This window comes from Anabas testudineus, chromosome 22 (assembly GCF_900324465.2).
Source record: "Anabas testudineus chromosome 22, fAnaTes1.2, whole genome shotgun sequence".
Classification (NCBI taxonomy): Eukaryota; Metazoa; Chordata; class Actinopteri; order Anabantiformes; family Anabantidae; genus Anabas; species Anabas testudineus.
Window position 1 is genome coordinate 980770 of NC_046630.1, and position 144179 is coordinate 1124948.

At 42.4% G+C, this 144179-nt stretch overlaps 1 protein-coding gene and 1 pseudogene across 3 annotated transcripts; one reads left to right on the plus strand and one right to left on the minus strand.

Moving 5' to 3' along the window:
* The first annotated feature begins 12657 nt into the window (after positions 1 to 12657).
* LOC113148438 lies at positions 12658 to 75954 on the plus strand (annotated as a pseudogene).
* A 35601-nt stretch (positions 75955 to 111555) lies between these two features.
* Positions 111556 to 139256, minus strand: LOC113147767 (serine/threonine-protein kinase D1-like). Of its 3 annotated transcripts, none has more exons than XM_026338985.1 (21): positions 139005 to 139256; positions 129070 to 129208; positions 124655 to 124786; positions 124351 to 124520; positions 123804 to 123827; positions 123409 to 123619; positions 122524 to 122601; positions 122175 to 122376; positions 121961 to 122084; positions 121272 to 121349; positions 120997 to 121164; positions 120631 to 120742; positions 120005 to 120057; positions 117717 to 117789; positions 117196 to 117302; positions 116588 to 116749; positions 116265 to 116363; positions 114688 to 114848; positions 114238 to 114344; positions 112212 to 112297; positions 111556 to 112116 (listed from the first exon to the last, which is right to left on the minus strand). In XM_026338985.1, exons 1-21 carry the CDS (start codon positions 139233 to 139235, stop codon positions 111895 to 111897), a joined length of 2739 nt encoding a protein of 912 aa, XP_026194770.1. In that variant the 5' UTR covers positions 139236 to 139256; the 3' UTR covers positions 111556 to 111894. The 3 variants fall into 3 exon arrangements, with proteins under 3 accessions (XP_026194770.1, XP_026194769.1, XP_026194771.1); XM_026338984.1 differs by having other exon boundaries at positions 123409 to 123616; positions 139005 to 139235; XM_026338986.1 differs by lacking the exons at positions 123804 to 123827; positions 139005 to 139256 and having other exon boundaries at positions 129070 to 129199.
* Between the last annotated feature and the right edge of the window lie 4923 nt (positions 139257 to 144179).

A 144179-nucleotide genomic window follows, 5' to 3' on the forward strand; every position in this document is an offset into this window, starting at 1 on the left:
AATATTACTCAAATAGTGCATTTGTTGTGGGATCTATTTTCAGTGGTGGAGTATTTGGGGAAGTAGAACAGGGAGTGAAAACAAAAATGTGACATTCGCTTTTCTCTTCTATTTGTATATCTACTTTAGCCGCCTGTAATAAAGAGATTGTTTGAGGGAACTATATATTAATATTTCTCATCTGTTCACTTCTTAGACTAAATTTTGATTTTACTTCACTTGTGTTAAGGCCCAGAGTTTCAACAGACTATTTCACAAAGATATGATAACAGAATACAAATTAATTAAGTTCTATATTTGATTAGAAACGGAAATTTTATGGTTAAAGAAAAATATCTGCTCATTTTGAATTTGATGCCGGCAACAGGTTTTAGAAAAGGTAGACACAAGTAACAAAAGACAAAAAGAGCATGTAGTTAAAGACTGCATGGACTGCTGGGAATTTCATGATGTACAGTCCAAAATGTCATTAAAACATTTAGAGAATCCAGATAAATCTCTGTACTGAAGGGACAAGGCTTAAAACCAACACTGAATGGCTGCCATTACTGCATTCAAAGCAGACACATTTCTGCAGTTGAAATAAGGAAACAAATAAACAACATCTAGAAAAACAGACAGCTTCTCTGGGCCTGAGCTCACTTACAATTGACAGAGAAGTTAGAAAAACACTAGGAACCGTAATGGAGTAAATATTTCAATCATTTTAAATTTTCAGAAGACCTAGTGCAGTGCCCTGGGGTACTCCTCTACTTACTTGTTAAATGGTACTACTTACTGAATGGTAGTACTCCTCCTAAATAATTAAGCTAAAGAACTGTTTTTGATTCTTAGTTCCTATATTGAATTAAACATTCATCATAGTGTTGGGCCTTCACTAAGATTTTTTTTTAATTTCCATTATTTTTTAATGGTTTGGGTTAGGATGGATTTTGTAAAGTACACAGCAAAGAGTAATTTTGTTTTGTTTATTTGCCAGTTATTCTCATATAGCTGCCTATTCAGATTAAAACATTAAAAATAGAATGAAACAGTGCTCTGTATGCTATGATTTGTGTCAAAACCCTGTAAGCCGGCTGACATAGTGGTCTTTAGTGTCAAATAAAGTAAAAAATATAACTAATCTAGTATTTTTTGTACAGAATTTGTTTTCTAAAGCCTGAATAGTGTGAAGTTAGCTGTGCATTACATATAACATTACCTGAAGTTCCTCACCAACTAGTGTTTCCAGTAAACACAGACAACAGCACACATATCTGAAGTATTATGTTACTCGGCTGCGATGGGTTGTGTTACTGTATGTTTGAGTTCAGGGTGTGTTGTTGAAGTGACAGGTGACGAGTGATTTCCTCCTTAGAAACGCAACTAGTCAAACTAATCAAGACTCTTCACACATGACAGAAACAACCAGGTGACTCCGTCTGTGTTTATTTAATGATTTTTGGAACCAATACCATTTAGCATAACTGACATTAGTCACTTCTATAAATACAGCAGCCAGAATGCATCTATTAGCTTATGTGTTTCTCACACCCTCTACCCTGCACAGTTTCCCTTTCTGTTGCTCTACTTATCTTCAAATGGTTAAACAGTACTAATACCTGCCTAGACACGGACTAAAACACTTAAACTGTCAAAAGAAAATAGACCCTAACACAGCAAGAAAGCTTTTTTTTTTTTAAAATCAAACCTTTGCCAATGTGATCGAAAACATATTCTATATTAGACCAAACAGCACTGGACCAAACTGAGGCTCAAAAGCTAACGAACAGTGGCCCAACATGCCTCTGAAGATTCTCAGCCATCCAGGTCATGGTTATCTCAGAATTGCTCTTCAGTTTCAACTGGGCTTGTTTTAACGTCTTCAAAAACGTAAAACGAGTCCAGTTAATACTAAATTCAGTATTAACCAGTTTAATTTGGCTCAATATCTTCAATCTATCAAGTGGCTGCTTTGGCCAATCACGTGCAAGCACGTGATATCTTTCTGCTGTTCACTACAAATTTTTTTGATGATGATGATAGCAAACCATATTTGGCCCAAAAAAAGCCCAATGTGATTCTGACTTATCAAAAGATCATTACAACCGTAGATATAATTATAAAATTGTAAGTGTCTGTAAGTGTTAAAACATCTGTGCTGTGTTTTGTCTAATCATTCATCACTTGGACTTTCGTCTTTGTATTCAACTCACTGAGTGCAGCTTCCTGTATTATCTTAGCATACGTCAAATATTTGTGCAAATATTGCTTAAAAAACACGGGACAGGAAAAGGGTTAAACAAAAACTTTAACCCAAACCAGGACTAATGAAACCACAATAGAATACCGAATCAAACTAAGAGTAAAAGAGCTCAGAATGTATCATAAACCGTACCGTACTGTATCATACATATCGTTATGCCTGTAACCATTAAGGCAGAAAATGGAAATGGAGAATAAGACGTTTCTTTCCGATGGATCGTATTTACCATTAAACCAGCAGAAGATACACCTTCAACGTGAACTACACAACCAAACAACCAAACACCATCTGTGCTGTCGCGTTGTGGTGAATCATTGTGTATATGTGAAGAGAAAGTGTATACACGCATCTGTGTCTTTGTGTGACGAGTGTGTGTTAATCACTGTCAGACTACCATCAGGCCAGGTGGTGTTGTCTTTAAATCCAAGTCCCAGCTGTACCTGCTCCACCTAATAACTGTGTGTGTGTGTGTGTGTGTGTGGCGGTGTCTTGGGATGTGGTTGATGATCCAATTCACCAGAGGAGGTGGTGGCGTTTCCCACTCCCCCCAAAATCACACCTCCACACCCTCAATACCCTCAATGCCATATTAAATCTTGCCACTGTTGTTTGTGTGTGTGTGGATTTTCACAGACTGCCATTTCCCCCCATGAGCTCGTCTTTTCTTGTTCTCTCACTCGTTCTCCGTCCCTCATCCCTCGTTTTTTCCCATAATGCTTTGGGAAACAACACACACAGACACACAGACAGACAGACACACACACACACACACACACACACACACACACACACACACACACACACACACACACACACACACACACACACACGTCTGCTGTGTATCTGTTTAGACAACATGTTATTGTTACCACGAGAGAGAAAGACACACACAAAGACCCAGACAAGACAGTCCTGATGTAGTGGAAGAAATTATATGTGTTAGAGTGTGTGTGTGTGTGTGTGTGTGTGTGTGTGTGTGTGTGTGTGTGTGTGTGTGTGTGTGTGTGTGTGTGTGTGCTGGGCGACTGTTGAGTGACTGAGGGAGGAAGGAGGTGGAGAATAAGAAACGTACAGAAAGACAAATGTAGCACATGAACACTGCACTACATTTCCTCCACATTAGGTTTCACTGATCAAGATTTTTCATTAACAGTAAAACTAACAGTACTGAACCAAACCAGGTGAAAGTACTGAGCTAAGGTCACGTCAACAATTTCAGTTCAATTCAGTTTTATTAGTTTAGCGTCAAATCGAAATATCATATCACAAAGTACAACTATTCAGAATTATATAGAAATCCAAAGCTGCTAAACAACCCCACTGAGCAGCACCAGGAGACAGTGGAGAGGAAAACCTCTCATTAGAGGAAGAAACCTCAAGCAGAACCAGGATCAGGGTGGAAAAAACAGAGCAAATAGTAAGGAAATGAAAAAGTATGTGACACAATTTATATGACAAATGTTTAGAGTGACGGATAGAGGAGTAGAGACAGGGACATAAGAGATAAGAGAGATCAGACATCAGGAAATAGACGCTGAATGTAACAACTGCTTTATCTTAGTGTGGTGCAGTTAACAAATGAAAGTGGGTCAGGAAGGTACAGCTGAGTTTCATCAACATAGAAGTGATACTATGGTTTCTAATCATTTATAATCTATAGATGGGCCTAAGATTGCACATTTAAAGACTCTTAGTGATGTTATGACAGGCTTAGGACTTGAAACAAAGTCAAGTCAAACATCAAGGTGCAATATTATGTCAAGCTGGTCCCTGGCAGCAACGGACAGCAGTGATTGGCTCAGGCACAGTGTCTGTCCTATCCATCGGCCAAGCATAAATCTATGACCCCTTTATCCTTTGACTGTGAGCATCTCATCAGGCAAAACGTTTCTTCTGGACCTAGCATGAAGACACTGATGCAGTAGATAGTAAAAAGCCCACAGCTCTACCCAACACTCCTTGTACTTACACATATGTAACATATCAATATAGATTTGACACTGAGAGAGGAGGGTGGGAAAGGCTACTGGGAGGAAGAGGCAGAAACACAGGCATAAAAACACAGAGAGATAGATAGATAGAGTGAGAGAGGTAAAGAAACACAGAGAGAGCAAGAGAGAGACAGAGCTGCTCTGTTTTTATCTGCTAGATCAAACCGTCACAGCAGTGAGCAGGAATTATTAAACAGCAGAACAGAGAGAGAGAGAGGGAGCTGCCAATCAACTCGTCTCTCCCCATCATCGCAGTCCCTGGTTTCCATGGAAACCGTCTCCAGGCCGACAGCAGGCAACTGATGCTGGGAGGGAAGGACCCTCATTTAATCTCACACTCACACACACACACACACACAAATATACACAAACACAAATGAAAATAAAATAAACAACAGCACGAGTGAACTTTTAAAATGAATGAAGTAAACATATATTTACTAACTGATCGTAAACACACACACACACACACACACACACACACACACACACACACACACACACACACCAACTATTAGAGGCATCTGTGAGCGTTAACTAACTCCAACATAGCAGAGTAAACATGGAAAAAACATGTTGGCTCATAACAGGTGGTCTGAGATGCAAATTTACACACTATAAATTTCTAAGCAGGTATTTTTATCCACCAGAAGAACAATTACTGACGGAGAAGGAACCAGAAACTCTTCTTTTGAGAGTTTCATGAACCTGCTGACACAATCTCCACAGCTACTAGAACTACAGATGTAGGTAAAATCCATCCTGTCTTTACTGAACTCTAGTGGTGTTACAGCTTAAAGTGTGCTGATGATATTTATCATGAGGACCTTGTGCAAAACACTGGAAGTGGACCTGTTGCTGTTACTGGTTCTATTGATGAACATCGTGAACATCAGTCTACTGAGCTGTAGCTGAACCAGAAACTTCAGTATTTTCAAAAGTATGTGTTGAAAAGTCAGTTGTCAGATGGTTCAATTACAAGTTTCCTGTAAATATAAATAAAGGAAAGAAGAAGAAGAAAGATTAGGATTAAACTGTGCTGCTCACTTTGTCGTTTTTAGATATTCATTCCTACTTTTTGCCCTTTTGTGTCCTTTATTCTTATTTTATTAGTTGACCGCAGCATGTCTTCTGTTTGGTTGGTTACTTGTTGTGTCACATATTACACATAAATACACACTGCATGTGCAAAGATGCTTATAGTACACACAGGTACACACTATGATACACACTCTCACAGTGAAGGAGTTTCTCGAATCACTACCTGATCATTAGTGGATGTGTGTGTGCGTGTGTGTTTTCATCTGTTCTGACACTTAAGAGCAGCTTTTTCTCAGGTGGGTTTGTAGGTGAGGGCAGAGGCTGTGCAGCAGATGCAGGATGGTAGATGGTTTCCATAGTTACTGCTGTGGTGATGATAATGCAGTAAAGATACGCACATGGCAGGCAGAGAATTTCTACTCACTGCTAATGCGCTGAAGTACACTTTACAAGTACTTTAGTTTAGGTAACTCCAGGAAGAGGTTTGGACTTTCAAAGTGTTTTCTTTGTTTCAGTGATCAATAGATCTGTGTTTTAAAAAACCAGTTTACCATCAATCATTTGTCCTTCATCACAGCTCTGATACAAACCTCCACAAATGACATTTCTATACAACTAAACTACAACAGCAGGAACATCACATTGAAGCGCTGTTCGTTTGTCTCTGTTGACCAGACGTTGTACAGTAGTTTGCACACGTCTGTGTGAACTCCTTTTCTAATAAGTTTATACATTATACCAAGTGGACGTTTGTACCAGGTGTCATGAACGTGCCTCCACTAGTGAGATAAGGTGTTAGTGAAAATTGGCACAAGCACAATTCACGATTGACCATTGTTGAAGGTCAAACTACAACAATTCATTTAGCTCAGACAAATGCAGAGAATTATTCACTTAGAGAAATAACTGAGCATCTTTTGCAGCCAGCTGGGTGACGACAGACGAGCTATTCACAGTTTGTGTGTTTTGTCCTGATGGAAACCAAATCAACCAGCGGATCTGCTGATGCTGAAGTTTGAGCGGTTTGCTGAGTTACAGAAGAGGAACTTTAATTCAAGTTGTGAAGCTATAAAAGATGAAACCAAATCTTGGTGCGTTGACTCGTTTGAAATGATATGATTTGAAGCTTGTCTGCATTTGTTTGCAGGGCAGTTTTGGTAAAGCATAATTTTGACTTCTAACAGTTTACATACATGCACACTTTTATTTTTTATAATGTCGGTTTCCAACACAGACACAAACTACATTGTTAAATAACCTGACATATTCCAGGTGAGAAATGTTGATAGTAATGAATTTTAAAGCAGTTCTCAACCTGCACTGAAACAAGGAGCTAAAATGTCTGAAGAGAAACAGAATAAAACTCCAGATCCAGTAATTCTTATATGAACTTGTGACGCTGGTTACCTTTGTGACTCCTATCAGCTGGGTCTAGATATTTGACCTCAGACACAGCTCAGGCCTTCACGTCCTACATTCGTACATGCTCAGGATTAAAAAAACACTCATCTACCACCGTGATATCTTGTGTCCTAACTGTGTCTCCTGCTCACAGCTCTTCAGATGAAACAGTGTGAAGCTTCACACGCTCTGGGACGTTCTGACCTTCACTCAGCAGCTGCATGTTCTGGACAAACTGCTCACGATCGCATGGTTCGTCAGTGAATGTAACATTAAATCTGCCAAATCCAGCTCTAAGCTCTTCCTCTATCGCCACCCCGCCACAATAAAACACCTCTTTTGTTTTCCAAGCTTTGCTCTCAGTGGCACAAACTGTTTGCGTGGCGGCAAAATCGCCATCCCATCAAGACCAAATAGCAGCGCTATCATCATCATCATCATCATCATCATCATCATCATCATCATCATCCTGCTGCTATCACTTGGCTCTCTGCAACACGACGCCTACTTAGGATGCACTTCTGGGGTTTGGATGTGTCTCTGTCTGGCACCCATTTCCCCTCCTGTGTGAAGGCACTGACACCTGGGAAGATTGAACATCCCATCACACAGAAGCCCTCTTTGTCAGACTAAATATGTTTCGCTATTTTCCGGCGCCATTATAGAGCTGAATTTTTTCTTTCCTTTTTAGCATTGTTATGCTCAGAGTATTCATATCACTCTCCTTTTCTCGCTCTCTGTCAGCTGGAGCGAGGTGGGGGTGATGGAGAGGGGGGCACAGCGACAGAGGGGCGATGCATTAGCGGCGTTTTAGATGCGTCTGGGCTGACAGCAGATATTAGTGACGGGGGAATTTCTCCTGTGTGCCTTTTGTCAGAGAGCTGTCAGTCTATCAGCTCGGCTCGGTTCTGCAGGCTGTTAACTGGGTTTGCTGAAATTGGCTTGTGAATATCAGGACAATAGCAACAGCAGCGGGGACAGGAGGTGTGTTGTGGGGGGGGGGGCTGACAGGGTGAGTTAAGTGGGTATGTTGTGGAGGAGACATCCACAGTTGGAAGTTTATTGGGTACACGAAGCTGAAACTAACGCAGCGTAATCCAGCAGTAAATCCTGCTTCATGAAGGTGATCATGTGTTAGAGTGTGTGTGTGTGTGTGTGTGTGTGTGTGTGTTGTGGAGGCTGTAGAGTGTGTGTGAGTCAAAGTCACGTTTGTTATCATGATCCTCCACACTGCTATCAGTGAGTCTGAGCTGTAATAACAGAAACCTCTGTATGATGCAGCACAAACTTCAGTCTTCAACATGATCAACACCTGTGTGTGTGTGTGTGTGTGTGTGTGTGTGTGTGTTTGTGTGTACGGTAAAAGAAGAAATGTCGTACGTATCTATGCAGAAACGCCTCGATCACATTCACACACTGCAGTCATTTTTAATCTGATGCTTACGTTACAGAACCAGCAGGAATTAGAGATTACAGCTCTCTGAGTGGGTCAGAGGAACAGAACCAACTCTCGTGGCTCAGTTCCTCAAACTGACACCGAACAACCACTGAAACTTTCCAACTTTGCCTTTACTAGCAGCAAGGACCAAATCACACTGGACAACTTCTACCTCTGACTGGCTGGTCCTCACTCTTCAAGTAAAGGAGAGAGGAGGATTTAGAGCCGGTGGAATTGGATTAGATTCTATCAGAGAGACGTATGAACGCACCAGATCATCTGTGAACATGCCCTCATTGTCCATAATGTTAAAACATTTAGTGGTGTTGGAATTTCATTCTTTGACTTGACATAAAATCCGTGCTTGAATATTTCTAAACTAACGATTACTAACGATTAAGCCACGTGAGGTTTTAATCTGACAGATTTGATGTGTTGTTTCCTGGACTGTTAGCTGTAAATTAGCTGCAGCGGAGTTCTGACTTGTGTCTGAACTTCACAGAAACTCCACTTTTTCCTCTTATTTCCTTCCCGTCTCGCTCCTTTTTACTTCTCCTCTCTATACGTTCATGAAGCAGATGCATGCAACTCAGGGATAAGTGTGAATTTTTTGCTCAAACTGAAAAAGTTTCGACTCACGCCGTCACATTTTCAGCTCAGTTCACGGCGCCCCGGGCAAATTCGTGCCCACTCACTTCGTTCCATGAACTTTGAATGCAGTGAAAACCTTAACTTAAAGCAGCGACTGGACGGGGTGTGGAAGTGTGAATGGAGCTAAAAGTTATTAAATCGCAAGGATCTTGTGAAATGAATGAAAACTTCAGAACAGTTTGATATTTTTAAGACAAGAATGAACTTCAGCGTCAACCTTCAGACTAAAATATTAAAATGTAGATGTAAAGTCAGTCAGAGGAAAACAAAACGACTTGCTGGTGTCCCGTACAGGCTGCAGTGTTCAGAAACACCACAGTCAGTGAACATAATCAAAAACAGTGTGGACGACTTTATAACCTGTGTGTGACCTCGACAACAAATCATTCCCATACATTTATTATCACACACACACACCATCAGGTGTAGAGGTGTGTTTGTGTTCCAGCTGGTTCACGTCTCGGTGTGTGTGAGTGTTTGAATAATGAAAATCTGAACTTTTTCTTCTTCTTCACTGTCAGTAGAGGTCAGAGGTCATGGCTGTGTGTGTGTGTGTGTGTGTGGGACGTGATTAGTGAACGACCTCCTGAGAATCGTGTTCGAGAGTCAGAGTTCACGTGGTAACGTGCACAGAACTTAATGTGCATCAACATGTGTAAACCTTTCATGAACATATATATATAATGTCAGATTCACATGAAATCCATTGTTTTTAACTTAAATCACTCAAATGAAATGATGGACCTTACGGTGATTTGAAAGAACCACGAGAATAAAAACACTAAACTGCACAAATCACATCTAGGGTTTTGTTGTAATCTAATTACAACATCTAATAATGATCATAATGTGTGTTTATACTTAGTTTAAATGACAGGTCAAAGACACGGATTAGAACAAATCAACCAAATGTCGAACCAATGCTACATCTCTCTCTCTAACCCGTTATAACTGTGGTTAAATAAAACATGGACAAAGGGAAGAACTGGATTCATGAGTGTGATGTAATTGTGACACTGGGAGGAAACCGGCCCCCAGAGTTTCAGAGGAGTTCCCAGACTCCTCATGTCATAGTGTCACATTTCATTTACTTTGATTTTCATTTTACACAACTCAACATTTACATAGAACAGCAGCTTGATTCCTTTTGGTGACTGTTGTTTTCATTGATGAGTGAAGTGTTTCCTGTACGTATCTCTTATCAGAGCATTTCTCAACAATCAGTATATTGGTTACAGTTCTATTATGAAGATGTCAGGACACTGTCACAGGTGAAAACTAAGCAGAAAGACAAAGAGTTGAAACATTAAACAACGCATAGACACACAATAGATGAATGTCCTCCAAACTGGGACTGAAGGAAGCTTCATATATTGGCCCTATTTGCAGGAACTGCCCTTATAATGGTCTGGAAATGTGGATTTGGAGAAACCAAACTGACTCACAGAGGAGGGAGGTCAGGCCAACACTGATGTATGATCCTCTAATGAGCTGACCAATTGGCTGCTGACGGAGAAAAGGAATATGGGCGACACACACAGTCCCTGGTGTGTGATCCATCGCGTGTGCTGAGTGAGTCGCTGAAGGTTTGGTCCTAAACACAGCGGCCGATAGATCAGACAGAGCTGAAGTTTGACTCCAAACACTCGGAGCTCCAAGGGATCAGCCGGAGGTCGAGCGCTCTGTGCTCCAAACTTTACACGACCGACAACACCAGCCAGAGAAGAAGAAGAGTGATTACCAACAGACAGACAACTGTGCCTCATTTAGGACTGGTGATTAAAGTTCATCAGTAAATATTAAGACCAATCTATCAGCTGGGGGGTTCACAGCCTGTCTTACAACTACAACACACGTGTCCTGGGAAAACGTGAGAGTGAAGTGTGAGTGGACCCACGTAGATCAGCCAACGTTCATATTATAATCACAGAAAATACTCTGTAAGGTCTAGAGGTAGACATCTAGAGAGCTGCATGAGTTCTGATGCAGCATCATGTTGGTAAAGTTGTTTTTATAGATAAAAGATATACTGTAGGAAATGAAATGAAGTGAGCAGGATAGTTTATAAAGGGTTGATGAATAGACTTGTTAGTATTTAGATGGGTTTTAAGTCAGTAATGAGCACAACTCGTTTAAAATCCTACTGCAGCACATCTGGTTCAAAGTCCATTCAGAAACCAGAAGGTGATACAAAACAAAACTGACCATAAGGACGAGGAATGACAACTACAAACACACAAATTCACTGAAAATGACCACAATGTGTTGTTGCTTAAAGTCTGTGACATTAGAAATATTTACAATCACTTCATGCAGAGGCTGCGTTTGGTCCTTGACGTATGACGGGAGCATGGACAGAGGAAGACATGCACACGGTGTTAAATCCCAGATGGGATGAAGAGGAGGAAGTTACTACTCGGTACTGAGCACGGTCTCATGTCTCCAATGAAGCAGTAAATTAAAGCAAATTAAATCAGGAAGTGTCATCATGGTCCTGAGACGACTGTTAATCAAATTTTCCTCTTCTCACAGTTATGAGATAAAGATCTCATAATCACCGGGTACCTCAGTGTTAACAGTGCTGTGACATGATTATCAGTCGTCATGGTGAATGCTAAAGTGTCAGCACAAAGTCACTCCACATCCAGAACCAGACTGACCCAGCGCCGAATACCAAACAGCCAAACAGGAAGTCGCTGATCTGCTAAAATAAAAGCTTGGTGTTTTCTTGTATCTGTTGTGAAACCTGATGCAGAGCAAACTCTGTTTCTGTCAGCGGGGACTGACAGCGTGTAAATCTGAACTTACCACATGAATACATTAACACTGCAGACACACACACTGTGTCACCCTGCCCCCGAGAGTGTGTGAGATCTCAATGTTTCCCTCTGACAGTTACCCGTGTAGTAATACTCACACACGTGTACGTGTGCATATAGAAGTGTTGAACTGGTAAAACTGTGCATATACATTGATGTACGTCGGTGTAAATGAGCACACTGGGGCAAGAGGATGTGAGGATGAATATGTGTTACACACACACACACACACACACACACACACACACACACACACACACTGCATGGGATTACAAACCAGGTGATGACGCAGTTTAACAACAGAGGATGCTCTGAGGGAATGTGACTTGCCTCTGTTTCCCTTCTCTGTAATCCCTCTGGAAACAGTCAGGAATTGTAGAATTGGAGGAACGGGCTTTAAAACCAGAACGTGACATCATTTGACAACTCGACACACAGTTTAGTGTATGAACAGCTTTGAAGAGCTGTGTTTCACCTGTCGACCACTTTGCCTAAATGTAGTGACGGTCACGTTAATGTACCTTTAACGGTTCGCCACGTCGACCAGTTGGGAAGGAGGACACGACGACACTACAGCTGGTTAAAAGGTTTATATTTAAGAGACTCAGGTGGCGAAGAGGGAGAACAGAGAACCAACAGGAACTAGAAACTGTGAGCGTGGAATCATGGGAAATGTAGTACTGAGAACAGGCAGTGGGCAACAGGAAGTCAGGAGCAGAGGATACCATCCCCTGAAACTACAGCAGATTGAGAAAGACTAGGTCAGGGGATACAGCAGTGGATGCTGGGTAACGTAGTCCAGGGCAGGTGAGGAGGCGGGGGGTTGGGTGTGTGTGTGGGGGATCAGTGTGACCAAGTGGGCAGGGGCGCAACAAACAAAAGTTTACAGAGATCCAGAGCAGAGGTGATAAAAAAAATCCAAAACAGGGGTCGAGTACAAAACAGGTCCAAACCAGAAAACACAGTCCAGAGACCATATTCCAACAGGGCAGTCGAAAAACAAGCAGCCAGGTCAGAACACAGAGTCGGACTTAGAAGATTCAGGGTCAGAGAAGCAGGTCTGGTATGAAGATGGCTGGAGAGTGTCTTCATGAAAGAAGGAGCACATCTGAACTGAAGGGGGCTTATAAAGAGCGACAGGTGAATCAGATCAGGTGAGTAAGGGCAGAGTAGAGTGGACCATAATTAGTCCATATACGGGCATGGCAGGGCGTGGCTGGGGACAGAGTGACAGGTGTTTGGCCAGGTGAGTATGAAAGAGAACAGGGAGAGAAAAATACAACAGCTAGGGCAGGATCTAGTTTTTTAGACAATACATCATTAATCTACCAAATTCTAATCCCATAACTGGAGTCAACATGTTTTTACTGTTGATCAGCAAAAACTACAATCTATCAACTCCTGGAGCCGATGTTCATTATTCCAGATATAAAAATTAACCTGGGGACACGTACAGATATTCAAACATTCAAATCAAAATGCAGAACACTAAGGAAAAGTTGTGTAACACAACCAAAGTGCTCAGCTACGTGTGTCCGTCACCACCTGCGCTGATTAAAGCTAAACTTGGTCGCACAGCACTGAGTGAGTCTGAAACACTGTTTAAGGTTGGAACGCGTTCATTTACACGGCTGACAGTGAATTTGGTGACGGGTAGGCGGGAGAAGGTGAAAGCTGAGCGCAGCTGTTTCCTGGAGTTTGTACAAACCAATGTAAACTGTGTCAAACTCACTAAAATCCCAGTAGAAAATACTTCACAGCATTAGACTGACTCCTGCTGCTGCTGCCATGTTTGATAACCATCTCAGAAAGGTGCTCGAGATGCTGAAAACAACTCTCAAGTTCGGGACCAGATACCATCCCCTGGAAACCGCTGCACCTTAAATCTATGATTATTTGACAGCAGTTTGGTTTGTAACCGTATCCTGTGGCTGGTCGGCACCAAGGAGTTTGTTCTCAAGTTTTCTTATTAACAGTTTGAATTATTCATCACTTTCCTAACTCATCATCATCATATTGAGTTCAGCTGATGTGCAATCAATCTTCATCAAATTAAGTTTGCTTGATTAGTTTGTTGCATAAACGTCCCAGCATGTTTTGCTCTAAGGTTACACATTTCATTATAAGCCTGAGATTGTTTGGTTCTGGCAGCAGCCGTGACTCTTCCTTCAACAAGTCGCCATCAGCTGCTCTGCGCTCGCTGCTGTTTAACCCAACATGTGGGGAAACTGTTGTTGTTTCAGAGCATGAAATGCACTAAATGCTGATGGGAATGTCGTTTCAGTGTTTAAGATGCTTCTGTTCTCTTCGTGCAGCACTTGTACTTTTGTATGTAGTACTTCAGTGTTCAGAGTAAGGAATTGTACTTTTACTTGCCACCTCTGGTGTTTGGACCGGTGTTAACGAACAGCATCACCGGTACCGTACGTACACACAACATACAAACATATGAGAAGCAGCCAATTACTGACGGCGAGCGTGGTGAAGGTGAGGCGAGCGGGTCGCGGCGTGGACGTGTGGCTTTGTGCCGCTGATCTGCCACGTCTGAAAGAACGCAGCCCCTCTCCGACACAGGGAGAGTTAATTTGCACTCTTAATTTGTCCTCGTCTACATGTCTTTTCAGGTGAGAATGGAGCAAGGGGCCCCGGGCCCCTCGGTAAGTGACCGTGATTGTGTCCGTGGCCTCGCTCCTTTTCTCTGTCTTTCAGCCTTTTCTGCCACCATTAATTGGTGCTGCTGGTGAATCGAGCCTATTCTACTACTCTGTGTGTGTGTGTGAGACAGACAGAGCAGTAATTGCTGTGAGCTTTAGAGGGCCAAAGTGTTGGTTTAAGGGCCCCTCACCTTTGACCTCCTGCCTAAAAGCCCCTCTGCTCCTTTTCCCCTCCTTTCTCCCTGTGAATGTCTTTTCTCTACCTCCTGTGTGTGAGAGTGTTTTGTCTCTTTGTTTGGTCATGAGGAGGTGAAGGAAGATAAAGAGGAAGCATGAGTAAGAAAGGAAGGAAGGAAGGAAGGAGGGAAGGAATGCAAAAAGCAAAAAAGGAAAAAAGGAAGGGAAACGAATCTGCACCCGATGGACACTAAAAATAAAAACCAGTTTGTTCCTGAATCTATATAGTCAGTTTTCCTTCACACTCCTCATTTGTCTCCACCTCTCCTACCTCCTCCACCCCTTTTCTGTCTCCTCATTTCATTCTCTACCTCCCTACCTTCTTCTCTCCATTTTTGTCTTCTTCCATACTGAACCCCTTCCCTCCCTACCTCCTTGTCTCCTTGTTACCTATTCATTCCTCACCTTCATCTTTCCTTCACGACATCATTTCTTTTCTCCATCCTTCTATACCTCCTTGTCCTTCCTTCTCTCTCCTTTCCTACCTTCTCATCATCATCTTTTCTACCACCTCCCTTCCTTTACTTTCCTTTTTCCTTATTGCCTCACTGTTTCCTTCCCTACATCCTCTTTTCTTTACTACTTGTTCATCTCCCCCTTTCCTATGTCCCTGAGATTATTCATTAAATAAATTGAAGGAACCAATAAATGAAATAAAAAATCTACAAGATTTAATATTTTGCAGAAATGATTTACAAACCTAACAGCGTCTGTGTGTTTGTCATTAGTTTGTCACCACACATTGATTTTATCAGCCAACAGTTGAAATTAAACCGAGGAAGCTGTGAAAACCTCCTGACTTTAGGATTTCTGAGGTTGTAAATATTAATTAAGCAGAGTCACAGTCTTGTTTGGACGTGAGTAAAGTTATTTTTGAACAGATATTATCTTTGAAGCTTGATGATGTTTTGTGTTTGTGAATCATTTCTAACAGAAATACAATTTTAACAGCAGAAATATCCGATACCACACAGCCACGCTGATTTTATTCTAAACTGTTTTTTATCTTAATCTTTAAATATTAGCAACATCACCATAAAACTTGGTTTAAATTTGTGATTAATCTCTGGTGTAGATCCAGAAGCTTTGTATTTTTTTTCTATAGTCTAACCACCAGTTGACCATTTTAAAGAATCGGTCTAGTTTAAAGTAAATTCTAATAAGAAATGGATGAAAATTCAGAACCACAAACATCTAACAGTGTGTGTTTGGTTCTTTCCTGTTTCGGTGGTTTTTGCGTGACCGGTCTGCACAGAGTCCTGACCTCAACCTCATCCAACACCTCCACGATGAACCGGACCACCAACTGTGAGCCGGAGCCACACATCAGTGTTGGACCTGAGGTAAAAGCAAATCCCTGCAGCAGGTTCAGTGTCAGATGGAAACAGGAGCAAACAATGCAGCACATACACGGCTCTAAGGTGTCCACACACTTCTGGCCGCTTATTGAAGCTCGGGGTTAAGAAAAGTACATTTTAGAGGGTGGATAGTGGAACATGTCGAAACCTTTGATGATCAATCCAGATGCCATAAAAAACAAGGAAACAGCTGATGTTCACCACAATCACATCTTAGCTTAGCATGTTAGAACAGTACCACATGCTAAATGAATTTCACTAAAGACAAAGCACAGCTGAGCAGGTATTAGATCAGAACCTGAAGTGCTGGATCCGTTAGAGGTTCACTGTGATCCAGCGGGTCCTGGTTCAGTCTGTGTTGTGGGTTAGCAGAGATGTGGCTCGGCGCCTCGCTGCGAACATTCAGGTGTTTGTGTGTCGCAGGTCATGTTGAAGTCAGATCAGCCAGGTGCTGAGGATTAGTGTCGCTAGACTCTCTGGACCTTGAAGAGCAGCAGCGCTTATCACGAAAAACTGGAGACGAACAAAAACAGATTAAAGCAGCAGTCGGGAGTCTGAAGGTTAATATTTAACGCTGGGCGGGATGAGACAAAGACAAGATGGACGGATGACAGAGACGGTGACGGTCACGTACAGTGCCACCGGTTTAATTAGCGCCCATTATATTAACCAGGTCTGTCTCATCCGAGGAGGTTTGTGTTCTACTACAGCTGCTGCTGCAACAATACGACGTGTCTTTGCTGCTCGAATGACTTGAGACCTAAATGTAAGGTCGTGTCTCAAATGGTTGGATGTTACAACCACATGGACTGATGAGACACAGTAAATGAAGCCAACTTGTTCTTTTAAATGACTTGAAGCTTAACTTGGACTTGACTCTAGTCTCGAGTCAAGGTCTAGACTGGAGTCCTTAGAACAAAAAACCGAGACCTTAAGAATAAGTTAGTCGAGATTCCGGTTGGTCCAAGATCCACTATGCCCCCAAAACTGGACATTGACATGCAGACACACATCTGTCTGGAGCTGAAGGTGCGCTTGTTTCACTGTAGTTTGAGATGAAATAAGCGACACCGGGTGGTGTTTGAGGTTGAGATTTTGAGCATCAGGGCGTCGAGTGAGACGTTGAACGGTCAGACAGAGTTTATCGGTGGACAGTTTGTTTAGACACAGACAGACTGCTGTGGGCAAACAAACACACACACACACACACACACACACACACACACACACACACACACACACACACACACACACACACACTCAGGTGTTTCTGTTCTTCGTGACAGTCTCTCTGTTTTGTGTTTCTGTGTTTTGACATGTTTGTATTTGTGTGGGATTCTGTTGGATATTAAACCATCAGTAGAAATAAATCACCTGCAGTTTATGAATCTTCCTCAACTGAGAGTTCTTCTTAAACTTTTACTTCTCTTTTAAATTCTATTTCTTACTATACTTACTATTCTATACTATACTATTCTTACTATGCTAGGCGGCCTGGTGGCCTGGTGTGTCCTCGAGCGAGACACTTCACACTAGCTCCCCGGGTGCTGTATGTAGCTGCCCACTGCTCCCCCAGGGGATGGGTTAAATGCAGAGGACAAATTTTATTGTAACATGTAAAATATGCCGATTAAAGTCTTTCTTTCTTTCTATTTCTAGTCTGAAGCTGCAGACATATTTAGAGAAAATCATCATATTTACAATGCGACTTAAATATTCACTAAGAAAATGAAAACCAGCTGCAGAATAACAGCAGTTTAATCATGTTCGAGCAGAAACCGACAGTCATTTAAATCATTGTGATGGTCTTTAGTTAGATACACGTACAGGAGACCTACAACAAAACTCAGCAAGTAGGTTGGTGATGAACAAAATGTAATGAAGTAGACGCCAACGTCCAGAAGATGGATCAATGTTCCTCAAGTTAAGTCAAACGTAATGTTTCGTACCCCCTATGTCCATTATTTCATTAATTGCATCATTGTCTGCATCAGTTTCAACACATTTCATATTTAGTTTTCACTTTTTCTCTGAGCTGTTTTATCCAGATGGATTCAGATTCAACACCTTCGTTCATGTCGACCTCATCATTCTTATCATTGCTCTCTCGGATTAAACCATCCAAAGTCAGGGACATTTTATCACAATAAAAAGCAGCACGTTGCTCTCTGTGTGTGCACAGGTGTAGTTAGAGGTGGACGCAGCAGCAGCAGCAGTCAGTCATCGATCAGTCGAGTGCCGCTGCCGCGTCTCATCTTACCTGACAAGAAGAGCGATGGATGAAGCAAACTTTCCCACCAAACTGCTGTTTACGGAGCGGAAGGTCGCTGGGTGGAGGAAGGTGTGTGTGTGGGGGGGTGGGGGAGTCTGGTGGGAAAAGGTGAAGGGAGAGAAGAGCTTAGAAAGAGTTGGTGAGCAGCAGGTCACTGGTGTGAATCTGACTCATTAATAATGTCACGAATCACCTGGAGACACATTTCTCCTCTCCACTGTGTCCCGGTGCTGCTCAGTGGGGTTGTTGGGTTTCTATATAATTCTGTGTACAGTTCTATTTTGAAGGTCTTAAACCTTAAACACTGAATTGGACTGAACCCAGATGACAAGCATCACAAATAACATGATGTGGGAATAATCGTTCTACTTTATCTTTATCTATCTTCCTAACCTTCACCAAGTAGAGTCTCAACTCAAACACAAAGACGTTTAATAACCACAGAGTCATGAAAGTGGAGGTCGAACATGTTGGTGGAGCAGAAAACTGGATGTTAGGAAACTCTGTTCCCTGGAATCACACGACTTTAGCTTAATTGTATGGAAACATATAATATATATATAATGGTTGTGAAGAGAGATATGATAAGAACAAAAAAATGATAATGGTCAGACACTGTCACTCAAAACGCAGCTGCTTCATGGATTATGAAGCTTTCTGAGTTCATGTGCACGTGACGTGTTCCACCCTTCAGCAGTTTGAATGATAACATCCAGCCTGCAGTCCACAAGCTGCTGTATCAACTGGACTTTACTTATGAGACACTGAGCTTCTGTTTCTGTTTGTTTTGTTCATCTTTATCTTTTATGAACACAGAAATATTTTTACACTAACAAAGTCGTCAGGAATAAAGAAACTGAAACCAAGTCCTAAATCTGCTTTCTCCTTCTGAAAAGATGAAAACATGTTACTGGTATGTAGAGAGATTTATATCACTGACTGTTGTAATTTGAGGTACTGAATTCAGGTTCGTCCTGATCGAGCTGTCGGAGGTCAACATCGTTCAGTCTTCATCACGGTGAGGAAACTCTAACAATATGTCCAACGTGTGCTTCATACATAAAACCAACAAGCATGGACAGTAATAAAAAAATGTAAATGTAAGAAAAAGTGTCACAGCAACAGTGTAAGAACCCTTCAAAATAAAAGCACCACCAGGTATTTTCAGAGGTAGAAGACATATTTAAAAAAGAGAAACAGCTACTTCACAAGCAGACCACACTTAACTCAAGTTCAATATTATTATTATTCTATTAATGTAGTTTTATAGTTACAGGTTTCGACAGAGACTGTGGTCTGACCTAACAGAGACATTTAACACTCACTTCATTATTGACTTTACACAAAACCACAAACTTCAACCACCAGAGTTCTTTTCTTGTCTAAACGTAATCAAACATGTGAGTCTGGAGTCAAACTCAGGTTCAGCTGTCAGGGCTGCAAATAATGTAGTGAGAGTGAAATACTGCTCTCTGAAATGTAATCGAGTAGAAATAGAAAGTAGCGCGTGTCTAACACGGTGCTTAAGTTTGGGAAGTTATGGGAGTTTCCCAGGACAAACAGTAAATGGGAACATGGAGCTGGGGTGAGCAGGTATTCCAACACACACACACACACACACACACACACACACACACACACACACACACACACACACACACATACCTATAGACACACATCAAGACAGTGATGGGTGTGTTTAGCTTGGAGGGAGGTGGGGGGGAGGGAGGGAAGTAACTTTAGCTGTTAATGATGGTGGAGGGTGGAAGCGGGTGGGGGGGGGGGGGGTGGGTGGGGGGTGGGGAGGAGGTACAAATGACTTGAAGAGAGAGAGAAGGAACGTAAGACGATCCAGGTTGGACTCACCCTTAAAAGCAACAGCACCTCTTGTCCCTGCAGGCTCAGTGTGTGTGTGTGTGTGTGTGTGTGTGTGTGTGTGTTGACAGGATGGCAGGTCGTTATGAATCATCTCCTCCTCCTCCTCCTCCTCCTCCTCCCTCTCTCAGGCCCCCGAGGGCGACATTAGCTTTAGAGGGAGCTGTCATGTTCAAGAGAGGAGCGCTTGTTTTGTTGTACCCAAAGAAAGGAAACACTGTGAAAACATACACATGTACTTAGAGCCGCAAAGTATGTAAACAAGCCGGCTGGGGCTGACAGGTACGTGCACGACGGAGACCGGGAGGGAGCGCTTGGTTTGTGTTGTAGAGGGAGCAAAAGAAGAAACACACCCCCAGTCATACAGGTAATTTAGAGGGAGGAGGTATGTCAATAGACACAGGAGTGAAGGGAGCGTTTGTTGTGTTGTGGCCAGTGAAAGAACAACACACACACGTACTTAGTGAGGAGAAATATGTAAATAGACGGGCTGAGTTTCAGTGGAGTTTGTGTAACCGGAGAGCGAGCAGGTCGTCGTCCTGCGTCTTCTCTGGAATTTCTTCGCTGCTTCACAGAAAAACAGAAACAGGCCGCGTGTTTGTGACTTAAATAAAAGATGAAACCACAGAAACTCGTCACACAGACTTCAGAGAGATGAATCCATATTAGTTTTAATGATTGTTTAATGACATGCACATAACTGAGGGGAGGAGGAGGTAGAACATCACCTCTGTTCTTAGTGAGCACCACAGCAGCACGGTGACGTGACATAAAGGATCAATAAGGTTTGATCTGTTCCAAATCACAGTGTTTGATTTTATTAATCATCTGCAAACAGAAAAACGACCACCTGAACCCTGAGGGGAGCGCTTGTTTCGCCTTTGTTTACTAAAGAGAAAACACAAGTAATGTACTCAGGGCGACAAAGTATGAAAACACACAGAGAAACAAAGAGGGAGCAGAGAGCTGGTTTTGTTGTCCTGAGAGAAAGAAAAACACAGTATAAACAAAACCAAACAGAGAAAACTGATCCCAGCGTGTAAACACACACACACACGCGCACGGCGGTGTGTTATCGAGTCGAAGAACAATGGCTCTGATTAATTTTTCAGATTTCGTGACCGCGAGTCGCAGCGTCGGAGGCGTCTGAGAAAGAGAGAGAGAAAGAAACAACACTGTTGTGAAACAAACATTGCAGCGTCAGCCAACGAAACAAACACACCCTCACTGTGAGAAGACAGAGGTCGAGGGTCAACTGTCACAGGAGGAGGGAAAGAGAGGAAGAGAGAATGAGAAGGAGAGGAGGACAGAGAGACGAAGGACTCAACATTCACCGTGTTCCGTGTAGTGGAGCAGCTAAAGAGTCAGAAGCTGTTAGAGAGCTGGTGTAAAGAGAACGCAGCTCTAGTTAGAAGTTCACTGAGTCAAAGTGATCTGGACCTGGATCCTCTGGCTCTGTGGTCCGTCTCTCTGTCAGGACATACCTGTCTGAGACTGATAAAGACTGTGCACGCACTGTGTTATTCTGTGTGTACATGTCTTTCTGTAGCTTCGCATGCAAATCACTGTGAGGACATTTTATCCATCAGGGTTCAGGTCGGGTTCCAGTTCTCAGGTTAGAGTCAGGTTTAAGGTGGCGTTAGGAGTTTGTATGTATGTATTCTGTCAGCGGGTGTCCTCACAGCTATAGAAACGAGCAGCGTGTGTGTGCTGATGTGAGTGTGACAGGTTCTTGTTCCAGGTGAGCTGCTTTCCCAACGAGTCGAGGAAGAGGAGGAAGTTTTCTCTTCATGAATGAGAGCTTTGTTTGTGTGTGTGTGTGTGTGTGTGTGTGTGTTTCAGTGAACAGATACGTGCCGACTGTCAGTCTCTTACTGCTCTGGAACCATGTTGAACCTTATGACTTATAACAGTTATGTTCTGTAATGAGCGGCCAAAACATTAGAACCACCTCTTAATATGACTCAACTACGACCTCAGTAATAAACAAATAGTAGAATTATCACTTTTTAACGGTTCCAGTGAAGATTAGCAGACAATACAACTTTAGCAGTAGACTCCATCATACTGTTCTTCATAAGTGTTCACTGAGGGTGTGTTTGAAGGCCACAGGTCTTGCTCTGGTCTGCTTACAGTCACCCTGTTGTACTGACAAAGTTCATTTAAGGAACGTTTCCAGGGCGTTTGCTGGGCAACACAGGACCAACCAGGATTAGCACCCCGCGGCCGTGTGCCTCTACCAACAGGTCAGGCTGCAGGTTACATGCACGTCTGTGCAGACTCATATTCTTATGAACTCTAAATTGAAAAATGTTCCCTCAAGACGTTACGAACATCACAGGCGTCATGGAGGTGTATTAGAATAATTTGTACACGGTGCAGAAGTGAGAAACCAAACTTAGAACCAGGAATAGGAAGCTCCGCTTCTGGAAATATGACACTGATCAGTCTTTTACTGTGACCAGCAGCGGACAGGTCGCCTTTCCATGTTCACAGGTGATGTATTTAACCAGTGGATGTTCTTCATTGGCTACAGTGCAGTAAAAACAAATGCTTTGCTGCTTCCTCGTGGTCGTTGTGTGATGAAAATCTTCCTGCTGTCCACTGCTGTCAGACGTGGTTTGACCTGAGCTGATGGAGTTGACGACAGCGAGCTACTGTCCATTGGTAGCTCCTCTTCTCTGCACCTCCTCCACTCTCTGTTTTCGCTCTGATCACAGAGCAGACCTGCCCTCCCTCTGCCGTCGATGAAAACAACTCTTTGACTCAGAGCGACGGCGCAGATTCAACAAGCAAATCAAACAAACGTTCGGCACACAGGGAACCTTTTGTCTCGCTGCCAGCCAGGAGGAGCGGGAGAAGAAGATGAGAAGGGCAGCAGGAAAAGTATCCCAAAGGTTTCTGGATGTAATCACAAGTTTCTGATGTCTGATGGGGAAAGAACTGATATGCAACATTAAAACAGGCCGTGTAGGCTCAACAAGTGGAAAAACAACAACACCGACTGTTGGAGCTGGTCAGGGACCGAGAAGAAGGTAAATGAAATGAAACTTTGGTTCTACACCAGAAGAAAGTGAGAGGGCCGGAGAAAGTGGAATAAAATAATGTGTGTGTACACAGAATGTCTACACACAAACACACACACACACGCACACACACACAGACACACACACCGACCACTTTTCTACACATATACACATCTGCTTTCCCTCCAAGGTCTCCTGGTAACAAAAAAGGTTCAACCAACTGACGAGCAACAAAAGCAGAAGCTCAAAGCTGAACAAGACAACGCCGACCCCATTATCTACCTGCCTCACCCCCATCACACACACACACACACACACACGCCTTTCTGTGAACGCTGGCTAGATCCCAGAGAGGTGAGAGAAATGCTATTAGCACCCTGGGCGTAATTACAGCAACTCAGGTGACATCTTACACCGACTGGAAAGAAGGAGAAGAGTGTGTGTGTGTGTGTGTGTGTGTCGGCTGTCATGTTTGTGTGGGCTGAAGTCTCCTCACAGAGGAGGAAAGTTAGACAACAAAGGAGATGGAGGGTAAATTTGAGGGAGGAGAAGAAATGAACCGACATGTCGACTTTCTGAAGACCTGAACCCGATCCATCCCAGCAGGTGTGTGCGTGTGTGTGTGTGTGTGCACTGGAGAGATGGAATTCACACAGATGAGCATGGGCTTGTAGGTGTGTAACAGAAGTGTGCAGGTGAGTTCCTGTGCTCAAGTTTCAGAGCACGTTTTGATAATAGTTATAATAAGAATGATTAGAAATGAACAAATTAACAGTGCTGTCCACAGAAAACACACTCAGCTAGTTTTCACTGAACATGGCAGATGACACTTTAACTCACTGTCCCCAACATCAGCAACCTGTGGCCTCTCTGAGAAGTTAGTGTAACATCAAAATAACCATAAAATGACTGAAAATAGAGCAATAATCATAACATATCTACATCTCAACACAAAGTGACTAAAAAAAAACAGAACCACGAAAAGAAACGAGCATTAAAAAAGGTTAAAGTACCAGAAAGTCACTATAAACTATCATGTGAAGATGCAGACTAAGCACAGACAGAACGACCACAACGTGACTAAAAAGTACCTAAATTATCATTAGATGGTAAAAACTGCTACAAAGTGGTTCGACCCATCCCTCTATAAAAATCAAATGAAGGTGGTAAAAGACCAACCAATGACCAAAAGGTGCTGATGTCTAACTGTGAACAAGTAGTAGTGGTATTAGCAGAGGTCCAGGGACCCTTCTCTGATAATCTGATGATGTCAGCCAGAGTTACAGGTTAAATAAATCAACCTGGGAGGGTTTTGGCTTTTGACATTTACCTACACTGGGATCTCATGATGTGGCATCACTATAAGTAGTTTGTCCATGATCACTACCACTAAATGTAGAATATATAAAAGCATGAGAGAGGAGGAGAAGAGCAGACAGAGCAAACTACCACAGAGTGTAGAATATGAGCAGGAGCTGCAGCACCAGTGTAACGTGGGGCTGAAATAGGAAGTTAACCCTGTGTCTGTGCGTCTACCGATGTTATACTGAACAATGAATACAAATGTGTGTATGCACAGGTATAGTGTGGTGTGTGAACCCCCCCCTCCACACACACACACACACACACACACAGTTTAAACAGTGACTGATGGATCTGTGTAATGAATGTAAAGGCTGTATTGTTCATTTCAGCAGCGTTCACATATTAGTGTCGGGCCCTGGGGCGAGCGAGACGGCTAATGCTGGGCTCAGCTTTCCACCTCCACTTCAAAGAGAAAGAGAGAGAAATGCTAAAATGAGGTTGGTTGTGGTTAACTAAGAGATATTCACATTGGGACAACACACACACAATGAATAGACAAAGCCGCAAACACACATCCCTTCACAAAAGTATGAGCCTGCAGACATGTTGGATCACTGAACAGGCCTACGAGACACAGGCCCAGTGGCCGGAGAGCGCCGCAGACACAAGACAAGCAGAAACAAAGAGCTACGACAAAAAGAAGATGAAATAACAATAAAATGAAGAAAAAGAACAGAATCCAAAGTGGAGAGACACAGAACCACCAAACAAGTAAAAACAGACACAAATCAACTGAAAGAGGCAGAACCACAGAAAAAACCAGGCCAGGAACAAAGGAAATCCACCAAAGCAGAAGCTGCACGACAAGAAACTGCTAAAACCCTCCAACACAATCCTAATATAGTGTGTCGGCCGTCCACTTACTTATGGCCACACTGCGTAGCTTTAATCAGTGGTATTGTGAGACGTTCAAGAGTTTCCCAGTGGAAACATTAAGAGGCTCCAACATGCACAGCAAGAACACACACTTCACTTTATCATATAAATAACAGTTATAATCAAAAGGTCATGTGATATGTAGATGAGGTGCTCGCTGAGCGGATGTACTTTTCTTTTTCTGAGCGCCGGGTTCTGCTGCGTTTCCTTTTGTATGACTATATTATTATCATGATTGCTGCATGGAGAGCATGACATTATGTTTCACATCTTTGTTTGATAAATGTCAAAAAAAAGGAAAAAAAGAGCGAGAGCACGTCAGGTGATTGTTCTGTAACAGCGACTTGTTTTAAATGAGTGAACCGAAATGTGACAGCAAACAGGACCAGGTTTTAAACTTCTGGTCTGTCTGTGTTTGTATATCTGTATCTACAGAGGTTTAAAGATGCAAACATCACTTCCATCCCCGACCCGTTCAGACATGATGCTGCATCGGAACAGTCCAGCCGAAGACACAGAAGTGTTCAAGTGTCTCCAGTATTAACGGCCTTGGATGAGGGAGGGGGCAGCTTTCACCAGCCACCTTTCTGATTTCTATAAATATATATATATAAATATATATATGTGTATATATGTGTATATTGATGTGATTATTAGCAGTAGTAATGTTCTGTGCTGCTTCCTACAGAGCAACACAAACTGAAAAGCTACAGACACCGGGAGGAACCCTGGAACCTCCGGGACGCTGGTTCCAGCTCCACTGTTGTGGTTCAGTTACTGAACTAACTTAGATTCACTCGTTGTGTTAACCTGTGTTAACACACACACACACACACACACACACACAGGAATGTAAAGAGAGGGAGCACTGCTGTTGACCTCTGTCTTTCTTTTGTCCCTTTCAGCTAAGTTTTGCCCCGAGTGTCGGAAACATGATCCGACCCAAAGTTCACTGAAACACACGAACATCAGTTTAACTAGAGTTGTGAGGACATTTGCTGACTGGTCCCTCACACTAACACTAAAGGCCTAAACCCACCTGTAAACAGAAATGTCCTCACAACAATGGTTTTTAAACATATATACAGAAACATACACGTATGTAAATACAGTTAAGTTCTTTTTTTATTTCGACACACACACACACACACACACACACACACACACACACACACACACTGCAGGTAGACCCTGTCAGAGTCAAATGACAAACTGCTCTTAGCTGCTGTTTGCTAAACACTCCTCTGCTAATGACTTCGAATAGAATAGAAAAACATGTCCTGAGAGAGAGAGAGGGAGAGAGTTAATGAGTGTGTGTGGAGAGACGAGGCAATTGGGCGGAAAAGAGGGAAAAAGAGAAACAGAGAGAGATGAACTTTAAGCTCTAGAGAAATAAGTACTTCTAATTGGTTTGAATTGGAAAACCATCAACAGAGAGAAAGAGGATGATGAAGCTGAGAGAGAGGAGAAGAGATTTAGAGACAGGACAGGTGAGTGGAGAAAGAAAGGAAAGGACGGAGAGCGATGGCATCAGATAAAGATAAGTGGAACACAGAGAAACGAGGGACAGACACATGAGGACAGGACACAAGAGAGTTCTTGTTAATGACTTCTAACTAAGCTGTGAGTAGCATCAATCACTGATGAGTCATCAAATATGAAGCGCGAGTAACAGTGAGTCACGGTCAGTATCTAAGGTTTTAAATTAGTTTCAGTGTTTTAGATTCAATTGTTTTTAATAGTTCATAGTTTTTTCTGAGCTTCGTCCTCAGACCAGTGAAAACAGCAAAGACAAATCCCCAAAGTCTCAAAAGTCGGTTAATAACCATCGGTTAATAGAATCTCAATGAGAGGTTTGTTCTTAGCGAAGTTAACGACACGAGGACTGATCCAACCTAGAAATGTGGTCATTAGAGCCAATCTAAAATATGGATTAAGATTAAGACAGCACCACTTATTACCTGTAAATGAGAGCTGTGAGATTAGCATTCATCCCCACACAGAGGGTGAAGGAGTTAGTTAACGTTCAGCCCTCGTCACAGTCAACAGTACGAACTGCTGCTGCCAACACAAACACAAAGTCAGCGTTTGGACTCTCAGACCAGCCGGGTGAGTCCACGTCACCGAAACTAGCTCTGATATCAGACACCAGACTGACACTGTTTGTTTTCCTGTGTCTGTATTTTATTAGTTTTTCTCAGGTGTGGTGAGAGTGTTACTGTTGTTCTGGTTTGTTAACTGAACCAAATGTTACTGCGTCCGTGGACGTGTCTGTTGGCACAAAGTCTGTTATTAAGAATAACTACAGGTGACGTATCGCCCAAGTGGGATCTCTTCTCTTCAGTTTAAAATGCTGCTGTGTTGTGTTCCCTGTTGTTTCAATACATTCAATTAATTAATGTAATTAAATAATAAAAATATTGTTAAATATTTCAAGTTACATAAACATAATAAGAAACGTACACCGAACAGCGTCTTGGTAAATACAGTAGTTTTAAATCACTCCATGCATCATGCTTTACATCAGCTGACTTCAGCCGAAGCTTCAGTCCTACAGCTGATACAGATGTTTTTTCTTTAGTTACTTTCACATTTACAGCAGCATCAAGGAAACGTCTCATCACTTGCTCCTCAGTGTCACCTTGGAGGATGTGATTGTGTAGAAGGTTCAGATGTGTTGAGGACACATCTCATTATACAGGACGACAGGTGTATTTGGTCGTGGAAGTCACGCGTTACATCACGCTTAACAAGCAGTGTTGTCGTCATGGTTACAATCATAAAGATGTAGAGTGGTTAAGTTTAGACATAAAAACATCTTGGTTAGTTTTCTCCTACTTCCACCAAATGATGGAATCAAATCTAACTGGACGATTTGTTCGTGTGGTCGTCGTTTTACAGCTCGGTGCCGTTTCACTGGTTGTTGTGTTGCTGCTTGCTGTTGCTCTGTTCCATTCCTGGTTGTCGTTGTTATTCCCACATTTCTGTTATTGCTGGTTCATGTGTTGCAGTCTTCAGTTGCTGGTTGTTGTACGTGTTTCTTTCCATCTTGATGTGTTGTGTTGCTGTGTGTTCTTCTTTATTCTATTCCTTCTAGTTGTTAGATGTGTTGCTGTTTGTTGGAGCTGTATTGGGTTGCTTGCTTGTGTTGCTGGTTGGTGTTGCTGTGTTATATTGCTAGTCTTTGTTGTGTCCTCTTCTCTTTGCTACAGAAATGTCAGCTCCACCGCCGCGTACGTGTTTAAAAGCCGAGCTCTCCATCAGAAACATCATGTGGAACCATCAGCGAGTTGCTGTTGTCGGCAGCGTTGCCACACCCTCGCTGCTCGGCAGCGCTCAGCCGGAGAGAAAAAGCCCTGGCATTTCCACTGCGTTTCTTCTCCTCTATTTATTTCTGTCTCGATTTATTTCATCCACACTTTGCTGCTGAGGTAAAAACATGCTGTGGCACGTATGCAAATTCGGTTAGCTTCACATCAAGGCGTGACATTTCAGAAATGTGAAATAAATTGATATGGCCCAATTAGATTGAAACCACTGTTGGCTCACCGCCGTCTTCCTCCCCCTCCCCCGTCTCTCTCGCCTCGTCCCAAATTGCTTTGCATTTGCCTGCTCGCATTCAGAGCTCTTAATTATATGGTGTAGTGTGGCGGCATTTGGCTGGAACAGCGAGGAGCCAGTGAGAGCTGCTGCGTGGCGGTTAGCCTGTGTGGCTAGGATGCGGCTAAAAGCTTATCCCGGCGGGGGAGAGGATGGAGGCTGGAGGGGAGGAAGCCGGCCGAGTTGCTGCAGAACAACGACACAGCCTCTGGGCCTCAGCTGGCCGGCCAGAGGGGGACGAGGAGACACTCAGCAGGAGGAGAAGGACAATCACAAAGCTCGACAGAGGAGGACTTGGAGAATGTGTGTTTGTGTTGTTGTCAGTTGTGAAGCTAAAGTTTGTGTTGCTGTCGTACTAATTTGTTGAAATTCCTAAGAATAGGAAACTGGTTCAGTGAAAATGTGGTTAACTGTGCAGAAGATTTGGTGGAAAATGTAAATGTATTCAGTATAACTCCAATTCATTGACCTTTGACCCCTTGGTCAGTCACAGTGTGACTGCTTTGTTCAGATCAAGACTAAGACACATGGTAAAAAGCTCAGAAGAATCTGTTAAGTGGACATTGAGTTGTGGACCAAAGATGATATCTTTGTTAACAAGCAGAACATCGACCTCTCTGCAAAACACACTCAGATAAACAGGAAAAAAAAATCAACAACAACAACAACAAGACATCAGACGGAGAACAGCAACACACACACACACACACACACACACACACAGTTAGAGCTGGTTTGTTGTTTGTGGCGGTCATATTGAAGGAACACAGTGTCATTGATTTTCCTCATTTCTTGCTATCGACAGCAGATGTAACACACACATACACACAAACATGCTTCTATAGGCAACAAACATCCATATCTACACATATACATACTGTACACACATGCACACACCTCTCCCTCGACCTGCTGACAGCTGATTGGTGGATTAGACGAGGTGACTAAAAGCGGCGAGGTAATCTTCTCTCATTATTTCAATTACCAGGCTAAACGCAGCAATCAGCCGCATAATGACGGCTGCTCGGTGAGGGAGGGTGAGAGAGGCAGGGAGAGAGTGGGAGACGGGGAGAGAGAGAGAGGAAGGTAGCAGGAGACAGAAAAAGACAGAAAATGGGAAAAATATTTGCATTGATCTTGGAGAAAAATACACATTTGGAGAAAAGAGACAAAGAGGAAATAAGAGAGGGAGGGAGTGTGGCGTGGAGAGAAAAGGATGGAGAGAGAGAGAGAGAGAGAGAGAGCAGGAAAATATTTGTATTGATTTCAGAGCAAAAAAAGACATTTGCTCAACAGGGAGAAAAAAACAAGCGAAAAAAGTGGAAATCAATGGCAGCATTTGCATTGATTTCTTAGTGGGAATACGCATTTATTTGGAGAGAAATATACATGAGGAAAAACGGGAAAATAAAGAGAAGCAGAGAGAAAGAAAGAGAGAGAGAGAAGCAAAGAGAAAGAGAGACGATGAAAATATTTGCATTGATTTTTGTAGGAGGAAGATGTTTGTTGAGAAATTTTCCAGAGAGAGTTTCTGCAAAAAAGAACGACGGCAGGAGGAAGAGGAGGAAGAGGAAGAAAGAAGAACAGGTTAAAGAGTCTAACGCTTATAAACGAATGGAAAAGTAGAGAGGAGAGGGGGAGGCTAAGCAAAGAGGAAGAAGAAGAAGAGAAGGAGAAAGCAAAAGATGAGGAGGAGAAAGAGAGACAGGAGGAAGAAAAGGAGGAGCAGAGGATGATGAGGAAGATGAGAAAAAGGAAGATAAAAGATGGAACAGAAGAGATAGGAAGAGACAAACACTAAGGACCAGGAGGGAAGACGATAGGAGAAAGAAGAGAAAGAGAAAAGAAGAGGAGGTGAATGAAAGAGGAAAAACTGGGGAATGAGTAGGATGAAAAGAAAAAGAAGTAGGAAAAGAGCAAAGAGTGGCTAAAACTGTACAGATGGAAGAGAAGGATGAGGAGATTATACAAGACCGGGTTAATGAAAAAGGAGAAACAAGGCCCAGGAGCAAGAAGGAGGAATAAGAAACATGAGCATGAGGTGGAGAGGGAGATAAAATAAATTTGATAACAAGGAGGGAGGAAGAAGAGTGAAAAGGATAAAGGAGGAGTGTGGAGAATGTGAACAAACAGAACAAAATATAGGCTGCATAAAAGTGTCCTGAAACTCAACACATCACACAAACAGAACAATAACCAGATGGAAATATTCCTTCTTCAGCTTTTCTTTTTCTATTCTATAGGTTTAAGAGACACCCAGACGTATTCACTGTTTCATTCAAAAGCTCCATTCACAAAATGCTGATTTTTACATCGACAGCAGCCAGACATGCAGCACATCCTACACTTCAAGTCTGATTTATTCAACTACTCTCAATTGTCTGAAATTACACAGAAGTGAGGAAGACGTAAGTGTACGCAGCTCGCATATAAATCAGAGTGTCATCAGATCTTCCAGACCAGATCTTATTCAGGTAAGGTCGTGTGTCGGATGTCGGGGTCGCCAAGCTAGCAGCATCGCTAAGGAGCTTCTCTTTTTTAGAGCAGGAGCTGTTCATTTAAAGAATTTACTAAGTGGACTCTTCCACAAGGTGAGTTCTGTTTCATCGTGACGTCAGTCAGGGAGAAAATACTGAATAGTATTTTATAAAAGTACACAATCTGCAGTAAATAATGAAGTGCGTATTTTAAAAAAGTACACAATCTACAATAAATAATGAAGTGTGTATTTTATAAAAGTACACAATCTGCAGTAAATAATGAAGTGCGTATTTTAAAAAAGTACACAATCTACAGTAAATAATGAAAAGTAAGTATTTTATAAAAGTACACAATCTACAATAAATAATGAAGTGTGTATTTTATAAAAGTACACAATCTGCAGTAAATAATGAAGTGTGTATTTTAAAAAAGTACACAATCTACAATAAATAATGAAGTGTGTATTTTATAAAAGTACACAATCTGCAGTAAATAATGAAGTGCGTATTTTAAAAAAGTACACAATCTGCAGTAAATAATGAAGTGTGTATTTTAAAAAAGTACACAATCTACAATAAATAATGAAGTGTGTATTTTATAAAAGTACACAATCTGCAGTAAATAATGAAGTGCGTATTTTATAAAAGTACACAATCTGCAGTAAATAATGAAGTGTGTATTTTATAAAAGTACACAATCTGCAGTAAATAATGAAGTGCGTATTTTATAAAAGTACACAATCTGCAGTAAATAATGAAGTGCGTATTTTATAAAAGTACACAATCTGCAGTAAATAATGAAGTGTGTATTTTATAAAAGTACACAATCTGCAGTAAATAATGAAGTGCGTATTTTAAAAAAGTACACAATCTGCAGTAAATAATGAAGTGCGTATTTTATAAAAGTACACAATCTGCAGTAAATAATGAAAAGTAAGTATTTTATAAAAGTACACAATCTGCAGTAAATAATGAAAAGTAAGTATTTTATAAAAGTACACAATCTGCAGTAAATAATGAAAAGTAAGTATTTTATAAAAATACACAATCTGCAGTAAATAATGAAGTGTGTATTTTATAAAAGTACACAATCTACAGTACATAATGAAAAGTAAGTATTTTATAAAAGTACACAATCTGCAGTAAATAATGAAGTGCGTATTTTAAAAAAGTACACAATCTACAGTAAATAATGAAAAGTAAGTATTTTATAAAAGTACACAATCTGCAGTAAATAATGAAAAGTAAGTATTTTATAAAAATACACAATCTGCAGTAAATAATGAAAAGTAAGTATTTTATAAAAGTACACAATCTACAGTACATAATGAAAAGTAAGTATTTTATAAAAGTACACAATCTGCAGTAAATAATGAAAAGTAAGTATTTTATAAAAGTACACAATCTACAGTACATAATGAAAAGTAAGTATTTTATAAAAGTACACAATCTACAGTAAATAATGAAGTGTGTATTTTATAAAAGTACACGATCTACAGTAAATAATGAAAAGTAAGTATTTTATAAAAGTACACAATCTGCAGTAAATAATGAAGTGTGTATTTTATATAAGTACACAATCTACAGTAAATAATGAAGTGTGTATTTTATAAAAGTACACAATCTACAGTAAATAATGAAGTGTGTATTTTATAAAAGTACACAATCTACAGTACATAATGAAAAGTAAGTATTTTATAAAAGTACACAATCTACAGTAAACAATGAAGTGTGTATTTTATAAAAGTACACAATCTGCAGTAAATAATGAAAAGTAAGTATTTTATAAAAGTACACAATCTGCAGTAAATAATGAAGTGTGTATTTTATAAAAGTACACAATCTACAGTAAATAATGAAGTGTGTATTTTATATAAGTACACAATCTACAGTAAATAATGAAGTGTGTATTTTATAAAAGTACACAATCTACAGTAAGTAATGAAGTGTGTATTTTAAAAAAGTACACAATCTACAGTACATAATGAAAAGTGTTTTATGAGTAAATCTGAAAACGTCTTTAGTCATTTTCAGATGTGAAACTTGTGTTTGTGTGACAAAAGTTTCTCATGAAAATACTTCACGTTGTTGGTTTTGGTGTAGTGAAGAACTCACTGAACAGTTTATTAGGGGAAATGAAAATACTCACAACGAACAGAAACAATTAAACGATTATTTGACCTACATTTGTACGTCTTCTGCTGTCTATCATTCCTGCTCAACCCCTCACCGACTCCCCCTCCATCTCTTTAGGTTTGATTGACAGGGTGGACAGATGCTGCTCTATAAACAGGTAACCTGATCTACAGAGCCCATCTGGTCACAGCTCTGTTCAATTCACACTTCACACACACACACACACACACACACACTCACACACACAGATAGACATTTAAACATACACACCCACTCCAATGACTCACACTGACACACATGTTGGAAGACATAAAAAGATTTACACACACACACACACACACACACACACACACACACACGCCTGCACACTGACAAATATGGACGAGCATTAAATAAATATGGAGAAAACACACACACACAGTGACTCATGCACACACATACAAACACACGTGTGAGCGTGGACGTGTGCTTGTCTTCTTGGCGCAACGTGCATCATACGAGCAGACGGCCGTGGTGGCGGGTCTGGGTGCAGACACTGAGGCCACAGTTGTGTGCTGCAGGATGTCAGACGTGTCCAGGTGACACATCACTGTCTGAGCAAACTCAGACTAGTGTGCCCTCATTGAAATGATGTTCAGATAGTCAAAGAGTTTGACAGTAAACAAACTTATCAGCTCAGTAACTGACTTTAACGATTTAATGTTAATATCAATCTATACTTTACTGTAACAGGGTCATGTTGAGTTAGTCAGAGGGGACTCAGGAGTCTCTCTACGACATCATGGTTTTCAGCATCACTAGAAACAGGGAGCTGCTGAACCACGACGCATCAACAGCGACGCATGAATTTAAAAAAGCTGCTATGTTTAGAAATCGTCATCATTTTTACACATTTCAGAAAAAGTTAAACAAGTGTTTGTGTCAAACGTGCTTCAGCACAGCGTGCACACACACACACACACACACACACACACACACACACACACACACAGCGATTTCTAACTGCACTGAACGAACAGCATCGTTGCTATTTGACATTTTTTTCTTGCCTTCAGCGATATTTGATGGAGTCTTCCACACACACACACACACACACACTGATGGGAGGCAAGCTGAGACTAATGGCTACCCAGGATGCACTGTGGCACTCGTATCCACAGCAAGTTCAGGCTCATCCTCCCTCCTGTCGTTGCCACGGTAACCACAGTTTGAGTGAAGACACAAACACCTGCACGGCTGATACTGATGGTTTCTGTGTTTAGTATCTCTCATCCCCTCACCTGTGTGAGTCAGGCTTCGTGTGATCCCATCACTGTGTTAACGTGAATACTTGGTTTTAGAGTTCAGGTTAGAATTAGCCAACAGTGAAGGTTGGGAGTCGACATTATCGGAGGGACTAGACGATCTCAAAAACTCATTGGATCCATCATCTAGACTTTAGGATTTTAACTCTTTCTCCTCAATATCATGTCGTATACAGCTAAACTGTTTTCACACTTTCGTAGCAGCGCACACGGTATTATCTGTTATTTCTCTGACATTTAAGACACTTTTTCAATCTCACACATTTGATAAACTGTTTTCATTTTGTTCCATTAATGAAACTTGAAGCAAAACAAACGAAATATTTACTTTTATCATTCACTTAATTCAAAATTTAACTTTTAGCAGTTTGATAAACACAAGTTCACAAGTTTAGAGACACTGAATAAAACTGAATTAAACTAAAGCATAATTTAATTATTGGCTATGAAAAGATCCAATGCACCAAAATGAGCAGAAACTGCTTCTGAGTGTTGATATATCGTGGTCATAAGTGGAAGTGTAGGCGCTAATTGGTGCTAAAACAAAGGTCAATGACTAAATGCATTTTTTTAGATTCATCATTATGAGGACTAAAACACCCACAAAACATGGATCCATTGTACAGTACAATAAAAAAGCCAATGTTGGCGCTACGCACCAAAACTTTCTAAAGGGAAAAATATGTATTCCAAGCTCATTTCATCTTTCTGCTGTGAATGTGCAAAAATCCTTTCACAAGTGAAATTAGTCAAATTTAGTCCTGTTAGTTTACAGTAACTTGAATAAGTAAAATGAAATTTTAAAACTTCAAATAGTTCTGACTTACAGCATCCCAGGTGAGTTCCTTTATTTATTGCACCTGTGTGATTGTGTAATCTCTGAATGGATCATCTCCATGTGGGATTCATCAGACCAACTCACCGTCTGCTGCCTTTTTGTTGCCTGATGACTCTGAAGGCCTTTCCACACGGCCTCCGTAAGCTAATGGCTAAGTGGACCAACCCCTCCAGTCATACAGTGAGCTACCACCACAAGCTAACAGTTACCAGCTAACCAGTAATTATGAACAGCACCCTGCGCTTCACCCTGAACGACTTATCATGTTGTTTAGCCATTAGCATATGCTAGCACGCTGCCCTAGCATGGAGCCACGCTCGCCCTGTGGCGCGCTGGCATTTCTAAGTGGTAATTATCACAAACTGGTTGGCAAATGCTACTTAGCCCAGGCCAGAGGTCAGAGGAATTATGGGAGAATGAGTCCTGAGAGTCAGGCGGGGGCGTGGCCGGCCAGCCGCCGAGCGCTTTGTTTTGGATAATGATAGATTTTAGCAGAGGGTCGCTTCACCGCACGTTCAGCTCTTCTCACTTCCTCTCCTTCATCGCTTCCTTCCCTCCTCTTCCTCCCCTCCCTCGTCCTTGTTTACAACAAACATTACCAGTAAACATAATAACAGAGGGCGCCAACCTGTTGCTAGGCGACAATTACAGAAACAACAGTGATGCAGGATGACTGAGTGTGTGTGTGTGTGTGTGTGTGTGTGTGTGTGTGTGTGTGTGTGTGTGTGTGTGTGAGATCACTTCACAGCAAAAGCAAATAAACAGAGGAGCGGAGCAGAAACACGACCTGACCGAGGTTTCCTGCTCTCAACCTTTGGATTTAGATTCTGTTCTTACACAAAGTGATTTGAATAAATTAGAGTTATAGTTCTTCATATTTTAGAGCTGACTCCTGTGAGTCTCTAAGTCAGTAGAACTAATATACAGTATGTTTACTGTGATTTGACATTAAAAACCAAATGTTTAACATCTAAAACGTGTTTTCAGTGTCTGATTAGATCAGTTCAGGGTGGAGTTACTGAATAAAGTAACGCACACAAGCTCACTATGCACTAATCCCAGCTGAATGCAAGATTAAAATGAAGTGTTATTAATTATAATTATATATCTTCTGTTCTGCTACTACAAAGAGTGATTGAAGATAACTAAGTACATCTACTAGAGTACTGTATTTAATGTTTAAGTTACTTTGTATACTTCAGATATGGTATTTACTGGGATAAAGAAAGGAACTCAGCTGAGAGTAAGTGTAACCAGCGTGTAACGTCTGAAGTCATGTGAGGCGTTTTACAAAGACGCCAGTTTGTTTCATGTCAAACCAATAAAAAAAACAAACTAAAATAATAAAACCTGAAACAAACACAGTAAACAACGAGGTCTGAACATCAGCCTGAAAGATTTATCCAGAAACATTTATTTTCACAGCATCTGGTTGGACTGAAGCTGATGGCAAAGGTCAAAGGTCAGAGAGGCTGCTTCTTAACTTACACAGGCCACACACACACACACACACACACACAGAGCAAATGCACAATATAGAAGCAGCACTATCAATTTACATGAGGGAGATTTTTAAGGATCACTGAACGACTTGCTCTCACACTTACACTTCACACACACACACACACTTCCTCCTGATGAAGACTGAACCTGTCACCATGCTTCCTGAAAGGGCAGCACACGCACGCACACACACACACACACACACACACACACACACGCATTCCTTCAGCTTCTGGTAGATTGAGATGAAACCTCTGAGCTCACAGATGGCATATTTCAACTCAACACAGTGTTTTTTATCCCAACCTCTGTTTATCTGCGAGACGCTGACAGGCTCTAGTTTCACCTCCCTTATCAACTGATTTATGAATTGATCTGCTCCCATTTGTTTCTGTCTTTACACAGCACATTAGAGTCATTAAAGCAGGTTGGTGGGTTTAACATGTCCTCTGGTTTTAAAAATAGAAAGCGTTTCCCCAGCAGGCATCTTTATTGAAACAGTACAGGCTGATGTTTTTGTGTGTGATGTTCAAAATATTGTTCTCTTTAAAAAGTCCAACAGACATTGAACACATCATTAAGCCTCATTAAGTGATGTTTTTAGAGGTGTGTACACTTTGGACCTCAAACATTTCAAGATCACAGTTTCTGTTGTTTAAATGTTTTGTCAGGGCTACAGGATGAGTCCGAGTTATGCTGTTATTCCACTGGGAGACGTGGTGTCTGGAGGTAATGGTTCACATCCAGCATCCAGTGTTAGTCAGGGGAGATGTTTGGGGATGAAGTAAAAATGCTTCTAGAGCTTTTACGTTTCTACGCGTTTCACTGACAGCTCAGCTTGAAGGGACCCAGGCAGCCAACGGTTGTTTCCACCTTCTGAATTGTACATACTAACGAGACCTTAGTATGTACAATTCAGACCAACAGTAGTTTACTGTGGCCAGTAAACTACTGTTGTTCATCGTCATCACCAAATAGGATTTTATAAGCAGCTTTTATTAGGCCAGCAAAACCTGAACCAAACCCTTGTGGCAACATTCCATCCTTCTCTGTCCTGTACATGATCCACTCTCCGTAATAGACTCTGGACCATCCGTTTGGACTAAATAGTGAATATTGTGTGTGATGAACTGCTTCAGATCAATGCAGCTGATGCGTTCTCTTCCTTTAATGACTCGGGAAGACATTTATTAAAGCGAGTGGGCAGGAAATCGATCCTAACAAGACTGCAACCGCATTACCGCCTCACCCTCGTGTGTGTGTGCGCACAAATAAGAAGCAAACAGTGGACAGAGAGCTGCAGTGTTATGTTATGTGCTGTTGTGTTCAAAGCCAAATAAAAAGTGGGAGATTTGTGAATTTGAATTGCTATGTTTTCATAAATTAGCTACTTCCGTACTATCGTCTGTGTCAATTAGACATGTTAAAGATTAAGGTTGACTTGTGAATAGTTGTGTGAATGCATGGTTTTCAGAGGCAGATCTGCAGCCGCCCCCGACTGCAGGAGGCCACTTGACTCACCTGTTGGTGATAATGCTAATTGATGCTCGTTTACGAAGAGCTAAAGGGATCCAGTCATGAAACTGAAGAACTGTTGCACACTGGAGAAAGGCATAACTGAAATATTTGTTCATTTCCCCTGTGTGATAATCTTTGCATTGAACTTTGTGTGCTACACTTTATATTAGCAAAAAATTAGAGATTAGAAGCTGAATTTAAGATCCTGGGAATCAGGTTAGTTTCTAAACTTACAAATAGGAAAATCTTACCACACTTGTTAAATGACTGCTGCTTAATTACCAAGACAGCAGGGTAAACAAACAAACAGAAATCTCTACTCCACATGCAGAGGAAGCAAAGCCTGGCAGACCCTGACGTCCCTGTACACACATCCAGCTGCCACTGCAGCAGCGTTACTGTTACCTCACATGTATGAACTCTGGGCATGAAAAGGACGTGCTGACAGCTTGTTTAAAGGCTGGATTAGAAGCTGTGTGAGGGGGTAGAGAGGCTCACTCCTAGCTGTGGCTATGACAGCTGAATTTAAACTTTTTCTACTCGTCATGGTTTTTGTGTCAAACTTAGACAAAGCTGTTTGTTTTCATGGGATTCAGACTGAGGCTCACTAAAAGCTGTCGTTCTACTCTGAGAGTTGCTGTAATTCACTGTAAATGACGTTTTTTGCTCCACTCGCACGTGGAATTTTTGGGAATTTTGTCATGTTGCTAAATGCTGATGTGAGTTCCTGCACATTCTGCAGACTCACATACCCACATAATATCACACTAACTGCAGCATCATAAACTGCACGCTGATTCAGAAAAGCACTCGTGGTCAGAGAAACAAAGTTCTCTGGGAATTTTCACATCTCTCCTCGCAGCCTTGTCCACCTGCTGGTTCACCTCTGACCCTGAAGTCCTTAATGTGAAGTCTACAGGTCCAGTGAGTTCTTACCTTCCTAAATGTTACCCTACTCGAGCTCATGCTAGAACCCTAATGCAGGGGTGGCCAACCCTGGTCCTCAAGAGCCTCAGCCCTGCTTGTTTTCCAACTATTTCTGCCCTACCCTCTGCTGATTACATGGATCAGGTGTGTTCAGCCAATCAGAAGCAGGAAATGCAGTGACAGTTGGAAAACAAGCAGGACTGAGGCTCTTGAGGACCAGGGTTGGCCACTCCTGCCCTAATGGCTCCTTCTTGTGATGATGTTGGGGATATGAGCGTTTTAAACCTCATCATCATTTCTTATCTCCTCTGGTCATGTTTGATCTCTTGGTTGATAGATTTTTTTGTCTTTTCCTGTTTGTGTTTTGACTTTTTGTGCATGTGTTTAATCCTATGCACCTCTTTGGAGCGTGTTTACATGAGCCCAAACCCAGCTGAGCCCACTTCTGAGTATTTTTTGTGATTTTGTGGATCAAATAAATGTTCAAATTGACAATTGAGATTTTCTTACTGTAAGATCACACGTCTCCTGCTTCCACGCTGAACTCCGTGTGAACCATCTGACTCTGTGAAAGACAAATGACAAAGATAGAAAAGCTGGTAAAAAATCAGTGCTCTGTAATCCCATGGTCCCTGAACGCAGCGCACAAGCAACAACAAGTCTGGAGTGTGTGTGTTTTCATGGAAGACAGACACACTTAGCTCTGCAGCAAACACTCATCTCTTATTAACACACCACATCTCTAAAACATGAGGCTCGACCGGCGGCTGAGGATCTGTCGTCGATCGTCATCAGGCTGTGGGGGGGGGGGTGTTTAACACACACACACACACCCACACCCACACACACACACACACACACACACACACAGTAATATCTGCTGACTGATGGCTCTGACGACAGGAAGGTCTTGAAGCAGCCATCACTAACAGGACTGTAAACACAGGGTGTGTGTGTGTGTTCTCGGGGTAAATATGTCCATTGATTAACTGATTGATTATGATCATGTTACTCAGGCTTTTGTGGCGATGTGCTGCAGCTTAGATTAAATGAGAGACTGAAAGTTTTCAGCTACTAGTTATGTTTCAGTTGAAGATTTTACCCTCAGGTTTATTACATTTTAAACACAAGATAAACTTTTCTACTTAAATACTTAAGGTGCCTTTTGCTGGTGGAGCATTCTGAAACTGTGGTGAAGAGAGTAGCTACTTCTTCCACTGCTGGTATGTCTGTGCAGAGAACGTTTGTGTTTACAGTCACTGAGAGACCAGGCCATATTAAATCTTACTCTCTGTTTCAGCCCTTTGTCGTCACTGAACCCACAAAATGAAGCTGAAGAACCAAATTGGTCTCCACATGAACCTAAGAACAGCAGATTGGTATTTTAACCTTCAGGAGGGCGACTACTGTGTGTGTGTGTGTGTGTGTGTGTGTGTGTGTGTGTGTGTGTGTGTGTGTGTCGCAGCCATATTGAAGAAATATCCTGAGCTTCAATTCTGCCACAAACAGTTGATTTTAGGGAGTGGGCTAATCTTTCTGACAGACAATCCCACTTTGGGTTTCAGAAGTACAGAACAGTTTCTGTAATTTGAAGTGGGTTTGACATTGACATTTATCAAACTGGATCCGTTAAAAGTATGCTGAATTATCTATTAACACTTCCTGTTGGCAGCAAACGTAATAATATCAGTAAATAACCACTGGATTATTGTGATACTGTAGAAAGTTCAAAAGCACGCGAATTCTCAGGCAGGTTCTGCAGATACAAGTAGTTTCTACTGGACGTTTATTAATCATGGATAATACAGATGACCCTCAGAAATGATCAGAAAACAGTGGCGCAGACACATTATTTTCACATGTCCTGTAAACTGAGTCGTCAGTTTGCGCCGGTTTAGTGTGGATGGACTTTCTCCATCTCCAGGGAAGGATGGGTTATCTCAGCCGGTCACAAACTCACACACAAACACACTTACATCCTCTCTTCATGCTTGTTACTCCTGCTCTCTTTCAGTCTAAACTGGATTTGTTCTTCATCTTGAGTCACAAGATATCTGTGTGTGTGTGTGTTTGTGTGTGTGTGTGTGTGTGTGTGTGTGTGTGTCTACAGGAAATCTGATTGCTGTTATGGATTTTTTAAATCGCTCTTGAGGTTTTCAGGAAAATCTGTCAACTTGTGTTGTTGCTCTTCTGTGGTCTCTCTCTCTCTCTCTCTCTCTCACAAACACACACACACACACACACACACACACACACACACACACACACACACACACACACACGCCCGTGATGATGACTTGTGTTTGTATGATTCATGAGCCAGAGGAAGTCAGAAAAATAAACGGACACGTGGCTTCTCTTTAAACTACGAGGTCTACGCTGCATTTCCATGTTCGGGTCTATTGCACGTTTACTGCAGCAGGTTCACTAAACACATGCAAACCTACACAACCTGCACATGCAGCGTGTGCCTGATGATATCTGTCTCAATCTGTGGAGTTCACATCTCGTTCTTTAGATTTAACATTCGCAGAGAAAATTGAGACAATTGTTAAAGAAATAAAAACACTTACAGTGAGTAACTAATAATAAATTCGAATGACTAAAAATAAACTGAAAAGAATTTGGACATAGGGACATGTTAAACTAATTCTAACTCTAACTAACTGTCCTGTAATCAGCATCACGTGTCTTTAAACTTGACATTACGTAGTCTAACCTATTAACGTTACCTTTGTCAGTTTTAACTTATTTCACTGACCTTTGTGGGTTTTCTTTCTGTAACAGAAGGAGACTGACAGCGTTGTCCATGTCTGTGTATTCATGTTATACTGTGAATGCTTCATGTAGCCTACTTGGTTTTTGTGTTTGTGAGCTATGAGTAACTTTAACTCCTGTTACCTCGTGTCCCACATTTCACACTGTGGATTTAATGGAAGCTCATACAGGAGGCAGCAGGTCGTACTAACCACTAATACACGTCCTTGGTCATAACACTGAAAGCAGCAAGGCTATCATTGGTGTGTTCTGGACGTCACAACAAGGATCATTAAAGTAGTTAAAAGTATTAGTAAGTTCATTAATAGGAACCTTCTCCTGTCAGTGTCGGAGAGAAATCACAGCTCCTCACTGTGTGTTCACATTAGAAGATTTTTGGATGCTGCTGTATTCAGAAAAGCACATTGTTCAGCGTGGCCCTATTGCATCCAGGTGTGTGCGTGTTTAAGTCTAAATGTCTGTTGAGGACGTGTACACACCAGCACAGGAGGTCGTGCTCACGTTGCCACATGAACCATCCTGAGAAACACAAACACAAACATGTTGTATATACATGTGCAGCTTTAGTGGCTCTGATTGGTCCAGTGTGTAGTTTACTGCATGTGTCTTAGCCAATCACAGCACTAATATCAGCCTGATATAAACTAATACCGTCTATATTTAGACGTAATTAAATAAAAGAACCGTTAACCACCACGTATCACCTGTTCTTATCTGACCCCTCAGAAAACTGTTGGACTGGTTTAATAAGCAAAAAAGTTTTTATGATGATAAATCGGATCTTATCATCAGCTGATGTTGAATAATTAACATAAAACAACTTAAGAACTTTTGATGACTTAAAGATTCCTGCTCCTACTTATTGTACAGCAAATAAAAAAGAGGCATTTTTTATCATTCACATCAGTGAACACACACACACACACACACACACACACACACACACACACACACACACACACACACACACACACACACACACACACACACACACACACACAGTCATATTGCATTAACACATGAACACACAGAAAGCCCTACACACACACACACACACACACACACACACAGAGTGCAGGGCAGTGCGGTGTGTTAAAGTGTGTTAACCACATTAAAGGAGCTGTATAATGTGCAGCAGCAGCCTCCAGGAAACCCAAGCTGCTCTAAAAGTCACATTATAAATTTTTGATCAAATTGAGGATATTTTCCAAACGGCTGAAACCCGACGCCATATTTTCAGCCTCTGGTTTCCTTTTTCTTTTCTTGAAGGAGCCGCGGCGGCGTTAATGCGGCCTCTCTCCGGTTTCTGTTTGTCGTCTCCCAGCGTTCGTGTCTAAAAACTGGTGATGAGATTTGCATCGAGCGGAGAGGCACTAAAACCATCAAACCCACCGCCGTTTGGTCGAGCAGGATGGCAGGATGAGAGAGGGGAATGTAACCAAAGCTTCCAGATCTGTAATCGCCTTACACACACGCTCTGATGGATAAATAGACTGCACACACACTCAGAGAGATGGACACATTAACTCGCACCTCTGTCTCTCACGTTACAGCTCGCTTTACATCCTCGCCTTTCCTTTTTATCTCCCCTCCTGACTCTCTTCTTCTCCTCCTCTCTGCTCGTCTTCATCAGGAAGTTTCTCCAACGCCTCTCGCATCATTAAAATGTTTGTTTGGCTTCCACATTTAGCTTCGTCGTCTGTCAGCCTCGCACTCACTCGCTGCGAGGTCAGCGGGGAAACAAGCTTCAGCTACTCACAGATCAACGTTACAAGAAACAAACTGTAAGAGGGTGAAAGGTTAGAGGTCAAGTCACAAGCTGTTTCAGACTTGGGCTCCTTCGATCGCCACTGGAGACGTCACAGAAGGTCGCCTAGGCCTGTCTTGGTTCATGAACTCAGAGAGAAATGAAAAGGAAATGGAGTCTTTTTCCAGACTGGACACATGTGACGTGTCCTTCGTTGACACTGGTCACTTATTTCTGCTCAGTTGGTCGTTGGGGAGACGAAGACTCGACAGTAAAAACTGGATTTTCAGGCTGTTTCAGGTGTCGTCCAACTACAACTGATGTCTGTGTAGCTGGTTTCTTGGCTGTTTATGCCAATATGCACTTTGTCCTTCTCTGTGATCATCTGTTGTTCATCTCAAGGATTTCTGGATTCATTGGAACAGTCTAATGTGAAGCAGTGGTTCCTGGAACTCTGCTTGGTCTCAGTTTATCAAATCCACTGTAGGATCCATGCTGTGTGCCTGCCCTTGTCCCTTAGGTATTTAATCCTTTTTCCAGGTCTTGGTGGTGAAGAGGAGGCCATATGGTCCAGGTTCTACCCACTGGCAGCAGCTGAAATTGCTCTGCATCCCCCCGATCCCATTTTTTGTCCGTTGCTTCTTATTGCTCTTCTGTTCTCTCTCTTCTTTCCTCTCATCTCACAGGTCGAGGCAGATGGACGCCCACCCTGAGCCTGGTGATGTAGGACCTCTTTTCCTGCATCGTCAGGGAATCCACTGGTAAACAGACTCTTCCATTCTGAATTAGTTTGAAACAGCTGCAGATTTTCAACACAACTTTCAAATCACACGTGTGACTCGTTGACGTAGAAATATACAACCGACATTTAACTTGTTACGTTTGAAAGCTCCACGTTTGTAGCTTGTGAGACGCCCACATTACAGCACATATACAAACATGTCAACACCAGTGCGTGACAAGTTCTTATAGGACCTGCCACAACCCGCGCCTCAGTGACAGAGATCAAGCTTGTTGTTCATGAGCTAAAGGAAAGTGAAGCATGAGAAATACACCTTCAGACACAGATATGAGACAGGTTTAGAGTGATCTCAGTGCAGTTTTCTCTCTTTTACTTGATGACGTATGACACTGATCTGCATCTGTAACCTTCTCCTTCAAATGTCTTTTTTATCTCAGCGTCTTTTTCTCTACTTTTCACTCTCTTTCAGTCCCTCTGTCGTCACTTTCTTCTCCTCTCGCTCGTCTTTCTTCTCCCTCCTCTCCCTCCCGCCCCTGTGTTTATGTTTCACTTCATATCGAGTTGTTCCTCTGCTGGTATCAATATTGTTCGCTGCCTGCGAATCAATAAGCAGGAATAAAAACTTTACCAACCCAATCAATTACGCCCACTTCATTTTCATAACTCGACTCCATCGTCCTCGTTGCAGCGACAACAGCCTGATGATCCAGCCGCTCTCCTGGGACCCCCCCCCCTTTTGTCCTCACCCCTCCACCCGCAGCCCTCCTCCCCCCTTTATCCTGCTGCATTAGGTCCAGAATTGTTAACGAGGTATCGGATTCTGCAATGATGGACGTTACAACAGGACACTTTGAGAAAAATCTGAGGCCAGATCGGTTTACGTCTAAAACGATGGGATGGGATCAATAACAATATTTTCCCTGCAAAACAGCAGCCTCTTCCCCTCCATAAGCACAATCTTCAACCAACCCCCCCTCCGCCTCACCCATCCACTTTAAAAGCCCCTCCACATTCATTTTTAATGGCAGGGGAGGGGTGGCAGGGTTAGCAGGCTGCACAGTTAGCGGCGGTGGCGGAAGGCTAATACACCGACAGCTGTGCCGTGTGCCGGGACCAAGACGCCGTTTGGGTCCGGGGGGAGCTGCAGGGGAGGAGGTGGGAGGTCAGTGTCAGCGGCTAATTGGTTCCTTGGCTGTGACACTCGATCCGGCTGATCCAATCAGAGGAGACAGGATGGAGACACATAAAGAGTTTTACATCCAGGGTTGGATGAAGTAACAGAAACAGCCTGTAACATGATGAAAGCCAAACTGCAGCCTCAGAAATGACCACAGAGCTAAATCAGCTCCTCTCACTCACAAGTGTCAATCTGATGTTGTGTAGTCGGATCCAGATCGAGCCCACAGAGCCACACACGCACACATGAGTAGTGTAGTAATACTGTGTTTGCATTTTTAGAGTATTATCAGCAAAATTTACTTATTATGCTAAAAGTAAAAGTACCTGTTCTTCAGAACAGTGTTTAGTGTGATTGGTGATCATCACTTCAATCCTGCAGCTTGTAGTTACTAAACACATTTTGTGGAGTAAAACACATGAAGTAAAATAAAAAGAAATACTCAAATAACATACAATTACTTTAAAGAAGTGATTCAACGAATGTACTAGTACAGTTTGGATTTTTTACAGTGTAAAGATAAACGGATGGAGCTTCTGAATAAGCTCGTGTCTTTTATCAGCTGATGATTCAGCAGAATCATGACTTCTGATATCTTGATGCTGATGATTTACGTGGAACGAAACAACCTCACCTCCAGACTCTCTAGAACTGCCTATGTTCAACAACAGGTTCTTCTCTTTGGGGTTTGGTGTCCTTTTCGTCTCATTTGTCCATTTGGGGAATGTCTCCTTTCTTAAATGACTCATATCTGACTTTCCTTCTTCTTGGATGATGGTTTTTGGTTTTCTCTCACTAAAGCAGCCTCTTCTCTGTCTTTCAGTAAAACACATCCATCCATCCTCTCTTACTGCAGCCGTGAGTAGTAACAGTAGTAGTACTAGAAGTACTGTAGCAGACAGACCAGCTGACACAGAGGACATCCAACACCGTCCTCTCCTGGTGGTCTCCCTGTGGGTCTGCTGTAATGCTCTGCCTGCTGACTCTGCTCCTGCAGACAGACAGTAATGAAGTGGCCAATTTGTAAAGCGCGGCCTGAATTACACCAGTCACGGTTCTACTTTATCATTTCTATTTAAAAAAAAGTATTTTGTTGACATGGTTACTTGTTTATTTTGATGGTGACAGATTGCCACAGTTACCTCCAAACATCACACGCCTTCTCAGCATCATCCTTCAGTCAAATGTGAACACAGACATGAATACACATTTACATTCAGTGTGATTTACACTTTCCCGGGATATCGTTCATCTCCAATGTGCATCACAAGTAAACATCCACAAATCTGCTTAGATATTATTGGGAAAGAAGACCAGGATTACTTGAGAATCATCAAGCTTAACGAGTGTCTGTAGTTGTGTTTAGATTTGTGGTGGGCTGCAGACTGGCACTGCTGATTCAGCAGAGAACAGTTTGTCAAATGTGAACAAAATAAGCTAAAAACTAAGTGATAGCTCCAAGATTGTCTTCTCTCTACACTCAAACCTGAACCGGTATTAGGCCAGATCACTAAATACAGATACAACATTTCTACAATACTTTCAGTCACGTGTTGCAAAAATATGATTAAGCTACGACCAGAGAGTGATACACAACAACCACAACAAGACCCGAAATGACTAAATGCCAATGACTTTACAGAGAGGGGAAACCACAGAGATCCAATCACACAGCTACTACACAGAGACACAAGATGAAAAGGTTCTGGACGTCTGCTCGGTTTGTTTTCTTGGTTTGGGGGGCTTTGCTGCAGCAGTAGGTACAGGGTTGAGTTTTATTTTCCTTAACAACCTTTGTGTCGACAGTTTGGAGAAAACTCTTTAAAAAGTCATCAAACTCTCCTTACAGCGGTTTAAACAGCTTTGAAGCGACTCTTGAGTCTGTCAGCCACTCGACCCCGAACTCAAGTGCTGCTGAAGAGGGGTCAACAACACAGCACATGTTTGCACTAGTGCTGATGTAATGCATTACCACCATAAACCTCCACCCTCCACCCCTAAACCTTAACTCCAAAACCCAGTCTGAACCTCAAAAAGACGCTTGGAACAAAAGGACAAAAGGAGGATTAACCCCAGGACACTGCAATGACATCCTCACTTCCTGTTGGCCGGTGACCTCACACTTCACCTTAAGAGGAGAAGAGCTGAACAGATCCTTTAAAAGACGCCGCCAGCAGAGGTCTGAGCCTTCAGGTCGTCTGCAGGTCAAAGTTTCTAACCCCACATGAACTGGTTTAAGGTCCCGCAGTCCACGAGGTCCTCGTGAACATGTTAACTTATGTTGTATCTAAATGTTAAATTTGACTTTAGAAGGTAAAAAAGCTCTAAACTCTAAATAAGGAGTGTGTGTTGTTTTGCTGTCAGACACCTGTAGTAGTCAGATCCATGTTGTGATGCTTTAAAGGATTAAAAGGATTTAAACGAACCAAACCTTCCTCCTACACAAACGTTCGACGCCTTAAAGACGTGTAATGGTCAGTTGGAAAATAAAACAACATTAAACTCAAGCTAAGTGGTGACGGCGTGCGTTCTCTGTTTTACTGAACAACAATAAAACCGTTTGACTGATGCTGGAGTTTTAACTTCCTCGTTAAACCTGCAGGTTAAAGTTGTGCTTTGCTTCACGCCGCAGTCAGAAATATATTCAGCTCAGTTCGATTCAAACACACCTGACACCTTCTCAAAGTAAAGCTTTGCCCATACACTGATCGGATTGACAGGTGTTGTCTGAAACAGGAAGTGATGAAGAGGGGGGAGTATCTTGTTGACTTGGCGATCCATCGTCTGAGCGACAAAATGGCTTCCTGCTGTAGTGACACTGTCAGCAATTAGAGTGAGTTTAACACGTCTTTGTCTTACTGCAAATTACTGTTCACAGTGCTATTAATTTACTGTGTGTGTGTGTGTGTGTGTGTGTGTGTGTGTGTGTGTGTGTGTGTGTGTGTGTGTGCACGAGTAACAGTGAATTATACCCGTTTTCTTCCTCTCTCTTTTCTTTCATCGTCTCTCACCACTCTTTCTTTCTCTCTCTCCCTCCTTCTTTATCTCCATCCTCTGTTTCTCTTTCCCACCTCCCACCTGTTTGTGTCTTCTCTTCTCTCTGACCTGTAAGATGGAGGAACTTCAACTTTTTTAACTTGCTGACGCAGCTAGGAGCCAGAGGGGTGGTGCAGGTGCCTGCAGATACAAAATGAAATTACAGAATGAAAAAGTGCTTCGCGACTACAATGAGACCTGAACTTACTACGAAGATACAGACAATGACTCCAAACAGTTGTGAAACAACCACTAAGTGGTGCGGAGTGACTACAAGTGGTGCAACATGACAACAAGGAGATGATAAATGACTACTGAGATCCAAAATGAGCACTGAGATGCGACGAGACACCAAACATCCACAAAGAAACACAAACTCTCCAATAGATGCAAAATGAGACACAAAACTACTACAGAGACACGTAGAATTAATAAACCGTGATGCAGTGTGAGAAATTACTACAGAAACAAAAAACCCACTGAGGAACGATCGAACATGATGCTGAGCACCAACTCCGTTCTCATGACCATTAAATAGATGAATAAACGTGATGGATTTTTACTCTTCCTGTTACATCTAAACTTTCTTCTGCTTCTTTTGTCTTTATTTTTGGCTTCCTCTCCTTTTCTTTCTTTACTCTTCGTCTCTCTCCGTCTTTCCTCTCTCCTCCTCTTCTGTTACTCTGCTTCTCTCCCTGCTCTTTCTCTCCAACCTTTGTTCCTTCTCCCCTCCCCTCTTTCTCTCTCCTTCAGTAATTGCATCACTTTTTCCTTCTCTCTAACATTTGATCTGTTTCTCCTCCATAAAGTGTCTCATTAAAATTAATCACAGGCTGTATTATATCGCTACCTGTGGTGAAAAGTGACAGATTTGCCGATTGCTGCCGTTCGGTGAAGGAGGCTGAGTGTGTGTGTGTGTGTGTGTGTGTGTGTGTGTGTGTGTGTGTGTGTGTGTGTGAGAAAGGCCTGAAGGGGAGGTTGAAGTCAAAATGGCGTCGGGCTCAGTGTCAAAAATCAGTCGAGAAAAAAAAAAGGTTCATTTGCTCATTAATTTTACACATGAGAAAATCACATCGTCGTTGTCTTTTTCACTTTCTTGTACAGGTGAACTGAAGTGGAAAAAAAATGTATTCATTTTGTTAAATATTATTGGTCTAGTTTAATTTTTGTTGTTTTTCTTTTTCTCTTACTTGTAGTCTAAATGCCGTTAGCAGACTGGAATCGGTTCTTTGCATTTCACTCACTGAAGACAGACAGCTGCAGGAAAGACGCAGCAGAGCATCACAGGAAAAGTCAAAGCAGTGCTACTCAGACTCATTCTGCTCCAATCACTCCAAAAAATGGAAAAGAAATAAAGTATTTCACAGTTTTTATTTAAAATTAAAAAAATGATCTAGCGATTACAACATGGCTAAAGGTGACTGAAAGCATCACATGTAACTGCTTAAACAAACCAAACTCCATGCTGAGAAACAGAGATTTATCCTGGTTTTAACCCGAACGTGGGTCTGCGGGATGCAGACAGTCGGTTTGAAGCTGTGACACATTCAGGGGTTAAATCCTTAAAGCGAGTGAAGAAACAAAAGAGGACGACACAGCTTCGTGTTTTTAGGAAAAAACTGTTTAACCTCTGCTGACCCGCTGGCTCTGATTAAAGGAAGATTCCCCTGTTTTTCCTGCTGACCTGCTGTTTGCCCTGCCAGCCTCTTAACCCCCCAGCCGCCTCCAAACACACACGGACACACACAGGAAATACAGCCCAAAAACTCAGCAGGTACGTGTGTGTGTGTTTGTAGTGTCCTGCCGTGTGACTGACCTGCTGATCACCCGCTCTACTAATTAGCAGCTTTGTCTCTCTCACTGCTGGCAGCCCAGCTCCGCCTCTGATTGGCTATGAGGAGGAAGTAAACACACACACATGCAGTGAGGTTGGGGGTGAAAACAGCAGCTTTGTTTTGGAGGAAATGAGTTTGTGTCTTTGTGTCCATTTAACTAAAGAGGAGGTTTGTGTTTGCAGGTGATCTGTTGTTTCTTTCCTGTCATCAAAACCTCCTCACTCCTCTTCTTTACCATCCCACCTTCATCACAGGCTCTCCCAGAATATAAGTTCCCATAGTGATGCAGTAACATGCTACTTCATCACGTTTAGTAATATTATTAAATGTACTTAATGCAATAAATCATTACATTCAGAATTATTTCCCCTGTCTATGCAACTAACTGTTATTCTTTCTTTTAGACAATCTGAATCTCCTCCTCCTCCTCATCAACCAGCCGTGTGTTAAACTGTTGACACATCTTCCCACTGGTCTCCAGAGGCGGCAGGTTTGGACCCACACATCCTCCTCCCAACCCACATTCTCCAGCTCCTCCTGGGGGACACTGAGACATTCATTGAGACATTCCCAGGCCACATGACTTACAGTGTATATCCAGCTTGTCCTGGGTCTCAGGGTCTCCTCCCCGCTGGACATGCCTGAAAAAACTCCAGTGGAAGGTGCCTAAGCAGCATCTTGATGTGATGACTCACTTCAAATTGCTCCTTTCGATGTGAAGGAGCAGCAACTCTACTCTTTACTTTACATCTAAAGGTTGGAGCAACCAGCAGCTACAAGTATATGTACAATTTTAAAACGTCTAATCTGTGTCAAAGTCATAACCAGACTTTCCTACAACAGCTGATTCCGACTGACATCTTTAAACATCTGTACAAATCAACAGGATGAAACTGTCACAGCTGTAAAACCAGCTCGAACTTCCTGGTTTTATTAACCTCTCATAGTCATGTTCAGTTCAGTTTTGACTTCTGTCCCTCCGCCCCCTTCCCGCTCTGCTCTCCTACAGCTGACTGATCAGCTGAGAGCCCAGATTGTGGCTGTAAAACCTCCTGCTGTCTCTTTATGAGCTCCTCAGTGCAGCTCCACCTGTAGCCTCTCAGGCGGAGTGGTCAAATCCACAGCCCTCTAGGTGTTTTGTCACCTTTTGTTGCTGCAGACAAAGCTCGTTCCTGCTGTTCCTCTCTGGTTCTTCAGAGGGACGGCCGAGCGAAGCAGCGACCCTGGGCCGAGCTGTCAGCGTCTGACGTGGTCGCCTTTCAGACGGAGAGAAACCTCTAGATTGACATGAGTCCAAACTTGATTACTGGAGAGAATCAGGGAGGAGGGGAGACGCTGTTGGAGTGAAAAGCTGAATTTGTTCCGAACTTGTGCTTCTTGGAAACCGTTTTCATCAACAGCTGACTATAAAATGAGGTCCTCACAGAAACATAGGATCTGCTCAACAACAAATGATGCTGCTGTTTGCTGTTTTCCATCTTCAAACACTTTAGGTCCCGTGAAACAAATGATGGATTTGTACTATGACTGCATTTTACTGAACATAAGATAAGATAAGATAAGATAAGAAAACCTTTATTAGTCCCACAATGGGGAAATTGCATTTTTACAACAGCTTAAACAGTAGAGTGTCAGAAAGACAGTCTGACCAAAGGAGACGAAAGACTAAACTGGCACAGTCCGAGATAAATAGGCTATGAAACCTGATAGTACAAACAGTACAGTAATAAATAAAATATATACATGTAAGTACAGTATATGTAGCAGTGTAAGTATGTACATGTATATGGATATTACTGGATGGCAGTATTGAAAATGTACATTGTAAAGTTGGTTTGTGATTATTGCACAGGTGTAAAATGAGTATCACTGCAGCAGGGAGAAAAGATCTGCGTAATCTCTCCTTCGCACAGCGAGGGTGGATCAGTCTGTCACTGAAGCTGCTCCCCAGAGCAGACAGGGCGTCCTGCAGTGGGTGAGACTCGTGGTCCAGCATGGATGTCAGTTTTGCCAGGACCCTTCTCTCACCCACCTCTCGCACTGAGTCCAAGGGACAGCCCAGGACAGAGCTGGACTTCTTGATGACTTTGTCCAGCTTCTTCCTCTCCCTCTCTGTGATGCTGCTGCTCCAGCAGGGCACACCGTACAGGATGGCTGATGCCACTACAGAGTCATAGAAGGTCTTCAGGAGTGCTCCCTTCACTCCAAAAGACCTCAGTCTCCTCAGGAGGTACAACCTGCTCTGACCCTTCCTGAACAGTGCATCCGTGTTATGAGTATACATGTTGTCATCCGTGTTATGAGTATACATGTTGTCATCCGTGTTATGAGTATACATGTTGTCATGCGTGTTATGAGTATACATGTTGTCATTTATACTTTAATATCAACATGTCCTTCTTTTGTTATGGGAAATCTAATTCAGCTGCAGTTATGTTTGGTATTAAGTTGTAAAGAAACAGAACTTGAAGTTAAATGTTAACTTCTGATCAGTCTGACCGTCCACACCAGGTTTAATATTTACTGACCTGGTGTCTGGTCAGATTTGAACTTGCCACCTTTTCCCCCTGAACTCCAGACGTTTTAACTTTGAGTGCAGATGTGAGAGTCGGAAAAGAAACGAGAGAAAACAGTGGAATTGTGTGAAGGAATGTCCCACAGAGCAGAGAGGGAGCTGAAGCTCAGTGAGTCTGTTAATCCTCTTACTGTCTGTTTTCTCCTCTGACATGTTAACCAGTCAGAGCAACACTAATCCTCTACAGAGGATAACACCACCGCTGCTGAGGGAGGGAGGGCGGGCGGAGGGCACAGGGAAGAGAGAAGGGAGAAGATGGGACAGGAGGAAGAAGCAAAAAAGGAAGGAATCTAGGAAGGAAAACATGGACAGAAGAAGGGAAGGAAAGGATGGGACAAAAATGGAGGAGGGAAGGAAACACGAAAGGAAAGAGGGAAGGATAGAAAGTGAGGAAGGAGAATGAAGGAATGTACAAAAGGGAAAGTGGGATAGACAGACAAGATAGAAAAGGGAGGGATGAAAAGGAGAGAAGGATAGGAAGACGGGGCAAGGAAGCATGAGGGGGAAGGAAATAAGGTCAAGGAACAGGAAGGAAAAATGAAGGGAGCAAGAAAGGAAAGATTAGAACAATAAGGAATAAAGAAAGGGAGCAAAGGAGGTGAGGAAAAAGAGAAAGAAGAAAAGAGAGAGGAGGAGAGGAGGAGGAGGAAGGAAAGGGAAGAATAAAGGAAGTAAAAATGAACATGAAGAAATGGGGGGAGGGAAGGAAGGAAGCAGATAGAGGAAAGAATGAAGCATGAACAGATGGAGGGTAAGAAGATAAGGAGTCAGGTACAGAAGATGAAGGGATGAAGTAAGAGGAGCTAGAAAAAGAGAGAAGAGGAAGGAGGATGTAGGAAACATATGGGAGAAAAGGAGGGTGAGGAAGATCGGGGGGACTGAGGAGGAAAGGGATTGAAAGGGAGGCAAAGGAGGACAGAACAAAGAAGGAAGGAAGGATGGACGGTGGCCATCTTCTTCCCTCCCCTCCTCCTCGTCATGTTGTGAAGCGTCTCTGTGGAGCAGCGGGAAGCCTCAGCCGTCAGTAACCGGCCTCAGGTTTGTTATTTTCAATCAGAAACACCTGGTGGGCGTTTAGCTTATTACCTCCGCCAGCTCCTCCACTCTGACCCTTCTCAAGCAAACCTCCTGCACACCAGCGAAGAAGACACCGCAGTCGCTAAAGATACCTCCCGATCGCAGCGAGAGGAGGTGAAGAAGAACAGATTTGGCGGCGAGCCTCGGGAAAACTCAACGAGTGTTTGTTTTTTATTTGTCCGAGCAGATATGTTGAAGTTTGTGTGTGACACACGCAGAGCGGAGTTAAATTTACTCTCAGCAGTGGCGGTGTAAATATAGAAGAGGTTTGGCTCGAGTCCATTAAAGCTTCACCGAACTCTCCAACATGACACTGCTCAGGATGATGGGGCCTTCAAATACCTTCCAGCTCATGTTTGAGCTGCTACACTCTGCTTCTTCTAATGAGATACGGAGCAGGGAACGGTGCAAACAGCAAAGTGATGCTCTCACTGATGTTGGGACGTTCAGTTGTTCCTTTTAACTGCTATGTAATGATCTGTAACGGAGTTTTGAGTAAGTATTGATGAGGGTATCTGAAATTAGGATCCTGATTAGCTTGGCCAGTTTGGACCAGTGCTGTTTTTCCCCTGAGGTTTGAATATGAAGCATGTTCAGCTCCAGTCTCCAAACACACATCCTGCAGAGCACAGCGTGCAGTAGAGTACTCTGTACTCTGCAGCAAAAAGTGTAGCTACTGATTTGAGCCGTGCTCTCGTCCGAGCCGCTGCTGTGGAGCGTTTTTGAGGTACGTGGCTTCCCTGAAGCTACCTATTGGTGAGAGGGTTCCCCCCCTTCAGTGAGACTCCAGTGTACAATAGTACCAGCAGTTTGACAGGACGTCTTACAGGACGTCTTACATGCACATTCAGACTTCATTTGATGCATGTTGAGTACAACAGAGGAGAAACTCTTGGACCAGAAGTTAAATTTGGAGTAAGGTGGGGTCTGGTTGGGCTGTGACACCAAAACCTTCTTCTGCTGCCTTCTTCCAACCGCGTGCACGTCGTAGCGGTCCTTAGAGTCTTTCCAATCCTCCAGTGTAATGTCGGATCTCTTAAACACGTTTCTCACTGTAATGTGTTTCAGTCCTGAACCTGTGTTCACACGAGAATTAGAAGACGAGAAGACTTTCAGTTAAATAACAATGTCAGATAAATTTATCATGACATCACTTCACCAACTGTGAATTCACAGTTTACTACTGTAACAGCTGCAGACTTCATGAATAATACTCCAGTCTGACTATAACTCATCAAAACATGGTTAGTGTTTAAGCCTAAATGTTGTAATTTTAACTTTACCTCTGTAATTTAAAAGTCAAAAACCTAAATGTGCTCTGTTCTAATTTGAACTTACAGCTGATGACGTGTCCTCATGCTGGAGGATCAGTCTTTGTCTCTCTGTAGGAACAATTCAGCAGTTTCATTATAAGATTAAAACACACTCTCCGATTGAACTCGACAAATCTAAATGTCTTTCTCCAAACTGTTTGTTCTTTTCTTCTATTTCCAGTTTAGTCCAAACACACCTGAGCTCCGTCTGAGTGCTCGGCTCCTCTATCAGCTGTGAATTTAAAGAATTATAATCAGAACGCTGCAGACTAAACTCTGAGGTTTGATTTGAGGGAAACTTGGACGTGTCGTCGAGTTTCCCAGCAGGAAACTCCCTCTGCAGGATTTATGATGAACTTTGACCTGAGAGGACCCAGTGCTCCAACACACACAGACACACAATCCATAAAGATCCAATATCAGCCAACACACACATCTACATCTAACCTGAAAGTGAATACTGCAGGTTGCTCTCATCTTTCCTCCAGTCTCAACACGTCAATCAACACACAGCAATTAGCTGAACACCCCCCAACAGACACACACTCACCGTTTAAACAGAGATTTCATTGGACAAACTGACCCTTTGTTCACACCCAACTATCTGAGCACCACCCAACAAAACACAGGGTTAAGACACACAAGTCACACGCTGGGAGAAAACACTGGATCATCCAAAGAACCGAACCAGTTGTAATTAAACCGACTGCAACAACTTGTAGAACACTTTAACTCTGACTTTAGACAGCGACAGAGAGCCACAGTCTCCAGTTCGATCCAAATGAATGACGCTGATGATGGTGGAAAGTAAAAAGGACTCAACCATGAAACTGAAGGAGTATTCCCGCAGAAACATCAGTGCTGATGTGTCTGAACTGCCTCAACAGGAATAGTAAAAAGATGTCAGTAAACCAGAGTTACAGCGGGTGACATGTTAGTTCATCATCATGACACATTAGTCCCAGCCAAAGGCACCATTTCCTCCTGTTTGATGAGAAACCAAAACACAGACCCATCAAGGGGTCGGGTACAACACTGGAGACAGGAACAGCGTCAGTCCATTCAGACGACCACAGTAGGTCTACGTCAGTAACTCTGTAGATGTAATACAGTCACATTACAGCGTACCAATGAGTGGCAGAGGGGAGAGGTTAACAGGAAAGTCATGGTATCTTCTGGGATTGTCGTTGGTGAGGTTGTTCCTCGCATCCGAACAACCTCAGTCGATTTCAAAGGTTGGAGCTCAAACGAGCTGATTAGAGAGTAAGAAGAGCTACTGCACAAAGGCTCATAAGGACAAATAAGAGGTTTGTGTAAATCGTCTAAGAGAATAAAGACCTAAAAACAATTTTAGCTGTTGACCAAATCAATAATAATCCAAACCTGACAGGAAATGACCACTGATGTCATAAATCAGGACATGACAAGAACAGAGAACATACTGTAAAGTAGAATTTCACAAACTGTTTGCTGACACAGTTCTGCACAGAACAGATTTGCTCCATCTCCCAGATTCCACCTCTAGAAATGAGACTAAAACATCCAACACTCAAGTGTGTGTGTGGGAGATGTTCACATTGCTACGGACACATAAACACAGACACACTTTAGCAGCTTGCAAGTTCAAATGAGTGTGCTGACGTTGGAATTAGTGGCTGCACATGTTCTAATTATATCCTTCATGTTGTGTTACCGGTCAGTGGCCATCACTCATACAGTCTGTGTGTGGTACTGGCTGCAGCCAATCTGTTAAAAAAGCAAACGTTGCTAATTCCTCGTCGTTCTCTATTACCTCAGATCTGTCCCCTGAGACGAGGGGGGAGTGTGTGTGTGGACCGCTGATGGATTATGGAAAACCCTCTGGATGGTATCAAACCAAAGACTCAACAACAGCTCAACACCTCAACAGCCCAAACAGCATGAATCCTGAGAGTTTGTTTTAGTCTGCTTCTACGCCCAGACGGGTGGAGTTAGGGTGAGCTGGTGGTAAAGCAGCTCCTCTTTAGGTTGTGCTCACCATCTACATCAAACACTGGTTCGGTGCCTTCAAGCCGAACTCGTGAGTTAGCGTTTTGATCAGTAAAGTTTCAGTACAGAGCGCGTTTGACCTTCAAGTAGATGAATGTAAGAATATGAACAAGAAAATTGGACTCATCAAATGTTTGACGTTTACTAAACCATCACTCAGTTCACATGAGGTTGGTACTGGCGAGTGCAGCATCTTCCCTCACAAACTATCTTTGGCTGAGTACAGACACCATCAGTGACGCGTTAACCGACAAATTCCTTGAGAGTAAATGTTGTTTAGTGAAGTAAACGCAGCGTCAGCACTAAACACGAGAAGCTGCTCCTGAATGTTTTGTACACTGAGGTTTAGTGAACCTGTGGATTTAACCAGAGTCTGTATCCAGAGTCCAGTGCTCCATCAAATATCACATTCACCCATATGACGCGTATTTCTATCAAGTTTTGAATGCAGAGATTTTACTTGTAACTTATTTCCACACGGATTACTTAAGTAAAATCATCGGAGTACTTCCTACAGCACTGTATTTAAGTACGGTACACATGTTGCATCATTTCCTGTTATGAAACAATAAAGTAAGTTAATTTGTTGTATACAAGTAGCACCCTGTGTACTGTTACCATGATGAGTACTGTAGTATGGGTTCCCCCTTCTACTCCATCATGTCTCCCTCCGTTTTCATTTCAGTCTTCATAGAGCACTTTGAAAATCACTGAAGAGTGGTGCAGTGGACGCCGCCGCCGCCGCGTTGATCTCCGACCCTGTTGATTTGCTGCGTGGTGTTTATGAACAGGAAGCGAAACTTAAGTGAATTTAATAGCAGGACTGGGAATAGACGGAATAAAATGGCCCTCATCAATATTGATGCTGTTCTGTTAATTAGACTTCACATCTCCGACTCACAGAGACACACTGAGGGCACTGTGATTGGACAACCGCCACCGCCTCAGAGTGTGTGTGTGTGTGTGTGTGTTAGGACAGACTGAGGGCACCAAGCATTGGACAACAGCCACTGTGTGTGAAGCAGTGTGTGTATGTAAGTGTGAATGTGTGTGTTTAAATCCTTAGCACACTGTAGTTAATAGGGAGGTTTCTGTTTGTGTGTGAGTGTGTGTGTGTGTGTGTGTGTGTGTGTGTGTGTTGAAATAAATCAGTGTTCATGCTTGTGACTGTGTGTGTGTGTGTTTGTTTGTGTGTGCGTCCATCGTTGAATGAATCCAGCCAGGTCCATCTGTTTGGCAGGAGACATGAATGTGAGGCCATCTGTGCTCTCACAGTGTGTGTGTGTGTGTGTGTGTGTGTGTTGGCCCTGAGGTGCAGTGTGTAAGAGACAGGGGTGATAAGAGCATACATAGCCATAGTTACGCACACACAGACACACACTGTGATCCCAGCTTGTCTTGTATGAGAAGTGAGAACTTTGGTTTTGGCGTTGTTTCACCCCGAGCTGTAGTTAATGATGCGTCTGTGTGTGTGTGTGTACACTCTGGCTGGTGTAGCTAAATGTAGTGTGTGTGTGTGTTGGTGTGTGTCGAGGAGAGAGGAGGAAGATGCAGCAGGATGTTGTGTAGTCGTGTTGTGTTGTGTCGTGTGTGGAAACTCCTACTTTGAACAGATGTGTGTGTCTACGAGAGTTTGAGTGGCAGGTCAGGAGTGAACGTCACCATCACACGATGCAGATACAAACACAAAGGCCTCTTAGTGTCACCGTGGTATTAAAGGCGCCACTAAGTCAGAGGGAAGTTTAATATCACCTCCCCTGACTAGAACCACGGGGTCCTCTAACTCCTACTAACCCCCCGGTATCTGTGGAACCTTATCGCAGTCAGTCAACGTGGAACTGTGTGCTCACTCTCTAATCGGGGAAACCGCAGGCGGCTGCTGTTGACTGTTATTTTGAGGACACTCATTTCCCTACACACAGCACATGATGGGGACCGGAGCAACAGTCAGAAGCATCAGAGAAGGACTGTATGAGTGCTTTGGATCTTATTCATGTTGGTAGCAGTGAAGACAACTCATGAACAGGGTAGATGGGTCCAGAGTCGATGATCCACGTTCTTCTAGTTTGACCACGGACGCCTCCTCAGATGATTGGTTTTAAACTGCCGGCACAGAGGCTTCTGTTTGAAGCTAGATTTACTCTTTCAAACTGTTCCATTATTTTAATTTGTCTCTTCACTAGTTGAACCGGATGATGCTTCACTTTCAGATTGTTCCACAGATGAACTGGTAGCAATGAGAAGAGAAGTTCAGCAGTACAAGAGTAGGTAATAATGCATGAGTGAAAGTGTAAAACAGACTGAACTTTGGTGAGTAAAGAGAAACTCTACTTCAGTTAGTTTCATTAACTCTTTATCTCACGCCTCCGTGTCGTGACTCGTTTTGTCCATATTTAGTTTGGCTCTGTTCTTTTGTTTGATCAAATGTAAAGTGAAGAAAGAGTTTTAGTCTTAGTGAGGAGGAGCTGAATCATGAACAGGACAAGGAAGATAAAACAGTAAAAAGAAAGAAAAGAGGAAAGAGAGGAATAAAAGATAAAGACGGAGAAAGAAGGAGAAAAAGAAAAGTAGTCTGGGAAGAACGGAGCAGAGGAAATAATGAAGATAAAGAGGAAAAAGAAGATAAATTGATTCATGGAGGTTGGCCAAGTTCAACAGCTTACACCTGGATTCAACACACAACACACACACACACACACACACACACACACACACACACACACACACACACACACACACACACACACAGCTGGCAGTTCAGGAATAATAAACACTTCGAGTTTATTTTCTCAGTGATCTGAGCTGAAGGAAGATTTGGACGACGAACATCCAATGATCTGCAGGAGGAATGAGTGTGTGTGTGTGTGTGTGTGTGTGTGTGTGTCATGACTGTTGAAATCGGCCTTAAGATAAGATGTAAGATAAACACACACTCAGAAGGTAACATACACATACACACACACACACACACACACCTAACCTCTCCCCCTGTTCTGTTAATAATCGAGTTTTTAAAGTTGAAATGTGAAATGTTTCCGTCTTTAAAACTGAAATTAGAAACAACGAAGTCTGATGTTAGAGATTACTGAAGGGGCCCTCAGAGCCCAGGCTCAGGGGCCCAGTTGTTCAGGTAGACCCTGGATCTGAGCCACAGTTTGAAGTGACAGCTTAGTTAAGCTAAAAAGATGCTAAACTACAAAAGACCACAAGCTGACCCAAGATACAACGTCAAAGGATGGTCGACAACAGGAAAGAGAGACGAGACTCACAATGTTCAAACATCTACCAAGAGACACAAAACAAGCACAAATACACAAAGGTATCCTCAAAGAGACAATAAGAGACCACAGGACAGAGACAGAATCACTTTACAGTAAAGACAGATTCAGTTACTCTTTAAAATTACTACGTAAAAGAGACGCACTGATCACAACACAATGAGCACAAAGGTCTACACAGACCCTAGAAAGGTGAGCTACTAAGCTGTCTTCATTGGCGTTTTGTCTCCTTCAGTCTTGTTGTTGTGTTTTGTGTGTGTGTGTGTGTGTGTGTGCGTGTGTGCGTGCGTGCGCCTGTTAGGCGTGTGGCGGTAGACAACAGCTGGATCTGTCTGTCTTTGTTCTGGTTCGAGCACCAGAGGATTTTCACTGTTTGTTCCATCTTCTGTCTTTCGTTTTGTTCAGGGCATCGAGGATCTCTGTGATTTTACAGGAGCACTGTTCACAGTCTTCTACTGACAGTCAACAGGCAGCTCTAACCTAAAAGTGAGACCAAGTGAATTCCTGTAACCGGGGGTTCCTCTCATTACTGCTGTAAACTTTGGAGGTTTGGATTCATTCATTTAACCATATTGGTTTCGAGTACACCTGTGGGCAGGTGAGACATGGAGTGTGCCTGCAATGAATGTTAATACCTGCCAGATATAAATGATCTTCAAGACAGGGCTTTTGTGCAGCAGTTAGAATTCAACCTTCAGGCAGACGTTGAGTGAGAAAATGAAAACCGTGTGACTGACACGGACACATTAAGTGGCGTCACAGACCCAAACTGATTCTCGGGTTCTGTACTGGACAATTTCTACAACCTCCAAACCGCCTCCTGATGTATCTCACTTCTATGTGTAATGTAACTAGGAACCATTTAGAGCTCACACACGTCTCTCAGGTCTGCAGCCAGTGAGTGTTTTTATTAGATTTCAGTTTGTAAGGATGAGTTTTAAGCATGGTTCCTACACTACACTTCTTTACGACCTGCAGTCGCCTGAAGTTGAAACCTTTTAATGAGTTTACATCTACACAAACATTTAAAGGATCTAAAATCCTCAGTGACTTCCTAACATCTGCTGCCAGCTGAAGTTTCTCTCTCTTTGTTGGAGTTTAAAAAAAGTAAAGTAACACCGATGAAGAAGGTGGAGGAGGTGATGAAGAGGAACAGGGAGTGGAGGCAGGAGGGAGGGCAGTAGAGATAAGACCTAAAGTGTTATGAAATGAATGTCTGATGTCGGGAAACACAGAAGAACCTCAAGTTCTTTTTCCACAGTTCATGTCACACACACTTGTCACATTCATGTGTTCTTATTGACGAGCTGACGAGCTGGTTCCAGCTACTTTCAGACACAGACTGGATTTAATAATATGAGAATAGCAGATTTCATTATTACCCCCACGGGCTTTTGTGTGCACATGCTGGAGGTTTTTCTTCAGTATTAGCAATAAAATATAGTAGAAGCATCAAAAGGGTTCATTATGTCAAACAGCAGCGTTCAGTGTTTCATATTTATAGCTGAACATTATTATTACAGATTCATTAATGCATTTAATGTTGCGATCATAAAGAGTGAATCTATAATAAATGATCATGTTTTACAAGCTGATTGTATGTTTTACATGTTAATTATTAACCTCAGAGGGAACAGAAGTAGTAAGAATCAGAAAAAAGGAAATATATCTTTACATACAGTCCATATAGTCCTCACTTCACTACCTCAGCACCTCACACATATTCTTTCTATTCTTATTGCTCTAGCTTTATCTTGTCCTACTGTAACCTCTGCTCACCTGCTGACACACCTGACTCTCCCCATGAGGGCCAATAAAGTCTTTACTTCTTTGTTGTCCTTGTTTATTTTGTAGATGTTGATGGTGAACCGTGCACAAAGAGCCTCCACGCTCCCTGCTTCTATAAGTGCTTCTAAACCTGTTCGTGTCGTATCATCTATACTGTTCAGAGCTGCAGACAGATCAGCTCTGGCAGACGTGACCTCGTCGTCTCCATCTGCAGTCGTCCTCCATATATAAATTCACCACAGTATATATAGACACGTATAGACGCACACAGAGACAGTGCCAGCAGCACCGAGGCCTCCATCTTCACCTCCATCTGTCTCCTCCTCCTCCTCACTCCCCCCCTGATAGTCTGATTGACAGCCACCCTCAGGTGGAGACCAGGGAGGTGGGGCTGTGAGGTGAGAAAAGGGGTGGGAAGAGAGAAGAGAGAAGGAGTCAAGAAGAGCAAAAGGAACTCAAAGTACCTGACTGTCCGCCGACAGCGCACAAACAAACTGTTCAACTGCAAACAGGAAGCTGTTTTACTTCAGAGATACTTCACCACAGCTCATTGACGTCTTTACTGAACCTGAAGGTTCGATTTTTGATCAGTGTTCAATTCTTGTGTCTTTCTAGAAGAACAGTGTAAATAAGAAGTCAGATCTTTATCTTTTCTCTGAATCTGAAATATGTGCATCGTGGAAACAACCACCTTGACAGACAAAAGCCAGGGGACAATAGCCTCTGACTATTTGAGACAGTCAAATAGAAATAAATAGAGCTGGATGATAAATCCCACGCGTACAGGTCGGTGAGTTCTGCCTTGATCACAGAAAACATCTGAGACAACAAAAGAGAGAAGTCTTTGTAACCTCAGCCTCAGTACACATGCAGCTGATCCCTCTGCAGAGCTTCAGGGCTCCTGCTCTCATCTCCTGTGTTGTTAACACTACATGTTAAGCAGCAGACATTCCCAAGCTGCTGCTGATAAAAATACTTTAAAATTCAGACAGAGACTGACAGAATGAACAGAAATCCAGGTAAATGACCAGCTGAACAGCTGTGCTGCATGTACAACAACATTTCAGATGATCCATCACAGAGAAACTTGGCAGCAACTCAATGTTTCTTAATCTTACAGCCAGGTGTAGGTCTGATGCTGCAAGTTCTGCCATTTGCTCAGTTTTAGGGAGAAAAGTGTGTTTTTGTAGTCTGGGTGGAGGGCGGTGTTCACAAATTAAAGTGTAATAATGTGTTTGGATGTTGAAAGGCCAGGTACAGAACGCTGAAACAGTCTGTGTGGTGGTCGAAGAGATGATGGAGAGAATTAGACAAAACTGAACTGTAACGAAAAGTACAAGAAAGAAATGTGTAGAAGAAAAGAAGACTTGAAAACGAACACAGTGGAAATAAAGAAGGCATACAATGATGAAGGGGGGAGTGCAGATGGAAGCAGGAGGGGAGGAAACAAATGGATGAACGAGGAAAAGACCAAAGGATAAAAGAGGAAAATAGGCAAAACACCCAAGGAGGAGGAAAGGATGTAGGAAGTGAGGGAGTGTTGGGGGTATATTTAGGAGTGTGACAGATTGTGCTCATGTGTTTGAGTCTTTCCGTCTTTTTTCTTGTCTGCTCCCATCAACACCTTTACTGATAGACAAGGAGGAAGAGGAGGAGCGAGACGAAGAGGAGGTGGAAATATTTTTAATGTCCTCTGTCATGCTGAACTCCCTGGTTTCTGTTTGGATGAAGCTTCAGGCCCATTTGTCTGCGTCTGTGTGAACATGGTGGGAGGAGAAAGAAGTTTTGTTTTAGGTGGACTGTCCCTTTAAAGAGGCCTCTGACTGCATAAACAGATGGAGATGAATCTGTGCACAACAGGTTGAACTGCTCTGAACTTTGTGTCACTTTAAACACATGAAAATGTGACGCAGGCTGACATCATCCTCTGACTGTTCTCTGCACCAACAGAAACAGACCAAACCCCTGCCGACCCACCGACTGCTGCTGAAGACCAACATCCTCACAGACATCAAACAGAAGGAGTCGCTGCGTTTGATGGGGGCTGTTCACAGCCGTGGACCAACTCACGTTTAGTGGCACCAGGTCGGTGAAAGAAGCCGAGTCAAAATAAACTACAGAGTGTGTTCACGGCGGAGGAACGCGTCACCATCCCTGATGTGTTTAATACTTTCTGGACATCACTGCAGCTCCATGGCTCAGACGAACAAGATAAACACTTTAATGCACAATAATGATGAGCAGATTTATGCGGGGTGTTACGGCAGCAGACAGGAGTGGGTCTGCACGGCTCCACTATGGAACAGAGACCTGCTACTGAACAGACTCAATTCACAGATATGAAACAAAAACTAATCTGTGAATGTTACTCACATACACGCAGAGCACAGGACACGTTCCTACAGTAGGTAACGTGGCTCTGCATGTGGAGCTTGTTGAAGTAAAGCAGAGAATATCAGCAGTAAAACTTTCACACTGGGCACAGTGGTAAAACATTTCCTCTAGCGCCATCTTTGGTTGTTGACCAAATAGCTGTGAAACTAATAATATTGCCAGTATACTTCTTGTTTTATTGTGTGGAATTCAGTGTGTGCAAAGAGCCCTTGGGTGTGTAAGCCTGCAATCATTTAAGCCAAAAACTATAATTAAACTAGTCATATTTATGGAACTCCAGTAAGTCATCTCCCATGTCACAAACCTCTTAGCGAGTTTGATTATAACCAAGTAGAAAAGAGTCAAAACATGCAGCAGTTTGCAGGTATTAAAATATCTCTGGAGAAAAAAGCAAGTCTCCATCCTTTAGGTAGACCTCCAAACGTTCGAAACACCATCATTTAACTGTACTTACAAGAACAAAACAGACTTTTAGCTTCACTCAGTGGAGAAACCGCCTCTTATAATCTTTATTAGTAGAGGGGGAGATCATCATGAAGCATTCAGGAACCACTTTGGATCAGGAGCCACAGTTTCAGAAGCAGAGTTTTAAAAACTGGTTCAAAACAAAGTCCACTATGTCCACTTTATTGTCATTAGGACTTTTAAGCATGAATGGACCTGCACACGGCCCTGGTGTGTATCCACTTCTCAAAGATAAAGTCACGACAAGAAAACCACAAACAGCAATGAACACAAAGACACAAACGCCAAATAAAGAGGTGTCAGATGTTCTTAGAGCGGAGCCAATGGTCCAAAACTACCACAAACTACAGAGACGTCCAAAATGTGAAGGACACGGTCTGAGCCTAAAGAGACACAAGACGACCTCAGACAGCGAGGTTTGTCACGTGTTCTATGATAAGAACACAAGCTGGAGAACTGCTGCTAAACGAACACAGTGTTGGGATCACTGTTGATCCTAAAACTGTCTTTAAAATGTCTTTATACTACAGACGGATGTTAAAGGGCTATTCTACCTAAAATAAGAACACATAATCGAGACAATGTCAAAACTCAACATGTAAAACAAAAACCTGGCTCGAGTAGGAACGAGAGGGGAATTATAGTTTTGTTTCTTTTGGGTGCTCTGGTGCTTTAGGAGACAGATTTATTACCTGTGTGTTTCTATAACCTCTCCTGACCTCTCTGCAGGTTCACATGGTGAAACTCAAGACGTCAGATTTAAACTGTGTCTCAACACCCGTTTCTCTGCTGCTTTTATTGTGAAATCAGTCACTGATAACATGGTTTGCCGTGTTCTCCCACCACAGACGGAGTCAGCAGCAGCAGGATTATCTGAGGCCCGAGCGCTCACACTGAAGCTCTTTGTGTAAAAATCCAAATATCACTTTGCCTCCTCGGTTACCTGATGATTTCACTAATCTGCTGCTAAGTGGTTAAGCAGCGCTGCTGGCTCTCCAGGTGTGGTCTGCAGTTATCAGGATACAGGTAATATCTGTCACGGGGGTGGTTGCTGAGCTGATTATTTGTATGTGATCAAACCTTACATGACTTATCATTTGTTCAGATTCACAAATTTTCTCTCTGAATGAAGAGAAAGAGGCGTTCACAGCACAACACGACAGGATAGAGTGCGTAGGTGTTAGAGTAGTCAAATGTATTCAAATTTCAACGTGGGAGAAATTAAACATTTAATCTGCCCACAGCTCTCTGTGTGTGTGTGTGTGTGTGTGTGTGGGGGGGGTTCGTACAGTAAACTGCACGTCCACAGTGACCCTGTTTCAAGTTTCACATAAAGTCCAGATGACATTTGTACAGAACGTGGAAACGAGTGGGGAAAGACCCGTGTCCACCGTCTGTGTCCGTCCACCTGTTTTCATCTGCATTTTCATTTTTCAACACACAGCCCTGGTTGGCTCCGTGCGTCTTTGCATGTTTGTGTCTACTTTTTGTCGTTGTGTGCCTGTGTGCCCCCTCTGTAGCTATAACATTAACCTGGATGCCTCATTAATCAAACATGGAGCCGTCTCCTTCTCCGACATTAGCACTCGATTAGCTGTTAATCTGGTGGCCACTCAGCTCTAATCAGTTCCCTGCTGTAATTAGTGTCCCGTCGAACGTGTTCAGCCTCCAAACGTAACAATAAGGTGGTTGAAAATGAAAAATTACATCTAATGACTACACAAAAAGAAAAAATGTAATTAAGTTTCAGTGTGTGGACTCTCGAGGGTGAAAGAAGAGCAAATCTAGTGTATTTAGGTTGTGTGAGTGCAGGCTGTCAAAGCAGAGAGGGAAGTAGAAACACAGTTTAGTAGTAAAGGCGCCTACAGACCAATCTATGTTTACTGCCGCCGACTGTGCGACATGGATCAACTTTGATGCATGAACACTGTACGATGATCACAGCTACTGGGCTACGAATTTCCTAATCAGTACATTTGAAAACTATGTTTGTAGATTTTTGTTTGCTTTTGTTGACACACGCAAAATCAAGCATATGTACTATCAGCATATGTAAAGGAGAAATCCACAGTCCAACGAGTGTTGACTGCTGCTTTAACCCGATGCCGACATGCAAAATTCACTGTTTTCCAAAGCAACCAAAACGCCTCCATCTTTGTTGTCGCCTAGCAACAGTGTCATGCTTTAAAACCACCTGCATGCTGATCACGTGGACCTGACCTCTGGTGTTGAAATGACCCCATGAGTCCGGTGTGACGGCCTCACAACAGTTGTGTTTCAGCTCCAGCTCAAAGTGACATTTGAATTTTTAACTAACTGTGTGTTTATTTCTCTGTTTTCATATTTTTGCGATGTGTTTACTGACGATGTCGACGGCAGCGCTGCTCCTCCTGTCGACCACTTTTCACTTTGTTGTTACACTGCAGCTGCAGAGGCACTGCCATCCACTGTCAGTCTCTCTCTCACACACAGATAGTACGTATGCCCTGCTGTGATGTATATGAGGGTTCAATCAGGGCCGGGGGTTAATAGCTGAGCTGTCAGGTTGCTCTGCATACCTGTGTGTGTGTGTGTGTTAATAATAGCTTGCTAGCTGTCAGTGCAGATGAGGGGTGTGTGTCAGGAGAGCGAGCTTTAAATGCTCCACGTCAACTCGTTCAACACAGAATGACAGGCCTGCAGAGAGTGTGTGTGTGTTAGCATATGTTAGCATTTGTTAGCCTCTCCTACCAAAACCATACACACACGGGAGTGTATGTGTGGTTTTGTCATCCATGCTTCAAGTGTGGGTGCGTACGTGTGCACTCGCAGACGTCTCTAAGCAGCAAACATCGTGCTGAGCAGAACAGCAGCCCGTGTCAAACTACCCATCATGCTGCATGAATGGTCCGCTCTCTCTCTCTCTTGTTGCAGGCGCTATTATGAAAGAGCAAACTGAAATATTATTATTCTGCTGTTATTAAGCTGCACAGACATGTCAAGTTTAAATCATTAGCTTCTCTCAGAAAACACCAAAGACTGTATTCACACAAAACACCCCAAAATATGCTTTTCATCACAAAAACACAATTTGCCTCCTCCTCAGATGGAAAATCACACTGAATAAATGTTGCATGTCTTAATTTTTACACTGAAGTTAAAAGTTGTAAAACATGAAGATCTCTTTTGCTCCAAACTGTTATTTTTCCCTCCACTATTTTCCTCCTTTCTTTCTCATCATCTTCTTCCCACTTCTTTTCAAATAAAGTGATTTTGTTCTGTAATTTTTTACAGTGTGAACATCTTGCAGCCAAGTGTTCAGTTTAGCACTGAAACTAATATATTATATATATTTTTACTATCAATAATCTTCCTGAGAGCAGGGCCTGTGTGTTGTGTGGATGGAAGTGAAGCCACGAAAGGGTTTGGGGGACACTTGGTGTTCAAGAGGGGATTATTGATATTAGTTGATATTAGTAGTTCAGTCTCTATGGTTTCTTCTAGGTCTCATAACTACAGCACCTGTTCTACATCACTGATTAGCGCCAGTGAACACATGGAAAAAAGGTTTAACTCCACTTCTAAACATCAGCAGAACACCTGCAAAGTTTTAATGCCAGATTTGCTTAACTTAAACCTTGGGAGGTCAGTGATGTGTACGTACACACGCACACACACAAAGTATGTGAACCCTTGAAATAATGCCCTCTAAAAAGTTAACTGGAGTCAGGTATTAACATACATAATGCTTCACCTGTGTTCATGAGTCTACAGTAGGTAAAACATTGAACGAGCAGAGTGTCTATGACAGGACACCATGAAGGAAGCTGCTGTTTAATAAAAAGAACATTACTGCAGCCTGAAGTTTGTCAAAGAGCACATTGACACCCCTCAGCAGTATTGACAAGATGTTTTGTGGACAGATGAAACTAAGATTGAGGGTCAACCAGTCCAAGAGTTCACATAGTTTTTCCACTAGCACTGTGAGTGGTTTGTGGTTCTCAATAAGGACATGGAAGATCAAAAGCTTTTTGTAGGCACATTGTATTTGTTAATAGTCTTGACTTAGATGAAGATCAGATCACATTTTCAGATAAATTATTGCAGAAAACAATTAAATTCCAAAAGGTTCACATAGTTTTTCTTGCCACTGTATTTGAACCTGCAACAAAATGCAAAGAATCTGGATTCAATTTTTGCTCAACAGAAATTCTACTTCACAGTTAAGGTAATCAGAGATACTGTTGGACACAGGCTAAGTTAGCACGCAGCCTCTCTGTTGTTTTAATGCAGCGCTGCTCTCAGTTTAAGTGGCCACTTTTAAACACGGTGCAGAAATCAAATCTGTGTTTATTCCCACTCCACAGCAGAGGAGACTAATGGTTTATTTCTCATCAGGAAAACCTGCGCATCAAACCGTCTTGGGTGGTTTTTCTAACTCCCTGTTTGAGGATGAACCTGTTCCTATTGGATGCTCCATGACCAGAGGTTCCGTGTTTACAGCTGACACATATTCAGAATTTCTTCAGAAAGGAGGAAATCAAACTTGTGACCTCCACCAGCCACAGGAGTGGCTAATATTTCCCTGTCAGTGTGTTTGAGCAGCAGCTCGTCTAAACCCCCCAACTCTTTCTGTGGAGCCCCGCCGAGCCCGGAGCAGGCCGTGTCAAAGTAAGCCGTCAGAAGATGAATGGCCTGCAGCCTTTTGTTCTCCCCTGTTATTAAGAAAGACCACGCTGAAATATTATTCTGCTGCTCCGAAATATGTCAGATTAAATCGTTACCTTTGCTGAGCCACACACAAAAGGCACAAACACTGAAGCACTTTACGGGCCCAGTCCAGGATGTTTTTTGAGTTTTCTGAAATATTATTATAAAACCATTGTTAAGCTGCTCGGCAGCATGACAGCTTAAATCATCACCTTCAGCGGTGGAAAAATAAAAGGCACAAATATGCTGCCGAGATTTAAAGTGTAACACAGGAGTAATTTGAGTTTTTGAATCGCCGCCAGCAGCAGGTTGCACGACTGCATAACCCAAGCTCACCTAAGCTAGCTGGCTGGAGTTTAACATCCACACAGCTGTCTGCCCCGCAGAAGCATAAATAATAACAGTTTAAGCATTTAAAGTGTCTTTAAAGTGTCAGAGCTCCTATAAAATGATGCTTTCTCACCTGAATGTACAGATTTACAGACAGTGAAGCTCCTGTGAAATGTGAAGCGGACCTGTATGAGCTCTGTGATTATTTAAGTAATTCCACCGGGATTATTCATATTTTAAAAACACACTATATATATCAGCCAAATTAATAATCCGTACTAATGTGAAACACCATGAGGGCCAGGAACAGTTTTCTCTTATGGACGATCAAGTTGTCACTACTGAAATACTACAGTCCCCAATCCAGGAGCGTGGGAAACAGCTGTGTTTTCAGATCTGAGTCAAATGTGTAGATTTACTCTCAACATTGTAAAGTCTCCAACCCTCCTTCCTGCTCCTGCTGTGTCTGTGTGTGCTCCGTGGCATCGTTACTGGATTTCGGAGTCTCTTGTGTTTAATAAAATGATGCATTGATGACTAAGAAACATACAAACATATGGTTAAAATTTGGGTCCCATTAATTTTTGAGAGCGAACTCAAAGTGAACTGTGATTGAAGATGATGCAATTGAACTGCTGAGTTAAGGTTAGACATTGATTGGTTAACTCTCTGTGAAGGATTGTGGTCTTCAGACACAACCTGTTTATTTACATTTAATTACATTTACATGGCTCTGGATGTGTTGTTCACTTTGTTCTATCATCCACATCAACCACATCCTGAGCCACCCTCTGCTCCATATTCATGTATTCATTCATTCATTCATCCAGTCCAGTATTTGTGTTCTGCTAAGCATGAAACATCTCAACATGATCTGGAATAAATAGCAAATGGCATGTTATGTAATAAATCATCAATATCAAAAGTACTATCTAGTAACTAAACGTTTTCCTTTGCTTCTTCCTGTGACCTGATGTAAGTGGTTCCTCTGTGCTGTGATACTGTATCTTCAGCCCACAGGACATCACTCAGAAGATCTTAAAAAGTCGAGTTGTCTTTCCAGTGCAGTGGAACTGTATGCTCACAGATCTCTGTGCACTTTTGGTCTTGTTAAAGCTGTTATTTTGTATTTTGGTGTGTTCCTGTTCTGTTCTGTTCTGTTCGGTGGCACATGTTTCAACACGAACACTGAACAACTACTTTTTTCTTTAAACAGTGATGCTCAGTGTTACGACTCAGCAGCAGCAACTTGCCTGTGAATGAGTTTGGATGCTGTTTGGAGCAAAAAGGCTCAGAGTGCGCCTGCAGACGGGGGTGTGGGGCACAAATTCACACAAACACGTTCTCAATGAAACTCCATGGAGAACACAGATATTACCACAGTTGGCACAAGCTGCATTTTCCAATACAGTTGTCTCTGTGTGAGCCAAGTTTTTAGTGGGAGCCGTGTGTCCAACTGGCTGCTCAACAATAAACTCGCTGCCGTCAATCAGCCAATCACTAACAAATGTCACCTTGTTTTCAGCTGCACACTCTTAGTTCTTCTCTTCTGGGGGCTCTCACTGTCATTTTGCAGTTTTGAAATTGCCAGAATTCAGCAATAGCAAGCTTTGACCATGCTGGTGTTTATTTTTGCACCATTATCCAAAGATTACTGAAGCTTTTTAGATTGACACGTTCATTTTTCTTTTACTTTCCAACCTGCCAGTGGCATCTATTTAGTTCAGTGCAGTGTGACAATCAACATGCAGAGACCACAAAGTCACCTGAGTAATTCTCTGCAAAAGATTCAGTGTGAAATGGAGAAATTTTCAATTTATTAACTTGTTGACTTAACGTGGAGAGCAGAACATTCAGGGGTGTCCAAAACTGTGACTGTGCAATCCATACTATGGACCCAGAGCTTGGGTGAGGAAACACAGGAGTTTGAAACAGGAGGCCGTTGTTTATAATAGTAATGGGCAATGCTGTTCTGATCTGAGTGTTTTAATCCAAACCGTGATGTTTTCCATAAACCTAACCACATTGTATCCTATTATTACAACAACCAAGTCCTGACACGTTACACCACATGAAAAGGTCCTACTGAGACTGAAAGCAGGTGCAGTCATGACCCACTAAACTGCATCTACGGTGCTGATAACAACAGATGACCATTGAATGCTAAGATAACTGAGTGCAGGGGGATGTAGCAATGCCGAGACACAAAGCAACAAAATACACTGAGGAAAAACTGCTTCTAACTAGTTTACAGGGGTCAGAAAATGCTCATATGGCTCGTTTTGAAAGACAGCCGACATATTTTGTTATTAAATCTGGACGATGTTGCTGTGGCAAGAAGCGAAAGTGCAACTGAATGAAACAGAATTAACATTACAATGACTCCCAGAGTTGAGGTGGATACCGTCCACTTAGCAGCACCACAGACAGGCAGTTTGGGGTTTAATGTAAATTCAACCTGGCAGCGAGTACAGTAAATAAATTCTGCATTATTCTGCAACAACTCTAAAACTGAAATGATGATGCACCGAGTTGGTATCTGACTCTAACAGGATTTTTTCCTTTTGATTGGATAAGAGGTGTTTGAATCGACTTGTGGCTGGAAAATAAACGAGTGGCCATCTGCCACGTCTTCCTTCACTGCATATCTCATCCATCACTCCTCTGTCCTCTCTGACCTTTGACTCCTGACCTCAGACTGATATTATCTGTGAACTAAAACAATTAGGATTTTAGAATCCTCCCTCTGTGCCCACCTTCTGCCCTGGATTAAGTCTTTTCATGGCCTTATACTCCGTCTTTCACCACTAGTTCAAATGTAGATCTGACAAACTCTGCTGGTAACCCCCCTTTCATAACTATCAGTGGAAATGATTGAAGTGTGAAATGTAAATGTGAGCGTTGAAGTAGCACGGCTCTCTTCTCGTAATTTGGAAGAAAAAAATTTCTGCACTTTCACCATCAAAAACTCCTTGAAACTCCTTGAACGCACCGCAATCTTTTCAAATCACTGTGCTTCTGCTGCATGAAATCAGTCTGATTAATTAAGTCTGCTGACAGCTTCACTGCTAATGTTCACCGTTTGTCACGTTTCACTGCCAAAGAATCCCAGGAATCAAAACTGAAGAGTTAGAGCGAAAAAGTTGACAGAGGACTTGTTTTTTCTGTTTTTCCTGCTAATACAGTACATCTGTGCTTTCTGAGAGCAGAGAGAAGAGATAAACACCAGGAGTTCAATTTGATTGAGTCACAGTTTCAAAGTAAAATAATAATAAAGACAAAATCAAGGTTTAAATTGTTTTTCCTTTCAAGTTAAGAGCTAATTAAGAGCTGAAACCAGTGTGAAGAAGAAAACCAGTCAAAAACCTGCTAAAAGATCAGTTTACCTCAGATGATTCTCGTATCAGCTACTTGTAGAACACGGTGCTGAGACTGTTGGGGTTAAGGATAAAGAACAGCTTCTCCATGAGCCTGGAGGTGAGATTAACCTAAATCAGATAACTATGATAATAAAATGTGTTGAATGGACAAAACATCATATTAATTATTAATTATTAATTACAGTAGCTAGAATTGATGTAATGTTGAAACGAATGAAATAATGTTCTACTACAGGCGTCGGTGGCGACCAAACACAGAGCCAAAAGAAAATATATACTGGACTTGATTAGGTGGACACGTGACTCCCGTGGATGAAGTTCACAGACGTGTTTCGGCTTTATTTTTACTTCTGTTTTCAGTATTAGCTGAGATTTGAGTTTAGTTTCTATTTTAATTAAGAGGTAGATTTTATAAAATGACTGTGTGTAAACTTTTATTAAACCTTTATTACAAACCCCTACTTCGGCTGAAAAGTGTACTATGGAAACAAACCCATCCGGAGACCAGTAACTGAACCAGTAACTGAACCATTATCTGAACCATTATCTGAACCAGTGACTGAACCAGTGACTGAACCAGTATCTGAACCAGTAACTGAACCAGTATCTGAACCAGTGACTGAACCAGTGACTGAACCAGTATCTGAACCAGTAACTGAACCAGTAACTGAACCAGTAACTGAACCATTATCTGAACCAGTGACTGAACCAGTGACTGAACCGGTATCTGAACCGGTAACTGAACCGGTAACTGAACCGGTATCTGAACCAGTATCTGAACCGGTATCTGAACCGGTAACTGAACCGGTAACTGAACCAGTAACTGAACCAGTATCTGAACCAGTAACTGAACCAGTATCTGAACCGGTATCTGAACCGGTATCTGAACCGGTATCTGAACCAGTATCTGAACCGGTATCTGAACCAGTGACTGAACCAGTATCTGAACCAGTGACTGAACCAGTAACTGAACCAGTAACTGAACCAGTATCTGAACCAGTGACTGAACCAGTAACTGAACCAGTATCTGAACCAGTGACTGAACCAGTGACTGAACCGGTATCTGAACCGGTAACTGAACCAGTAACTGAACCGGTAACTGAACCAGTATCTGAACCGGTATCTGAACCGGTAACTGAACCGGTAACTGAACCAGTAACTGAACCATTATCTGAACCAGTGACTGAACCAGTATCTGAACCGGTATCTGAACCGGTAACTGAACCGGTAACTGAACCAGTATCTGAACCAGTAACTGAACCAGTATCTGAACCAGTGACTGAACCAGTGACTGAACCAGTGACTGAACCAGTAACTGAACCAGTATCTGAACCAGTAACTGAACCAGTATCTGAACCAGTGACTGAACCAGTGACTGAACCAGTATCTGAACCGGTATCTGAACCGGTATCTGAACCGGTAACTGAACCGGTAACTGAACCAGTATCTGAACCGGTAACTGAACCAGTAACTGAACCAGTAACTGAACCAGTATCTGAACCAGTGACTGAACCAGTATCTGAACCAGTATCTGAACCGGTATCTGAACCAGTAACTGAACCAGTATCTGAACCAGTGACTGAACCAGTATCTGAACCGGTAACTGAACCAGTGACTGAACCAGTGACTGAACCAGTATCTGAACCAGTAACTGAACCAGTATCTGAACCACTGACTGAACCAGTATCTGAACCAGTAACTTAACCAGTATCTGAACCGGTATCTGAACCGGTAACTGAACCGGTATCCTCAGTGGTCTGGTTTTAGTCCCTCCCTCACTCAGAACGCAGCCTGAGTCTTGAGTTGTCAGTTGTCAAACTGCAGCTCTGCACTCAACAGGTGTCACACACACACACACACACACACACACACACACACACACACACACACACACACACACACACACACACACACACACACACAGGTCCTGAACACCTACTGCCCTCTAGAGGCCGATGACTGACAGGTCAATGAGTCAGAACCTCAGTCCTCTGTGTTCAGTTTATTAGGAACACTGAGGCACAAACTGATGTAATAAATGCTCCTTGGTGAAAGTGAATCCTGCGTCTGTTCTTCTCTAAATCAGGATTTACTGCAGTAACCTGAGCAGCACAAACCTCCATTTCCAGCTTAGAGACGACGCTGCGTCTCCACGTGTTAACAAAGGTGATTTTTACCTTTGGATTTCTCATTTTCATCAGTTTTGTGAAGCTCACTGACACGTTGAGCAGCTTTTGACATGAGTTTAACATCTGGAAAAGATGTTTTAATTAGTTACTTTGAGGAACTGTGGCCAGAGACCCTGGATCTGAGGTTTGGCTGTTGACATGTTCACCACACCTTTGTTTTCCTTCATATCATATTAGATAAAGAAGGAGAGGAGGGAAGAGGGAGTTCAGTAGGAGAAGGATTAAAGAACAGAGGAAGCAGAGGAATAGAAAAGGAAGAGAAGGAAGACGACGTGAACGACGTTCTGGACACATAGAAAGGAAAGAGGAAGAAATGAAGGAGAAGAAAGGAGGTAGAAAAGGCATCTCTCTTCATCTCTCTTCATCTCACTTCATCTCTCTTCATCCCTCTTCATCTCACTTCATCTCACTTCATCTCACTTCATCTCACTTCATCTCACGTCAGCCCTCTTGATCCCTCTTCATCTCTCTTCATCCCTGTTCATCTCTCTTCATCTCTTTTCATCTCACTTTCATCTCTCTTCATCCCTCTTCATCTCACTTCATCTCACTTCATCTCACTTCATCCCTCTTGATCCCTCTTCATCTCTCTTCATCCCTGTTCATCTCTCTTCATCTCTTTTCATCCCTCTTCATCTCTTTTCACCTCTCTTCATCTCTCTTCATCTCTCTTCATCCCTCTTCATCTCTCTTTCATCTCTCTTCATCTCTCTTCATCCCTCTTCATCTCTCTTCATCTCTCTTCATCTCTCTTCATCTCTCTTCATCTCTCTTCATCTCTCTTCATCCTGGTTCTTTCCTCTCCTCCTCACATCTTCTCTAGTTTCTCTTTCTCTCTTCTGTCCATCCTCTCATTTCATTCACTCCTCTCTTTTCCCCTGTGTCTCCTCATTTTTAGTTTCTCTTCCTTTAACTTTCCTCTATCATCCTTTTCTCCCTACATCTCTCCATCTTGTCATTCCTCTCCTCCACCCTCATACCCTTGCTCCTCTTCTGTTCCCTGGGCTCGTCTTTCTCTCACCTCTTCTTCCTCTCCTTCCTGTCCTCCTTCTCTCTCTCCTTTTCCACTTCTTCTACCTTCTTTCCTCTCAGTCCTCCCTCTCCCCACTCTCCTTTTCCACATCTCTCCTCACTCTTCTTTACCTCTTTGTCCCATCACTCCTCTCTTTTTTGTCTCCTCTCTCTCTCCTCTCCCCCCTCCCCTCCTGCTCTCAGTTGGGGGTCTGCATTGTCCCGGTCTCGGCTCTCGGTGGGAACAGCTCCTGTGTTTGTTGGCCAATAGGTCCAATTCAGCCGAGGCCTTTTTAGAAAGACCAGCACCACAAAAGCCAACGGGAAACGACCCCCCCGCTGCCGATCAACGTTTTCTTACCCCCTGCCCCTCCCACGGAGGCCCTCGAAGTTTGTTTAAGAGATTGAGGACCCAAAGAAAGACAGAAAGAGAGAGGGACGGAGAGAAAGTGTCCGCCCATTAAGGTAATTATATAGAGCCTGTGTTCCCGTGAGAGCCCTTAATTGATGTTAATGTTTGTCTAATTGGGGGGGACTGGGGGGAGGAGGGGGCTGGGGGGGCAGAAAGAAGGAGGTGAAGGTCCTCCTCAAAAGGTCCCTCTTCCTCGCAGGACAAGGAGCACTTTTCAGTCCTCCCTCCTCCTCTCTTCTCTCTGTCTCTGTCGTTCACACCTTCCCACAATAGCTGTCACCTCCAGCTTTCTCACATTACCTTTTCTTACCCCCCCATCCTCCCACGTCCTCACCCCCTCTGGGCAGCCGAGCAACTCTCACAGCTCACAGATCTCCGAGGCCTTAAAACCGACCTGATTAAACTTCAACAACAAAACAGCACCAAACTAAACCAAACACAAACAGACGAATTAAAGGGTTAGTTCACCCAAAGTGTGGAGAAACGTTTTCTTACTCATCTCCAGTTGTGAAAGTGAAAGAAATATTTGAAGGCTTTGAGAAAAAGATAAAGATAAATACTGACTTAAAATACTAAATTATGAGGTCCTGTATTGAGAATATGACTTATTCAAAAGCATCAGTGAACATTCACAGCAGAAAATATCACCAGTGTATTCAGTACTATGGAAAAGTAAATGAACCTTTGAATATAGTCAGAGCTTCATCTAAGACACAATGATGAACAGTTTATTATGGACTCATACTAATTATTGGCTGTTTCTTGTCTGTATTGAACACACTGTGAAATGCTTAGAGTTAGAGCTACTAGAGATTTTAGTTTGCAGTCACCCAGGCATGAAAAACAAAAGGGAAAATGAATCGTTGACGGTGGTTAATGTCTCTGTTGATGTGTCGGGTTCATGGAGAGTTATGTCATGGTGGTTTACCAAAGATCAGCTCCACACTGAACTGTTCATTCGTACGCTGTAAAAGTTGTGTTTCAACATGAAAACAGCCGCTGTGGATCAGTTGCTACAGGCAGTCGTCCATAAACCCCAGGGTAGGGCCACAGGTCTTTGGACAAGACACTGAAATCCAATAGAAGCACAGACATATGTTCAATTGAGAAAAACTATTTCTCCAACTATTGTTAGTCAAGATTTGTAGTTGCTGCCTGGACGTCGTCTTCATAAAAAAGGAAAGGACCATTAGGATAATAAAGATAATCATAATAATTAATGAATGAATTAATAATAAAGATAACGTCAAATAAACCGGTGAAACGTGCCGAACCTCCAGCCCAGTGACCACGAACCTGGACTGAATACAGCTGCATCTGAACGATGAGTAGTGTCCACGAAGTCAGTGCTGAAAGTTAAATCATATTCATATGTTTGTGTGTAGGTAGAAATGGGAAGGTCCTAAGACTTCTCATCTTAGTAACTAACACTAATAATGACTGTTCTCTGACACCAGTCTACAGCAAACAGGCGGGTTTAGACGACACCAGGGGGACAAACATGATCCAGATGCTCAAAGAACGCTTCGATGGCTCGAGCTCAGTGCATGCAGGATCTGAAGGCTCCTTATTTACACCTTAATGTCAGCATGTCACACAGAACCTGGACCCGAGACCACAGAACCAGCCACGGTTCAGCTTCCCATCAACAATCAAACGATCAGGAGCAAATGAAGCACAAACAAACCAGTGTCTCTCCAAACAAACACAGTAAACTGAGTTGATCCAGATGAACTCGAGCTAACTGACAGCAGCCATTGTGTGCCGCTCTGACACAGACTGACAGGGATTGTTGGTGTGTGTAGGCCCTGACGATGACGATGAAGGTGAGGATGATGATGGAGGGTGAAAGCCACTGTCAGCCTCCACTGTTCCTCCGCTGTCAGCGCCGCCGGGCCTCGTGTTAATTGCCGCTACATCTGTCTTTCTGTTCCTCTCCTTCGTCCCTCCTTCCTCCGTTGTCTGCTCAACAAATAGTTCACGCCACCTCCCTCCCCTCTTCCGTGCCTCCTCTTTCCTCCTCCTGACACCTCCCTGCGTCTCCTCACAGCTGGAGGCAGAGTCAACGCCGCTCGATTGTGGATTGTATTTACATGTTTTTGTGCGTTTGGAGAGACTGCAAGGGAGCGTTTGGTATTAAACACTCGGGCCTTTTTCTCTCTTCCCACATCCTCTCTGTATATATTTGTGTATGCTAATGAGGGATTTCTGTGCTGCCAGCCATAATGGAGCTGCTGGATAATAACCCTGCAAAACAAACTCAGCCGCAAACCAACAAACCAATTATCTCCGCTCTTGTTTTTCCAGCCCACTGTAATTACTGTACGAGGAAGAGGGAAGTGGCGGCGCTCATTGTGTTTCACCGTCACTGGGAGTGAGACAAAAACACGGTGACCCAACACAAACCGGGAGAAATCAGGTTGGATTTCATTTGTGCTTCCCTTCAGTTCAGATGTAGCCATCATTCCCTCGGAGCGTCGACAGACAGACACGCAGCCAGACAGACACACAGACAGACACATAGACAGACAGACAGACAGACAACATGACAGCGTGACAAATAACCCTCCAAACTCCACCGAAGACAGAAAAAAGCCTCCAAACTATGTCCCGCGGCCAAATGAGACACCTGTCCAAACCTCTAAAGACCTTTTGTGTCTTTCACAGATTCTTTGCACTGCGTTCTAATTGGCTGGCCGGCCTGCGCGTTAGCGTGCATGGCAGGCCCGGCTGCCGGGAAGGTAAAATAGGCAGGCGGGGGAGCTGAATAGAAATGTGATTGTGTTGCTGTCAAGCGCTCCCACATGAACTCCCCTTTTCTTTCTCCACCCGGACAGAGAGGAGAAGTGTGAAGGGAGAGGAGGAGGGGGGAGGGGGGGAGAAAGAGAAGAAGAAGAGGAGGAAGGGTGAGAGAGAGAGAGAGAGAGGGAGGGAGAGAGACACACTTCATTTGTCATCCAGCGGCCTGATTGGAGTGGCAAAGCCAATTCACATCTCGAGTGGAGTTCCCATCACACAAACCCCCTATACCAAACCTCCACTCCTCCTCCATCACCCCCCCAACACACACACACACACCCTCCTCACCCCCTGTATCCTGCCAATCAAGCGCAGCCTGTACAAGCTGCCGGTGTTTCGAGCTGAGAGCTTCATCATCATGGATGGGAGCGGTAATGACTCTCTCTCAGGGGCTGTAATAGCTGCAGCTAATGGGGAAGGGTGGGGGGAGGAGGGAAGGTGAGGGTCATGGGGAAGGTTGGATGGATGGATGGACGGATGGATGGATGGTTGGGTAGGGGTGTGTGTGTGTGTGTGTGTGTGTGCGCAGAGCTGCTGCTGCCGTCACATAACTTTTCTTGGTGATTTCAGTCGAATGCTTCACGTCGCTCAGTGAGATCTGTGACACTGGAAACGTCTGATCGTCCAGAAATAAAGAAGAAACATCTAAAAACCAGAGCTGCTGTTTATCAGACACGTGAGGGTTACCGACAGCAAGACCAACAATAACCGTCCGAGCTCAGCATGAGGCAGCTGTTGACGTTCAGCTAACAGTGAGATGCTGCTGATTTATCAGGAAATAATAATAAGGCTTTAAGTGTGTCGTCTGGGTCCAGGTTCACGAAGCATCTCAGGGAAAGAAATCACTTCTATCTGCTCCACGATTCTTAGAGAGACGCAGACATGAACCTTTGTCATCTCATCTGTGCTGATATTCAAGAGAGCTGCACGCAGATGTTCACCTACAGTAAGGGGTGAAACACTTTTTAAGGCGTCATACAGGTTAAACTGAAGTTTAAGAATGAGACCACAGTACAGGTTTGTTTCTTAGTGTTAACACACAAACTAAAACTAACAAAGGTCCCTCAGCTCTAATCCCACCGCTTCAGACTGGACACAGAAATATGGAAAATGTGGGGTTCATTTTTTTCCACAAATGTTTGTGCACTTGTTGGGAACTATTTTCAGCAGCGGATGAGTGTAGAGAGGCAGTGAGTCAAATGACCCACAACATGTTACTGTTAATGAAGGAACATGTCGGTGCACAGTGTTGGACACAGAGAAACACATCAGGCTCTAGTGCACAGTGTCGTATTAGTATATTAGAACTTGTCTTCCACCAGATTATTCTCTGAAATTCAGCGTCTGGCCCTCGACCTCTTTTCCATTTGCTCTGCCTCGTGGGATTTGGTTTCACTTTTTGGCTTTTCCACCTCCCTCCAAACACATTTCTATTATATCGCTTAATATTCTTCTCTCCCTCCCCGTCACCTCCTCTCCTCTCTGTTTTCACTCTCAAATGATGCTGTCAGTCCCATGAATGCCGTTTCTGTGGATTTTGTATGAGTCATGTGCAGGGGTTTTCTGCAGGTCTGTCGTGGCTGCTGGCTCGGCCCATAATCTGGTAAACAGTTGTGTTGTTATGTCTGTTGCTGTGTGTTTGTGTTGTTTGTGTGGGTGGAGGTGTGAGTCTGGGAGTCTTTGCAGAGGTTACAAACTGTTTCTCGATTTCTTGTTGCTTTTTTGTTGAGAAATATCCTCGAAAAAGACAGATACAAAATGCCAAAGTCTCTGATCAGCAAAACAAGGAGGAAACTTGTCTTTTTTCAGTTGTTAAATTTATGAATTCCACGAAATAGCCACGAATCAGACGTCTTCATTCTTAGAAACCGAAACAAACGTTTGTTTGTTTTATTCACATCTTAATAAAACTTTCAAAAGTAGAAGTGGATGTAGTTTTTGATGGTTGAGATCTGAGATATAAAACAAATCAAACTGCATCTGAAGGTACCTCAGAGGACGTTACTGTATCTGCAGGTACCTCAGAGGACGTTACTGTATCTGAAGGTACCTCAGAGGACGTTACTGTATCTGAAGGTACCTCAGAGGACGTTACTGTATCTGCAGGTACCTCAGAGGACGTTACTGTATCTGCAGGTACCTCAGAGGACGTTACTGTATCTGAAGGTACCTCAGAGGACGTTACTGTATCTGAAGGTATCTCAGAGGACGTTACTGTATCTGAAGGTACCTCAGAGGACGTTACTGTATCTGCAGGTACCTCAGAGAAAATCGTCCTAACTGGCCAAACTGTGCCCTAGTGATGCATTTCTGGTTTGATGCTTAAGAGTTAGATGGTTTTTTCAGGTAGACGTTACAGGAGCTCCCAGTAACAGAACAACACGTCACAGCTGAGCTAAGATTGTTTTTCCATATAAAATCATCAGTGAGTCTTCGAGTTACAATGTTCAGCTGCTCCTGTTCTGACTGAAATATGACAAAAGCCAATTGAAGAGCTTTCAAAATAAATTCTTTCAGTTCGGTGTTGTTAGTCCACACCCCTGCCCTTGAGCAAGACACCAAATCCAACTCCTGGATAGCTGACCTCTGACCTGCCTGTAGAGGTGCAACAGAAGAGAACATCTTTACTTTCCAAAGAGGATCAATGAAGAATCTCATTATCATCTATTAAAGGGCTCATCTCCTGTCTGAGGGTCTGCGGCTGTGTTCAGGTAGACGTTGGTCTGTTATGTCAAGTTCATGTAAAGGATTAGAAACGAGTGTGTTTAAAGGTTAAAGTTCGGTTCAGATAAACACGGTGTTTATCTATGTGTGTAGAGGAGTGAACGATGACTGGCCGATGCAAGTTGGAAAAGCAGCTGAACCAGATCCAACTTTCTGTGCCCGAGCCTCTGAGGTGCTGGTCCTGGCTGTTTGAAGAGGTGACTGAGGGTCTGAGCATGCTGGATGGAAGAGGTGTTCTTCAACACCAAGGATCCTGTAGGAGGCTCCACAACAACACAAATTTTATTAGGTCTCAGAGTAGTTTATAAGGTTCCAAGGAGGTTTTAGGCTCCTCTAAAAGGACTTTGAAGAGGTTACAACACTCCTTGATGAGGTTTAGTGTGTATGGAGGGTTCTAGGAGTTTAGGTGGATGTAGGGGTCCTGCAGGAGTCAGTCTCTACAGTCTGGTAATATTCTGACACGGTCCTGGTGGGTTTTTAAACAGAGTCAGTATTAGATCTAAAATAAATGTGCTGCTCTGTCCTCTCATCATGAAGACGTTCTGTAAGTGAATATGATCGTTTGTGTTCATGCCCTGCTCCATCAGCGAACCCCCACATGGAGCTGAACTGTGTTATCCGTCACTTACTCTTCCCACACAGCAGCTGCAGAGGAAGTGTCGGCTCGGAGTTAAAGCCTTTAAAGGATTAGTCCACAATATATTTAAAGTGTTTCTATCAAAGTGTGTAATCCTCCTCCACAGGCTCTGCGTTCCTCTGCTGAAGATCTGTCGATCTCTGCTCCGACCGGCTTGTCTTTCTCTTCAAAGACCCGAGAGCACTCAGGTCACGACCTCTGACCTCTGCCTGGATGACCCCCTCTCCTTAGCGTCCTCCTCACCTATTAAGCCTACTTACTCTCTCTTTTGTTTCCTCTGTTTGTCTCACTCCGTGTATCGCAGTTCGTCCTCTTCCTCCAGAGATGAGTGCGTCAGTTTTAAGCACACTTCACTTGTTTCACAGAGGTTTTATGAACAGGGACAAACAGGCCACTGCTTTACAATCAGTTTGTAGTTATTTGATTGGATGAGAACTGAAGGTGCTCCACGCTTTATTTTCTACACACAGCAGTTCTGCTTTAAAATGGTGTTTTAATCTTTATTGTTTCAGATCAGTGTAACTTCATCTGTCCAATCGCTGCAGAGCTATCATCCTTTCATTTCCTAACTTCCATCCATCTGCCTAAAAGCCCTAGTGGCTTTTTTTCAAATCTCCTACTCCTCCTCCTCCCTTCCTTCCTTCCTTCCTGTTGTGATGCGTGATCGGACCTGCTGATTTCCACCTCTCCTCTCTCCTCTTTGGTTTCAAACATCAAACTTTATCTGAAGCTTTCACAGCAACAGTACAAAAACCAGAAAAAGCAACAGTTCCCGTGCTCCCTCCTCCTCCTGCATCCCTCTCTCTTATCCGTCTTCTTTCCTCTAGTTTCCCTCTCGGAGGAGAACTTGACTCCTCGGCGGCTGTAATCACTTTACTACTGTTTTTGTTCACGGTAAGTGGACTAAATATTTGGATGCTCATAAGCAAAGCAGAATAATTGAACGTGTGATTTGTGGCAGCTGGCTCCGAGTTTATGGGCTTGTCTCGGCATAATGAAAACAGCTAGCGAGCCGCTGTAAACAAAAGCAACTTGTTATGTTGCAAACCCCTCGCTGTGCTTTGCTGTGTGTGGGAAACAACTAATTTTCTTGATGGCGTACTGTAATCATGGCAAAGCTTTACCACGCACTGTGCTGAGTACTGCACTGCTTATTAATACAGAGAGAGAGAGTCGGTCCACTCCTGGCAGAGCTACTATTACTGTAAACACTTTGAAGTATGAAGAGAGAGAGAACAATACACCAACCTGAATAATTATAATTATTAGTTGAGTCCAGAGCGGCGGGCTGGGCTGGCTGGAGGACCTGAGCCTGTTTACAGCCACTGCTGGAGCTTCAGATTTGGATTGCAGGACTGAGGAGCCGCTCTGATGTGAGAGTACTCAGCTTTTTAGAAATTGCACAATAATAACAATTATAATAATAAAAATAATTACAGTAATAATAACGATGCAGGTGAAAGAGACCCCCTCCAACGAACCGTGAAATGAAGCTCGTCCACTGGACGTGCTGCGAGTTTTCAAATGGTCAACTTTTTCTCATACTAATTGTATCAGAGAGCATCTGTCTCCATGTGCCGCAAACAAAACTCAAAGATTTCAAAGACAAACTGAGGACTGTAAAAAACGCAGTGATGGGAACAAACCTCCATTTGATTGTATGTTAAACTTACTGAAGTGTTTTATAGTATTTCTAATTAGAAAACTGGATTTAATGTCTTCACTCAATTCAATTCGTTTGGCCTGATAGTTAATGAAGTTCTTTATATGACCGTTTAAATACAGGGAAAGGATGTGGGCAAAGAACACCTCGAGATCAAAGCTGGTGAAATAAAGTAGCAGAAAATATTGAAATACTGCTGAGTACTTGGCTTCTGCCCCTCTCTCTCTTTATCTGTGTCTACATCTGTCCCACCTCCCTCTCGTTTCTCTCTGACGACAGCAGAACAACAGGCTCCAGCTCTCCGTCCTCTCTCGTCTGTCTTCGTTCTCTCTTTTCTCCCTCAGAGGAACAAAAGCTGCTCTCCACATCACTTAGTCCTGACCTGCACCTGTGGAGGCCGAGAGGCCGACACACAGGCCTGTGGAGAGAGAGGGAGGGAGGGAGGGAGGGGGTGTTGTTGCTGGCTGGTCGACCCCTGAGAGGGGTCAAGAGTCAGGGTGGGGGTCACAGGTCAAGAGGAAGTCCTTTCTGCTGACGGAGAGCCACTTATCATTCTCATCTAATGGTGCAGCCATCTGTCAATCAGGAAGAGAGGGGAGGGGCCAACAGGTATCACCGGCCACCGATGCGATCGTCGCTGTCCCCCAGGGGCCCAAACTTCTAGAAATATGGCTCCGGGGTCTGAATCGGGTCGTGGGATTGTTTACGGTGTCTCTCTGTCCCCCGACCCCGAACGTCAGAGACGAATCCACAGTGTTTGTCATCGTATTTATTCAAGTTTCACTGACGTAGTGAACAACCAGAAGACCCCCCGCTGCTCTGATTCTTCCACCTGAGGTCAGTCGGACTTCTCACATCCGGGTTCATCAGAGCAACAGCCCAAAACATCCGGTGTCATACAGAAACAACACGATGCAGTTCTAGTTACTGATTAATAACAAGTGACAACGTGTGACGACACAAACAGTAAGATGTGAACACATGAAAAGAGATTTTCTATCATTTTAAAGTTTAACACTGGCTGCTTTTGTCTTTCCTTTAAATACATTTTATTATATTGGAATATCTTTGGTATCTGGAGTTGGAATACTTTTTCCCTACACTAGTTTCACAGGTGAAACAGAAATGAGTGCACAACAGACAAATCTCTTTTGTAGCAGGCAGATCGTCATACATGTTTAGAAAGTTAGAAATGTGTAAACTTCAGTCTGCATGAATTCAACAGTTAATGCAAATTAAAGGCGTATTTTCATTTTCTGAAAGCTGGTCCTACATGCTGAACTGTCCCTGATCACCTGTACATGTATGCAGCACACGTGAACAAGATCCTTTTTCTTTTTTGTACAATCAGCATTTTCTGTTTAGATAGAACTGAAATGTTCTTTATTAATGTTGTGTGTACAAGATAATAATTCAATGACTGAAGGAACGTTTCAGCTCTTACACACACACACACACACACACACACACACACACACACACACACACACACATTAAAGACCAGGTTTCTTTTACAAACCTGGTCTTTTTCCACAAATCTGCAGGGTCCATAAAATACTTTTTATTCCAAGTGATACTTAGTGATGAAAAGCGTTCAAAGCTCTGTGGTTAATGGTTCCTGTCACCTGATATTCCCCATGATGATAAAAACAAGGCATTTGGTTAAAGTCAAACTCGTGTCGAACAAATGACCAACGGTTCAGCTCGATCCTCATGTGTGACAACAAACCTGACATGTTTCCCCACCGACCGACTAACTGCTCCCGAGTCTGTGTGAAGAAACTCTGGGTTGTTTGTTGATTCACCATCACACATCTAATCCAGCAATCCTTCAATTATCCTGAAACACAATCTGTTGTCACCTGAGCTCGCTCCGCCTCAACCAGCTAATACCAAACATTCCCACTGTCACACAGAGCTGCACAGGGCTCCCTGTGGACCACCTCCTCATCCTGCTCCTCTATCCTACACCTCCAGCCCTCTTCTGTCCGTGTTTTTAGTCTTTGATATTGTTTTCCCTAATATATTTTTGTCTTTGATTCAAAAACATTTGGATCATTAAAACTCATTTTAATATGTAAACCAACAGGGGAAGCAGCACACAGCCCGGGAACCTTCTGCTGGTGGCCTCTAATGATCAGATCAGTGGTTTAATGACAGCCTGGTGGGTCTGGGAGAAACCTCTCCCAGTGTTTCTCAGAGCTCCGACCCTGCAGGGAGCAGAGAGCTGTGTTAGCGTGGCCCAAAACCAGAGCTGGTCCTTAGGGAGAGTGGTTAGGCAGTCACCCAGAGGAACAGGTGGAGCGTGGGAATAAATATGTGGCAAGGTAGAGAATAACTGTATAAATCCTGTACACTGTAGTTTATGTTGACTCACACACATACACCATCCTGTGGTCGCAGACTCTCCCTGGAGGACTACATGTGGATTGTTCTGCCGCTGAAAATAGTGTCCAACAGATGCACCAATTCCTCACTACATGTATTTCACAGATGTAGCTGAAGCTTTGATTTAAATCAACTTTGATGATGAAACCAGTGGGTTTAGGCCTGTGACTCTCACAACTAGGTGATGTGAGGTTGGAGTATTCAGATGTCTGAGGGACTATAAAGCTGCAGAGATGTGTAACTACAAGCATTTCACAATGATTTCTCAGGTGTTAATATAAAAATATTCAATTTAAAGTTACAGTTTGAATTTAATAACCTATTTTTAATACAATTCTTTTATTATTTTCAACATCATTCTACATAAGATGATAAGACTCACACAGACTTCTGTAGGTTCTTAAATAGAAAAGAAAAGAGTCCCACTCTCCCCCCTCTTATATTTGTTCAGGTGAGCTACCTGGTGTCAGGTTTTACACACACACACACACACACACACACACACACACACACACACACACACACACACAGTGTGTTTGGACATGTAGATCTTAGATTGTGGTCTCGTTTATTTCTTTTTCACTTTGACCAAGTTATACATCTCTGGTGTTCCTTGATATTTAATAAGCCTGAAGTTGAAACTCTGCACACCGTCATATTCTGACAAACATCAAATACAACACAGAACATTTTCAGTTTTTAGTTGACAGAACAGATTCAGACTTCAAAAATACAACAGGCCATACATTCTGTTTTTTAAATGCCAAAACCCCAAACACTTCGGTTTGGTTCTCATCAGCACTTATTCAAACTTGTATCCAGGGTTTTGATTATAATCAAAAGAGCTGGAGAACCTTGTGATTTAGTGAATTACTTTTAGCCCTCTGCACATAAATGGCCGATTGTGGGAACGACATACTGGAAAGGTGAGCACATTTAAGGAAAGTGAGAAGATGTAGGACGACTACATTGACATTTTGGAACTCGAGGACATTTACGTAAAACATTTCTGCAAACAAAGAAAGTGAGGACTTTCTTTTGTGGTTCTCACCTCACAGACATGTGGAGTAGTTAAATACTTTAAAGTATTTTTGGGGATTTTTAGAAAGTAAATGTCGTCATGATGTTTAGTTTGATGCCATTTTCTGAAAAGACATTTCTGAAAACCAAAGACAAGCGAGGATACTTTGGGAAACCAAGAACATTTTGTCTGCAAAGATTAAATTATTTCTCTCCGTGTGTGCTAATAGTGAGAGGAGGCCCTGGGTCTGAAATATAGAAAATATGTGAATGTATAAATATCCTAGGGTGAGAAATGAAACAGAACACCTGATAAAAACAGATTCATATCCTGCAGAAACCTGTGTCCCTGCAGGTCCTGCTGTTTTTAACTCCTGAGATTAAAAAAAACCTGATTCCTGATTAAATCCTCTCTTCTTCTGTGGTGTTCGGGGCAGTCTGCTGTATTTACACCACAGTGGAAATGAAATTATCTCTGCTGGAGCAGAGCTTGATTGAGAGAAGAATGATGAGTATTTTCAGCCTGGGCTGATCTAAATACTCTCAGCTTCAGGTTTGTGATGTGCAGATTCAGGGCGTTTGTTCCTGTAGAAACACATGAAGCCTTTATATTCTGCATGTCAATCATCGTCCTTTTTATTAAACGATTAGTTAAGAAAAGAACAACACTGATTCTGTGGTGGGATCTCCGGGAAGCGAGCAGCGGTCTGATTGCGACACAGCTCGGCCCCCTCGCCGTCGACGGCCCTCGTCGACTGAATGCCAGTAATCATTTGTCTGATTTGATACAAGAAGGAATGAACCGAGCCGTCTTGATTAATGCTGATTTGGATGGATGGACCCCCCGTCCCCTCCTCTCCATCACACCACCACTATCACCAGTATCACCAGCGCCAACCCCCCCGAGGAGACGATGGCCTGCCGGAATATTATTACACATCAACGGCCTCCAATCAGCTAATGGAAGGAGGGCTGTCAGTTATCCAACCACCTCTGCAGGGACGAAGGCCGTAACCTGAACACACAGCCGCCCTGTTTGGATCCAAACAGCCAGAAACACCAGGAAACGAGAGAAAACTCTGCAGACGCTCCTGCTCGGCAGCAACTTGACACCAAGAGAGCGTTTCACACTCGGTGATCTTTACGTTTTTATTATTACAATGTTGGTAGAAAGACTGAGGTCCCAACTCCTGCTTGGATAAAACGAGTAACATTTAGTTTCACCTGGTTTGATTAGAAAAGGACCGAACAGCAGGATTATTACTGGTACGGTGTTTAACTATTTCAAGACACAGTGACAAACGTGGGTAAGAACGTACAAATACAACATCCACGGAAGAGACGAATTCAAAGTATCCACGTTCTGTTTGATCAGCAGCTTGTTCCTTGTAATTTTATATTGCATTTATATTTAGTCATTCATTTTTTAAATATATTATAATCGCTAACACTAAATATATATTTAGTATTAGTGATGTGATGTGTCCATCACATCATCATTGAGCAGCTGGAGGTCATTTGTTAAACTGTGCCAAAAAGCACTGAGCTTGATTTTACTTTCCACTGACTCGTCGTAGACATCTGAGATGAATCCTAACACTTCTCAGCATTTCAGTTCAGTTCAGTGTCTCAGATCTTTTTATTGTCCTGACAACCAAATATTTGAAATTAATTTGTCTACCAAAGGAAGGAAGCTATATTGCAGACATCTGATAATAGTTGAAGATGCTAACACAATTATTTGTAGCACAGGATGGTGCAGAGGTGGAACGTTAGGACATTTTGTTGTGTGTCCATCGTATCTGAGGCACAAACGTTCTGTTGTGATTATACAGACATGATGGAAGGGCTGAGAAATGAAATACACGTATCTAAGACTGTAACTTTTGTGACGTTTCCTTCTTCCTCCTCTTCCCCTTTACAAAACTCTGATTCTTCTAAATCTCACTCTGTGTTGAATGAAGTCGGCGCTGGTTTTGTTGGTGTCAGCCACATTTCTTGCTCATACGGCTCCGTCGTTAATTCTGAGCCTCTGTCAGATGTCAGCACTGCGCTCCGCAGAGCGAAATAAACACCTTCATCTTTTATTCAGGAAACAACTTTGATGAAATTTGCTTTACCCAGTGGTGCTTGAATAAAAGTGCAAATCAGTACATGGAGCGGGCCACAGGTCGGTGATGGAGATGATGGAAAAGACATCTGATCAGGAAAAATCAACGTGTGGCTGCCTCGCCTCTCAGGAGGAGGAGAATCAATTCAACTGGAGGATGATGAGCTAAAAATATCTTTTCTCTACAGAATCACCTGCATGTTTTGGCAGGAAGCCTCCATCCGTGTTACATGACAATCACACAATAGATTTAAATACCTTTTTTAAAAATGGACACTTTTCCTCCTGTGGCTCTGGCAATCCTGACGACTGTGGGCGGCTCACTTCTCTAAGAGTAAAAGTCACTCCCTCTCTGTTGAGACGCCGATTTATAATCCTGTAAAACACAAACATTATCTTACTGAAAGAAATCAAGTTGTTGGAACATACTGGAAAAACCAAACTAATTACAACAGCCAATAATACAGCTGATCCTCCGTCTAACAGAAAAACTAAATTCAATATTTTCTTGTCTTACAAAAGCTTTATTTGATCCATCTCTAACGGCGAGTGTGTTGGTGTCTGCTGGGCCCCAGTCAGAGAATCAGAATAACATTCACTAATCAACGTATCAAAGAACAATGTCAGTGTGAGCAGAGGTGGTCAAGTATGTACTTCATAATTATTTTTTTTATTACTAGAACTGTTTTTCGTCCACACCAAGTCTCCTATGTGCTCTTTTTTTTAATATAAATTACTACAAAATTACAGCGATAATTTAATGTTTGTGGAAAATCTCTGGAACACAGCTGCACATTTACTGTAAGGAAGTCAATTCATGTTTAAATCACTTCTTTATAAAAGTAGGATCTAATAGCAGAAGTGATATTGTTAGTAAGAATTTATGTGGCTGTGACGTGTGGCATATTTGTGGCCTATTGTTCATTAGAGGAACCATTTTCCATTTGAACAGTTGTATCCAGTATGTCTGAGGCTGGTTGTACCATTAAAACATGTGGACTAACTCGGTTTGTAAGTTTGATGAACATCCGTTTATTTCACACAGGTAATGAAAGAACTACATGTACATTTGATTTTATTTATTAAAATGATGATTTTAATGCATTTATATTAAATCTTTAGGTACCTACATGTTTGTTGCATGTGCTCCCAACATGGCCTCCCACAGGTCAAAGGTCAGACAGTCAAACATGAGGTAGAAGAGTCAAACTGATTTTAAAGGAAGGGCAACGTGGACTGTACCAAGTGGAATAGATACAGAGGGGGGTCTGATTTTAGCTTTTAACTATTAGAACTAACACATTACGTGTCCACATTATTTCCCCAAGGGGATCAGTAAAGTATTAATTATTATTAATATCATTAAATAGATTACTGCCACCACATCTACCTTGATGAAGCTCATAACGTTGCCTTTGTTACTTAAATGTGGTGTTGTACTCGACTATGTCTATGTATTTTGCCCTCCCTATTTCCACACTGTATATGCAGGAAACAAATCTAATTTCCATTACCTTTATCTACATATGGGCAGTGAACAACACAATTTACTACTGAGGGGTCATTAAAGAAAAAAGTGAGGGTGAGGTTTTTTACTTCTGCAAGAAAAACTTCTCAGTTTACAGGTCAGAAACTCAGTGTGACGTAGAGGAAGTGAAGGAGGCAGGACTCGTGTTCCCGCTATAAGTTATTGGATTTAAACATAAAGGGAACCGAGTCCAACTAATATTTGCAGAATCAGCATGTTGGAGCCTCACACCTGTGTGTAACATGACTATAAAATTTAAAAAGTTTGAACTGAAACGAGAATTTTTTTCCCACCATACCAGGAGGACGGCGAGGCCTCGTCTGAACCTGCCTCAGTCAGCTCCAATCAGCAGCTGGCTGACGGTTGTCAAAGCAACGGGTTGAAAAGGTGTTTGATGTGGGGAAACACGACGGTAAAGCTGCCCTCGCTCACCGAACTGACCAATCAGCTGCTGCCCCCCCTGCTGACATGTGACAGCGCTTAGCCCTGCCCAGTCTAAGTGTCACGAGACGGTTTAATCTGGACTCGGTGTGTGTGAGTTTGACCACAAGACGGACGCAGGAAACGGGCAGCATGAAAACAAAATGGAGGAGCTGATGCAGGAAAAAGTCTGTTTCATGTAAACAGTGAGCAGAAGAAGAAGTAGAAGGACAGAGGAGAGGAGGAGGTCACGTCTCTGGAGATCTGAGCTCCTCAAACTACAAAATATTAGTCAAACCAACAAACCATGAGTGAAAGGTTGATTGACTTACGTCTGAATTTTCCAGGACTACCAGTTCAGAACACATGTAGGGTAGCAGTGCTGTAAAACTACGATGTCATGTCATGCACACGCACATTAAAAGCACAGATTTACTGTACTCTAAAAGAAAAGTCCTAGAAGAATCACAAGTACAATAAAAGTACTTACAATAAACTACCTGAGTCCAGAAAGTGAAGAAAGCTGATACAGCATCATTCTGCACTCCTCATTCTGCTGTAAGATAAGACTTCATTCTTGGTTTTAGCAACATGACCTTGTATTTTCCTGCACAGCTTCAGCATCGACAGTAGCATCAGACACACAACTCACGTGAAAACACATGTATGTGATCAGAGTAAGTAGCTGTAGCTGTAGACCTGAACCTAAGTAAAGTACAGGAGGAAATGGATTCAGTTACACTGCACTATATCCCAGATAATAGAAGTGAACACAAACCTGTAACCACACCCAGCAGGGGTGTCACATGGGCAAGAATAATAATAAGAATAATAATAATAATAAGAATAAGAATAAGAATAAGAATAAGAATAAGAATAAGAATAAGAATAATAAGAACAGCAACAACAACAACAACAACAACAACAAAAACAGCAACAACAACAACAACAACAACAACAACAACAACAATAATAATAATAATAATAATAATGTGACTCTGTAGCTCACAGAGCAGCTGATAAAATCCAACAGAAAGTTCACTTAGAGTTAATTTTCACTGCTGGATGAATTCGTCACACCACAAAAACAAACTAATACTCTGCAGAAAGATTCTCAGTAAAAGTTATAAATAAATGTATAATATTGTTTCAATACTTTAAAATATTTAAAGCAGCACTAATGAGTCTAATTGGCACCAAACCTATTTTAATTGAGTGAGAATAGGACGTTGGTGGAGCTATAATGATTATGTTGTTTTAATTCAGACACTTTTCAAAGTCTAAATTTGCTTCTGAAATGACTTTTTAACATCATTTTCAGTTAAAGTCGAGAAGAACTGAAACGTTCTGTCATGAGCAGTTTCCCCACAGAGATCCAGAAACCTGTAAAGCACCTCAACAACAAACCTCAGCTACACTCGACAAACACCTGTCGCTCAGTGCTGTTTTCCTGTTGAAGCGGTCCAGCTGTGTTTTCCTGAACCAGAGGAACATGCAGCTAAATGAAACATCTGTTAACCAACATCTCTGTAGCCCAAAAGCCAACGTGCACAGAACGACACGACTGCAGATATGTTGCTCAGACCTCCTGCTGGGTCCAGTCCAGAGACTTGTGGGCAGGTGTGAGTTAAAATCTACTTTTCAGTCAGACATTAGACAACACAGGTTAGGCCTACAGCAGGTATCAAATAACTGCACACTACAATTTACCTAATTAAGGCCCCATTAGCTCCATTAGCTCACACCTAAAAACTCCATTAACTTAGTGCTAACAGTTCACTCAACATTAACACTTCAGTTATTGCAGCACTAATGCTGCATGATTCAGAGTGCAGTTACAAGATGCTCAGTCAGAAGAAAACCTTGGAGATCAAGTGTCTGACAAAGGACCAATCAACTTATTCTGGAAACTCATTTCCTCGTCATCAACCTCTTTCATTTGTATGAAAAAATAAAGTAGAGTAATAAAAAAATATAATGTTCCAAATGATGCAGTGTCTAAATTTAAACTGATTCAGTTCATGTCCTCTTTTCATTTTTACATCATCGTCTCTCTGGTTTCTGTAAAAAGTTTTGGACCAAATACCCACAGATGTCTAATGGACTTAAAGACCGGAGAAGCAACTGAGTGCCAGTCATGTGAACTGACCTTTGAGCGATCATCGAACCACCTGACATTCCTGACAAAAATAAATCTCATGACCCATCTGAAACGGGCCTTTCTACAGCCGAACTCAAACACAGTCGTTTTCAACACACGTGCACGGCAGCATGCAGACATGTGACACCATTCAAATGTCAAAGCAGAGTAAAGTGAGCCGAGTCCGTGGACGGCTTCTGATCTGAGAACACTGAGAACAGTGGGTCCTGTTAATTCTCCTCCTCTCTTGCTGTTGGCACCTCTCCTCTCAGATCACCTCTCCATCTATCTCCAAGTTCTCATCTGGTCTCTAAAGGTCACATCCAATCGTTTCACTCTTTTCTCTTCTAAATGATTTTTTCACCTCAGCACCCTCTGGAACCCGTTGAGTGTCAGAGGAAAAAAATCTCCTGAATGTCTCATTTAATCATCTCAGGCTTCTCTGAATTACCCTTATGTGCTGCTAATTTACAGTAGTTATTTCCTGGATGTTCTAGAGCCACAGCAACAAGTGGTGTGATGTTGAAGTAACCTGGGGAAAAGCACAGAGGCACCAGGTCACGACTTACTTAACTCTGACCACTGTTTGCTGACCTCACTGCACGTACGTGTTTAGGTTTAGTGTTTGTCGCTAACCCATTAAAATCATTTATAGCTCTAATGTGAAACAGCAAGTTTGTTACTGCACCTGTCGCCTTCACCTGTGGGGAAAAAACGTTGAATCACAAAACTGTTGGAGGAAATAAAAGTGTGTCCCGAAGCTGTGCACACACGTAACTGTGCTGACGGCAGGTTTCAGTATATTCAAGTCTTCTAACAGTTATTCCTTATATATTTTTCTCAGCAGAACTTCAGGGACTCTACACCGTGTCACAGAGACACTGCTCCACAGACTGGACAGAATGATAATTAGTTCTAGCTTGTGTCTTGAAACACACATAACTGTGTGTCACTTCCTTTCATCTAAACTCTGGTTAGTTTCTCTAGTAGCTTAATAACAAATAAAGGCTGAAGGATGAGTGCTGTTGCTATGGTTACCTGGCAGGTTACTATCCTAGATAACTGCGATTTGGGAAGAAGATTAAACTGGATTTGAAGGTGTCCTGATATTAAGAGAAGCCTGAATCAGAAACAACTCTTTTCTGCAAGTTAAAAATAGAATCCCCCCCAAATTGTTTAGCTAATGAAAACTAGTTGGACATGAAGTAATTCTCAGGAGAAAAGGTTACATTAGCTTTCTAATTTAGCAGCTAGCTGCTTGGATCGGTCGGGGGAGTGGAGTCACCCTGAGAGATAGAGAGACAAAGAGTGGTTTAATTCCCTCAGTGAAGGCCGGAGCTGCATGAGAAACCAATCTGAGAGCTATTATCTTCCCTTCTCTCATCAAATTGGAAGCAGGTCTGATTTGGCCTTAATCGAGCTAATCTCCCCCGCTGCTCCTTCACAAAACTGGCTGCAGCTCAAATCATTTCCCTGTCTGAGGAAGAATATTGGTCATTTTCTTTTAGCACTAAGACTCTTATTAAGAGCCATCTTTAATTTTCTCTCTGTCTCACTGAGGGGTTCATGGGAGGAGGAGGAGGAGGAGGAGGATGGGGACCGGGCGTCGGCACGGTGATTACCGTTACCTAGACGACGGTCCGGCAGTGGCCCCTGGATCAGGGCCGGGCGGGGGGACGGAGAGCAGAGGGAGAGCTGAAATTGCATTCCATTAGTACTAATACAGAGACATTAAGAGTCTGTCTAAAGCTCGGCCGCTAACGATTACGGTCACCAATTCATCCAATCAGATCGTGAGCAGACGCTTCATGAAGTCATAACGAGCTCACCGCCTCCTCGCGGCGGCTATTACCCAGTGATTGACAGCAGCCAACGCTTTGTTTTAAACCGAGCAGAGAGAGGAGAGAAAGGCCAAGAGGAGAAACATCGGCGTCTCTCTTCTTGATTGACTTTTCCTCCATCCTCACAGCTCTTTATATTAAAGGAGCATACCGCCGATTTCTGACAGTTTCAGCCTTTTGGTGATAAATGAATATGCAGACATTTCAAACTTACTGCAAAGGGATAATTAATCTCCTAACACTTAGTCAACAGAGTTGAAGTGTACACTATAGTTTAATATTACTCACTGTTCATTATCCCTTGAGCACATTTCATCTGATTGTTAAACGTTCATTCTGCAGATTAATGGAACCCTTCTTTAACGTAGTTTAACTGTATTTACGTCCAGTTAAACATGAAATGTATTCAGTGTTTTTACCTGTCCTGTTACGTAGATATGACCTCAGCACTAAACCATGATTTACTTTGACTCGTGTGCTGCACGTGTTGTTGTGTTGCTCTTCATCAGTTCAAACGACGTCTTCACTCAAACTTTAAATAAACACTTTCATTTTCACTAAATGGACCCATGTGGTGAGGTTCTTCTCTCATCTAAATCTCATGTAATGTGTAAAGTTTTTAACTTATTACTAAATGGAACATCTAGTGTTAATGAACCATTAATCCCTGAAGCCACCACACTCTCCTCTCTGTGTTTCTCGCACACACACAGATCTATAGGTTTGCAGTAGAGTTGTTGTGGCGAGTAAACAGCGTAAACTGTCGGCCGGTGTGTATTCACAACCGTGAGAGTCCTTTCAAATCCTCCCCCGGGAGCAAAGCAGCAGCGGTGACACAAAATCGATCCGGCTGACAGAGCATGAAAAGAGCTCGACTGAGAGAGGGAGAGAGAGGAATGTTCCTAAGAAATAAGCAAAGGAGGAAACTGTGATTTATGGAAAAAGAAAAGCTGTTTTCAGTGTTTTCACATCGCTCTGATGTTACAGAGGAGAACGTCGAGGTCACATTCAGGTGGTGGTTGCATCATCATCCTCATTCCCTCTCACAGTTATTTACCATTAGTTCTGTTCTTTTGAGACTGAGCAAAGCAAAGCGAAGCGTTTCTTCTCTCAGCTGCATGACAGGAATGTGAGTTTGACAAAAGTATGTCAGACTTTAACTGATACGCTGTCTGCAAAGGAAACACACACATTAGAAAATGTATGATAGGAGACTCATCAGTGTTTATTGGTTCTGTTTCTGGACAGATTCGTTAACATTACAGAAGCTCAAAGTTAGACAGGTTTACAATAATAAAAGCATCTCTAAAAAACGCTGAAACTTGACCCTCTGCACCTCGTCCAGACTTCAAACTACATCAACCACAGTCACTGGAAGTTGTGGATTGTGATCTGAAGTAGGTCTTCTGATCTGTCTGATCCCTGGGATCAAACATTATTGGAACAACTTTAACCTTTAGAACATCTTCTCGTACTTTGAACCCTGAACAGCTCAATTTTCAACTTCTGTCCCAAGTCAGAGCTCCACATATGTAAAGATCCTTTGGCCTCTGCTGGCAGTTAACAAATGCACTTTAAGGAACAGAGGACGACTGGGGCTGAGATGATTCAGAGTCTGGATGCAGAAAATAGAAATAGTCTGATCCAGCTCTCTGATGCTCTTCACGTCCATGTTGTCTGTTATTTTCCTTCATCACCTTCACCTTGTGCAGCTAACAGTGGAGTTTATGTGTGGTGACTGCTGCTATGGTTCCACTTCATGTGATGGATTTGTACCCACGAGCAGCTGAACTCAAACACCTGGACAGTTTGGACGGGTCACTGGGTTTATCCCTGGAGTTCGTGATTGAGGATCACTTAAAGTCATTATTAAAAGAGCTGACTGCACAGAGGGTCTGGGAATAAAATGGACTGCAATAACAGAGCACTGGCCTCTAGTAACACTGTGAGGAACCTTGGAGTTACCTTTGACCAGGATATCTCCTTTACTTCATAAAAGAAATCTCTAGAACTGAATCTTCCACCTGAGGATTATTATAAAATTAGGAGCATCCCGTGATGCTGAAAAACTAGTCCATGCATTTGTTACTTCCAGACTGGACTATTGTAATTCATTATTAATAGTTTGTCCCAATAACTCCTTAAAAAGCCTCCAGTTAATCCAAAATGCTGCAGCCAGAGTTCTAACTGGAATTAGTAAGAGAGATCATATTAGCTTCTTAAGTCAAACCGGTCGAGGCAGATGGCCGCCCACCCTGATCCTGGTTCTGCTGGAGGTTTCTTCCTCTAAAGGGAGTTTTTCCTTTTCACTGTCTCCATTGTAAAGAGCCTTGAGATGACTTCTGTTAATTTGGCACTTTACAAATAAAATTAAATCGACAAAACTGCCCGCGTGCGTCACTAATTTCTCTGGCATAAACAGAAACACTAGTAGGTAGTTTTGTGCAGACACCAAGAAACAAACTGCAGCGTCTTGTCCAAGAACACATACTCTGGACAAACACTGAATGCTTCTTTTCAGCTTTTCTAAACACGTGCTGGTGATATACGACCAGTTCAACAGGTAAGAAACACCGAACAGACCTCTGTGCTGTTCCATAACGTCGTGTTGTTGCTATTTTCCTCCATCAGATTCACCAGCCAGCAGGAAAACACACGTTCTCCTCGATACATCTGCAACATCACAACACAAAAATAAGAATATGTTTTTGATTTACTGAAACTTTTAACCTAATCACTTTACCACCAAGTTACTTTTGTAACTTGACCAAACTGTGGTGGTTCCACATTGTTTACATGACCAGCAGCTGCCCAGTACACAAGCTGCTGTCATGAGGGCGCTATTTCACCATATTACAAGAGAAGCCTGCCAGCTCCAACGTGATCTTTGAAGAGATGTTCTGAGTTTTATGATAAGGTCAAATTGTCTTCATGGTGGTTTAGCTGGAGGACTTGTTGCTACACACTAGGTGCACAGTAAACTGGGCAGATGTGGGTCCAGATGTGTCCAGTAAACTCTAACCACAGAGGTGCAGGTCCAATTAGAGATGAGTGACATCATGAATGCACTGGACAAATCAGAATCTTCAGCAAGAGTCGTGGTAATGTGAAGAATACACACTTTTACATGATAGGACCTTGTAACGGTCGAATTCATGTCAAAGCTGCTGCGCTGTATCTGCTGGATTGTACATTTGGACCTAATCGAGTGTTTGTTTGAAGCATCTGGTGCTGTTGTTTTTGTGGTGAGCAGTTATCAGAAGGAAATACGTCACTATTATCTTTGTTTCTAACAGTGTTTCTGTGTTTTCTGGCAGATTTCCCTTCTCAACATGTCTCATCTTGCCTCGTCTATTTCCTATCTTCAGTGTGTGTATCAGGCCATTTTCTCTGTCTCCCTGCAGCGATCAATAATGTTTCATCTCATCTCGATGAAACCCCAAACAACAAACATCTGAGACGAGAAGCAGCCGCACCAAGATGAAAATCGACTCGGCGGCGGGGCGATAATTGTGAGGCTCGATTCAATTGTTTTTACTCGTCTGTTGTCTTCTCTGCCGCTGTGTGTAATCAACATGCAAGCGAGCATGGTGGACAGATGGAGGGATGAGGGAAGGATGGAAGAAGAGATGAAGGGAGGGAGGGAGGGGTGTTCATGTTGTCTACTCTCATTTTGTTTCCTAACAGACACAACTAAATCATTTCGACGTGGGAAAACTGTTGTATTTGTGTGTCGTCATTGGGTGATGCTGCTGGTGCCAACAGAGGGAGGCTGAATGAAGGAGTTACTACGGCAACAAACCCATCATCCCTCCGTCTGCCAGAGAGGGAGAGAGAGGGAGAGAATAGACAGAGACAAGGAGCTGGAGATGCAGAGAGAGAAATAAGTGAAAGACAGTGAGAGGATGAAGAGGAGGGAGAGAAGCAAAGAGCGAGAGATGAAGACAAAGAGACAGTGGAGGAGAGGAATTGTGTGAGACAGCGACAGGGAATAAAAAACAGAAATGAAGAGGCTGAAAGGTGCTGAAAACAGAGATAAAGAGCCAGAGAGAGAACAATTGTGCCATGATTTCTTCTTTCTTTCTACTGCAAATTTCTCTCCAACATAAATAAGACAAGTAAAAGCTGCTGTTACACTTCGAGGTATTAAACAGCACTCGGCTTCAGTACGTGTACGAGCACTCCACTGCTAAACATCACATACATGCTGCTGTAGAAGCTCTGTTCTACAGGAGGGAATATATAGAGTGGTCATTCAGGATTATTGGAGTGGCTCTATTATATGCCCCATCATTATAATTTCCATATTATTTTCTTCAGCAGCAGCGGAGAAGGTAGAGGCTCACACCTTTTTTAATGTATTTATTTTCCTTTAACCTTCTGCTGCAGACGTCACCTGCAGATATTCAAGCTAAAATCAGCTAAAATAAAAGGATTATTACTGAATGTTGCTGTTTTGTTGGGGATGAAGAAATGTTGTGAGCTTCAGGGTCAAACTGATTTTTTCCATCCACTCTACTGTAACAGAATTTGAAGGTGCAGTCATTCATCTCTGCTACAGACAGATTCACCTAGTTTCCTGCTTCAAGAAACTTTCTACTGTCTAAGTAGATTTTTATAGAAGTGTACTGTGCTGTGCCGTTCTACAGTGGACACCTGTGCACAGGTGCGAGCCGTGCTGCAGCCTGTTGCAGTTGTTCTCTTCCTTCTGAGGTATTTTCTTTTCTTTATTTATTATTTTTCGTGTAGATAAATAACTAGTTTTACTAGTAATTAAGTTACACCCTCACGATGTTTTTATCTCCGTTTTACTTTTGATTCACACTTAAACACTTTCTCTCTGGGATTAATAAGGTTTTTGAATTGAATTGAATTAATTAATGTATTATTTCACTAACTGTGTCTGCAGAACTTTGTATTTAACCTGACGACAAACTGAACGTAACAAGAAAAAGCTGCTGACACTTGATGTTGAGCTCTGACGGATGTTGTCAGAAAACAAATGAAATGTGAATTCAGTGAACATTTTCTCGTGTTGCCAGAGACGACAGCAGCAGCGTTTCCTTGTTATGTTCATGTCTTTGTTAACGTTCATCAGTATTTTTAGCCTCCAAACATGTTGACTGTTGTAAATTAGCTGAATGTAACTGTAATTTCTTGGAGACAGAATAAGAATCAACCCGTTTGATCCTGAAACACTGATGAACAGTTTGGATTCACCTTGTTTATTACACCTCCAAACTTTCAGAACTGTTCACTGTCTGATCAATATTACTCTTCTCATCTGAAGCGCTGCAACACGTCTCCTTCAGTGGAAAATACACCGAGACAGGAGCTGTGTTAACACTGTTTGTTGGTTGTATGAGGCATAAAAACACTTTGCTTTTAAATTTTAAAAAGTGGGCAGCCTCTGCCGGCTCACTGCTTGTTAATTGAGCCTTTTGATTCAGTGTCATTTCATTAGGAAACGTGAACCTCGTAGGTACGATGCTAACAACAACAGAAACTCGAGGCCTCACTTTAAAGTGCAGATTTAGTTGATTTTGTTCTTCGATGGCACACGTTCCTGGTTGGCTGGGAACTATTTTCTGTGGCGGATTGATCCACATTCGATGCTCTGCTGAGTTTTTGTGTCAGCAGTACAGTGTTTGTGAGACTGAGTCTAAATAAACTACAGTGTGTGTTCGTGGTGATGAAGGAGCGTGTCACCCAGTGCAACAGTGTGGATCACTGATGTGTTTTAATGGCTTTTTTGGAAACAATGGATCTCTGTGGCACCGAGGAAGAAGCTGTATCAAGGTTTAGATCCACACACAGCACTTGTTAGTAGGAGACATTCAGTGTCGCCTTGACGCAGCATGAGGAAACATCCAGACTTAGACTCTGTGAGCTTCTCTTAATTTTCAGTGTTTTGCAACAACAGTGTTTGACATTTTCAAATTTGAGAGTGAAAGAGATAAATGCAATGGTAAAAAAAAAAAAAAGAGGGAGAAATAAATCAATACAGCAAAGAGGATGAAGAAGGAGAGAGAGGGAATGAAAAGAGAGGGAGACTAATGAAGCGAGAAAACGAGAGAGAGAGCGAGAGACATATGGTGGCTGGTGGTTTGCAGACTTTTCTGCCTCGCGGCGTTGAGCTGACAGCTCGCCTCAGCGCTCTGAATAACACGGGAACACAACATGTAAAAATAGCAATAAAAGGTATAGAGACAATAGAATCAGGCAGCAGTGAAAAGGTAAAAGCAGCTGCAGCAGAGAGTGATGGAGATGAACACAGATATGTGTGAAGTACAAGAATAAAAAGGAAAATTCTGGAGAGAAGTGGACAAGGACATTAAATTAACAACTGTAAAAAGATACATGCACAAGAAATGAATTAATTCTGTTTATAAATCTTTAGATTGAGATCAAAGAAATATCACAGCGGGAAACAAATCAATAAAGTCACAAAGCTCAGCCCTGAAGGTACTGTGTAATTTAATGAATCTGCTTTTATAATATTTCAACTGCAAAATAAATCAAGATGTACACAAAACACAAAAAGAGGGAAAAAACATAGTTCAAATAATTATCACGTGATTTATTTTATAATAAAAAGGAGAAAAAAGAAATTTAAAAAAACTGAAACTGATTCATCAAATAACACTGAAACAAATATTTAACAAAATAAAAGACTGCACTTATTACAACATAAAAATAAAAATGGTACTATCTGCATCAATAATAATAATAATAATAATAATAATAATAATAATAATAATAATAATAATAATAATAATAAACGAACCATTACAAATTAAATAAAAGCAGCACCGGAAATAAAGAAAGAACCAACATATGATATATATATATATTTTGTATTTGTTGAATTTAATAATATATTGATTCTTTTTATTTTAGAAATGATTTCTCATTATTTCTGTAGAGAATTTATTTCCTCTGATATTTTAAAAACTGCGGTTTCTATAAAAACTCCCGAGTTTTAAGCTTCAACTGTTGAAACCCTTCGTTTATCTTTAATATTAAATCTGTGTCTGACTCAAAGTTCTCATGCGGTCAACTCCAGTTTCCTGCAGTGATTCATTGTACATGCTGTAGAATAATTGATGAGCTGTTATTTGGAGGTTTCTTTATGGTTTGCTTGCTGCCTCAGCAGGAGGAAGCTTAACGAGAGTCAGGACACAAAGAACGGGTGTTTTTCTTTCTTTCTGCTGTAAGAACCTGAAGAAACAAACGGAGTCTGCAAAGAACAGTTCAAATATAGAAAACCCGAAATGTAACGTTGCCGAATTAGAACAACTCCAGCAAATGATGGGATGTGGTGATAAAGATTATTAGAAATAAAGAAACGTGCGCTGGTTTAAGAATTAATTTACTAAGAGTCCAATTTAAATATTGGACTTTTTATGAGCTCAGAAAAATCCACAGTTACATAATAAAATAACACAACTTCAATAACCAGACACATTTTTAATATAGCAGATTTATTTATTATTTATTATTATTATTGTTCTTTTTCTTCTTCTCATGTTTTTATTATAGAATAATTAGTCATTCTTAGTGTTTTTGACATTTAGTCTTTGAAGCAGTTTGTTTGAGCTGATTAATAGAAGTAATAATGTATGTAATAATTTACAATGACCAGAGCTGGAATAATAATAATAATAATAATAATAATAATAATAATAATAATAATAATAATAATAATAATAATAATAATAATAATATCATGTTGAGTTGTTTTACTTTAATAAATCACCTGATTATAGATCAAAAGAACAAAAATAAAGAATTCTTTAATTCTCTAATAATTCTTTTTGCTTTGATTAATTTTTACACATTTTAATCATGTGTGTGTTACAGTGTTGAAGGTTACACACAGATTACTCACACGATACTTATTCCATATGTTGCATTAAAATATTTGAACTGAGCTTAAATAAATTCATTTGTACAAACGTTATTTCAGTTTCAGCTTTCACATCATTTGAAGCTGAGATTTATGTGTTTTATTATTTCACTGCTTGTTGTTCTGTAAGTGAAGACAAAGAGGATTCAGTTCCGTTTTTACTGCAGCTGCTTTGATTCATTTCCACACGTGACAGGTTTGCTGAGTGTGTGTGTGTGTGTGTGTGTGTGTGTGTGTGTGATTATCCCTGTCCTACACCAGTGTGAAAACATGAAGCTCTGGTATCGACGTGTGTTTTGCTGCAGAGAAACAAACTGTCTGCTGTTGTATTTTACACTTGACTTCAAATTCCTGCTCCTGCCTCACACCAAACACACTCTGATCATTTCTCCTTCTCCTGGTGCCGTTTTTGGTCTGAACAGGTGAAATCAGGAGGATTTCAGCCTCCGAGCTGCAGCACGCACTCTCTGGGTTTTCTCTAATCACTCACTGTCTCTAAAATAATTCAGTTTTTTGTCTTAAACCCGCCTCTGCCTCTCTCTCCCTCTCTCCCTCTCTCCTCTCTCTGTTTTTTTAATTGGCATACAGGGAGGCTTGTTTGTTTTTGTTGTCTGCTGTTTCTTAAATGTGTGTGTTCGTGTTCATGTGGCCCCCGGTGTCCCAACAAGCACCGCGGTAGGTGTTGGGAGGCGCTTTCGGCGGCAACAAACACACAACACAGAAAACATGCACACTGAAATACACAAAATAAAATAGATGACAAAGACAGAAACACACACACAAGACAGAAACACACACAGACACACAACAGAAACACACACAGACACAAGAAAGAAACACACACACAAGACAGAAACACACACACAAGAAAGAAACACACACACAAGAAAGAAACACACACACAAGACAGAAACACACAGACACACAACTCAGAGACAAAACCTGTTAAAAATATAAAAAAGACACATCCTCATACTGCAGAGAGCACACACACATCAAGACGACACACGAGGTGCACACACATGCAGAAAACATAGTGCAAGTGACACACACACACACACACACACACACACACACACACACACTTTCAGATGAAACCAGTTGCCTCTCATAGGGCGCCATCTTGTGGCGGCATCATCCAACAGAGCTGACAGACACACACACACACACCAGTTTAAAGTGTGAGTAGTTCCTATGTGTTTGTGTGTGTGGCTACACAACACAAAGGTACACACACAAACACACACACTGAAATACTTGTAGTTGTTGTAGTATTTCAGTATTCGACCTGTTAGTGGCTGAAATGTTTTCTGTTACTTTTCTATTTTCTGTTTTTCAAGTTAAAGGAAAACTTGTTTTTTTTTTACTTTTATACCTTTAAATTGTTTTATTTTATATATTTTATAAATAGAAAGAAAGTCGCTGTTAAAATACTTGTTATCATGTATTTGTAAAAAATGAGGAAGAAACTAAATATACAAAAACTTTAAGTAGCTGTACTATGATGTGAATATAGTAGAGAGTATCTTTACACAGTATAAGTATATAACGTACGTACATTTTATAGTGTAGGTAGTTGCAGTACTACTAACACCAGCAGCAGGAATAATAGCATTAGAGAAACAATTGTATTTACAGTGCTCTTGTAGTACTCCTGCTATAGGAGCTTTGAGAGTACAAGTAGTACTGTAATATTGTACTTACTCTAGTAGTTGAAGTATTAATAGTAGTAGTAACTATTAGAGTCAATACACTGAGAGCAGCTTTAGTAGTAGATGTATTAGAATGACTCAGTAACGTGCACCACACTCATGTACTACTGCTACTGCAGTAATAACAGTATCAGTAGTAATTCAAATCAAATATTACCTTATGGCTGCAGTACGATGGCGCTCACACAGCCACAGTGGTACTATGGGTAACAGTAGTAATACTGTGCTAGGCCTCACAAAGGCAGTAACACAGTACTCACATTAGTAGCAGCTGCAGTCATCTTGTGGTATTTATAGCATAACTGAGCAGTAAACAGCGAGTAGGAGTAGTTGTAGTACTGTTCAAGTACATTTATTGTGAAGTGTTTCAGAGAAGAATCAAACCTGTGATTTAAAGGAGCCGCGATTCTCTAGATTAGTCCTCGTCTGACCTCCTGTCTGTGTGCTTGACCCTCAACACTTGTTCTTCCAAAGAGGCGCTCCGCCTCACCCCGCCCCTCCGCCCCTCCGCCCCTCCGCCCCTCCACCCGAGGCCTCTTCTTTGTCACCAACCATTACATCAGAGCAAACGTACGGGGCTCTGACAGAGAACGAACAGCAGCTTGGTGGGTTTCATCCAAAAGTTTAAACAGAGCAGAGATGGAGGAAGGCAGCGTTTGGAGTAAGGCACAGTAGTAAAGTGGTTTTCTCACAGGATACTTTGTGTGTGTGCGAGTTGTTAACGTGTACTTCTGCCCATGAAAGAAGGAACGGACCATGATGAATCTTAACATTTTAAACTGCGACGGTCTTCAGGTGGTGGGAAGTCCAAACAGCCTCCTTCACAGAGCTCGATGGGAGAATAACTAACACCAAACAGACACCTTCAGTTCGATTTTAAAATCTGTTTATTAAACACAGTCCAGAAAAAGAACAGGTTTAAAGTTCCTGCAGGTCCAAACACTGAGCGAGCGCTGCAGGCAGGTTGTTGGAGCACAGACGTCAGGCGAGGAGAGGACAGCAGCTCGGGACCCACAGTGAAGGACAGATTCTCCAGTACCAGTGTCTAAATGAAAGCTAGAGTACACTTCACCTCTTACTTATCCAGCAGGGATCAGGCCAGTTCACAGGAACCTTTCAGACACTGAGGCCGGATTATTGATGGACTAACATCAACAGTCCTTAGACAGTGTGGACAAATGTGCTTCTAGTGGACAATCCAGTGAAATCATGGTGAAACTGAGAGTTAAATATGAGTCTGTGCTGCACAGGTTCACCTACTGTAAGTGAGGACAGTCCACACAGATGGAGGACTGGAGGACAAATGACCAATAAGACAACAGACCCACGAAGTGGACTTCACCCTCGTGATGTCTCTAAGAAAACAGGATGATGACCGGGTCGAGACCTCAGACCACTTACTGGTATATCTTAAAATAGGAAATAAATAGGAGGTTTTGTACTTTAAACTAAAATACCAATAGGAGTGGACACAGAATGTGTCCTTTGCTGCTGCCTGGTTTGTCTGAGGGGACGTTTAACAGGTCTGGTTAAGGTCTGGTTGGACTGACTTGGCCAGTTCAATGACCAGTTGTGGCTCATTTCTGTAATTGATGCACATTCTAACCAGACTTTGAAGCTTTTTGCATCTCGTGGTCTGGTCCTGGTCCGTGTCCTGTTCAAACGGTGAAACGGTGAAACCTTCACCCTTCATGCAGTCGTCAGGTAAAACTGGAGGCTAAAGATAAGACTATTCCCTGTTTGAACAATCTCACACCTGGATAACAACCAGCACCTGTCAGTTACCTGTTCCAATACATTTGCTCACTTGAAATCTGGATGATCTGATACAAGAAGTGTTACGTTCAGTGTCGAGGTGTAAATACTGCTGAACGTTGGGCTCAGTTTCATCTTTTGATTTAAACCCAGACGTCTTGTGTGGTTTGCAGCACTGAGCCGGTCTAGTCGTTCCAGTTCTTTGAGGGGACCACGTCTGGATTTTGTTGCTTTTGTCAATGCAGTGAAATGTAAAAAGGTTTTGGTTGTATCAGGAGGTTTTTGGTCATTCTTGGTATTTCCACTGAGGTTTTATAACTAACACTGTGAAGGACACAAGCTCAGTCTCGGTGTACTCTGTGTTCACAAAGACCTGTTGTCTGTGGAAAACGAGAACCGTTACCTGGAAACCTGATAAAGCTCCTCACACTCCTCACAGCAGATTCAGCTGCGTACTGCTGCGCATGTACACGTATTTTACAATAAAGATCACACACAAACCACAGTTGGATCATTTGTTCACAGTTAGAAAACAAGTATTTCAACAAATGCTCGATAAATCACATTGTTACAGAGAAAAACATAAAAGACCATCAACATTTCTGTGGCCGTTGAAGCTGAAATGCCAGTTTTGGAGAGGACAGAAGCATCGATCAGCAAGAAGGAGGCACAAAGAAGACAAGGCCATGAAGGCTTCAGATAAACAGCCCTTATTTTTTTCAGCTCTATGACAGTATCACACTAATATAATAACCCTGATACATGCTGTTCTCCTTTGTCTCTGTATGGGAGGAGTTCAAATGCGGCAGTTCAACTGTGCCTTGCTTATCGGTAAACAGACATCTTGCGGAGCCTGACAGGAGGCCTCTCCTGAACCATTACTGTCCACTGAGCAGCACACGGGGCAGCAAACTGTAAAGTTTAAAAATTAATTTGCAGTGATCACTACATCCGCCCACTGTGTGTGTTCTGATGGGAAAAGATTGTAGGAGGAACATGAAAAACACTGACATTTAGTGAGCTGAAATCCCAATTAAACTGAAAAAAAGGTCTAAAGTCACGTTCTCTGATCTCAGTGCAGGAATTAAAAACCTTATTAAATGTTTTGTGGAAGCCAGAAACACAGCAAAGCAGAGGGGATGTAATTATTTCAACATACGCTTCATTTCCCTGGAAATCCCAAAACCGCTTTTACACATTCACAGGAAAATCGTTGTTTGTAAAGCAACATAACAAAGTGACCCGACCGACGGCTGCTGTGAAAACTACCATATGTCACAAATATCAGAATAACATTAGGAAAGTAAATGAACAAAGAAATGAAACAGACCCTGTGTTCTGCTGGGACGGAGACGGCTCAGCTTCTTGGAACTGATGGTTTGAACTGTGTTTATCAGTAAGCAAGACGACACTGGACTGGACCTGAGTCTAGGCCACGATCACACGAGGCTTCGTCCTTTTTTTAATCTGCTTTTTCATTTAAAGCCGAGTGGTTTCACTTTTTAATGCCACCTCACTGCTACCAGAAGGACACTAGCAGAAAGGAGCAGTGGTACCGTGGGCTGAGGTCCATTAGAGGTTTACTCAGTGGGAATCTAACTTTACTTTACTGACCGTGGTCGGTTCGAGCACCAAATGGTCCATGAGAAATTAACTTTGACATCCAGAAGGTGAATGAATAGTGCGACCGTGGCCTCGTTACAGTGAATCCCATACAAAGACAAAACAGTTTGTATGTGAGCTGTACAAACAGTAAATGTGCTGAGACAACGACAATCACGTGATTACAGAGGACACGTTCAGGTGAACCTCCTGTAGAACGGAAAACACCCCACGCTGATTTTTCTGTGAGTTCAAACTGTTTTTTTATGTATTTAATTATCCTTTGTAAATTATTAATGTTCCTGTAACCTCGGATATGGACACCGCTGCTCTGCTACGGTGTCTCCCTGTGATGACAGAACAATATACAACAATATAAAAATAAAATGGTGATGGAGAAAGATGAGTCGTCCTGTCAGTACGAGAAACAGGAACCTGTTCCACTGAAGTATTTCTCTGGAGCAGTTTTTGGTATTTGAATGTCACTGGTATTGAGAAGGATTTTCATTCCTAAACGCTACAAACCCACAGTCACAGAGCTGAACTGCTCATTATTGTGGATCTGTTCTTTGGGAACGAGACCCTGACGCTGACCTTTGATAGCTACCGAACCAAGAGAAACCGTGGGAACTAAATTAGTGTCGTCCTGTTGATGATAACGTTAAATTCTTTAAACTGAAGGTATTTGTCTTTTTAACTAAACGTTACATGCAATAAATAAATAAATGATTGATGAATAAAAATAAAAAATGCTTTTCTTTGTTTTCTTTGCAGCAGCAACTGTAACTAAATTCACTTTACATTCTTTTATTAAGCTTTTTAACATTCGTTCTTCATTAGGTCAAAACTAAAAGAAGCTTTAGTAAAACGTGCAGCGTCCAGGAGAGGTTGACGTCTTCTAAATAAGAATTAACATTCTAATTCATGTTAATGGAAATGGCTCCAACACTTTAACTTTACTTTTCTCACTAAGAATCTAAACGTTCTGAACATTGGTTGTGATTGTGATCTGCCCCTGCGTCATGAGAGCCGTGACCTGTTTTACTTTATTCTAATCATCAGTGCAAAGGCTTAATCCAGAGTGATGATCTTATCAGAGGCACAAACTGGGAGGTTTGGTGGTTTCTAAAGATAAATGAATGGTTAGAACTCTCAAAAACTGTGGCGACTGCACGTCAAGGCAGAACAGTTTGAAGGTGCTCAGAAGATCTAGAAGAGATGGGTAAAAGGAAAGAGTCTCATAATTATCTGCTCTGTTTGATTAGGAGGGATAATTCAGAAACACTGGCTCCTTTTGGGGTTTGATGTCCTTATTACTCTTTAATTGGTCCTCATGTTATATTATTACTATTTTAAAATCCATTTATCAGCCCGTGCTTTGGTACAAAACAACTGCTTCTATTTGCTCAACAAAACAATTGAATAATTTTCCTTTATTTCTAATAACCGACTAAAGTAGATTAAATTTTATCTTGTCAATTTGAAAGAAGAAAACAATCGATAAAAGATAAAAATAATTATGAGATCCCTATCTTGAGATAATCAAACTAGATCTATAAGCGTAGGATAAGATTTATAATTAAAATAAAATAATTTGATCCTTAGTGGGAGATTTAATTAATGTGAGGTAGCAAAGTCATAACCAGGTAATGGCATTAATGGCATTTTGTAAATGCACCTCCACGGCAAACAGGTAAGTTTAATATTTCATGTATTCGGTGAAGGAAACATTTCTTTTATCCAGAAAATGTACCACATTAATTTGAATGTTGTTCTACTTTGACTGATCTCACCACTTGTTTAACTTCGTTTTGTTCCAGTCGCACTTTCCTTGTCTCACGTCCTCCTCAGAGTTCACTGACCCTCTCACTGAGGGTCTCCAGCTCCTGCTCCTGGTAACGCTCCATCCCCGGCCCGACGTCACGGGGACCGTTGCTGAGATGCAGGGGGTAGTCGAGGCCGCTGAGCTGGGCGTGGTGATGCCAGCGCAGGTCGTCGCTCTCGTGGGTGATGTAGCGCTCGTTCATCCGGGATTCCAGGTTCCTCAGATCCAGCCACATCTGGTAGTCCTGGTGGAGAAAACACTGGGTGTAAGGTACAGTATGAGTCTCACAATGTCTGGTTCACAAAATGCCCCAGAAACAATTAGAAAAGCTGATTCCACCTGTAACCAGGGGTGACTGAGGGTCTTGTCGACGCTGTATCTCTTCCTCATGTTCACTTGCAGCAGGTTGTTAATTAAGTCAATCGCTGTGAGAAAGAAAGAAACAAGTTAGGAATCATGAAGGAAAAAGCCACGAGCGAGAAACATCGAGGTAAAATGGAGGTCGAGTGTCCGGCGTAGGGAGAGATGAAGAGAGGGAGGAGGATGTCGGGTCGACCCCCCCCCTGTGGTGAGGGGCCAGCCGGGGCTAATGAGCAAAGCTAACATGATGTTAACATTTCTTCAGGGGTCAGCGGTCTGAACAGCTCTGGGACTCCAGGGGCCCCTCAGGTCTATGAGGGCCTCCATTGCTTGTCATTATGCACATGAATGGACCACCGCATGAAGCACCCCCGGCCCCCCTCAAATCTGTCTGTCCAGCTCTCACTAGTTTTTCACCCGTCAGACTGAAGCAGCAGCAGCAGCAGCTCTGTCCCTGTTCACAGAGGAGTCACATGACCCAGCTTCAATCTACAACACCCGTCTGCCACACTCAGTGTTTATAAGGTTTATATGTTAATAACATGCTCCATGGTTCTTGATAGATCTCTGCAGACCAGTGAGTGATTCACTCGCATTTCACTAAAACATTCTTCACTGGGTCCAGCTTGAAAGGAGAACACAGATTTGGAAAGAGCCGGACACCCTGGACAGGCTGCTGAACTACCACAGCGGACAACTTCAACACAAATGTTAATAAGGAGAGAAGGAGGGGACACTCACACCCACTGTCCCCCTCCCCAACCAACCTGCTGCAGTATCCCACAGTTGAGTTTCCTGTATATTAATATGCTTAACTCCATATCACCTGATATTTCCTTTTGAAACAGGGCCGGTCATTTGTTTTGTCTCTATATGTGTCTTTGTCAAACCAGGAAGATCAGCATTTGAAGATTCAGTGTGAAAAAAGGAGCGGTTTCAGAAGTGTTCCATCTTCATTTAAGCATCTCTAATAAAAAACTAACGTGAATCGTGTTTGAATGTGGGCAGAAGACTAATTGAGTTCTGTAACAGAGGCCCTTTAAAGTGCCTTCTTTTAAAATGATCGTGGAGAATGGAGATTTTTTTGACGCACAGAGTTTATTCTCTGACATTTAATCCTCCTGCGACTGGCAGAAATGACTTGCATTTATTCGGAAACGCAGCTGAAGTCGTTCTGGCAGCATGAGGAGGTGGAAGGAAGGTTAAGAGCTCTTCAGGGATCCAGCAGAGGAGCGAGCAAGTGAGTCAGGCTGATTTAAATCTGTCTCATAGTCAACAGGACAATTCCAGCCAACACACACGCACAGACACAGCGGACACATTTAGAGACAATGACGACAACAACATGAGTCACGCAGCAGCAGAGAATGGCTCGAACTGACTTTAAGGATGTGCTGGTGTTCTTATGCTGCAGAAATAATGGCCTGTGCTGATGTTAGAGCTGCACAGAGACAAGCGTGTAAAGAATGATAGAACTATATATAAATATCCAGTTTTGGTGGAGGGAGGATGTTAAATAAAAAGCTGAAGCCAGCATCCGTCAGTTTCCAGACATGAAAACTAACCTGGTTGAAAGAAAAACAAGAACGTCTGTAAACTACATGATCTGACCACTGTAGGTGCTGCAGCCACCACAGGTTTTTAAAACAGCATTCGCTGAAACGAAAGATTTCTAACTGACTGAAAAACAAAGACGGAAAAGATCAAATTATTAAACAAAGATTCATTTAGTGTTTGCAGCCAGAAGCTACTAGAACTGGTTGGTGGAGCTCATCATGATATATCATGATTAACTCAGACTTTAATGTTTTTGTGGATTATTTTGAGATTGAAATAAGAGAAAGAGAGAAAGAGAAATAAGAGCTCAGCAGTAACTGACGCCTTTACTAATACAGAAGTTTTAACCTGATTGAAGAACAAAAAACACTTTAACAGCATCTCATCATGTTGTGGTGGCCTTCTTTCCTTCTTTCCTTCTTTCCTTCTTTCCTTCTTTCCTTCCTACCTTCCTGAGAGACTTTCTTCCAGGGATGAGGAGGGTACATGAAGGCAGCGTTTTGGATCTGATCATTAATATCTTCATCTTCATTAAATGGAAACGTCCCACTGAGACTGTGAAGAAACAAACAAACACTGAGTTTTATATAAAACACATTATTATATCAACCTACAGTGAAATCCTGTGAATACGTCACTGTTCATTAAATATTAAATCTGCATTTTCAGAGCTTATTGTCCAAAGTCTGTTTGTAACTAGTATGAAATTTAAAATGTCTAAATGTAAATGTATTATAATTATTTACATTTATTATGTTTATTAAGTTATTGAGATTTTTATCCATTTTATCTAAACTTTTATTTTGAAATGACTGTGTTGGAAGACAGGAAATGACCAGGTAACAACAGAAAAAGCATCATTCAGAGTAAATGAATGAACATTTCATTCTCCTCCTACCTGACGTAGATGATGACTCCAACTGACCACATGTCCAGAGAGCGGTTGTAGCCTTTGTTCCTCAGGACCTCCGGGGCGAGATACGCCGGCGTGCCGACTACCGAACGCCTGAACGACTTCTCACCGATGATCCGAGCGAAACCAAAGTCGCACAGCTTCACCTGCAGCAAGACGACAAAACCTGTTTAATGTCCTCTCTTCAGTTCACTCAACACTGTAGAAATGTTCAGGATCAAATGACGTGTCTCATCGCTGGGTTCCATCATCTTATTATTCTTATTGCTGCAGCGACCGAACTACATTCATATGTTCTTTAAGTATCAGCTGCTCCCTCTCCTCCTCTATAACCTGATAGGAAACCTAGACACCGTCTCCTGAGCTGAGTTTGGTGTTTTACAAGCTGCAGACGCCCTGTTAGATCCTAAGTCCAACATCCTGTCAGCAGCAGGACGTGTCTGGACAGAAAACACAGGAGACAGGATGAGTGTGATGAAGCTGCATCTTTACACAGACTCTGAGGAAGGAATATGTTGGTTCAGTCCTGTTGTGATGAATCACTTGTCCTCAGCAGGGCTCCGACTTCCTGCTGCATAACATCAGAGCGTCTTTGTCCATGTACGTGTCCAAGTGTAGGTGGACTGACGGGTTCTTCAAGTGTGGATGCTGATCAGTCGGAAAAGACACTGACATGATTTATGTATGACCAGGTTCTGGTAAATAACAGAACCAGAGGCCTTTTACCGACCCAAGACCTGAACAAGTACCTGTTTCCAGTGGTGCTTTAGTTTCCACAGCTGTTTACCTGCCTGGTTCCATTAGCTGGATTTCAGCACAACTCACTCGTGATTGGTCAAAAAGATCTCACCAGTAGTACAGCAGTAACTCTACTGATTATACCACATGTACCTGGACCGTTTTCCAAAGTCAGCGGTTTCTCTCTCTGTGCTAAGCTAAAAGTCCTGAAATGGACAAAACGTCTGAACGCTGAAGAACACGATTCACCTCCTGTTCCCTCCCGTTCTCTGTTTTATACACAGTGTTTTCATGAATCCTGTCTGGTGAAATACAAGTTGATTAAAAACCTCTGTGGCCCTCGAGTTGATGTTTGTCCTGTAGCTGACAGACGGTGAATGAAGCACAGAACTGCCGTTTTCAGCCAGTCGGCTTCACGATGCTGCGACGTGATGTAAACAGAAAGACCAAATATTCACTGATGGAACATATAAGGAAGGTGAAACGGTAAAAAACACGCAGGCAAACACAGACAGTGCATTAGCTGTCGGTGTGACTATTAGCAGCTCTCTGCAATTTTCTGTCTCCCCTCCAGAAATAGCTGTTTGTGTCAGACGGACTAACTGTGAACTCTAATGATGCATCAGGCCGGCTGTTGGGCTGTGGATTCCTCACACACACTTTACTTCCTGCAGCAACTGCTACTCTGAAATCAGGACACAAATAATTACTAATGTCTTAAAGAGAGTCTCTGGATTTGCTGCGTTTCTGTGTTAAGTATGAATCTTTTCCTCTGTCTTCAGTTCTTTCTGAACATAAAACACAAAAGAAAATCATATACATACCTGTGGGAAGGAGTCTGCAGAAGCCAGCAGCACATTTTCAGGTTTCAGATCACAGTGGACAATGTTCTTGAAGTGAAGATGACGCAAAGCCACCAGGATCTGAATGAAGCAGTAGGTAAAGTCAACATAAGAACTTTACAGGAAGCCATAGTATGATCCAAATCTAAAACTGCTGAAGGCGGCACGAGGAGAATCAGAAGTGCTGTATCTCCGAGTCATAAACATGCAGATCATAACATCATTTTGTGCCTCTTCTGAGAAAACAGACATGAGATTGTGGGTTTTTTCTCATGAATTCAGTTCTGTTTTGTGTGTCGGTGTACCTGTGTAACCAGAAACTTGGTGATCCTCTCCGGCAGCCGTCCTTTCTCACTGGACAGGATCATCTCCAGCATGTCTCCGTGGAGCTTCTCCATGACAACAAACACGCGATCGGGCGTCTCAAACATGCAGTCCAGGTTGACGATACCCGGGTGGTGCAGACTCTGGAAGGAGGAGGAGATGTGACCCTCTGTTAGCTGCAGGCTGCAGATGCTGTAAAACTTTGAGCTTGGTGGAATTTGAATTTGATTATTTTTCTGTCCCAGTTATCGGAGTCCGTGCTTCTGATGATGACACAACAACAGACTCAGCATTAGAACAGACTGAGAATTGATACTGAAGTAAATTTGTCCAAATTCGTTGTGTAGCAGACAGTAAATGAAGTAGAAACTGAAGTAAACTGTGTTTTCTGTGCAGGTGTGTGATGCAGTAGCAGCTTCTGCAGGTTGAGCAGCGCTGGAATATTACAGGATGTCACACCCCCACAGTGTTGCCACGGTAATGAAGTCGTTCACGACAGGAAGTCTCACTCACTGCCAACAGGCTCCCGAGCAGCACCGCTGTGTGTGTGTGTGTGTGTGTGTGTGTGTGTGTGTGTGTGAGAGAGTACCTGCAGGATGGCCACCTCGTTCCGCAGCTGACTCTCCTGTTTGGTGGGGAAGCGGAGTTTGTCTATGATCTTGATGGCGACGTCTCGGCCGGACTTCCTGTGTTTACCTGTGTGAAAACACCAAATTAGCATCATAAACATTGTCAGCTGTTGTCATATCGAGTGAACCAGATTTTTAGGGTTTTCACAATTTGTTACCTCAATTAATTTTAAATATGATTCTGACGATTTGATTGGAATCTGTTAACAGTTGACTGGATGTGTCTGAAGCAGCAGGACGTTTTTAACCATGCATGACAAATTCTTCCAGTACAGTTTTAAATCTGACATTTGGAGAATAAAGTACAAAGTACATTAACCTCCATTTAAGGCTACGTTCCCCTCTAAACACTACAAATGTGATAATCATGGAAAAACTAAAGTAAATAAATTCAGTATCTAACACTTTACTGCCTCCATCGTTGGTCGTAAGAGCATATAAATATATTTCACTATGTATTTATAAGAATCTGTGGTTTTACCTCCATAAACGATGCCAAACTGTCCTGAGCCTAGAACTTCATCTGGGAAGATCTGATACACAGAGTTGATGTCCTGAAAAACAACAAAACACTGGAGTAGAACTCAGTGGACATGAAGCACTCACAGTTCAAGTAAAGACACAAATCACATGTATGGACGGTGACCGGTGTGAAGCACTGCACTGCTCAGAGCTCTGATTGTTCTGCTCCAGGTGAACTGGACTAACTCCTGCTGCCACCCTGAAGACTTATTACTACTGCATTCAGTGAGATTACACTGTCAATGTTTAAGTTGTATAATTAGTTATTAATTATCTTCTTTGGGTCAGAAACTAACGGTGAAACCCACCAAAATGTTGAGTTACGTCTTCAACAAAGCAACACAACTGACTGCAAACAGGATTTTTAGATCTACAATCAGCATGTTGAGGAGAAAATGTGGGATGAGTGGGAGCAGAGCCCACTGTACTGTAAAGACATGAGCTTTCAGGGTTTAGGTTCAGAGAGTGTCAGGTCAGAGGCTGTTCCTCTGATGGAAACCTGCTACTGCTGCAAGTAGAGGAAGGTGAGGCAGGTTGACTGAAAGTGGGTCCAACAAAAAAGTGAATTGCATCAATTCATCACCTGGTGGAGGAGCTTTCAGAAAAGGTTTTAGTAGAGGACGGCCTACTGTGCACCTCCCCGAGTGTAAGTACACAGCGTCAGGGACCCGCCACAGCTTCGACACAAAAACTGCAAAATATTTTCTCCTTCATTTGTCTGCAATCACGTCTCCCTTTTCTCCCCTGTTAGCTGACAGCCTAATATCACACCTCAAGCAAAGAGGACAGAAATACAATATTATAAACCTCCTCCCCTTTCCCTGAGCGTGCTGCCTAATTACCATCTGTTGCTATGGAAACCCGGAGCTGAGTGAGTAATCACAGTAATCTCCATTTGAGGTTCTTGAAGATGTGCTCACCTTGGAGACGGCGAGGTGCACGTCTGCATGGAAATGGGACTGGATGTTCTCTGCAGTTCCCATTTACATGAATAGAGTTTGCCGACATTTGAGCCTTATGTAAATCTTTATGATGTAAATGTACAGAGCGTTTGAAACACATCGACCTGCTCTGGGGAATTCTGTGACATAATTAGAAGACATATCCTGAAATGATTATAAATGAATGCAAATGAATAAGACGTGCGAGCCTGCAGCAAAGGATGAGACGGAGGAGACACCAGTAGAAACAGGATGGAGCGTTTAGGGCGTAGGTCTTAAATTCATGTCAGAAAGTTGATGGGGGAAAGGCAGAAGCAGAGCCTGCAAAAGGAAACCTGCTGTCATCACCACTCTGCTCTGCTGCACTACAGCCTGACACTGACTGATTTGAGCTCTTTGCAGAAACTAGTGTCAATAATTGAAGTAAGGAAATTTGACGCCGACACTGTTCCACAGTTTGTCGCTGGAGAGAAGTGACACCACTATTGTTGCTGTGAAATCTCTTTAGAAAACTAATGTAATGAAACTAATTAATGTTTATTTATGTTAGGAGCTGTGTAAAGAACATTAATATATCATTATCTCTACCGGCCGAGCAACACTACCCACCCACACACGCAGTCACCAGCCAGACCTCCACACTTCCACTGTCAGTGTTTTCTGCTGCAGTGGCCTCAACTACTGCTCATAATAATTCACCATGTTTGTGATAGTTGTGTGTTCCAGTGTACACAACATTACGTCTGGACGTTCTCTTGGAAACATGTACAGACACAATAAATACCACCAGCGCTGTTTGTATCGAGACACTCACAGCTCGTCTTTTTCCATTGAAGAGATTCTGAAAACAGGTGCGTGACAATGAGAGCATCACTTCCTCTAATCACTCGATGCCTACTGCTCCACGACCAGCAGCTGAGCTGATTGCTCTTTTGTTGATACCTTTAATCTTACAGCTTTGGGGAATTTTCCTTTAATCAAATATCCTTCATTTGGTTTGTTTCTAAATATATTTAACTACTTTAAGCTCATGTTATTTTCATTTTTACTCATTGGTTTGAATGTATAGATGCACAGTTTCATCACATTTTATTTCTGAAGCTATTTGGAACACTTGGTTTTTAAATGTGCTCTATTTTCTACATTTGATTTGGATTTTTCTAAGCTCTCCTTCTATTTCAAACCTCCCTGTTGAACTGACAGGTTATGCAGTGGATCACTATATGAGCAACAGTGATGCACATCGTTATTTTTAAGTAGATGTTCGGTGACGTGCTCTACAGCTGTGTTTGTTGTGTTTTCTTACCACGTTCTCCTGAATCTGGCAGTTGGAGACAGAAATACTGATGGAAATTTCCTCTGTTGATAAGACAGAAACAACATCAGAGTTTAATGATATCACTTTAACCAAGTCTAAATGATGCACGTCACATTTTAAAATGGATCAAACTTCTCCTGAAGAAATGTTTTTTGTTCTCAGTAGCTTTTGTTAAAGTACATGATCCCACTAATGTGCGTGTTAATAATACATGTTATATATTTGAAGCCTTCTGGCAGTTGAGACAGTCTTATTTCAGTGTATTTTCCCCACAGGTGAACACACACAGTCAGAGGCACTACTGCGACCAGAGCCGAGCGTTAGTCATGATCAGTTTGACGTCAGTGAAGGTCTGAAATATCTCAGATGGCTTTTGTGTGGGCATCGATGGTGCTGAGGGGATCTGAGAGTCTGCAGGAGAATTCAGCAGCAACATCAACAGTAAGACCTGAGCTGGAAATGTGTGAGGGGTCTTTTTAGAGACGAGATAATGCTAGAATGACATTTACATTTCTCCAGTTTTATTCCAGGTAAATCTTCTGCCATACCGATGTATGTATGTACATGTTACCCAGACGTTTCTTCATGTCTACAGGTGTTAAACTGGGTCTTACTGTGACCACTGCGGTGGGAACTGTGGGACACTCCTGTAGAAACAGCCGGCATCAGAGCGTGCTGGATGGCCATCTCCCACATACGAGCCACATCCTGCCCCACGCCACTGATCTGAAATCAGCCAGTAAAAACAGTTTGAGCTGGAGAAGCACGGGTGCAGCGATTGAATGTTTTGTTCTAGTTCAGTGATGCCGTGAACCTGATCAACTGATTGATTGATTTACAGTTAGTTCAGTTTAGCCTGTTTGTTCCAGTCTTACAGGGACTGGTCTTTGTGTGAAAGGAGCTAATGAGTGAAGCCACAGAAAAAGATAAAAGTTCAGAAGAACAACATGAAATTAGCATCGTATCACAGTCAATCTCACCAGGATGCTGCTGCCAGTCAGAGATGACTCGGATCTCTGCAGATTCTCTCCAACATAGTAAACCAGTGAGACTGTGGCGATCTCGAAGCAGTGAGGATTGGCTCCATCAGGAAGCAGAGAGAAGGTCTGAGCTGGTTCCAGAGATAAGATCTCTGACAGAGGGATCTCCTGCCGAAAGAGGAGGAGGAAGGAACGAAATGAAACAACAAATGAAGAAACTAAACTGAACTGAACTTCAAATTCCCTGAAAATAAGAGAAAGGAAACTTGTTTTACCTTGTAGTATTTACTTCCTGTGTCATTCTGAAACAGCGTGATGCATTTACTGTCCAGTCGCCAGTAATGTCTTTTCCTCTGAAACACAGATGAAATGAAAGCAGAGAGAGATGCAAAGTGTGAGAGGAGAGAGGAGTCATGAAGCAGAGAAACGCTGACATCAACAGAAACACATTCAACTTGGTTCAGTTGATAAAACCCAAGAAAAGGAGGCCGTTTTATAGCTTCAATTTTGAAAGTATGTAAAACTCTGAAGTAGTAGGACGTGGATCGAACTCCAGATGAAACAATAATACATTTAATAATAACATAGGTCTTTAATAGCTACAGGAACTGTTGAAGTTCTGGTTTTCACATCATGTTCATTGATGTCAGTGAAGGCAGCTGGACTCTGGTTTGGACCCGTCTCATCCTTAATGGTTGGTTGAACTTAACGCATTTCATTTTACACTCCACTACATTACACTGTCAACCCCACGGACGTTTCACTGACAGCAGTATGAGCTGGTTTCCACTTACTGACATGTGGTGACAGGCAGCATGAGGTCTTCAGACGTTAATATAAATATTAATATATACCTATATAAAGAATACATAGAACTTTTTTTGCTGCCTTCTTTCTGCATTTTTGCTCTTTTTGCTGAGAATAATATGTAAAATACTGAATAAAACAAAACATGAACTGATACCAGAGTGTCCTTGTTGGTGTAGTGGACCATCCAGCCCTCCTTCATTACGTTGCTGCTCTTCCTCTTGGTGTGTTTGATCGACTGAACGACCCGCATCAGTGGGATGTTGTTACTGGTGGTCGGGCTGCAGGGGGCGGGACAGTGCACAACCTCAGACCTGTGTGTGTAGGTGTCTACACAGCATGTGTGTGTTTGTGCGTGTGTGTTTGTGTACCTGATGGCCCGGTTGGACTCATCCAGGTCGGGGTCGTGGAGGTCACAGAGGTCACCAGGCCCTGCATCCAGCAGGAGTCCCCCCTCCGACGACAGTGGATCATCCATGTCGTCTAACAGTCCGCCACCTCTGTCCAAGTCATGGTCGTCGAGACAACCCTCCACCATGACGACATCGGACTCTGCCCCCGGACTCAGCAGCTCTGCAGAACAACCACCACCAAACGTTTTAGACCAACATGATGAGAACAGTTTTAAAAAGTGCAAGAACCTATTTGAGTTCAGGTTTGTATGTTTGTGGGAGTCAGTGAGAGTCCATGTATGTAAAAGTCCAAACGGTGTAAACCTGCCTCCATTTTTGGAAACTTCTCCCAGGCAGTTGTTCGGCACCTTAGGAGCACATCGCTTGTGACAGTTAAATTTACAATCTGAGAGAGAAAGAGAAACAAGTGAGGAGAGTAGTCATTAGGTTTCAGTAGGCTGTCTAATATTTAAATATGAACAATGCACAGATAATAATGCTTCATGTTAACAATGATAAAACACCGAGATAAAAAATGTGTCGGTGTTGGTTTCTTTATTCAATTCACTTATAAGGATAAAGGCTGAGGCCTGCTCAAGTTGGCCAGGTAAACAGGTAAGAAATGTCCAATGCTTGTCCTTAGCATGTTAGCTTCAAGAAACGTGTCACTAAACAGACAGGGAAACCCACGGTCAGTAAACAGAGTCTGAGGAAAACAGCACACCGGGCCGGAGCAGACAGATCCCACCGCCATGAAACAGAGGGAAATAGAACAACTAAAGATGAGGTCACAAGCGAAGCTTCAACAATGTTACAGTGAACATGTGGTATCTGACTTAATGCAGGTGGTGCAGAGCAGGTTAGTGAGTGGGCGGAGCCAGGGGCAATAGCTTAAAGGGGAGGGGCTGAGAGCAGCGAGGAGACAGGTGTGTGGGCCAATAGGGTCCAGGGTCCTAAAGGTATTAGTATAAAACAAATAGTCAAGCAGGCGCCAGGTGAACAATAAAGGCAGTGTTTTACCCAGTAAGCTGTCTGGACATAAATCTAATGAATCTAATAGGATTTCTAAAAACATACGGTTGGAGAAACAACACTGACTTTGTTGAACGAGGACAGTTTCCTGGTCCTGTACCTGCTCCCAGTGGATGCTCTCTTCAGGTTTTTTTAACTTTAGTTGTAATCTAGTTTTCAAATCATCTGAATTGATTCTCACCTTTACACTGCAGTCCTTGTCTGAAGAGGCCTTTCAGCAGCTTCTTGCAGTGCTGGCAAACAGTCGGCCGTGTGTATGAGTGGATCAGGAAGGTGTGGGGAACTTTGACCTTTGACAGCAAAAGCTTGTCCAGTTCTATGGGACGGCCGACATACGACTGGGAGCTGGAGCGACGCTCTCTGCCTGGAAAGTAATCTAACTGGTTCTTCTGCTATGAGGAGACAAAGATCAGATGACCAGCGTGAAAGATGCTGCGGTGTCTGTCACGGTGTGGAGGTATTAAATTTCAGATGGGACAGCGTAGATACACTAGAACTTCTCAATGAGACACGCTCCCTCATTTTGTTCTTGGAGTACTACAGTACAAATACCAGAATGAATGTGGTGGGACTTACCTCCATACTGGGACTGACTGGAGACTGGAGAATGAGAGAGAACACAAGAAACAAAGAAAGACTGTTTGAGAGGACACAGGTCTTCCCACTTGATCTCTTAAACACACTGACAGTTAATTTAGTGACTCAAACCCAACAATTGTCGCTTTAGGACAATATAAATAGACTTATTATTTGTTCGACTCTCTGATTGCATGTCACATCTCCCAGTAAAGATCCGAGTGTGCTGAGTCATCCAGAGCTAACAGTTCATAACACAATAATCCCTGCTCAGCAAAAACTTTTGTGCTGTTGGCTTTTGTACAAAGTAATCAACTAATCCATTAATCTTCTAAACCAGGGGTGTCCATCCTGGTCCACGAGGGCCACTATCCTGCTAGTTTTCCTACTATATCTGCTCTACCCACTGCTGATTACCATGAGGTGTGTTAACCAATCAGAAGCTGGAAGTGACGGGCTGGTTTGAAAAGAAGCAGGTTAGTGGTCATTGAACCCTGGATTGGACACCTCTGATCTAAGCTAAAGCTGGCTACCCCAGTTTACTTACCAGTAGAGCATCATCAGTGTAGTGGGGGGGTGAGGGCTCCGCAGACAGAGGGCGGCCTAAGTTGACCAGACCCCCAGTCAAGGACACATTGGACGGGCGACGCCTTCTCACCCCACTGCAGTTATTGGGGATTTTAAAGGCACAGCGCTTGTGATAGTTCAGACCACAGCCTGAAGAACCAGAGTGACAAGAAGACAACAGATTAGTTCCTCGTTTATCTGATTGATACAGGAGCAGAAAAGGGAAAATGAGATGATACCAATATGTCTTTTGTAAGCAGAAAACCACCTCAGAGTGTGCACACCTTCACATTTGAGTCCCTGTCGTACGAGTCCCCACAGCATCTCCCCACAGTGGTCACAGAAAGCTGGAGCTCGGTATGAGTGGACGAACAGACAGTGTGGACGGATCTGGAAGTCCTCCACCGTGGCTGAAGCTGCAGAAAATGAAACATCATCATCCAGGATATGTCAGGTACATATGAGCACACTTCAGTCAACACTGATCACATTTTGTTTTCTACAGACTTGTTCCACACATGTTGGCTCACCAAGGAAAATATTTGCAGAGGTCCAGATTCCATGAAAGGTGACGAGTTGCTTGGGACAAAACAAGTCAGAAGTAAACAAAGCTCTACTGACACCAGTAAAACAACACCGCAGTGTTGTAGAACTTCAAGTAGAGCAAACAAGCCGGTCTCTAAGACCCCCTGCATCTCTCTGAAGTGATTTCTCTTTTTCCCATTTTGCAGGATGTTTTGAAATCTGCACAGAGACGAGCAGCTGGTGATCTGGGGTGACCGGGCGGGTGGCCAAAATGGCCAGCTGAGCCCAAACATCCTCCAGCTGTTTTCACAAAAACCCAGTTGGGTACACTGGCAGTGCCGAGGACTCCGGCTGAGGAATTCACAACACCAAAGACAAACCCCACTGGCCTGTGGAAGGAGTCGGCGCTGAGCTTCTGGTCCAACTTTAAGACCACTCTCTCTGGTCCAGTTTAGGGAGGTGTTTAGGACCAGACTTAAGCTCAACATGTGTTTGGTTCAATTTGCAAATAGGTGACAGCTAAAGGTTTAAATAATTTCAGTTTTTTGGTGAACCCCTCGACAAGGACTTGATTCTTCAATACTTGATACTTGCACCTGTCAGTGTGGGAAACCTTTATGTTTCTGATCAGTACACTTCACCACAGCCTATTTGTATGATAGCCTTGATTTTATGATCACTTGTCTGCATCTCTGCTGGCTCCGCCACCTTACATTCTAGTTCAACAGTACAGACTGTATATCTCTTTACGTGTTTCAGTACTTTCTGACTTCTCTACTGTCTGTGGTCCTCAGTTTCAACCTTTGGTTCCTATGGAAGATGTAATTTTTTAAAAGCTTAGATTAGATTTGTAGAAAAATAAAACAACAAACTCTGAATGTGTTCATATTGAAGGCACATGTCAGCCCGTGAAACACGGTCAGTGTGGCTCATTGGATCTTTATTAAGTTTTAGACACATACACAGAAAAATAAATTATTGAAATTCTGTTATATCACCATCAAATAGAATTTCAATAGAGTTTTTCTTAGATAGCCAGAGAGAGAGACAGCGTGCGAGGGAAGACGTGATGGAGATAAACACAACAGTAGAGACAAAGAGTAATGAATGGGTTGTTAGAGGGTATTTTGTAAATGTTTTGGAGGTATGAGAGGCTCTTAGTGGGCACAGATGGACTGAGTGTTTGTTTGGTTGGCTAGCAGGCTTGGCAGAGCAGGATGGGTAGTTATGGATATGCTTTTCGCTCTCTCTCTTTCTCTGCATGCATTTCTGATTCTCTCTCGCCTTTTCGTTTCCTCTTTCACACACATTCTTTAACACACGCAGTCGCCCTGTGCTGTGGTCCTCCAGCAGAATACAGCTCTGATTAGACATTCTGCTGCAGGAAATTACCTCCATTTATTCAAATTATTGTTTATGCCTTTTGTTTGGAGGGCCAACATATGTTTGGAAGTCTGAACAAGCTCCCAAACTGTTATTATATGCTTCAGAAAATGACTTGTGTGTGTGTGTATGTGTGTGTCTGTGTGTGAGAGAGAGGGTCTCCTAGGTAGTCCTTGTCTGAATATAAATGCCTGTGTTTATGTGTGTGTTCTCTGTGGTGGAATTAGGAACGTTAAGGAACGCTTGCTGCTCGCTTGTTAACCCACAGGCAGAAAACAAACACTGCAGGTGGAGAATGTGTGGTGGAACAGCTGAGCAAGGTGTACTAATAAGCCCATTTATGTTTTAGCTGTTTATTCAAATGCAGGTATGCAGCAACAAATCACCTTGAATGTCCGGTTATGGTGAAGGTGAGGTGTGTTGGTTTGGTTTTCCAGAGTTTCTCTGTCCTTACACCAACAAAATGCAGCTACTGCCCACGACAGCCTTCGTAGCTCTTCAGGTATCAGTAATGATCAAATCATGACTCGTCATCGTGTCTTTATGTCTGATCACAACTAAATCATTTAGTTTGAACAGTCGTAATCCAGTCACATGACAAATCATCCTGTCCAGCATCTTTGACCATTTAGGGTGAAAATAAATGTTACTGTCTATTTGGCATCTGATGTCAAATAGGTTCAACTTCAAGGCCCAAACATGACCTGCATGAGTGTCAATGCTGGGGACTTGTTGATATCTCTGCACGGCTGCAGGCTGTTTAAAAACTCATTTTGTCATTGAACATGAATATTATTTACAGGTTGGGAGCTGGTAATGTGATGTAGGTGTGTGAAGCTCAGTTATTAATGTTCATATGCATATTAGTTCTGTATTTTTCTCTTTATCTGTATTTCCTTTGTTCGTTAATGTGGGTGCTAATGAAGTTTAGTGTTTGTCTTCATAACAAAATTTAATGAAGACAATAAAGCACAGGAAAAGTACAGCTGAGTAATAAAAATCCCATCATCCCCGGGGTTTATTGTGGTTGGTAAACAACCGTAATCAACATGTACGCTGATTAAAAAAAACTGGAGGAAACAATAGAGTTTGTTAAGCAGCTCCCTGGTTAAAATCACAGCCAATAAAACCTGTCTGGCTGAGTGTTTCGGGAATTACCAGGATGTTTTTTTACAGGTCGTTTGTGACCAATCAGCTCGCTTGGCTGGAGCTGCCTGTTACACCATACAAAGTTAATTTCCTGTTTGTTTCCTCCACACGTCGAGCTGTCGCTGGGACTGGCAGAGAGCTGTTAACAAAAGTGTTTTTAACTGACTGTCAGCATCCTGAGAGGAGGAGGAGGGAGGAAAGGTAGAGGAGGAAGACGAGGAAGAAGAAGGACGGATTGGCAAAGAATAACGGAGACGGCGAACTAGGTTGAAGATGAGGAGGAGCAGAACGAAGAGGTGAAAAAGAAGAGGATAAAGTGGAGCAGAAGAAAAAAGAAGCAAAGCAACAGATAACGAAGACAAAACAGGAAGAAGGACAAGGAAGGAAAGGAAACAAGTGAAAAGGGACATGAGGAGAAGATCTTAGTTCATGACTCCTCAGCACCTTCAATCTTTCCCTTCTAAACTTTCACTGTGTCACTTAAATCGATTTCAATCTGCTTCTTCCACTTCAGTTCCTTTAACTGTTTGCACTTTAACTGACCTGACTCGTTTCAGCTCTTTTCAAAAATCTACTGTTTAAATGGTATCTTGGAATTTTCTTAAAATGAATCTGACTTCAGTGTTTCTGTTTCTCTCCCACTTCAACTTTTCAGATTCTTACCTGCGTACATTTGGACTCAAACTTCCTCCAGCGCTTCACTTTAATTTCCCACTTAAATGTATTTTGTAAACACGTTTTTTTTTATTATTAAGTTCTGTGATATTACTATTGTTGCTAAAATATAAAGATAAGATTCAAGTCGAACATCTGAACACGCTCTGTTTCTGCACAGATGGGAAAGAAGTAAAATGCAAAACAAGTTCATTAAAAGAAACTCACACAAATGCAGACAATATATGCAAATGTACGCACACACGTAGCGTGTGGTGTCAGAGAGGCAGGAAATTGGGAAGCAGCTGTTGTCAGGCCGTTAGCGTAGCACGGTGTGAACACCTGAGTCCTGAGCTGGACGACAGCCAGACAGGCGAGTGTGACAGAAGCACACTAACCGAGACACTAGATCATTATTAGACACATCTGTAGTGATTCATTCTGCCAAAACTGTTTACAGTAAAGATCTGAAGATAATTTTAGCCCATCTGCTGAAGTAATTAAGTCGTGAGTCTGGTGCCTACAAGAGGTTTTTGTTGCTGTTGTGTTACCTAGAATTAAAGTATTCGAACGTGATTTAACAGGTTAGCTGGAAAATACTGAGGATAATTTGATATGATCCTGGATCTGTTGGTTCTTCCAAAGTCATGAGCTGTGTACTGATCCACAAAGTCAGACCTGAGCAGAAGCAGGTTTATTCTCAGGTTTAGTCACAGCTGCAATCACGCAAGTCAGACTCAGCCTGGATTCGCTTATTCGTCCTGCACCACAGACTTCCATTGATGTCCAAAAACAATTCAACTGTGTGACGTGAGTGAGGGATTAGGGAGTTACGGACGATATGATAAAAATGACAGTTAGTCTTTTGAAGGTGGAAAGCCTTTCCTACTTGCTCTGCCAAACGTCCACATCTTTACCGGCGAGTTAGTGGAAGAGAGAGTGAGTCTTTAACTTCCCTGTAATGTCCGTCTCCTCCCAGCCCCCTCACCTGACAGCACGGCCTCCACCAGGTCTCCCTCCTGGATCTGAGAGGCCGAGCGCAGCAGCTGCAGCACGTTCTCTGACGTCTGGTCATGACGAAACAGCAGGATCTTCTCGTACATGCCGTAGAAACCACACTCTGGTAACTGGCAGAGACAGAGAACAGAGAAGTGAACAGACAGCAGCAGAGGACCGGCTGAGAATAAAGTCCTGTCATCAAAGTAAAAATCGAACAGCAACGTTTCACAGTCTCGTGCAAAAACTAAACTAAAAACTAAACAGAGCAACACATCAAATCCTTCTGAGCCACTGATCTGATTTGATGTTTGGTCTTTTGTCTTTTCAGTTTCTCACCGTGGGGAAGACATGTCCCCACTTTTCAAAATGCTACTTCACACTTTCAGTTTGGTTTATTCTCTAAAATCTGTCTGACCAGGGTCTCACAGTCCAGCTGTACGGATCTAGATGAGATAGGAATGATGGTCTGGTGGACTATTTCCACCAAACACATGTTTTTCTTTTCACCTCCATAAAAAGTTGTTTTGCACAGATTAAACAGAGGTGATATGAAGTGTTTGGCAGTGAGCTTCACAGGTGTTGGTAGGAGGATTTTATTGGACTATGGACACAGTCTTCCCCTTTGTTTGCAGTCTTTATGCTACGGGCTACGTAAGCAGTCTTTATTATGCTCCATGATCCTTGTACAACCAGCACTATGTTTAATTAAGGTTAATAAAATGTTTTGAATTTGAATTTGAGAGAAGAGAGAGACGAGTGAAGATCAAGAAAAAATTAAGAGGGAGGGCGAGATGAGAGGTGAGCTTTGATGTTCATCAACAGATGAATAAATCATTCAAATAATTGAAATTATCATCAGGAAGTGACAGACAGAAAAGTCAAACAGAATAAATTAATACAAAAGGAGAGAATGACACTCTGATGTGATCAATTGAAAGCAGGAACTCTTGTTCATGTCATGAACTTTGTGTAATTATCAAACAAATGCAGCCTGCTCCAATCAAAAGAATCAAATGATAAGCAGCCCGACTGCCTCATTACATTATTTAGCAAATGGATTCTATTTGGATTCGGTCAACATTTCATAAACACACAACTTAGCTGAAGCTGCCTACATTTATGAAGCTCAAATCATTGAGGTGATGACACAGCAGCGTGGATTCAGGCTCATTCCAGCTCTTAGAGTTCGACTGATTACATAAAGGTTTCAGTTAAATAAAAATATGATTTATTATTAATTTATTAATAATGTTAATTTATCATTTAAAGTGTTTCAGATGCTTCATGAGATCAAGCCGACCAGTTACTGAAGGGACAAACAGGAGGGGACAGGTTTTTACTCCCAGACCACAGCTCAGGTCAATATCTAAAATTGAATAGACCAGCAGAATGAACTCTCAGACACACACACACACACACACACACACACACACACACACACACACATACAGTGGAGGGAAACCACAGGAAGTTAAAGGTGCAGTTCGCTGTTATGTTGAAGATCGATGAGGAGTCACTGAAATGAGCAACACATACACCAACTGTACTGTAGAGCAGTGCAGAGACTGCTATCGACCACACACACACACACACACACACACACACACACACACACACACACACACACACGTTTACTTTTTGTGATTAATGCGCAGCAGCGGAAACTTTTGCTTCTATATACAGAATCTTCTATTTGTCCGTCTGTTATTTTATTATGTTTATTATCATACAGGGAAGATTTAATATTTAATGTCCACTGAAATTCATCAGTGTTGTTGTGGAGAACCTTCATGGACAGACATATTTTCAGCTTCCTGTTAAATAAGACTTTCAAATCCACTTACATCAAGTAAAACACAATAATAACCGCAGCAATGTTAGACGTGGACACTGATTCAGCATTCAGGTTAGTGTGTTTGCTCGGTTCAGCAGGTCTGACAGTCCCTGACTGTGTTCGGTCCGTTGGTCTTTCTGGACTCAGTCCACCTCAGGGAAAATCTTTGAACAGTCAGTGATGTTCAACCAGTGTTAACTAACATTAACCACAGTGTTTCAGTAGATTAAACCTGACCACTCCCAATCGATAAACCACACACAACATCCTGTTTCAACATGTATCTTAAGATACATTGATGATTTTCAGCACACGCTGTTTTATTATGGAATGAATCTCACATTTCAGACACTGTTTCTACTCATAGATTTTTTTTATCTCCAGTCATTCTCTTAAGTTGTTATTTAAGACACTTGTATTTGTGCGTAGGGTCTAATTCCTCATCCTACCTTCCTATTTTAAATTGTTTCTAAAATAATAAAAGTTGTATAAAAATATACTGATTCTTATATCATTGTGACAAAAGATGTAAAACTTGTTCACTGATATCTGAGTCTCTAAATCTTTAATAAGACATATTATCAGTTATTTACAGTAATACAGTACAGACATTACATTACATTCACAGCTGCTTTTGTGATCCAGCTTTCAGTGAGAGGTTTTCCTAGTTAGTTTGTAAATAATATTTGCAGCATATTAAAACAGATGCTTTGACGGAACACTGGATTAAACTGTACAGGTGTACCGAGGTTATTAGAGACGACATGACATCACTCACTGAACCTCTTACTGTTACAGACCTGGCAGCAGGAAGCTTTTACACACCACATTTGAAAATCTGCAGAGGACATGTATGGAGGGAAAGAACAGGGCGAAACAGAAAATACAGGAGAGGAAGAACATGATGAAGATGAGGACGTTTATCATTTGACCTTCACCTTCCTCTCTCTCATCCTTCTGACTCTCTGGTTACCTCATAGGCTCTCGGCATCTCAATCAGAGTCTCAACAATACACTTCATAGATACGTACTGTGTGTGTGTGTGTGTGTGTGTGTGAGGCGTCGCCATAGCAGCAGTGTCGCTCTTGTTGTCATGGCAGCAAGAACTCAAGGCTGATGCCTCTCCTTGTCCTCCATCTCTTTCTATTAAATTCAATTCAATTCACTGTGTTTCTGCACAATATGTTAATCTACAGCACCCTGTGCAAGGAATTGTGGGGGTTGGAGTCTTGTTGAGCCTCAGTACATTAGAAGTTTCTTTGTTGAATATCTTTACAACAAACTGAGACCTCTCTCTAACTCCAATTTAACTACAGCACTTTATATTAGAAGCTGAAACCTTAGTCAAAGGTGAACAAGAGAACAGCAACGCTAACCTACAGACAGGTATCATCAATAATACATTACACCCAGCATCCTGCTACTGAACATGTTGGATCAATGTCATCGTTTACTGTGACACTGAATCAAGCTCAACTGCTGCTGTTTTACCTGATGAGACAAGTTAGAAAAGGAAACCAGTCAAGCTGCAGGTTTGATGCATGACATCCTTTAGATTTACAGCACCACCGTGCAGCAGCAGAGAGGAAATGTGCAGTAAAGATAAATGCTGTCTTATTCCCACACAGAAAGACATCAGGACCAAACTGTCCCATTGTCCCGAAGACAAACCTCCTGATTTCAAGACCTCTCTCTCATTCTCACGTCGTCTCAGTGTCCTTTCTGAAATTTGTGAATCTTTTAACTGCAGGTTAAACATGAGAATCATCCAAAGTGGAGTTGAGGCGTTTCTGACATGACAGCAGTAGTGATGTACTGGTCCTCGCTCAGAACATGGGGATGAGAGAGGGCTATCACCATGACGACAGGACATGTCGCACGATGCCATTTACAGAGGTGGGTGTGTGTTTGGTTGGTCACATGCTATCATTAATATCAGTTTTATTCTACAGAAGTAGTTCTGTGTGTGTGTGTGTGTGTGTGTGTGTGTGTGTGTGTCTAATTAGCTTCTTATGAATATAAACGCAAGAGGAAATAGAGAGAGAGCTGTTTGACAATAGACTGTGATGAAAGGAGTCAGAGACCTGAGGAACATTAACACACACACACAGTCTAGAGAAATCTTCTTGGCTGCTACGGTGACACCCAGACTGTATTTTGCTGCATCACTGTGTTGTCATATGGGGAAGATGTTGTCTTCATGTTGTCTATAATGAACCTCTGGTTAAAATAAGGAAGATCACTTCCCTCGCACTCTCTATTGTGAATTCCAGCTAAATCCACCCTGTCACTTCCTTTTTCTCGCGCTGTCAAATTGTCTTTAATCCTTTTCCTTCGTCACCACTGCTAGCCAATAACCATCCTCCACGTGTTCCCCGAGCCAATCCGTTTACTGACTGTTCTTTAAATATCAATCTGCTCATGTCAGACCTACAACTGTGCACCCACCTCCTCCGTATCACCACCATATATCAGAGGCGACTCCTTGTCATCAGCGGGGTCTAACTGCCAAAGCTGGACCTCAGTCCTTCTTCCATTTCTACACACATCATATTAAAGAACTGAGCTCTCAGCTTTGTGTCTTTCTTTCAGATTCCTTGATGTTGTAATGCACAGTAATGTAGGAGAAACACAAGCAGCCATTTCATTCCTCATATTGTCCTTGTGACAACAAGTTCTCCGACCTAAAGCGTCTTTTGAAGTAGAACTTCTGTGGTGGCTGTTGTACCATCTCTTCTTCATTAGAAACAGTAGCTCTAATGGCAGCTAGCTAACAAACCTTCATCATCTATGTTTTATTTATTTAAATCTATATCAGCTGCTATGTAAGTTGCCATTTCTCTTCCTGGGTTCCACGTTCCAACATTTACACTATAAAAATACAATAGTCAACAACAGCAGCCTGTGCACTGTGCACTGTGCCATTCAATATTTCTTTTTGCTCTTTTATGTAGTGAGAGAGGACATGAAGTTAGAGAAGAGGATACAGAGATGAGGGTTAAATGGAGACAGATGATTCACTGTGAAGTGTGCAGTGTATGGTGGTAAATAGTTCCATATTTCCATTCATCAATACATAAATGTACAGTATGTTAGTTTTTGGGACAGAAAGTAAAAACATCGTTTTGATGCATGCGTGGTATTCTTAATATAGAAATAAATTCGGGATTTTAGACATTGTTATGAAATAAAGCCATTTTAAAACACTGAAACACACTGTTACAACGTAAACAGTTCCTGGTTTAGAACAAGTACTGCTGAAATGAAAACATATTTGGCAGCCGTGTAGTTCAGTCAGTTTTAGGAGATATGGTTGGAGAAAAGGAGCCAATTTCAACAAATCATACAACAAACAACAAAAGGACATGTCACGGACGAGCATTTGTCCAATGTCCAATCTCAGCAAAGGAAGAAGAAACAAGAAGCAGAAGATGTGATGAATAAAGAGACGTGAATGGCCGAAAACATAAAGATGAAAGAGCCTGAAAAACGAGACGAAGAAAACACACACATCTGTTCTCTTCTGCTTCATTCAGTGTGTGTGTGTGTGTGTGTGTGTGTGTGTGTGTGTGTGTGTGTGTGTGTGTGTGTGTGTGTGTGTGTGTGTGTGTGTCATAATGGCCCTCAGAAGGACACTTCACAGCCGCAATCATCATCAGTTGCCAGGCAACAAGAAAAAAATGCTACTGACAGTGAACATGGCTTTATTATTACTTATACAGGGTGACAGAGGTGTGTGTGTGTGTGTGTGTGTGTGTGTGCGCCCTCCTCTCTAGTGTTGGGTGGATGTACTGTACTGTACAAGTTATCTACAGTGTCCTGTAGTCAACTTGTTGCTGTGTGGATGCACTGTGAGACCTTTGAGCCTTATTCATATAAACCAGTGTTGAAACTCTCTCCGTTTGGAGCCACGTGTCAATCCTACTACTGTGCGACGTTTCAAATATTTTAGAAAGTCAAAGAACAGGCGCTGCATTCTACATTTGTTTGGTCAGAGTAAGACGGTGTTTGAGACACAGATCTACCAGCGACCACATGGTGATGCTGAAGGAGACGGAGCTGAATCAGGAGCCAGTTTAACTCCTGGCACCGTTCTGACAACCTGCTTTGTCACATGCTAAAGGTCTAAAGGCCTTTGACAGCTCTCATCCAAAGCAACCTACAACTGAGGGACACACAGAGGATCAGTGGACAACCTGCTGTAGCTCCTGAACGCAGCACATTCTTATCACACAGCTTTACATAAGTTTCCACTTCATGTCTCAATACCGACGTTTAAGGTACCTTGGTGCACCACTCCTTGACCACATAGGAATAAGCTTCTTATAGCGTCACCTTCAATATGAATATACAAAACCAAAGCTTGTGAAACAGCATCAGTAGGTGAGAGCAGGCTGCTGGACATTGGTCCCTCACAACAATCAGGAGGAAGAGTTTGATGTTTGCAGAGAAACAGAGATTTAAAAAAAAGCCATTTCAAACACACCTGTTTTCACACATACACACACCTCCTCTAGTTAATCAGTTCATTTGGTGCTATTTGAGGTGTTAAGTGTTGTGAGCGATGTCGCACACGTTTGGTGTGAACAGGTTTTGAGATGACCTGCTGTCCTTCGCATTCAACTGTAAAATACACAACAACCTACTAATACACACTCTCGTCAACAACTTGTGTGTCTCGTACAATGTCAAGCTGTTGTGGCTCTAAGGTCTAAAGTGTGTGTGTGTGTGTGTGTGTGTGTGTGTGTTGCATTCAGGTGTAACAATCTCACTGTGCAGAAATTAGGTGATTTTCACCTGAAATTAGACAATTAGTGCATCGGAATAGAAAGAACGGACACATCACACCGTGAATACTCGCGCGTGTGCGTGTGTGTGTGTATGTGTGTGTGTGTTTTTATCTAATTTGTTCCACAGAGTGTTTGTTAAATCTAAAAACTGCTGGTTTCAACATAGGACAAATGGGACGGTCAATATAAGACTGCATTCTGATTTCTGGTCCCACTCTCTATCTAAGTTCTTTGGTGATCCAGCAGTTTGAACCACCTCTGGATCCTAATTATGTCTCAGACCTGTCCCAATGGAGACACTACATTCCTTCTAATCCCCTCTTCATTACATTCCAATTCTTTCCCAAATCTGTTTGAAACTCCAGAACACTGTCATCGTGGCGCTAACCTAACTCTCAGCTCAGTGTCTTTTGTTTCCCATTCTCAACCTGTCCCGGTCTCTTCCTGACGACCTCGCTATCCTCTTTCATTCCCCCATATTCAGTAAATATAACATACATTCAGATTATTTTAAGGTGTGTCAGAGTGACAATTAAAGCTACAGAAAAACAACACAAGGGAATTTAAAATGATTAAAAACAACAAGTAAAGACAAACTTCCTGGGCATATTGACGAGGAGGGGTTTGATGTGTGACATGCAAGAAGAAGACTGTGGATTTTGGATTGGGTTTTGGTCAGATTTGGTTCAGAGAGCGAGAGAAATAACATTCATAACAACAACAGTGTTATTTGTGTAAATGAGAGAAAAACAAGCTCACATTCTCAAGCTCCTCGCTGATTTTTCTCCGCTTGTCTATGTGAGAAACAGGACATCTATCACATTCGTAGGGACATTGACACTGTCTGTGTGTTTTTGTGTAGTTTAATTGCGAGAGCTTGGCAACAGCTTTTCAGTTCAATTCAGTTCACGAAGCAAAAGCCAAAAAAAAAAAAACAGAGAAACCCCTGCAGAGATGGTGAACAAAGGCAGAATTCATCTTGTTTCCAACAAGAAGTGAACCAGCCTCAGTGTGAGTCACCACACTGACTAACACTGGAGCACATCACTGCTTCCCCTACACATGGAGGGAAATAATAAACTGAAATGAGAGATGTTAGTTCGTACGTTCCTCTGTTCTGCAGCAAATGCTAACAGAATCTGATGGAGGAACAATGTTTCTATCCTCCATATCCAAAACTGACTCTGGGCAGCCAGACACCGAGCCGACATCAACGAAAGACGGGCGTCACCTCATGTCACCTTCAACTGAGCCAAAAAGCAACACTGGAAAATAACGGTGGTGGTTTGTTTTCATGATTTAAAACGGGAAGCAGAAGAAGACCTGGAGCTGCAGATAGACGAAGGGTAAAAAGCCAGAAGATAGCAGCTCGTCATTTCACCATCTTTGCTCAACAAAGACAATTTGTAACTACTTATAATCAAAGAGCTCAGGTTGTGATAAGAAATCTTTACTTTACTGTTTCTCACCAACGGAGCTGCAACAGATCCAACATGATGAATCCAGTTCAGCATGGGGATCTGAGTACTGCCGATGGGGGACACTCTCAAAAACTAGGCCGACACACTCACCCACAGTCCAATACTGGCTAATCTGAGAGTGCTTTCATCACTTGCTATTGGGCTGTAATCTATATCTGGATACAGAAGTAAATGAACATCCCGTCACCATCATCTTTGTGTTTACACCTGATACCAAACCTACAGTATTCACTGGCTGTTCCTCAGTTGTTATTGGGACCGTCATTTGTGTCATTTCAGTGAGCCACAGACCATCATTGTCATCATTACAATGAGAAATAAAATCTGCATAGTAAGGTTTCGATACCAAAACAACTTGGTTAGGTTGAGGAAAAGATTTGGACTTGGGTTCAAATACAGTTTGAACCAGGAAACAAACTGTGTCCTGTTTCGAAGCCTGATGCAGTTGTTGTCAAGTAACACAGACACCCCATCATTTAAAATGAAATATCATTTGGTATAGCCTATTTTTAATGAAAAAATATTTAAAGGGAAACATGTTTAGCCCAATATTTGACCTAAGTGGCTGAATCCTGCCTGAACTGATGGGCTGGAATTCGATCTTAGCAAAGCGAGAACTGACCTAGAGCCCTGGAACTCCAGAGACACTCATTAGCTTCTTCCACAGCTTTTAACCAACGCTCCAGTCTTCTTCAGCACGTTTTATTAATGGTTCAGTCGTATGTGGGAGGAAATAGTAACCATGCTGTAACTCAACATGAGCAAAGTCTCACACCGGCTGTAGATCGCACAGTGACATCTCAGCACTGGAAAAACTCAATCCAGTGATGAGGACATGACTGTGAACACCACTCATCAGCTAGTAAGAGGCTCAGGTGAAGAGTTTGTTCAAATTCATTTCACCATCAGTCATTAAAATGTGTTGGGGAATAAGCATCACTGAAGAGACGTATCCCATACATTCACGTGCTGAGATACTCGCTGCACACCTGATGTCACGCAGGTGAGAAGTTTATAATAATAATAATAATAATAATAATAATAATAATAATAATAATAATAATAATAATAATAATAATAATAATAATAATAATAATGTTGTATTGACAGTTGGACACATTCTGGTCACATTTCTGTCAGTTTGACCTGATGTTCCTCCAGATTTTCACTGTTTTTATATTTTATTTTCTTCCTGGGGCCTTTCACCAGACATTTTTAGGACTTAGAACCTCAAACACTGCAGTATGACGTTAACCTTATGATAAAACTCTCACCACACGGTGACATCGGGACCTTTGTTATTGGAGTTTACGTGATGGATTAAATGACCACACTCATAAAAGCAGACAGTGGGACGAGTTGTTTAATGGAGGCCCTAGGGGCCCCTTTGCAGATTGATATGGTCATGACTAAAAGTTATAATCTCTTAGATTAACCAACAACTGGATCTGAGTTTGAAGTCAGTCTTAACTCGATCTTACTGTTTTATAGCTTCGTGCTACCTGATGCTGCAGCTGACTCTCAGCTGACTGAAGGTTTTGTTTTGAAGGATCTTCATACATATATTGTCTGTTCACACAGTGAGGCACAAACCAAACAGTCACACTCTCATCTGCAGATCACATTCTAAATCAGAACAAATGGTCCAAATATGCAGATTGGACATTTAATGCATTTACATTTAAACCTCACTTCACTTCACTGCACTTTGAGCTGCAGACTTTAACTTCTAATGAACCTTTGTTAATTTCAGTGGACTATGAGAACTTATTCTGGAGCTGCGGGGTCTGATGAGGACTTGGTTTACACTCGTCTTTACCTTCTGGTCCACGATGGAGCACGCCACCTCCCGCACCTGACTGAGGCTCAGCTCTGCGGCGTCCAGCAGCACGGGCTCCCGGCTCAGTCCTATCTGGATGTGGAAAGAGATCACACTGCCGCCACCTCCTCCTCCACCTCCTCCTCCTCCCCCGGTGCCGGTATTGGTGTTGCTTGTGCCCCCTGAGAACGGGAGCGGGCTGGGCGCACGGATCAGCGGAGGCGCACTCATATGAGCCTTTTCCCCGGTGGTTTCCAACTCTGCCCAGAAACAATTAAGTCACGATGATGAGAAGTGACCGCACGGGTGATTGAATTGGGAAATTAGCGGGGAACGGGAGACGACAGCAGCCAGAGGGACTCAGACCGTGGAGACTCGCTGGATGCTCGGACGCACGGAACTCCCCAATGCGTCAGAAAAGCACAAAAACAAGTGTTTCCGACAGAAACGACGACAGATTAACTACAAGAAAACTAAGAGAAAAGGCGCGGGAGACGTGTGAGAAGACAAACAGAGGAAAGCTGTGATACAGAGTGAATTAGAAGAGCCATAATGACTACATGACTGGACCTGAGAGCAGCGTGGAAACCGGTGATGCGGGTGATAGAGCCATGGACGTCAATAGTGGATGGAGAGGAGGAGGAGGAGGGAGGAGAGGAGAGAGGGAAACCTCCTGGATGATGGAGGATGGATGGAGACATGTAGCTGAGGCAGAGGTGGCTTCACTTGCAGCTACATTTTAGGAAGTGAGTTTTACTTTGAAAGGGTTTTTAACAAATCTGTTACTGCTAATAAACAGTGAAGTTTAAAGTGTTTATTAATCAATTATCTCATGTATATAATAAATATACTGCTATTAAAATAATATGGACTGTGGCTCAAATATCTCCTGAATATACCAACAGGATAAATTAGAATGATGTGGACTGATACAGAGAAAAAGATGAACCCTGAAGTAACACGCTGAGGGGTGAATGGGTGAAATATGAACTATTACAGAGAAGGAGGAAGCAGGAAGTATGTAATGAATCATAAAAGTTAGAGAGATGATGAAGCTGCTCCTGTAGTCTAGAGTCACCCACATTTAGTATCTACCTGGTTCCAGACCTCGGACTCTCCGTTAGGTCTTATCTACCAAGAGTTCCTAACACACACACCTGTTGGACCTGAGAACAGATTCCTCAGAGCGATGCTGCTCCGCTGGCTCTGCGGTGAAGTGTGCTGGTTGCTAGGAGACACGCACACACAAACACAGAGATATGTACACAAAGACACAAAATTGTCAGCACTCCTACGCTTCGACCTTGTCTCCATTATAAGAATGAGGCCAGAAATGTGGCATATGGTGTGTGTGAGTGTGTGTGTGCGTGTGTGTGTGTGTGTGAGAGAGTGTGTGTGTGATACAGAGACACCGGCACAGACAGAGTCAGCCTGTTACTGGTCAGCAGGTCAGTGTTAACATGATGATAAGGTGTCATTAACACTTAATGAGAATAGAATTCAACAGTCAGACTTGATTCAGGAAATGTCACTGAGATCGAGATCCAAGAACAAATCTACACAGAACCTGTGTAACTGGATCAATATCAATACAGACGCAAGTGAAGACATTCACTGTGTTCTGAGTGATGACCGTGAACACAACGTTCTCATTGACTGAGCCGGGTTCTGTCAGACCGATCAAATCATCAGAAAGATGCTTTTAACTCCACAGACTCTCGTCTTCAGGTACTCTGGCCTTCACACAGAACATCTCCCGATCACCTTCAGGATCAATCCAACAGCTGTGTGTTGTGTCTGAGTCATGATGATTCCCCAGAGAGAACATCGGATCAGGTTTTAGTCAGACGGAGAGAGTGTGACGTCCAGCAATAATCCAATCACAGTAACAGTGAGTGTGACATAATAATCACAGTAAGAAGGTGATAGAAACTCTCATCTCTGTGTTTGGCTGCAGTGATTCACTCTGTCAGGGTTCCGCTCCCTGTGGATCCACCCAGGCTGAAAATGTGCTGTGTAGTAATCGTCTTTATTTATAGAGTCGTGTGTTAAAGCAGAACAATGATGATGAATCAGAGCAGACGATGCTGTGAACTTCATGACAGGAGAACTTTATTTGCCAGTTGCTAAGATAAGCGTCCACACCGGAAACAAGCACTGCTGCTTTGTTCAAATGACTCAAACCACTTCAGGCTTTCTGTTTTCCTCTGGTGGTTGTGATGAAAGTTGGTATTTTACTGCAGCTTAACCACTTATTCTGCTGCTACTTCCAGCTCTTCATGGTTTAAACGTCAGCCAGAAGCAAAAGATGGTAAAGTCTAAATGTCCTCTGAGGCGGACGAGGATCGACGTGGAGCTCAAGCACGTCTTTTCAGTTTTAATGAAGAAGCAGAAGTCTTCAATCTTTACTCTTTATCACTGGAGGATGATAAACATATCTGTGAGCAGTCTGTGCAGCTGTGTGCAGCCTGACAGAAACTGATCTGACACTGAATTGAGATGAGTCAGCAGCTGAACAGCCTGCTTTCAGGAAATCCTCTCACTCTGGAACGCTGCTCCCACAACCTGCTCGCTGCTCATGTACGGTGAAAAATAACATCACTCAGTATCTCGGGTGATGAGTCTGAATTGATTGTCACGGCTGAGGGGATCAAGTTGAACCGGCTCTGTTCCGGCTCGGCTGCTGTTGACCGTGGGCAGATAAAATCATACAGCTGCATTAAAACCTTCTCAACATTTGTATTATAGGATGAAGATTCATTTTACTTCCACGTGTTTGTCCTCACTGAGACTGAAGCCGTGTCCCACACACGTTACAGGTATGTGGAGAAGTGATGGAAGATGCAGCAAAGAGCGAAAACTCAAACCATTTTACCACTTGATGAGAATGATGATGATGGTTTTGTTCTGTCTGCCGCCTGTCCTGCTCCGACACACGAGAGCCGTTTCCATATGAACCTGAGTTGTAAACACAGTAAACAACGCTCCGAGCTGAAAATCTGTGACACAAATCATAAGATTATTATCAGTGTGTGTGTCTCACAGTAAACACAGAGATTACAGGTCAGGGAATAACAAACCTGTTGCCATGGAGACCCGTGTAATAACAACAGGGTAGTTATTGTGTGTGTGTGTGTGTGTGTGTGTGTGTGTGTGTGTGTGTGTGTGTGTGTGTGAGGGGTCATGATGTGATAGTGGAGATGATTATTATCCTGTCAGGACGGCACTTCATTCAAACATCTCTCCGTTGACAACAACACACACATTACTGGATCATTTTAGTCGGTGAACAGCCAATCAGCTCATTGATCATTTGATTTGAACCACTTGGTTCCACTGGACAGAACCCTTAATGATCCAGTCTGAGACCGGCGCCGCTCTGTGTCACCATGTCGGTTTGTCTCTTTTCAACATGTGTAGAAAGTAATCAGCCAATCACTATAAAGATAATATGTGGGACAGTGAAATAGCAGGTAGCCAATTAAACAGCAAACCAGTCGTAGCAGATAGTTCAGTCAGTAGTGGAGCATCCAGTGATGCAGCTGCCCCAGTCTGTCAGAGTTACAGTGTTTAGCCACAGTGCTGGTTCTACTCGATGTGTGTGTCTCCTGTTGAAACATCCTGCTGTTGATTATCTGGCTAAATAAAAATCAGAATAAAACACAGCAGCAGTGTCACAGATCAGGACACTGAACTGTCTCTGCTAAAGTTCTATAGTAACTGTGTGTAATGTGTGAACCGCACTGTGACACCAACAGCTCAGAGCAGACAGTTTGATCTCCCTCAGTCCATCTGTGGGTCTCGAAACTCCGCAGGACCCGAAACCGGCAGCTCAGCTGAGGACCGCAGTGATGCCCCAGCGTGAAAACACATCGATCGAGAGTCACAACTACGATCCACAGAGCAGAAACACAGTGACAGTGATGAACTCGTGAAAGTCGAGCTGTAAGTTAACTTTGATACGGAGGAAAGATTTTGGCTTCAACAATCAGTTGTAAATGTTCAAATATATTACAAAGGAGCAATGTGGAGTTTTGATAATGACTGGTGCTGCAGACTCAACTGAGTCAACAGGTCAACTTGAAAATCTAGATTTGTAGTTTCATCAGTGAAGATCAACTAAACCGAGCACGAGGCAAACGAAGAAGAGAGACTGGTCGTCACATGTGCTGCTGTTTTAGAGCTAATGATCTGACTAAATGTAAATGATCTCTTCAGACAGTGAAAGACACACTGAATAACTGAGTTCTGATCAGCATCGTGTCATCCACGGGTCACGTAGTGAAGGTTTTATTCTTTAACTCCCTTTTGAATGGAGCTCCCACCTCTACACTAAACCTCAGTGTCTGAAGGCAGTGCAGTCAAAAAATGAATAAAAAATACTTTGAAAAATCCAAAGTAACACCACGTTACACAATCTGTTAAATAAATCGTCTCATTAAAAAATCTGTTACTTAAACGTCTGACTTTTCACAGGAGCGACTGCACTAACATGGTGGCTGTCTGCCTCCACACAGAGAGGATGCTCAGAACGATCCGACTTTCTGCAACACCTCAGAACTCACACACACACACACACACACACACACACACACACACACACACACACACACACACACCACTCAGTTACTCTCAGTTATTCATGCACCATTGTGGCAACACGAACACACACTGTTCATTCACACTCATACTTGACTAAGGCTGAACACACACCCCTCATTCACACACGAACAGACACACACTCTGACAGATTTGACACCCTCCACCCGTCGTTACATTTTTACAGCCCCCTCCTCCCTCCATGGGTGCTATTCCCGTCACCGTGGGGTGTGCGAGATACGGCAAAGTGCTAAAAAGCCGCCGTCTCTTCCCAGTAAACTTGGTGTCGTTGTTGTATGTTGTTGTGCAAATGTTTTGAGGGGAAGTTTGCCGACGCTGGCGCACGGCGAGGTACAACAGTAGTCAGAGGGCAGCGCTGGGAGGGGCTGGAACACGCTGCAGGAAACTGAAACTTGTGAGTCTGCAGGTCACAGGTCACGCCTCCCGCATGTTACAGTTTGTCTTAATTACTTTCACATTCTCTGAAATTGTACCTCACTTTCACAAAACATTAAAAGCACAGACACAAACACGTGGCCTTACTGAGACGCCATGTGTGTTTTTTCTCAGTCATGG

Coding starts and splice junctions, on each gene's coding strand:
- LOC113147767 (XM_026338985.1), bottom strand. CDS start 139,235: ATGAGTGCGCCTCCGCTGATCCGTGCGCCCAGCCCGCTCCCGTTCTCA. Junction 121,165..121,271: donor CAGGAAGTAAATACTACAAG/GTAAAACAAGTT, acceptor CTCTTTCGGCAG/GAGATCCCTCTGTCAGAGAT. Junction 120,058..120,630: donor TTCCCACCGCAGTGGTCACA/GTAAGACCCAGT, acceptor TCTTATCAACAG/AGGAAATTTCCATCAGTATT.